At 35.6% G+C, this 116,617-nt stretch overlaps 2 protein-coding genes across 2 annotated transcripts; one reads left to right on the top strand and one right to left on the bottom strand.

Moving 5' to 3' along the window:
* Window positions 1-3,697: 3,697 nt before the first annotated feature.
* Zip102B (Zinc/iron regulated transporter-related protein 102B) lies at window positions 3,698-45,241 on the bottom strand. Its single transcript, XM_081728251.1, has 7 exons — window positions 45,007-45,241; window positions 39,347-39,455; window positions 23,257-23,418; window positions 15,876-15,944; window positions 10,629-10,714; window positions 7,391-7,525; window positions 3,698-4,105 (listed from the first exon to the last, which is right to left on the bottom strand). The coding sequence occupies exons 1-7, from the start codon at window positions 45,100-45,102 to the stop codon at window positions 3,860-3,862; spliced, it is 903 nt and encodes a 300-aa protein (XP_081584377.1). The 5' UTR covers window positions 45,103-45,241; the 3' UTR covers window positions 3,698-3,859.
* A 515-nt stretch (window positions 45,242-45,756) lies between these two features.
* Window positions 45,757-72,346, top strand: e(r) (enhancer of rudimentary). Its single transcript, XM_081728252.1, has 4 exons — window positions 45,757-45,907; window positions 58,374-58,461; window positions 64,405-64,525; window positions 69,885-72,346. The coding sequence occupies exons 1-4, from the start codon at window positions 45,905-45,907 to the stop codon at window positions 69,982-69,984; spliced, it is 312 nt and encodes a 103-aa protein (XP_081584378.1). The 5' UTR covers window positions 45,757-45,904; the 3' UTR covers window positions 69,985-72,346.
* Window positions 72,347-116,617: the final 44,271 nt, after the last annotated feature.

Genomic DNA, 116,617 nt, shown 5'->3' on the forward strand with positions numbered 1-116,617 from the left:
TAGCAACACGTCAGATGTATGGGTTGGCAGTGGTGTCGTGGCGCCCGCAGCGCCGGACCGCTGCTGGTGGTGTGTTAGGTCGGTCTCCATACTACGTCAGGCGCAGTGGAACAGCAGTGTCCAGTGGCTGCAGCAGACGGAGGTAGTGTAAAATGGGAGACCTCTCAGATTTTCAAAGAGGGCAAATTGTTGGTACGCCGTTGTGTGGAGTGAGTGTGACGGGAGTGGCTACTGTGTTAGGTGTGTCGCGTGGGACAGTGTCGAAGGTGATGACGGCCTAAACAACACACGGGAAAACTACACCGGGAAAGCGGAAGAAAATCATGAGTGACAGGTCACGCCGGGTATTAAAGCGCATTGTCACGCAGAACCGTCGTGCCACTGCGGAGCAAGTGACGGAGGAACTCAACCAGCACCTCCCCCACCCCGTTTCGACAATCACAGTCCGCCGCGAATTACATGACATGAACTTACGGGGTCGTGTTGCACGGGCCAAACCGCTCATCAGGGACCATAACGCTTTCGCACGCCGCAAATGGTGCCGCGACCATGCAACTTGGACCGTTGAGGACTGGAAACGTGTGATATGGTCGGATGAGTCGTCCTTCACCCTATTCCCAACCACGGGCCGTGTTTATGTGTGGAGAACGCCCAAAGAAGCTTATGATCTGCAGTGTCTCCGCCCAACTGTGAAACATGGCGGCGGCTCGGTGATGCTGTGGGCCGCCATATCATGGTGTTCATTGGGTCCTGTGGTCACACTTAGCGGACGAATCACTGCCAACAATTATGTCGCAATTTTAGGAGATCACTTGCATCCTATGGTCCGGATGTTGTTCCCGGACAATGACGCCATTTTCCAGGATGAGAATGCACCCATTCACACAGCTGGCGTTGTTGCAGCGTGGTTTGAGGAACATTGGGATGAAGTTCAACATCTTCCCTGGCCCACCCAATCCCCAGATCTCAACATAATTGAACATCTGTGGTCCGTCTTGGAAACACGACTCCGGCGACGATTTCCACCTCCATCCTCTCTCACAGAACTGGCCGATGCTCTGCACGAGGAATGTTGTAAAATTCCACTTGCTACCATTCACGACCTCTATGCCTCCATCCCACGTCGCATCAAGGCTGTTCTGAAGGCGAAAGGTGGCCCGACACCATATTAATCTGGTAAGTTGCAATTTCGTTTAGGTGTTTCCATTTTTCTGATCACCATCTCTATGTGTAACAAGGTGCGCAATAAAATAAAATAATTTTTATCAGTGACAAAGAAGTATTTATGATATTAATATTTGAAAAATTCTAAATATTCGTTTTTAACGAATTTCCGTTGCTGTTTATTTCATTGTTAGAATACTATGTCGGAATTATAACGTTCGATAGTTCTTTCATTTCTTTATAAGAAGATAATCACTAAGCCTATTTTTGAACGAATTTCACCATTTTTGTCTAGGGGACGTCGTGCACACACACATATAACTCAAACATGTCCATCAAAAGTATTTCCTCTCTTTCGATCGAAAACCTTGCAGAAAATATCCTTAGGCTCGTGCACTGATCACAACAATCACAATAAATATTATTTATTATTGTTAAGAACAATAAAATTAGGTAATATTAAATTATAATATATTAAATGTTTCTTTATAAATATAACTTTTATTTCAATATTTTTATTTAAAAAACATAATATTGCAACAAAATTAAGTTCGATTTGTACATCATGCTCAAATCTTAAATAATGACAGTAAAATCATCCATCAGTCATCTCTGTTTTCCAGGAATGTATTACATAAACTTCTTCTCCTCTTTATAAGAAACCGAAGAAAAATATGTTCACCACTCTTCGTATATTAATTTTCCCAAATGCGAAAATATCAATTCTATAAAAATTTCCCACAATTACCGGTTTTAAATACTGGGTTGATATGAGTCAATATGAAAAAGTCCTGTAGCTTAACAGCAAAATTAAATTCATGGAAACGAACACAGTAAGCAAAAATAAACACAAAATGTCAAGTTATTGATAACAGTTGCTTTAAAAATAATTCCATATATGTTGCCACTAGCAGAAGCAGCAGTCTTTTTTACCCTGGTGAACATACAGAGTATAGTATCGATCAAAAAGAACATAATCGATTCATATGAATGAGGAATTCAATCGTGATTGTTATACATATTCATGAAAACAACCACGTATTACCATTTTCAAGGTAATGACACACAAAATATAAAGCGCATAGTTTAAGCACTATGGTGACTTAGTACCCGACTGATCAAAATACCTTGTTCTTCTGATATTTATTTAATCAAGGGACAAATGGAATTTGTGCGTGAAGTTTGTGCATATGTATGCCCTTACGATGAAATTTGGTTCAAACTTAACTCAGTCTACAAACAATAATGCTGATCATATACAAAATCAAGCCTTTTAACACATTTACAACTACATAAGAAACAATTCTAAGTCATTTGCTTGCTTTGAAATGCTAAAATTTCCTTTTCATTTGTTTATTTTTTATATTGTGAAATTTGTCTATATAATTCTCTTTAGAACAGAAAATTATATGAAATCGGTTCATTCATTCGAAATTCTTGAGAAAAGACAACTATCTATATTTAACATGATTGTACCACGTAATTCAAAGTATCAAGACTCAGATGTCTTTTATTTTATCGTATTCTGCAAATTATGCAATATCGTTGGATACACGATCCTTAGAGTATATTGAGAGATCATACATCCGAATCCTAATGCTTTTTAATACAATCATATTCACTCTGAATTTTTCTCTACCTGCCCTACTTCTTACATTATACAACCTTATCTTATCTCATATATTTTATACATATACAATGTTCAGTTATAAATTTACGTAAGACTCAAGAAATGATCATACAAAACATTTTTCAAATACATTATTTATGCTTTCAATATATTGCGCACAGAACATTATACTTACGGATATAAACAGTTTCTGCGTGTCTTAGAGTCAGTTTATGCTGTAAATACCCTGATATACGATAATGAATAATAATTAGTTGGATATCGATTATACGGCGAAGTTCAACGCAAACTTAAACAAAATTGGCTGACCTGACTTATCAACAGAAATCTCACCTCTGTTTGAAGCGAAAACCTTCTAAACATAATGTTAATCGGAAAAGTTTGGCATAACTAGGAATTAAATATTTACATCGTTGATATTATTCAGTTGAACACTTTAGATCACTCAACATTGCTCCTTCATCTTATATCTATTTTCTGTATAAATAACACTTCGAAAAAATTAAAAATTACAGTATTGATCATTACGTCACTCAACAATAAAATAATTGTATACTTGATTAGAATTATATCAATATGACCTACCCATAAATTAACAGTAACTTTCTTGTAACGAACAGCGTATTTCTCATGTCCAAATTATCAACAAGCTGAAAACCATTAAGTATATAAATTCATTAATCTCTTACAGAATTTGAGATCTCATGTTAAATAAATCACTTACAACGGACTCATTCTTACAGACGATTTGGCACGCACTATTACTGTTTCTATTAAGCTCAGTATTTTAGTTTCTCTTTCAGCTTACAAGCTACAGGACTCCTTCAACAATTACAAAATCCCACAGTTAAAGCGCAGAAATACAATGCCTCAGGCACAAACAATAGTACTTATTTTGTCGTCTTTTTTTTTTTTTTTTATTTTAATCTCTTGACATACACACAAGTACACACACACCCATATTTATATATACACACACATATAAAATGAACAGTCATGAGTGTCAAAAAAGTTCGTCTTATATGATTTAATTTACAACTGAGTCAAACCTAATATCGTTGCGCCTCAGTGATGGTGGCCCATTGTTAAAAGTACTGGTAGTAGAGCTCCTACAACCAAGAACATTAACTCCGTAGGCCGGAAAGCTTTCCGTTCGTTTCCATCGGAGGTTGGAACAGCACCGTGTGAGTGTCCTGATTGAACGAGAAGTTCAGGTAATACATGAACAGTAGCAACATAGAGGAATGTTCCAGCACTAAACAACATTGCTATCCCTGTAGCATTTACTGAGGATAAGGTTTCTTTTCCTTCCTGAAAATCCAAAATAAAATTTCATTACAAAATATACTGTTCTGTATGGCTAGTAAATTATGTTTTACAAGCATTGTGTTTCACTGTTAGAAGACAAACTAAACAAGATACTATATATTAATTTATAGCGTACTACTTAAAAAAAAAAAAAAAATAAATCTATACTAATATATAAAAGGAGTTACGATTTAGATTTCTAGGTTTTCGGCATCTAAGGCCATTTAGCCCGTCATGTATGAGGGATGACGTCTCTCTGTGAGCACACTATCCGGGGAAAGGGAAGGAAGGAAGCGGCCTGGGACCTATAAGTTAGGTACCATCCCGGCATTTACGTGGTGTGAATGAGGAAAACCTCATTCAGGGTGGCTGGCCTGATAAAGCGTTTTACACTTTTTCAACCGAGTGCTCCCTACCGGAAATCGAACCCGGGACCGCTCGCACCGAAGGCAAGAGCGTTAGCGACTACGCTACTAATATATATATATAAAAAATGTGTCTATGATAAGATTTTCGCACCAGAGAAGAAGTCATCCAGAGCCACCAAATTTTGTACACAGATACATTCTCCCAAGATCTAATCGCGTACAAAGCAGTTTTCTCGATTTTCGACTTGAAGGGTATCTGAGGAGTATCAAAATTTATACGTACGTATATGTACAATGAACCATAGTGCCTGGGAGATAAGTAACTCACCAGTTTTTTTCTGTCGTCCAGGTTGCATATGTTCCATATATTTAAATTATTTTGCATTAACCTGTGCGAAGAACCACCACCATTATTCTTAAATAAAACTCTTTAAGTGCTGCAAGGTAACTGATAAGCCTTCGCTTTACTCTTGTGCCACTCAGTTTAGTTAGTTTGCACACACTGTTCTACACGAGTCAAAAGTTTTAGTAATAATAATCAGATGTCTATCCGTCACGAAAGTCACGAATAAGTCACGAAATCCGAAAACGGTCATGAAAGTCAAGAAATTTAGCTTGTAGTTGCGATTTTTTTATCTGTACACATAAAAATACTGACTAAAAAACTGTTTTATAAAACGTCAAAACTCACCGCCAAAAATGTCTATGGTCGACTTTAGATGCTAGCAAATCGCAAACAAAGCACGCTTCTATCGCATGCATGAAAATTCGGCCTGATTCGCACCCAAATTCGCCCTTGGGTGTGTTACTAAATTTTATGATTTAATAAAGAAGAGGTCACGAAAAAGTCACGAAATTTCATTTTGGAATTTTAGTAGACACCCTGATAATAATAATCTGCCGGAAATCTTGAGCTCCCAACCAAGAAAAAACCCGGAAGCATGTGCATCCAGAACGAATGCACTACAACTAAATTATACATAAGATCCAAAAGTAGGAGAAAAAGGAAAATATTTATAAATTATGGTCTATTATTTCTTATGTCGAAATAGATCTCGAGGAAGTTTCTTTCTTTTTTTAAGAAGTCAGATAACTGCTTAAAGGTTTCAGTGCCGTCTTATTATTATTTTCAACATTTTAGCGCTTTTTCATTACTTGTATTTTAAACTATTTTTTGAAGTCAGTTAATCATGTTTTTATAAACGTTTTTACTTAATGAACAACTGAATTACATTTGATAGGTACGTGAAATGCATCATTTTGCCTACATGGCCTAAGAAGTTCTTTCTGAGATCTCATGAAACTTAAATTAATTTTCTAAAATCCAACCTGTATTTTTAACTAGTCTTTGCAAATAACGTACAGCAAGAAACACTTCATTGTTTTCGTAACGATGAATGATAAAGCATTACGCTATTTTTGAAATAACTAATGAGTTAATTTTATAAAGTAACTTCGTTACTTTTCAACTTGGGAAAGGAACGATGAAACCAGCACAAAACTACAAGACATGGGGCGGTCGCATAACACTAAAGATGTAGGACGACGTGGACTGTCGAGATTGGTACAACAGGATAGGGCGCAAACTGTGGTACAATTAACAGTAGACTTTAACAGCAAACAAATCAAAGTGTTTCTAGGCACACAGTTCGCCGTATACTGTTAGATATGAGCCTCCGCACAAAGTCCCACATGTGAACCAATGTTAACCTCGTGGCATCCTTGATAATGATTGGAATGAGCATCTGCCCATCGTCATTGGACTGCAGAGCAATGATACAACGTTGTATGCTTCAATGAATCACGATAATGCCTTCATCATATCAATGTCCCGAGTCAGAATTCGTCGTCTTCGCGAGGAACAGCTGCTCAAGACTCACACAGTACAATGACAGGCTCCTGGTGGGTCCATTATGATTTGGGAAACCTCCATGGCCCAGTACTGCATGTAAAGACACCGTGACGGCTCCTAGCTATCGGCAGGTCATTGGTGATTACGTATACCATTTATGTCGGCCATGTTTGCAGCTTTGAATGACATCTTTTAGCAGGATAACCTCTTTGCTATAAGGCCAACGTTATGCTGAAGTGGTTCGAGGAGCACAGTGGTGAATTTCAATTGCTGCAATGGCCCCCAAACCTACATGATCTTAACTCAGTTGAACACCTTTGGGATGTCACTGAACGTCAGATCTTAGCTTATTGATCCCCTCCGTGGACTTAGAGGAATTAAGTGACTTGTGTGTGCATATGTGGTGCGCCATGTCTCCAGCCACCTCCTAAGTTCTCACTGCTCCTATGTCAAACCGCATTGCTGCTGTCCTGGAGCCAAAGGTAAACATACCAGATAAGGCAGTGGTCTTATGTTCTGGCTGGTCAATGTATACTATAAAATGCTTGCAGTTTTAAATGATTAAACGAAACTCATTCGAAACTAGTTTTCATAACGAGTAAATTCTATTCCTATAGTTGATTAGTGAAGGTATATTAGTATATTATTTTTTGGCTTTGAGAAGCAACATTGCGCAAAAGAGAAACTGAACAGCAAAGTGAAATCACTAAGTATGAAAGAATTATGAATTTTCTTCCTTTTCTTGATCTAAAAGGTATCTGCGCATAACTGAAGACAATGTACATACAAAGAAATCTGAAACTGAAATGCCGCATCTGTGAACACACAATATGTTCGTCAATTGAGAGAAACTGCAAAATTCATAGAAGTTCCTCTAATTTAATCTCCAAATAACTGTAACTAGCACAAACGGTAAAGTATTACTTATTTTTGTGAGCTAACTTAATAGTAAAGAGTTAATTAATGTTACCATTAAATTATCCAATACAACTTCCATTATATTCTTTTTTACATTCTACTATATTAAATATTCAAACGCTGAAAACAATTTTGAAATTCAGTACTCACCTGACCAATCCCAAAGTATGTGAGCAATGCTAGCGTAGGAGCAGCTAAAGAGAAGACAAGGAGATGCCTTCGTATCCTATTTCGTTCTAAGCCTTCGTGTAAAAGGAACGTTACAAGCCCAAATGCTGCAGGAGCCTGCAAGTAACATTAGGTAATGAAAACACATTAAAAACGAACAGAAACACAAACATGGATTCTACTAGAATTAGTAGGCAAAAGTCAAACGGGTATCTTAGAAGCTCAGGGCTGACTCTCTTCTTATCTTTCGTGCAAACATTTAATTTCCACTTCCTCACTACGTCTGTACATGTCCCTTTACAGATACAAGTGAACGACGGGAGGACTCACAAACGGAATGAACTGCTATAGATGCAAAAATTTTCCATTTTAACACTTTTTTTTATGAAATAAAACACAACAGGGCTTTGAAGTTAGTAGCATGCAATACATTTTACCATTCAGATTAAAGCAAAGTGCCTGCAATGTTTGTCCACTCGCTATACGAAGTTCTTCTACTGGCTGCCTAACACGAGAATATCAGCCTCTGCAATATACTAGCTATAATGTCAATCTTATTGGCCCAAAATGACTCTGAAACTTTAACGATACATTTTTCGAAAATTTCAATGAGAACTGATAAATCTACACAAAATTTGAAATCGACCAGCGAAAACAGCACATTTCTAGAGCTTGTGGTAGCTGAGATTTCATCGTAGCAAGGGATTGGCCATGAACATATAAACAAAGATTTTATAATAAATTATGCACAAATAACTTTGAACTTGTAAAAAACCTAGTATTTGAGTATTTAGAATTATCACATGTATGAAATTTTGTTCGAATAATTATTATATTTCGAACATTCCACAGGACACTCTTAACAATAACATTAATAATTATATAAGTAAAAGATTGAGCTGTCTATTAAAGATTAATAACAGATACTCTCGATGAAAGAAAAAAATCTTATGTGTTATTGTTAGGCTCCAGTATGATTTTTTTCCTGTAGATTCCCAAAGAAACGACCTAGGAAAGTCCTCATACATAATAATAATATGAGAGTAATACGGAAAGAAAACTTGTTCAAGACGAATATTTGTGGATCAGAAGTGAAGGAGAAACTCTCAATATACACACACAGACGCAATCACACAGACTAAAAACATAACACTATAAATAGTTTCACTAAAGATTTCCTCAGAGAAGGAGGAGGAAAGAAGCTTTTAAATATTTACCAGTGTTTACAAAATTCATAGCCTTACGCTTTTATTCATGCACTAAGCCCAACGGCTTCGGAGGACTGGCGAAGAGGGAGGTAATATCTCACCTCCCTCATTAGTAAAATTCTGTCTTACCATTAACGCTTTTAAAATTAACGACCAGTATGTGGTCAGAATAAGGCAGTGTCATTCGATTGATATTCACGTCCTTAATTACATTAAGCGCGTGCCATGCAACTCATTTTACATGTAAGGTTATGAGGTACAATCTACATCTGAAAATACCCTCTCTCACATACTCTGTATCGCTCTCTCTTGCTTCTCTCTCCCTCCGAAAATCATACTTGCTATAAAAATCTCTGTCTTTGGTTCTAAAACCATACGTATCTTGATAACTACTAATCGTATTTCTATGGAACTTGGCAAATATATGCCGTAAGATATGTACAACTTTTCGAGATGCCTTTCATGTAGGTATCTTAATCTGGAGATTCAATAACGATGGCTAACTGATTGTTTTTTATTTTATTTTATTTTATTTTTTTACTTTTCGCAGGGAGGGAATTTTTCTGAATTTATGAATCATTACACATGCTCGTATCATCATTCGAAAGCCTACATCACTCTGAAGACAATGCTGATGAATCATGAACTTACTACAATGATTAAAGCACGATCAGGAACTTCTTAAAGCTGCTTTCTTTTTATATATATGTGTGTACATACGTATTTCAAAGTGTTGCAACGTATTTCGAAAAGATCTTATAACTAACCATACATTACTGAACTTGGTGAATGTACAGTCTACGACATGTGGTTTATGGGATATATTTGGTGCCGGTACTTGACTCTGGAGACCACCAGGGTCACCCAGATGGGTAAACTACGTACTTTCCCGGGGGAATTTCTCAGATTTGCTCAAATTAATGGATGATCAGGAGCCTTTATATAAATTATTTATTTATTAGTAGTTTTTCACTTCTCTTTGGTTCGAAAATATTTTTTATCCATGCCTATTACCCATATTTCAATAACTCAGAAAATGTCTCACAGCAAGGGTGTGCGGTATGTACACCCTGGGTTCCACTAGGGGAGCCGAAATTGGTTACGGGAATTTAAATTTTCTTGCACATTTTCGGAAAAAGCGCACATTTTGCTTCCGGGAGACGTGAGTAAGGTATCATTGAAAAGCATGAATCATTCCAAAGATAATGACATACAAACGTACGATATAGGGTTATATCTTTGCGGTAATTGAGATAACAGAAGCAGCCTCCTAAGTAAAGCCTAAAATTTCCTTTAAAAAGGGTTAATCTAGAATCTAAGGAGAATATTTGTTCACAATATCAGGTTCCTAGGTCCAATGGATTCGGAGATCTGGTGCTGAGTGAGTTGTGGTTTATATCTGCGTGCGGAAACAGCAAATATCATTGAAAAATACAGTAAATGGCTAATCGGTTTAGAAAAAGAATTATACATCATAGGAAGATTATAAACTTTTCTAATATCATACAGATTGGCAACACTATAGCTTTACTAAAGAATGCTCTTTTCGTAGCCTTTATATAACTTAAACAGAAAGAAAAAAAACTATACCTAAAATTACGAGTTCAAACAAAAATGAAATTAAATAAAAATATTAAAGTAATATATTATTGATATAGGGAAAAACTGTTCTGACTTTGGTATCCATCTGGACAATTACCTTCTAAAACTGAATTAATTGCTGTAAATGTATACCATTACGGTCAAAGAATCAATTAATAGGAATACTTGAAATTGTTTTCACGTAATAAGGGAGCATTGCTGCTGAGCTGTTACATTCCAGTTCACAAAAATCATATTTGAAATCCATTTTTTTTACGACTATCTCATCAAAAATGATTGATATCTTTTAAAATCTTTTAAAAAAAATCTTCGATTGATTTATATGGTAAATAAAGGTTACAGTTTTATTAGAATCATTGGTCAGGTGGATATCAAAGATTTATCAACAAAATATATAATGGATTACAAACCTTATGTAACATTATTGCTATAAATACTATCATCTCAACATCTGTGTGTGCTGTAGTTGCTGCAGCCCCTAGTGCCACACCATCGGCTGCAACGAAATAAAATCATAATCTTTATCTTTTTATATTTCGTTTTAAACTACAGAATAAAAATGAGATTTAATGTCGTTCTCCATTATTGAAGGAAGATACAGTAATGTTAAAATGGCAACTTACATTGCTTTGGAAGTTCTCCGATTATATTTATGATTCTCTCACACAAATACGCAATGAATATTTAGATGTACAACTTATACGCACTTGTTAAGATACAATGGTGCATTCGGATGTTACAAAGTACCCATCGAGCTTTTTTAAAAAAGATATATAAGTAAAGGTTTTGAATAGAAAGCCAGAAAAAAGAACGGCCACCACACTAAAATTTCCTTTACTTCCATATCTTAAATTAAATTGTAGATCATGCCATACTGTCAAGTTATTGTTGAAATATTTATTTACGTAATGTGAACAAAATTAAAGGTGTTTTCGAAAAACCAAGTCTGATGAAAACTCATCACATCAGTAAACCCTTCTTCCTGGTGCTACAGAAAGCAATTGCTTATGTCATATTCTAGGATAAATACTGAATTCTAGGATATATCCACACAATATTTATCCAATATTTCAGTATTTATCCACACAAGTGAGTTTCGTTTCATAGTGTGAAACTATGGTAGACTTTCAAACTGTGTGTATTCAATATTCAAACTTTAACATCTATAACTATTGGTTGCAATAGATTAGAAAGATCAAAGATAGAACCTGTTTCTCGAAGGGGAATACAAAAAGACGCTACTCACTATCTTTTACAGTTTTTCTTCTATGACTATAAGGGTTGAAACCGGAAATGGTTAATTTGAACAACTTCCAATTGAATAGAGGGTTAACTGAAGACAAAGAATCTACTTTTGAGAAATTGAATCGATTGCAAAAACTGCATCTCGATATATCTAACCTCTTTGCCCTACCGAAATCAGCACTGAAACCGAAAGTAGTAGTAAATTTCAACCACTTTTGGTGTTCGTTGAGTGTTTTGGGTTGTGACAATATGTTCTCTTGACACCCAGAACCGTTTGCGGAAAAACACTTATCGCTATCTAATGCCATTTTTGTTCTATGGCGATAAATGCTGAAACTGGAAATTGTTAATTCGGACCACTTCCAATTTGAGTAGAGGGTTAACAGAGGAGAATGAGCCTATTTTGGGGATCCTGAAACAACCACAATTAAAAAAACCTGAATTTCGATATCTCTTACCGTTTTGCTCTACACCGTTTTTGTAGTGTTATGGTTTATGATAGTATGTTCCCTTAACACCCTGAATCAACTAAAGAAAACTACTTGTCACTATCTATTACTATTTTTGTCAAGGGAACACACTATCATAAACCGGAAATGATTAATTTGAACCACTTCCGGATTGAACAGAGGCTTAACTGAAGAGCTGATTTTGAGTTTAACGTTCCTTTCAGCAGCGAGGCTATATGAGACGGGACCTACTGATTAACGTGGAATCCAAACCATATGTGAACTCCCGCCGTGAATCGAACCTGAAGGCTTGACTGAAGAGATGGAACCTACTCTTAGGATGCTGAATCGATAGCAAAAACTGCATCTCGATATATCTTACCTCTTTTGCTCTACGGAAATCAGCACTGAAATAGGTAGTAGTATATTTCAACTATTCCTGGTTTTGGTAGAGTGTTTCTGTTGTAACAGTATGTTCTCTTGAGACCCTGAATCGATAACAGAAAGACTCTCACCGCTATATATTATCATTTTTGATCTAAGACAACAAATGTTGAAACCGAAAATTGCTAATCTGAACCACTGTCGGTTGGAATTGAGGATTCATGGAGAAAACGGAACCATGCTTGGGACAGTGAATCGATTCCAGAAAACCGTATGTCGATATCTCTTATCGTTTTTGCTCTGTGGACATAAGCTGAAACTGCTAGTGGTTTTGGCAGTGTTGCAGATAGTCATAGCATGTTACCTTGAGATGCTGATTCACTTGGAAAAATCCGCTTCTCGCTATTTATTTTCGTTTTCGTTCTATGGCCTAATTTGTACTACTTTCGGATTGAATAGAGGCTTACTGGATGAGAAGGAATCTATTCTTGGAGTGTTGAATCATTTGCAGAAAACTGCTTCTCGATATATCACGGACAACACTTACGCATAGCATAGTTTGGAAGTCTAAATATTAAGACAAAAAGCAAAAAGCTTTTTTTTTTTTTTTTTTTTTTTTTTTAAATACATATGTGAAATTATCGGATCATACTTATACACCAGGAAACTATCGTTCCTGAAATTTTGTGATGAACGTGAATTAACTCACTAAAATAGCTTTTGAGATCAGTTTTCCATTTTCACCCTCCAGGAATTAAACTGTAGACAGTAATTTTAGTAAATGTTCTCAGGCTATCAGCTAGGTGAAGATATGTGAAGGCTGTCCTACCTTCACCTGCCTGATAGCCCGAGAACATTTACTAAAATCACGTGGCTACGAAACATTAATTCTTTCTGTAGCAAGTAAGTTTGAAATCCTGATGAATATCATGAAAACTGAAGTTAAAAATCTGGTCTCGATACATTGAACAGTAGGCCTGTTTATATCATAGGCCATCTATACATACAGATGGATGACCGGACATCCAAAAGTCACTTCTTTTTTCATGTAAAGGTCATTAAACTTGTAAACCTGTTTAAAATTCCTGTTCGACCTTCAGCCCGAAAGAGATGGAAAGTGAAAACAGATTATACCAGGGGTAAATTGGATCTGAAAAGGTAGGGAGACGGTAGGCCATCCCCTTGCCTATCTTTACCCATTGTAAATTTTTAGGAACTGGAGGGACGCTGTACATACATTTTGGAGGTGGGAGGACGGCGTCCCCCAGCGTTCCCCCTCACTTTTATCCCTGGATTATACTATCATATATTATAGAACTTTCTTCACGACATGTGAATAAAATCAATGTACTAGTTTATCATAATCATAGGTCAAAAAATATTAGTACTACTAGCCTATCTGTATTTCTCCTCCCGCAAAGAGAAATGTCAATTTGCATAGTATGTATTTATAAAATATCAAGAAAAATATTAAGAACCACGATCGAAAAATCGTCCGAACGAAACAAAACCCACTAATAAAATACTATGAGAACACTGTATCATATTATTTGGGTATCATTAAAATATTCATTTATTATTTCATTTATTTTATGTTCGTTGAGGATTAACAAAATCGCTTAACCTGTTATCGAATATAAAATAACCTTATCCTTGCAGTAAACTATCCCTTTTGAAATTTTCCACACAAAAGGACTTATTTATTAATGAAATGTAAACAAATACGTGAGAGATATTTTCAAGAAAACCACAACCGTCTATTTTCCATTATCCAGTAACATTGTTTATTTTTGGGGATAGGGAGAATATTCGACGCCCATCACACTCCAAAGAGAATTTCATATGAATGAAGTTTAAAACCTACAAACGGCATCGAAAATCACTTAACTGGCACATACGGACCATAAAACGAATAAACTCTTTGAAATCTGGAATTCGATTTTTTTTTTTTTTTCACGATCTATAGTTGATATACATTTCTATTTTTCCTCGAAAGTAAAAAATACCCGAGCAGTAAATCCCGTTTTTCAAGAGAATTTACTGATGCTACATTGTGGAATTATTAGCGGAATACTTATTCCTGGAACATGAACAAAATCACCTCTCATGTTCTTCAAAACAACGTTCAGAAAAACTCACCTTACCAGTAAATTATCCTTTTATATATATATATATATATATATGAAATTACTTACTCCATATTGTAGCATTATTAATGAAAAAAATCAATTTGGAGAATCTCATAAAGAAAATTCAAGTTTGAAATCTGGTAAAACTTGTGGCCTCTAGGCTTGTGTACATACAAGTGATTGAACTGAAAGGCATCCAAAAATCACTTTATCAGCTCGCAGGGGCAACGGAACTTGTATATTTCGAATATATATTTTTTTTTCACGATCATAAGACTTTCTTTCCATCTACTGTCGTTTGAAATGAAAAACAAAAATGACATTTTTTCATATAGATATAAATTACAGGTAATGATGTACCAAAATAAATACGGAATTGCTTGATAAAAATGAGTGAAAAAAAAATGAAAAAATGCCACTCTTAAAATTTCCATTTAATTTTAAACTTAACCTTATCCCTTGTCTTGAAGGATCGCGGTCCGAAATGGACGGTGAAGTTAAAATACTATAGAACTTGAAAAAGTAAGCGCAAAATGTGTTTATAAAACGTATAACAACGTACTGCGTCCAAATGCACTTAACTGCACTAGGCCGTTTTAGCAATCTACGTTACCTTCGTCAGTAGCTCTGGGAAACTCCTATAAATGGTTTAGTATCGTTTTTCAGTATCGGAATTTCAATTCTTCTTCTTATTATTCTTATTCTTATTCTTCTTCTTATTATTATTTCGTATACATGGATGAAAAATGTTGAGGTTTCAACTCTTGTTAATATAAATCTCCTGTACCTGAACAATTCTTTTGAACGATCTACTAGTGCAAATATGTTGCGCTAGAACTTCTTTTAACGACAATGTAATGTAGAATTAGATTTGTTGGATGTAATCAACACCGAAAAACACTTGAAAAAAATTACTATTGTGATTATCGATCGTAAACATATCGGTAAGATTACATGCTTTTTATGTTTACACTCATTGCTATTCTTATTACGCAAAAGCTACACACCGATAAATATTTTTTTTGAGTATTTTTAATTTCAAACCGTTAATCTTCCACTAACTTCTTGATCTGCACTAGCATTAACCGTTGTGCAAAACTTGAATCCGACCCTTTCCTTTCATACCCAAAATCGGACTAACCAAACAGCAATTATTGCAAATGATGTGCGGAAAGCCTAAAAATCGCGGCATATCATGAGCGACGATGACAACGAGTTGATAATTGACGATAAAAGATTATGCGGTTGCCGTTATGATGCCAATGCAAGTTATAACATAGTTTTGTCAAAAAAATTTCCTTGTTTTCGTATGCATCTTGTTATTCTACAATATGAGTGTACTATTTATCCTTTTTCTTTGCTATATGTAACTTTCACGTTTAATATACAGTTAAGAAACGATCTCTAACGGTTACAAATACTACAGTATATCTGATACAAATAATCTTACCAGCAGCATGAACAACTAATCCTAGCGTTGCAGTGATATTTTTTTCTGGTTTTCGGCCACTTTCAGGATCTGCAATTAAAAAAATAAAAAATGATAATTTGAAAATAATGAATTACGACAAATTAATACGTAATAATTATTTAATACTAAAAAATCTAGGAAAAAAGAAAGATAAAAATATAAGAATGTTCGAAATTCACGCTTTTATAATTCCCTTCGGCCTATTAAGGTTAATCTTGTTTAAATCTAACAAATTATGTTCGGCACAGAAAATTAAATTGGTATTTGGAAACTCTTCCCTTCTCTCCTTTTAAATAGTTTAATCAGTGGTTTCTAAACTACTTCTCATAGCGAAATCACCACATCTATTATAAGGCGGCACGATATATAGTAATCGAAAAAGATAAGTACGAATTTATTCAGTTTAGTCATTTTTTTCTTAAATTCTCTTCAACAGCTGTGGAATATTGTAACGAAAATTTTCATACATTTTAACCAAAGGTGCTGAATTCACCCGAAAAATTGCTTCAGATTTGAACAATTGAGTTCCACTGTATCACGTCTAATGACATTCAACATTTCACGAACAGAAAGCTCACTTTGTCATTACCCTGTTGTCGAGTGCATCTTGTTAATATCTATCTGCTGAAGTTAAGGAAGTTTCTATAATTAAAATCTTAGAAAAGGTCTGTTTCTTGGAATTTCTGATGTAATGTGCGGTTGTCTTTAGATCACCCAATTTCTCTTGTAAGAAGGACTGAGGTTCATATGTTGCTTGTTATCCGACTGCATTCATTGTTATGCACTTGTAAGAAATAAATATCTTAGTTTCTCTTTTGATATTAGCAAATACACAAAAATCAAGGACTTAGTAAGATAAGGAATTTTAAAATGAAGGAAGCTGTTACTTCAATATAGTTTCAGAATATTAACGAAGAAGTGCCACAACATTCATTTTGGAAAAGTCTGGATTAGATTAGTATATATACTTTACCTTACTTAATGAACTATAACACATTCAGTTTCTTTCGTAAATAACGCTGTTTACCCAAGCCACTGTACAGAATTAGAATGACACGTGGCGGAAAGCGCAACAGAATTTAAAACATGGTTGAAGAACAACAATTTAGTACTGAGAAAGTGAAAATTTGGTTAGTAGATAAAAGAGACACAGATAAGGGATGGGATAAGTGAATTATATATATATATATATAAATTATTGCTCACAAAAATTAATGATTAATTCCTAATTCCGAAAGTGAAGTTTGTTGAGCAAATCAGTTTTTCCTCTTTTGATACATCTGATGAGGCTGATTCCATGTCAATTAAAATAGTATTTTTTTTTTAAATCAACCTCCTATCTCTATAAAACTCTTCAAAATTTGTGAAGATGTTTATTTACTCAAACTCTGAACACCACATAAATATTTTACGTACATGTTGCATTAATTCCGTGTAACAGCCATTACGACACTTAAAAGCAGAATATTTCACAATCACAAATTACTACAACTTCTTGAACAAAAATCATTATATAGAATTTGAACTAATGCACTTAGAAACGTGATTCTTGTGTCAAAATACGCGTTGATTATTGCAATCTTAGAATTTCTCTTCCACGAGATGTAATATTATCGTTTCTAGTTTGTTTTTATAATAATATATTTATACGGTAAATTTTAATCAGAAATATTTTCCTCATTTTAAGGAATTGTTTTATCTTGAAAATTTTTCAAGGCTGCACTTTATAAGTACCTAATATTGTAAGAAGAAATATTATTTTGGAGAAGAGAAAGGTGGTTAAGAAAAAAAAACTTACCTTCGGTTCCACATGGGATATTAGTATTTTCTTGTAACACCTATGTTAAATTTTAATAACCCAGTGCATATTATATATATATATATGTATGTATGTATGTAGGTATATATACAATATACAGTATGGGACATTTACCTTGATACGGCCTTATTACTTTTAAACTAATAAAGAAAAAAAACATGAAAACATTGTACCATGCGAATATTGGCAGGGGACATTGTTTAACATACTGTACTATACCACTATGTTAATAAACTTGAAGTTGTATTTTCTCACATGGCACTACATCATGTTATTACACATTTCAAACCCCCATGATAAACGGAAACTTACAATATTACACTTGTTATGCAGTGTTGCAAACTAAGGATGCTACAGTATCACGAACATCCACATTTTTGTCTCTTCTATAATAGTAATAACGCTTGAAACGGATGGGGCAATATGTATCTAAAGGATCATAAAATGATGAATTTCGAATAAATAGGAACAAAGTTACAAACAGCTTAAATAAATACCTCAATCGCAAAGATGCGTTTCAATAGATGTTGAGATCGTAATGCCGTTTACAGCAAGTTAACTCAAATTGTTCTGGACATATGACAAACAATGGTAAATTTTGCAACACTGCTCAAAATTATGTAATTCCGAGAACATGCTGTAATTACACTTCCAAAAAACTATTGTCGAGACGTTTAAAAGTTCCCACAAATCTACATTTTAAGCAATATAGCAATTTGTGCCATTTTTCCATATCTCTCGAATGATTTGAGATATCAAATTGCTGTATGATTTTTATGTCTATTGGAAAAGATGTATGTAGTTCGATATCATGCTTATTTGAAAAAAAAAAAAGTCATTTGAAAACTCAAAATTTCAATTCATTTTAACTTTGTCTCCACTTGTTCGAAATATATCACATGATGACCGTACTTCGAATGTGCATTACCCTGTCCGTTTCACTTGTGTTATTACTGTTATAGAACTCCCTAGAATCTGGTTTCTTAGCAATGTTTGTGACCCTGTAGCTAGCGTCCTTAGTTTGCAACACTGTATGGCAAGTGATGTATTATGTGTTTTTGTTTTATACGTAGATTTGAAACATGTAACAACATGACGTAGTACCATTTGAAAAAATACATCTTTATGCTGAGTTGGTAGGTATCACAGAGTATGTCACAAACAATGTCCCTCTGTTGATATTTGCATTTTACAAAATTTGAGCGTTTTTTGTCCATTAGCTTGAAAGTTACATGAGTTATATATAACAGGAATCCTCTTGAAATAATAAGAAATCCATTAATCATCAGTAAAAAAGAAATAATAATAAATAGTAATAATAAATCATAAATATTAACCTATAAATCTTAGTTTCAGAATTGAGAAAAAGTTACGTTTGATATTTTTCTAATCTGAATGACCATTAAGAAACATGCTTATTTACTCAAGAGAAATTTTGTGAAATGCTATGTGATCTGCCTGTTGCGTTTGTAAGTTCATGAGCTAATAGTTTGCTTTGAGTATTTTTAATACACGATCACTAACAGGTTTCTTCAATGGCGTCCTTCTTTCTGCAAGACACTAAAATCGCACATACAGACGACTGTTCTCCAAACTGAGTTGTTCAACCTCTGCCAACTACCACTGTCCATTACAGATGCATGCTACTGTATCAGTTGTTTGTCAAGTCAAGAGCACAATTTGACAAACACAATGGTCTTTGTAGATGTTCATTTGCGATGTTACATAGCATCTAATTACGTTTTCTGAAACGCCATTACATTTATATTTTCTTGTTCCTTACACTCGCATACAATTTTTAAAATTAGTTTTAAAGGCTTCGATAAAGGTAACACTACCTTTTTGTGTGGCGCGATTTCTTTTTTAAAAAAGAAATCGTACATTTTCTCTACATTAAGGATCTGATCGATCTGTTGTTCTTTGCAACCTGACTTGACTTACTTCATACTTTGTTGTGCCTCCTACTACATCGCGGGTATTCTTGCCATAGCAAGAGGCGCAAAAATACTACTCAGCTTCTAGTTCAGAATCTGCTTTGTGATTGCAAATATTTGAAATATTTTTTTCTATTCTTATATTGGCTGCCACTTCAATGCGGAAAGGAAATATCTTTTCAGCTTTAGGCAATTTATCGCATGAGTTTGAAATATATGAATAACTTGTATACTATGTTCTAAACAGTCACTCAGAATACAAATTGAAATAATGTGGATTTTAGTATTGACATCTCTAACAAATAAAATAAATGGGTGTACAGTTGCTTGGTCGTTGCCCCAGTGATACCGTTCAATTTCATCTTGAACTACAAAAGTACAATTTTCAGCAAAATCAGCCACGATTACGCACTTAATTTCAGAAAAACAACTTCTTCTTCTTCCTCTTTTTCTTTTCTTCTTTTCACGTCACCCTGAATTTTGGAAAGATAGTGTTGACTTCAGGTTTTCTATTTTTTTATATATATATATATTTTTTTTTCAATTAGTGATTCAAAACACTCATCTTGCGGCTTCACGATTGTTACCATTTCAGTACAGCCTCTTGTCACCCACTGCTTAACTTCTATGTTATCTGGCATACATTCTTTAAATTCTTTGAATTTTTCAATAAAACATTCTTTACCTAGACACTTTTCACACAAAAACATCACACAACCATAAAACTGTTTCTGCACAGACTTGTACTGAGCATGCATCCTTTATCCGCTGTACCTACTCGTATTTCAATTACAACAATCAGTTTCATATTTTTCAATGCTTTTTTTTTCTCACTATATTTAATACCTTATTTTATTTTTATTTGTGAGGAAGGGGCAAACGTATGGCTAGAGGGAGAGAAAATCGAAGACGTTAAGATGTTTCCTTATTTAGGAAGTCTAATATCCTCGGACGAAAGAAGTGAAAAAGACCTAAGTTCCAGAACAGCGCAGGTTAAACAAGCATTCAATAGGAAAAGAGGATTGCTAACATCAAGAAATGTGTCGTTGGACATTCGAAAACAATTTATTAAGATCCTGGTATGGAGCGTAGCGCTTTATGGATAAGAGACATGGACATTGAGAAAAGTTGAAATATCCACGCTGGAAGCATTTGAAATGTGGTGATGGCGCAGAATGCTGCGCATATCATGGACCGAAAGGAAAAGGAATGAAGACGTACTAAAGGAAGCTAATGAAGGACGACAGATCATGAAGATAATAGGAAAAATAAGAAACAGCATGCTTGGCCATCTTATTTGGCACTCTGATTGGATCACCGTGTTGATAGACGGAAAGGCAGAAGGAAAACCAGGAAGAGGAAGACCAAGGATCGAATATCTAGATGCAGTTACGAAGAGGAGACTTTATCAAAATATTATACAGCTCTCCCAAGCGAGAGAGAAGTTTCAAAATTTCCATGTTTCCCACCAACCTGTGGTTGAGGTGAGCAAGAAAAAGAAGATTGGTTATCAACTATATTCAACTTTCGAAATTATTTATTTGAATTTTGTAAGTTTATTCTAAGGTGTAAGTCATTTGCCACTAAAATATAAATAACAAATTATAACATGTTCTATGATTCACGTTAGTACAGTTTTTAGTTCAGAAACAAATGGCTGAAAGTTGAGTAAACATGCGTTTTCTGTGTAAGATGAAAATTCATAGTTTTGTTCACAGTCAAATATCGAAGTTGAACATTTTACTATAGTTTTCTCTTATATAGTATGTTACAACTTTCTCTTATATATTATGTTAAAACTTTTTCATTTTATTCCCACTAGATATATATCATACTTCAAACTTTGCAAAACTTACAAAATTTCAAATTTTTAAGAAATCATAAAAACTGTAGGAAACACTTATTAGTGTAGTCACTCTAAGATATAATGAGTACAGTACTATATGTAATCATAATAAAAAAAAATAAATAAAAAAAATAAAATTTCATATTTCACTCTTTCATTATAAACTTCAGGTCTAAAAAGAGAAATTTATTTCATTTCTATACTAAAATCAGGGAGTAAGTTTCACCTATTACGGTTCAATTAAGGCTTTTCATGCTAAGAGACAAAATTAGAGAGAAAGTACTGAACTAAACAATGTTCCTTGCAATATTTTTTTTTTTTTTTTTTTGGATAATCCAGTCCTAAGATATATAAGTTTACGCTAACGTATGCAAAGTCACTAATTGGCACGCGATGCTCAACAAAACTGGCCACCACTCACGAATGGGCTGAGATTACAATTTATTAAAAATCTGTTTTGTGCTGCCAATGTATACGGCAATAGTATATAAAAATTAAATATGGTCAAGCAACCCTCATTGCATCATTTCATATAAAATGACCTTGTATGTAGTCGATTGTTCAATTGAAATGTACTGTATGTATTGAACAACATATACTATATGACATTAATAACATTTAGAAAGAATCTGTACCTCTATTGTTCGAACAGGTGTTTCACCTCTGAACAAATTTCCGCAAAGAAAGATGCTAGTTGCACCATTCTTTCCTAATATCTCGAACCGCTTAATCAGGGGTAAAACGCTTTCCCCTAGGATCTAATTCAATGGAGCAAAGACGTGACAGTCGAATGAGGAAAGAATTGGGCTGTAAGGCGGGTGATATATAAGATCACTAGTGAAAATTAGTAGTGTACATTGTTACTCTAGAACTGGTGCACGTGAGTCATTGGGGGCAAAAGCACACTTCGTGACAGTTTTCCTAGTGATTTGTTTTTGATAGCACTTCGGATTTTGTGTAAAGCATCAACATAATGTTAAGCGTAATGACCTTGACCTTCTCTGGTTCTGGTGATGCGATATGTTTCTACTCTTGACCCTTCATTCTTGGTGCGAAATGCTGGCTCTAGGTTTCATCACCATTCACGTTTTTTTTAATTATTTTTTTTTTCTCCCAAGAATCATTGTCCGTCCGTGTTGTATCACTGAGATGTTCCAATTATATCCTCATTCATGCACTTTTCTGTTCGTTGGTGAGACGACGGAATACAATTGGGCACATATTTTCCGATACCTCAATTTTCAGTGAAGGATGATGTAGAGTAAACACAAAGAGGTTGGCAGGTCACGTACAGTTATACAGCGATTATCTTTCACCGTTAGGTCCACCGTTGCAATCTCTTCCCGTCTGATTACAAGTACCTTTTCAAATCTTGGGAGACCCACCCTGAATGCATCTTGAAACTCGGCAAACCTTTTAAATACCATGCTTCTTTCGAAACGGGAGTCCGCATACTCTGCTTACATTTATTGAATCACGTCCCGTCATACTAGCTTGGCCATGTCCATGACACACTATCGTTGTTTCAACTTTCTTCTTTACTCGATGAACATGTCTTAGACTATAGACATTTTGTGATGTTACTACAAGCATGAAGGCAAGCAGTGCTGCTTGGAAGTGCCTTTTTGGCTACACCGTCAACTATTTGCAGTGCTGTTACCTCTATTTCTTTTCAATTGAACAACCCTTTTATGTTTGTTTTTCACATTTAATTTAAAATAGGTGCCTCCAAAAATGACAAAAGAACTGTTAATGACTTACCTCTTCCTCTAGCTGCTGAACACTGATCTACTAGAAGCATGAAGACAAATCCTAACACTAAGGAAATTCCAATAATCGAATGGAGATCAGTGGAATGAATGTGCTCCGCTGTTACGGTTGCAGTACCTTTACTTGTCGCCAAGCCAGCTGTATGACCTGGAACTGCAAAGATATAAATTTAATTTATTCCAGGAACGCATATGGTTCACTTCATGCCATACCAATATTACAGATTTTTATGCAATTTGCGAGATATTAAAGAATATAAACTTATATACATATGCAAAATTCTAACTCTAAGTGGTACACAGTATTTATACAGGAGGGTTGCCAACGTATATAAAATGTGGATAATTTGCACACAAGCTCAATACAAGCCATTGCTTCTAACTAAGGAAGAACCTTCATATTGAACTGTTCTGACTGGTTTCTTGATTTCATTTGTTTCATTTTGGGGTTTTATAAACAAGTATCAAACTTTCATAGAGATTACCATACACCACATTCAATGAAATTTCTTTCTAAAATGGCAGCAACTAAATGCATTTATTGAATTAAAACACCTAAAATTAACAGTAACTATATACAAACATTTTCTCCTCTGATGATTCCCGAGTAGTTCCCACCCGGAAATCCGAACGGGGGACTATTTTACCTCCGGAATGTTTTTACTACAGAAAAAAACATCATTATATTTATTCTTCTCCTTCGTCCCTACTGGGAAAAGATAATGTGATAGTATTCCCATTTCCTTTGCACATCTCCATGCCGTTGACTATCTTTTGGTTCATTCGCCTTTTAGGACAGTTTCCCCTCCTAAGGACAAGAAGGTGCTCTGATCTCCACCCGCTCATCCGCCCTCCGAAAAGGCCGTTGGTACCTGGTAGAAGCTGATTCCTTATCCCAGGAGTCAGTCGGTCCCCACCTACGTTAGCCGCTTTCTCCCGCGAGCAGGTGTAAGTTGGGATTTTCCCTTCGTTTAGGATGAGACTCGGAGACTTTTCTCAAATCTCTCCAGTACTTTTAGAAATCCTTTTCTTCTTACCGCCATAGAAGGGAAGATGGAAGGAAAGCGAGGAATAGGAAGAACACAAGTGATCGATGATTTGAAAAATAGAAGAAAATATTGGGAGTTAAAGGAGGAAGCTGAAAATCGAGAAACGTGGAAGCAACTTTGCCAAGCCCAAACTGAAAATTAAGAAAAAAAAAAAAAAAAAAAAACTCATTAGTCCCAGGATCTGCCAAAAGGCAGAAAAATAATAATATAGAATTAAAGGGTGATGCCGATTCGGGACACATTATATAAGTCCCAACGACTTCGAAGAAGTAAGGCTCCTCACTTATCAGACTTCGCCACACACAGAAGGTGGTGTGGTCAGTATTACGCTCTGGCCATCTTTATCTCATAGGTTTCCCCAGGTACCCATTTCACAGAGGCTGAGTAAATATCTGATTCCCAATGTAATAAAAGAAAAGTTCCCGCCCCTCAGAGATCGATCCCCGCTCTTCCAGTTCGTTAGGAAGCGCCTGATTGACCACGCCAACGCGGTTCTAATGTAAACACTGGCATATAAGAATACAATTTAGATTGAAAACAAAACGGAAGTACGCCTAATAAATCATCGATCAGTTCTGAGTGGTAAATAATATTTTGTCTTACTGAACACGTTAAACACTTACTTCTTAAATTCTCTTAGTTAAAAATAACACACTTAATCGTTGTTATTAATACATAATAGTGAATGTTCAGTTCCGTTATTATCCTAACACAGTACATTTACAAAGCATTAGTGGATCATTCAAGGTTTCCAGACTTACATTTTGTGCTTATATATGCCACTTTCTCAAGAAATTATATCTAGCAATTACGTAATTTGAAAATCACAAACATTTCAAATCAGAACTGAGAAGTTTCTAACGTTATAATAATGTCCATTGATACATATTTAACGTGAGATATAATCACCATACCCATTATTCTAATAAACAACGCAAGAACTTTAATATTCTTCATTACTTAGTTCATTTGAAATTTAGCGTCCTTTTCAGTGTCGAGGTTATACGAGACGTGGACCTACAGCTTAACATGCGATCCGAACCGCATGAGCTCTTACTGGGAATCGAACTTAGGTTTCCTATGCTGAATCATATAACCATGAGAGAACTCGATACCCCTTATTAGTTCGCTTGTTTCAGAAGAACTATTTTCCATATTTCCCGCAAAATTTACAAAAATGTACATTTCTCCAAAACATAATTACGCGAATGAATTTTTCTAAGTTCCATAAAATTGTCAGTTTGGCAACGCTGCGTTCGAATAGAAGAAGAAGAAATGAAGAAAAATAACAAGACTTTTTAACACAGCTCACAGTTTGCTGTTTCAGATACTCAGCTCCTCTTTTGTTACTTGATGCAATAGATACTTTAGAACGAAATAATACCTTGGCAAATGCAGAAAACTTCGTTAAAGAAAAAACAAACGCTTTTCGAAGAAAAAAATCGTGAAAAAAAGTTCTGTTAAGGAATTCGTTCTCTATCAGTACACTGGAGAAGGACTCTACAGTTGTTTCGATAGCCATGTGTGTTAAGCAGTTTATTATTGTGATGATGCAATACTTTTGAACTCTGAATCGAATCCCGCTACATTATTTTCTTTTTATTATTTGTATTACGCGCGGGCGATTGACAACTTTCTAACACAAACAAAAGTAAGAACTCGCATAGGCGTGAAGCGTTTTTTATATTTTCCAATATAATTTCTCCAGAGTTCAAGTCACTTCTTACATTGATCCATAAGATTTTCGTAAATATATATCAGGGATGCAAATAAGGAACAAAAGTTTACTAGTCCAAGAAAAAAGCTACTAGCCCATATCCCATAATAGAAATCATTTACTTACTCTCGGTATTTTAATAGCGATATTTAAAACTCGCCCGCACCAATAAACCATTCGCCCCGGGCAAGTGGTTATTTGCATCTCTAATATATATATATATATATATATATATATATATATATATATAAAAGAGAACGTACAAAATCCTTTGTCCGCTCATCACGCTAATACGGCTGAACCAATTTCTTTCATTTTTGGGGGGTTATTAGAATTTGGACCCTAGATGGTTTTTATCATATCACTTTAATTTTTAATTACCAGTGTCTTGAGATAATTGACCATTCAAGTGTCCATAACGTACAAATCCTTTGTTATTAGTTCATCATAGGTAAAAATAAACGTATTTATATGCAACCCGCATGACCGTGTCACTCGGCGGGTTAACATAAATGACAGGCGATATACAGCGGAAAATAGCTTGAATCTTCTGTTTAAAATTTTTTAATTGATTTGCTTATTTTTACAGACACTTTTACAATATGCCAGCACCGGGATGACCGCAGCGAAGCGGGGCGGGTTAACATAAATGACAGGCGATATAATGTTAAGATTTACTGCAATCTTCTATGGTTTTTATCATATCACTTGAAAGCGAAAAAGTACAGCAGATTTCAGATGAGAAGCGGCATGGCCTTGAGTTGGCTTTACGCGGCGTCCAATTGGCTTTGAGCGGTGTTGACAATTCGCGACAAGCAGTTCTGCACGCTGACTTCTCGCGCTACTGCGAATCTTGACAATAGCAGAGGCGCTTATTAGAAATATTGTATTAGCACATTAACTGCTCACTTTACGAAGTAGAGAAAAGAATTACGAACACATACGTGAAAACTACATCTTTTTATGACAACTGGTTGTCATGATACACGCTTTGAAAGGTTTCCATATAAAACAATTAGTAAAACGAGCGTTGAGTCCCGTCTAATTTCCAGTGGAATTTTCTTCGATTTGGAAATGGAACTCAACTTTTATTAAAGGATAATCAGGGGTGTAACCAACAGGTTGTTCTAGGGGAACATTACTTTCAGGGGGAGGAAAGCTTTTCACACATTAAAAACAGAACAAATGACCTCTTTCAGAATATGAAAGCATTTTAACTCACCATGTATACTATACACATATTATGTTTTCTCGATGCTACCTTAACAAAAGACGGATCTTGACAGTACTGAAGTTGTAAAGCGGATTGTAAGAGATAAATCAATAAGCTATTCATAAGAAAACAAATGCTGTTTCTAGCAGTCTGTTTATCCGACTTTGTGTTTATGTAAGTTAAAATACTAAAAGGAAAAAACTCGAAAAAATATCAACTCAGATATTATTATGCAATAATATAATAGTGAGAGATCCTGGGGGGACTGAGGGAGCCAGGGCCCCTCATTTTATTTGTAAATGTGCAATATTAGGCATAATTTGAATGCAATTTGTCTTAAAATCATCATATATGCTTTCTGCATCTGAATGCACCCCCCCCCCCACCAATTTACAGAGAAATCAGCGTCCTTGTAATTAGGTACAGTAACTGTATTGATGATGTTTTCTTTTTTCTTTTTTTAAAAATCTTATTTTATTATAAACGTTCCTAATTTGCATTAACTATTAAATAAGTTTACTAAACATATACTAGATGAACCTCATTTCGGGGCTGGAAATAGTTTGGAAAGTCAAGGCCCTCTTTTCCCCCGTTTCTACACCCTTGAGAATAGTAAGCGATCGAATTAAATAACAAGCCTCTGCAATTTGATTCACACACACACACACACACACACATATATATATATATATATATATATATATATATATATATATATATATATATATATATATATATATATTCGATTCCCGGCGGGAGCTCATGTGGAAGAACAGAAGGTATGGGACATTCGTAATATTGTTTTGAAATTGCCTTCATGCAAGATTCTTCCTTATTCGACAGAAGAAACGCAGTATGATTTTTTTTTTTCTTCGTTTCAATACCTTACGTATGTGTGGCCAATTACGTACTCCTTCTTTACTCCTCTAGCAGGGATGCAAAAGCACCAGGCGTCTGAGTGGTGTCATAAATTATTGTAACCCAAAACAAACTCGACCATATCGTGTTGCTTACGAATCAGATGGATTGTTGTTGTGAGACCTACATCAAGTATAAGAGTATGTTATTATAGGAACAGACATGGAAGCAAAGGAGCTGATTGTGTGTGTAGGAACGCAACTTCTCTTCTTCTAGCATAAACAGAATTCATCAGTGTCTAGGTTGCTTTCGTTCGTGGTAGTTCATTTGTTTTCCAAAATTATAGTTGACAATGTCTTTAAGGAAACCGAGTACAAGTGCGGAATTTTCTTTTTTTTTTTTAAAAAAAAAGTGCTACGAAGTGAAGCTCGAAGAATTATTTTTTGTGTTTACAATTTTTGGAACTCATAATAAAAAATTTACAAGAGTCAGATTCAGACAATGGCGAAATATTAATCGACATAGACGATAGTGAAAGTAGTGTTGAAGACGAACGTTTAGCAGTTCCACTGGAATAAGTTAATAGGTAGGTTATTCAGTTGCTATATATACTTCTAGGATACACAGCCAAAATCTTTGAGTTTGCTGGAATAGTATATTTACATTGTGAATAATGTTGCCAATGTATGTGTAATAATTTCAACTAGAGGAAGAGCGAGAAGGGAAAGGGGAGTCCGAAATCCGGCAACACCGCGCGGAATATCGCACAGCATTGGCTACTGCCCGTGATGCTTTACATCTGAAAAACACAATAAAAATTATCTAAGTAACAAAGTTTATTGCGTTCCGGGGTGACCGCAGCGAAGCGGGGTGAACGCTGCTAGTATATATATATATATATATATATATATATATATATATATATATATATATATATATATATATATATATATATATATATACAGGGTGTCCATAAAGTCCTTTGCCACCCCTAAAACTGGGAAACGGTGAAATGTCAAAACGAGAAAACACGTATTTCATCATTTCAAAAGTACCACGTATTGAGAGAAACAAAGTTGCCTCAGGGTCCCTCGGAAGGTCCCAAACAGGGTCCGACTAAAAATTATCAAATGGCAAGGGGGTCAAGTAGTATATCATTCGAAAGCTATTTTCAAAAGAAAGACGATGGAATAAGTTTCTATGCTCTATACTAAACCAGTACAAAGTGGCGGCAGGTCAAAATGTTAATAGTTTGCATTGAAAAGTCTTTGGTCACCCCTAGAAATCTGAAATGGCTCAATAGATATCAAAACAAACAAAAAACACGTATTTTATCATTTCCCAAGGTCCCTCGGAGGGTCCCAGAAGGGGTCCAATTCAAAATGTTCAAATGGCAAGGGAGGAGGTCAAGGAGTATATCGTCTGAAGGCTATTGTTAAAACAAGGAAGATGGAACAGGTCTTATGTTTCAATACCAGCCCTGCGTGAAAGGGTGGGGGGATTAAAATGTTCGCACGGCCTTCATCGAAAAGTCCATCGCTAAAAGGAGAGTTTCCTTATTTGTAAAGTACAGATTTTCGATGTACAAATATTTGTCCCAGAATCTGAAATGGCTCAATAGATATCAAAACAAACAAAAAACACGTATTTTATCATTTCCCAAGGTCCCTCGGAGGGTCCCAGAAGGGGTCCAATTCAAAATGTTCAAATGGCAAGGGAGGAGGTCAAGGAGTATATCGTCTGAAGGCTATTGTTAAAACAAGGAAGATGGAACAGGTCTTATGTTTCAATACCAGCCCTGCGTGAAAGGGTGGGGGGATTAAAATGTTCGCACGGCCTTCATCGAAAAGTCCATCGCTAAAAGGAGAGTTTCCTTATTTGTAAAGTACAGATTTTCGATGTACAAATATTTGTCCCAGAATCAATGCAGGCTCCGAAGTGGGGTCCAACTTAAAATTTGCGAATACGAAAAGGGTCAAGTACCATATTGTTTCAAAGTTATTGGTAAAAGAATGAATATGATACAAGTTCGGAACGGCTATGCAAACCGTGTCCGAAAGAACAGGGATTGGGTGAACTGAGAGATATGCAAACAGCAACATCTATTGAAAGGTTTAATTAACTGGGTGCCATGTCTGCATTACTATTTGAGACAATACTATTTCAAGTAGAAGTGTGCCTACTACTACTTCTGACGCTATTACTAACATTCCTATTACAAGTACTAATATTCCTGTTCCATCTTCCTTCTTTTAACAATAGCTTGCAAACGATATACTACTTGATCCCACCCTTGCCATTTGAAAATTTTGAGTTAGACCCCGTCTGGGACCCTCCGAGGGACCTTCGGGCAACTTAGTTTCGTTCTATGCGTGGTACTTTTGAAATGATAAAATACGTGTTTTTCAGTTTTGATATCTGTTGAGCCATTTCAGATTTCTAAGGGTGGCCAAAGACTTTTCAATGCAAATTGTATTAACATTTTGACCTGCCGCTATTTTGTACTGGTTTATTATAGAGCATCGAAACTTATTCCATCGTCTTTGTTTCGAAAATAGCTTTCAAATGATATACTACTTTACGCCCCTTTCCATTTGAAAATTTTGAGTTGGACCCCGTTTGGGACCCTCCGAGGGACCCTGAGGCAACTTTGTTTCCCTCAATACGTGGCACTTTTGAAATGATGAAATACGTGTTTTTTCGTTTTGACATATATTTTACCGTTTCCGAGTTTTAAGGCGGCCATAATACCTCCATCACTACCAGAACTCAGTTCATTATTGTCAAAATATCCTAATTTTTATTCCTCTATTTAAACTTCATGGGTAATATTTGTTTATTATTATTATTTCTGGTTCTACAACGATCACTATGAAGAACGATAATACCGAACTAGAAGTAGTCTAGTCTCTTTATATGGATTTAGTATCGTACGAATACGTTCTATTTCCGTCCTTATCTTTATAGAAAAAAATGGATGCTGCAGAAATCTGTAACTTTCGACTTCAATTCTGATCCTCTTGGATCAAAAACTGAGATATATAGAGAGAATGCCTTTGTATGGATTTAGAGTCTGAAGAACAGGTTCCATCTTCAACTTTATAATCAGAAATTGTAGATCTACCACTTTCGGTTTTAATATTAAAACTCATAATTTGGAAATCTATAGTTATTTCACAATACGCAACGCAGTCCACTTGTTCACTGAATGGAAAAATGTTGAACTGAATAATAATTTAAGCTGTCAGTTAATAGCTAGAAAGCATTAAACTCTATAACGAATTTCTAAAAAATCGGTAATCACTACCAATACCACCATCACTGTTTTCATAATCACCTTGTACTCTTTGACTAAAGACGGCTTAACCTGAAAAGAAAGAAACTTTTCGTCGTCGTCGTAGTCGTCTTCTTTTACAGAAAATCCTATACCAATTCGTTTCCATAGATTTGTTTATTATTTCATTTCTAATAAAAATTGGCCCATTCAAGCGTTGTTGTTCTTAGGTACTTATTATTTTATTATTGGCTTTGATAATTGTGTTGCCCAAATGCAGCTGTAATAGAAACGGTGAGAAGAATGGGGTAAGATATCCTATACGTATTGTACTAGGATAAGAATCACGTAAGGTCAGTAACTAGTGATGTAGCATTTAGTGCGACTGGACCGATTGCTTCAGTCTTAACATAACATAATGTTATCGGCAAATTCACTTGCGGAATCGCTTTGATACACAGTTCTATTTTACTCAATATAGGACAAGCAGGTTTAGAGTTTAATGATCTACAAACTCTAAACTCTAAGTTCAGAGTTCTTATTTGGGGAATCATCCGTACCAGTCTTCACAAAATTCTGCGTACAGCAACGCAACGCTAAAAATGCAAGAAGTCATTAAAACTGTTATACCGATCATCGCAAATTTTGTGCTGCACTGACGGAAATCGTTACAGAATATGCCAACTAGACCACATGAATTTTACAATTTTTCCTGTGTTAAAGACTAAATTGATTGTGCATCACAGTTATCTTTAACATACCCACTTTTAACTTTATGAGTATGCTATAAAGTGAAATAGTGATATTGTTTCCTCTCCGTTACCATGGTGATCACAATGTTTGTTTCTATACAAACACGTGAAGCGATAGGTGTATTGTGAAGTCCAGAATAAACGGGAACAATAGATGCAAAATTATTCACATTTGTAGAATCTTTTGCAGATTAAGTACAGTTTGAGAGAAGTCATGAAAAAGATCAGCAACATGGGGAGCGCTATTTAAAAAATGTATGAATGAAATCTAGTAATTCAAAAAGAAAGAGTAATTTGTAAGGAACATACTTCTACAACTGCCACATCTCTAAGTAAAGTGATAAGACAGAAATCGCATTATTCAGGTTAGAACCATTACCATGTAGTACTTGTTTTCACAAAATAAAAGTTGACCCTTGTTTCTATCCTATCCTCATCCTCGCGAAAAAAATAAAGAAGGGGATGAAGTTATCCCTAGCAGGGATAAAAATTATCTTTTTCAAAGGAGCGCAATTTTTTATCAGGGTGGAATACCTGACATCCTCCGTCAATTCGTCTGGGAAGAATAAACGCTTTAACCTATTTTAGATAATTTAGTACCATCTATGTAACCTTAACAAACAAACAAAAAAAACTCATTTTATTCATTTCCTTGATGTTCGGGAAATCAACAGATACAAACGGTGATCATTTGTCAACTTTTTAAACCACGAATTCTCCTGGAGAAAGAAAGAAGTATAAATCATAAAATCAGAAACTAAAAGCCAAGAACAGTGGAAAATTAAATATATATTTTACTATCTTGCGAGATTTAGAAAATTTCACGCGCACAAATATATTTTGGAAAACGTATACATGTTAATTTATCAATCTACACGTTCCAATTGATTTGTGAGATTTATCATGGGTTCTACATTCGATCAATTCATAACAACTGATCATTTTGCTTCCCGTTAGATGATTTATTCATCATTTTTCAAAGTTAATTTCTGCAATATTTGGTAATTGAAGCACCCAATGAAATCTATAAGAAACTACTTCATACAAATAGGGTATATCATGTATACGAAGCCCTAACAATCAAAGATTCCGTTTCAATTCCTATATGCCTTCGTTGTCTTGATTTAGGACATACCCAAAGGTTCTGCAAGGATGACAAACCAACTTGTAAAATTTGTGGACAAAAAAATCATGAACAAAAACACTGTTCGGAAAAAGGAAAACCCAAAGTTTGTATACCTTGCCAAAAAAGAAAGAAAAAGTGTACGGCTTCCAACGAAAAGAAATGCCTAACATACAGAATGTTGTATGAAAGAGAAATATCCCGAATTGACTATGGATAAATGTTACTTAGTACTAATATTTAAAGTACAAATTAAGATCATCTTAGAAAACAAGAGAAACAAAACAAAAATCTGGAAGACAGTCACTGGGAATCGTAAAGAAAGCTAATATGGATGAACACGTAGATTTACGTATCAATCTGTATGAATATAGTTTTGACAACATAGAACAGTATGCTAAAAACTGCATTGATTCAAACAATAGGGAAACTTTTTCAATTTTATATTTAAATGCTAGAAGTATACGAAATAAAATTAATGAATTACAACTAGTTACATAGAATACATATTGTAAAAGTTATAATTATTGTTGAGACATGGTTGTAGTCTGGTGAAATTGAATACTATAATATTAATAACTATAACAAGTTCTATGTGTTTAGGAACCATAATCGTGGTGGAGGAATACTTGTTTATATCAGTAATGAATTAATTTGTAGACAATTATATATTATAGATAAAACGTATAATATACTAGGAATACAGATAAAATTTATGTCGAAAAATTTAATGCATTTTAGTATATATAATCCAAACAAGAATATGGTTAATGAACTGTTAGATGACATGGAGATTGTGTTAACTAGTTGTAAAAATTCATCCATTCTAATAGTAGGGGACTTTAATATTGACACATTAAACAGAGATTCGACTGAAACTTTGAAATACGTCCAGTTTTGTGGAAATTATGGTCTCTTTCAGGCAAATATTAAATATCCGACCAGGCTGACTGATAATGGTAGAACCCTGATAGATCATGTATTAGTAAACGATTTAAGTGAAGTGGTTTCTGTTAATAATATATCAGCTGATATAAGTGACCATAATATATTAATATGTAACATCATATTTCAACGAGTACAATATTATGTAAACAATATAGAACATTCACGTTTACCTAAAATAAATTATAATAAACTAAATAATTATTTTAGGAATACAAAACTTTCTTTAACTACTAATTGTATTGATGAACAATACGGTAAATTGATAAAGTATATGTCAGATGGGATTGAAATATCTCAATATAAAGTACGCATAAGGTCTGTAGGAAAGGATATAAACCTAAGTCTCCTTGGATAAACGAGGAATTGTTAAATTTAGTAAAAATGAGAGATAAATATTACTCTTTAATTAAAAAATTCCCTTATAATATAATATACGTAACGAGCATAGAAAACTTAGAAATATAGTAACAAAGTCGAGACGGCAACTGAAGAGCGAGTATTATTACAAAAAAATACAGGAATCTTTGTCTGACAGTAGGAAATTTTGGGATGTTGTTAAAGAAATATTAACTAAGATAAATAATGATATAGATTTTATACAACTGAAAATAGGAAATACCTTAGTTGATAATGAACGTATACCAAATGTGTTGAATGATCATTTTGCAAATGTTGGTAAAACACTAGCATCAAAGATACCCTTAATGGAAAATACAGCTTTGAATACGGGTATACCATACAACCACTCATTCTTTTTTATGCCAGTTACCCACATGGAAATTATTAGAATTATTAGTTCGCTAAAGAAAAAAAGAAATCAGACAAAAGATGGATTACATAATGAATTTTTAATAAATTGCAAGGACACCATAAGCCATACTTTATCTGAATTAGTAAATCTTTCCTTTACTCTAGGCGAATTTCCAATGCACTGTAAAACTGCCAGAGTCATTCCAATTTATAAAGGTGGAGATAAGTTAAATCCGAATAATTATAGGCCAATATCAGTATTAAGCTGCATTTCCAAATTAATTGAGAAGTGTGTACATAATAGAATGGTAACTTATCTAGAGTCTATAAATTATTTTTATAAATATCAATATGGTTTTAGGAAAAAAATCAAGTACCTTAAATGCTGTAACTGATATAGTAGTAGAAATTCAAGAATGTTTGGATAACAATAAACTTGCAGCAGGATTGTTTATCGATTTAAAGAAAGCATTTGATACACTCAAACATAACATATTGCTTCAAAAGCTAGAAAATTTAGGATTCAGAGGTATATCTCTTTCATGGTTTAAAAGTTACTTGTCTAATAGGTCACAATATGTCTTAGTAAATGGAAAAGAAAGTAAGGAGGCTCAAATAGAGTATGGTGTTCCACAAGGTTCCATATTGAGACCGTTACTGTTTTTAATTTATGTAAATGATGTTCATCTGCTTAATCTAAGAGGTAGAATAACTTTATTTGCTGATGATAGTGCTATATTCTATAAAGCTGATACTATAGAGGAACTGATAACATACATTAAAGAAGACTTATCTAAATTATATCATTGGTTATGCATAAACTCGTCATTAAATTTAGAAAAGTCTCATTATATAATTTTTCACAAGCCGTTGTCAAAGATAATTCTTTCTAACAAAACTGGAATTAAGAATCTGGAGGTGAAAAAAGTCGAATACACTACATATTTAGGGATAATAACAGATCAACATCTAACTTGGGAATTACATATTAAAAATTTCGAAAAGAAAATAACTCCCATTGTAGGTATTATGTACCCCTTTAGAAAAACCCTAACAACGAACTTAAAAAGAATGGTATACAATGCATATATACAAAGTCACTTGATATATTTGTGTATTATTTGGGGACATGCTAAGAAATCAAAAATACAACCACTCATAATATTACAAAAGAAAGCCATCAGAGCAATGTATGGTCGACCTATGGACTATCCAAGTAAGAGTTTATTTATGGAATCAAACATAGTGCCATTCGATTTATTAATTAAAATTCAATCCTGTATGTATGTCCATGGGCGGCGATTAGGGAAGGGCAAAGGGGGGCAGTTGCCCCACCACTTTTCTGAAATGGCTTATTAATGTGTATAGTTTCATTTGGAAATGTAAAATTTTTGTATGTATTTAGAAAAAATGGTGCCGTAGTCTCAATAATTTTTGCCGTTGCGTGAGTACATATTGGTTGTCTGCCCGTGGAGTTAAGAAAACTACAAGAATTGCGTTTTAATTACCACAAAAAATGTTCCAAAAATTTATCTATTGGTGCGCAATATTTCGAGCATACTTTCATTTCTTTTTACAAGAGCTCGATATAAGTCCAATATGAGTTAATCAGCCGCTTTGAAACTAATTGATATAACATTTCGAAAAAAAAAAAAAAAAAAAATCACGTCATTCTTTAATTGCACAAAAATTGACAGTTCGTAAAATGTCCTTTCTTCTTTCTAATAGTAAGGAATATTTTGATTTTATTTTATTTTTTGATGTTAACATTCTGCTCAGCAGGAAAGCTATAGGAGACGTAGACCTACTGATTAATGTGGAATCCAATGATCTTCCGCCGAGAATCGAACCTGGGTCTCCCACGCCAAAGGCATGTACGCCAACCGCTTAGCCAAGAAGGAGCTCAGTAAGGAATATTAATTAAAAAGAGAGTAAAAAGAAACTTCTACCTTTTCCATTGTAATAAACGAGCGAAGTGACGTGTTTAGGGGTGTACGAGAACGAATCTGTTTCCTAATTTCTTTAAATGTCGTAGCATATGTTTGTGATATTTACTGTCTTTCTAAGAGTATTAACATACATATAATAGCATGCGTGAAATTAACCCTTTATCGTTTTTTTTTTTTTTTTTCGCAATTGAGTGGAGAGAAAATTACGAAAATATGTCGGTGGGGTATTCAGGACACACAGCAGCAATAGGCACATACTCGACGACATGTTGCAGGAATGCAACAGAATACCATAGCGAAAATGTAAATTAGCCAGCGAAAACAGAATAACACCGCTATCTTTAAAAGATTAAAAATATAAGTTGTTCATTAACCCTTTTAAATTCCGACTTTTTTAAAGGTAAATTATAGGCTTTCAGTCAAGCGTCTACAGCATCTTTCCTATTTATCCTAGGATCATGGTTCATACCTCCACTTTCAATATATCTTCTGCAAAACAAGCCTCATTATTCATTACTGTGATTAATAGTTTCCTTTCTATTTATACGTTTTGTAAATTTGTTATTAAATAATCTGATCACACAATTTTCCAGATAGAATTTAAGATGTTCATGAGCAAGGAATCAAATCTTATATCTTCGTTTAAGAGTACAAAGGGCTAGTACCTACTTGCGTTGTTCTTGTCAATTTATTTAATAAAATTTGAAATACGATATACGGTATTTTAACTGAAAAGATAGTATCCTATTAGTTATACAACCTTTCATCAAACAAAGTGTTAGAAGCAACCAGGAAAATTTGTATATTAACATTGATATACAAATATTCAGATCATGTATTGCCCTCCCCCCCACTTTTAACGTCCAATCTCCGCCACTGTGTATGTCCATAATGTACTTTCAAATAATATATATAGTAATCTACTTTTAATAAAGAGGAAAGAGGTACACAAGTATAATATTAGAAAAAAGAATGATATTGATAATGTTAATACAACAAAGTATGGTATAAATAGCGTTAAGCATAACATTACTCAAACTTATAATAATCTGCCAAAAGATATAAAGGACACAAAAGCAATACCTTTATTTAAAAAAGAAATCAAAAAAACACCTTTGGAATAAATTTGTTGAATAATATAGTAGTCATAAAAATGATAAATGAAGACAGTGGATACTGACACATTACTACATAAAAAATAGTAAAAAACTTAATCCCTTAAAGTGAGCTATTGCTCGTTGGGACAACATTTTCCATCTTCTACTATCCATATGTCATACCTGTCAGTCATAGGGAACTTGGAGGTCCAGTTCCCCTTATAATTTAGAAATATTAAGTGTGGGAAATCTGGAAGTCCGATTTCCCTATTAATGACGTATATTAAGTGTGAGAAATTAGGATATTATCAAAATAAATTGTAGGAAATTTGGATTTCCAATTTTCATATAGTATGGTATTTATGTTACTCTTTGTTTTTTTTTCTTTTCTTTTCTTTCTTTTCCTCTTATTTTTTTAAAGGACTAGTGTTAGTAAAAATATGTTTTGATTGTAATGGTATAATATATTGAGAATAAATTTAGATATCTTGTATAAATCTTCCAACACTGGTCTAAATTCTGTAGCATCTCTTTTGTATAATAAATAAATAACTTCTTTTATCTTAATATGCTTTACTCTGTAATATTTATATACAAGATAAAGGCTCTTCTATTTTGCAGACACAAATTGTAGTATTTTAAGTTAATATATCATGTATCACAAAGACAATTCTACGAACGGTAGTCTTTACAATCTTTGAAGTCTGTTTCCTTCCTTCGATATCGTACATTTGGCTTCAAGAAACATCATTTTAAAAAATCAAGTTTACAGGTCTATTACGGTATAATGAATAGACTCAAAAATAAAGCATTAGCTGACTCCTGGCTTAAGGAACCCGAAGGTTCATTGCCACAGAAACTTCTGAACTGGATGCTATTCTGTGTCAAGCTAATTTGCTCTGAATTGTTATTATCCACCTTCCTAAGATATGTTTTGTGTTATAGGACTCTATATGAACCACACACATATGTATAATAAGCGAAATATGGCGCAAATTCTCCCCATGTCGAATCATTATACGTATGGTAAGTTCAATAACCTATAGCTATTGTGAAGTTCAGTGCTACGAACTTTCAATATTCAATTGTTCATTTCTCTTCTCACATTTTTTTTTTCAAAACTTTGGAAAACAAAAGTATAATAACAACTACTGTAACGGTATATTGACAGTGTATTACTCGACACCCTTGAAAACACTTATTTTTACCTCTTACTCACAAAATATGTCGAGCATAAATAGGACAGTGAATTGCATATCCATCAAGTGCGTACAAAGAATAATAAATATAGATAGAAATTGTCATCACCACAAGATACACAAAGTAAGTAACATTTTACATAATTCACTTACCATGAACTTTAACAGAGAATAATGAACGGACACCTTCAGGAATAATAACAGCAAGTGCTGTGCCTACTAGTAAACCTGCGCCAAGTACAGACACCTTTTGAAGTTTATCCTGAAAGGGAAAAAATGTTAAGATATTCCTCAACGTAAGAAAGGAAAAAATATAATATTCACAGAGAAACAAAGAGAATTGTCGATTAACTTTAATATTTAATTCTGCATTACTAAAGATAACATGAAAATCAAAGAGTGAAAATGTGCAACAATAATAGCAAGTATTAACAAAACAAAATTGACCAAAGCACTAAATACACTAATCATATTTGATTAACTGTTTCCGCAACGTAACACCGTCTTCATCAGACACGTAATGGAAGATCAATCCAAGAATAATAATTTAAATATAAACAGAAAGTGAGAAGGAGTCACGCTGATTCTTTCCAGAGCCAATCAAGTTTTTTCCCTTCACTTTTCCCATATAGGAAACAGGAAATAGATTGAAAGAAAGAATAAAACAATATAAAGAAGACGTCAGACTAAGAAGAGAGAATGATGTAGCATAAAAGCACGCTAAAGAAACAGGAAATACAATAAACTGAGAAAGAATAGAAGGGCCTGAGAGGGAAAAAAGAAGTGTGGAAATGGAAAGAAGCTCAATGGATTAAAAAGCACAAGGATGTTGATGAACTGGAGGGACTTTTGATTTATGAGTTGTGAATTGAAGTGTTTGACAGAACAGAACATAAACAGTTAAAAGGAAAGGAGTAAAACTGTAATTAAGGTTGTTAAAAAAAGGAGGGTTCCAAAATTCAGAAGAGATGTGCAAATAATTAGGGAGAGTATGTAACGAATAGCTAATTTTAAAAAATCATGTTTTGTGTAAGTGAATGAAAAGAGTGCCAGGAAAAAGACACAAAACAAAAAGAAATCACTAGAAATTGCACGAGTTGTACGTCAATTCTATTCTACAACATAAAAACAACAGAATATCTGATCATAAAGACTAGTTGAGTTGATTTTTAAAATATGCTTATTAATACAAACAGAAAATTGTGAAAAAGCTCTCCAGGACTTCTATTCATTTCAAATTGCGGTCCGATGATGGTATTAGGCTGATGCTGAAATAATAAACATATCTCAAAAAATGGAAGACAAAATAGGTGAGTAATACACCTTCATTTAATATTAATTTTATGAGCCAGCTGTGGTCAGTGCAGTCACAGAAATTCTATGAACAAATGATGTTTATTTTATTTGCCTATTTAATGAACGTAAACTGTAGTTATTTGTATTATATGTAGTCCTTTATATATATATATATATATATATATATACATATATATATATATATAAAATCCTAGCACCTTGAATATGGAAGTAGCTATTGTGCTAAAGCTCTCAAGTTGGTGTTCTATACACAATACGTTCCGCTAAGAAGTTTATACCTGTGATGCTGCAGAAAGCAAGGGAGATAGAGATACAAAATTTTGTACCATGCAAATATCGGCAGGTGGATATTGTTTTACTTACTCTGCAATACTATTACATTAACAGTGTTGCCAACTCAACATAAACTTACATTTTTTTCAAACGGCACTATGTCAGATTATTAGAAATTTCAAATCTACATATCAAATGAAAGCATAATACAACCATGCTTGAGTTGAGTTTATTTTAAGTTTAATGTCCCTTTCAGCAGCGAGGCTGTATGAGACGAGACCTACCGATTAACGTGGTATCCGAACCACATGAGCTCCAGCTGGGAACCGAACCCGGGTCTCCTACGCCAAAGGCGCGTACGCTAACCGCTTAGCTACGAAGAAGCTCAATACAATTCTTGTTCAGTGTTGCAAACTAAGGACGCTATAGTATCACGAACATCCAGAAACGTCCAAATTTTAGAGGCCTTACAACAGCGATAACGCAAGTGAGATGGGCGGGGCAATGCACATCACAGTATCTTAATTTCGAATACTAGGAACACGATATGAGGTATATAGAAGAAACACGAATAGCGTAAAAAAAAGAAATTTAATGTTTTACTTGTTCGGAAGGCTTTATTTCGAAGAAGTTTCTAGAGAAATATCACATCTAATCACGTAGATGATTTACAAAAAACGTCACGCTAATGGTGATTACAGTGATTTGATATCTCACACCATTCCGAAGACATGACAAACAAGTTTGCAACACTGCTTAAAGTCATTTAGATCCGAGAACTTGTAATCGCAGTTACCAAAAATCTTGTTGTAATTTCAAAGACAGAAGGGAAAGCAAAAATAGTTTTTCAAGTCTCCCACAGATATGTCATTTGTAGCAGATCAATCTCTACCCATGTTTGCCATATATCGGAAATTTTTTGAGGTATCAAATCGTAAATAGCATTATGATTATTGCATTTTTTGGGAAAAAACATGTATGTGATTTTATACTATGTATCATGTGGTGTCATCTTTATCTCATTCTGTGATAAATTTAGCACATTTATCCTTTCATGCTGTCATATTGAAGTCAAAGTTAATCTTTTTTAACCATGCACCACTATCAATCAGCTACTGGGTGCCTAGTAACCGTGATATCGAGACACCAGTTAGCAATAATTTTGTGTTCGGTAAGTCAATGGGTGTGCGAGGGTATGCTTCCAGCTGGTATGTCCTGGAAAACAGTAATATCGATGTGCTACGTCCAGTAATTCTTGTGTGAAGACATGCTTGCACGTCGTATGTTATGGACACAATCCGCTCTCTGGAAGACAGAACTAAAATCCCTTGTTACAGTTTAGTGCTGCTAATCATTGTTATCGCGAAATAGCACGACTAAGCAACAAGCAGACAACACCGGAAGAAAGTGATTCCGCTACGCAGTTTGCTGAACGGTCATACAATGGCATTAATTAAATTCCAAGCTAAACTGAAACCATTTTCAAGTGTCATGTTTTGGGATGAAGTGTTGCGAAGTGTATCTGCTATTGAATGGTGGAATTCACAAAATAATTTTATCGATAACATGCTATTGGCAGTTTTTCAGCGTCTTACAGCATTCGCTTTATCAGCAGGAATAGAGAGAACTTTTTCCAATTTCGAAATGATCCATTCAAATATTAGAAATCGTTTAGGCAGAAAAAAGGCGTCGAAGAAGAAGAAGAAGTAGAAGTAGTAGTAGTAGTAGTAGTAGTAGTAGTAGTAGTAGTAGTAGAAGAAGTAGTAGTAGTTGTAGTAGTTGTTGTTGTTGTTGAAACAAATCAACAAAAAAAATGAAATTTTTGAGTTTTACGTCCCACAGTTATGCCGGTTAGGCTAAAGGAGACGGAAATCAACAAAGCGTAACTAAACGTGTAAAATATGAATTATATTAAGTTTGCTCTTATATATGTTTCTGATGTGCTAAAATATTATTACAAAACTATGTTTAGTGTAAAAATTATTTTTGTTTGTATTAAGTGTAATTATACTCATAGAGAACAATCTATATAGGCTAGTACTAGTACTAATGTTCTTAATAATAGGCAGGCGTCGCGGTGGCTGTGGTAGAGCGTTCACCTCTGGTGCATGGGGTTCCGGGTTCAAACCCTGCTCCCACCAAGTGAACTTAGTGGTGAACAAACACCGTGTGCGTGGGTTTTCTCGGAGTTCTCGCGGTTCCTCCCACTTTCTTCATTCCACCATTTTATTCATTTCTCACCATCACCGTCTCCTTTAGCCTAGCCGGCATAAGCGTGGAACGTAAAACTCAAAGATTTCATTTTAATATTAGGCAATATATGTAGAGCTAATATAACGAATAGATGACAGTACGCAGTGAATTAAGTGGCTAAGTGCCGAAGCCGAAACATACATCTTCTGTATTATGTATCGTGAATACAACTAAATAAAAAAATTTAAATTTTTCATTTTTTTAAATACATACATTTTGAATTACTTAGAAAGTATATTGCACAGAGATTTAGGCCAGATAATATTTAAGAAGCCTAGCATATAAGTTGACCTAGGCTTCAGTTCGGCATGATTCAACTGTTCTAAAATTTGGTTGATACAACTCGCTGGTTTACAATTATATTTTTACTTCTTATGATTTTTTTTTACATAATCGGAGAGAACAGAAACGGGTTATTTATTTTGGAATTTGACTTAAATCAACGATTATTATTTTTTAAAAAAATCAATAAACCGTTACGAGTGCTTTACGACGAATAAAATATTGTTTTTCACTGGCAGTGTATTAATGCACAGTGTACAGAAGCTGTATTTAACGTTTACAAGAGGAGCGTTACTAGTATGAAACCATGAAAACTGCTAATGATGCTTTCTTTCATTGCCAAATCCACTAACCTCGCTTACGCGTTACCCATCCTCGCTGACGCGCCTGCTTCGGACGCACTCCCGCGCTAATGCACGAGCCCGCCAGTTTCTCTTCCCTTGACTTAGTTACACAGCATTCGTTGCTTTTAGTGAGCACCTAGCACAATTTGGCCTTTTTTTCATTAGTGAGTTAACTTTACAATGCCCGCTCCAGCTGGTATAGTCACTCAGGAACGAGAAATTACACTCAATTTCAAGAAAATGGATCAAAACTTCCTTGATCTTAAGCTAATTCATTCCTACCCCTACCCTACTTATCCTTACGTTTCCCCACTCTGCTATACCCTTTTAAAGCGGCCCTTCTTATCGATGCGCAGCTGGAGCGAGTATTGTAAAGTTTACCCGCACTAGTTTTTATGCCATATATCCGTTCAACGTATTTATACGAAAATTGTAAAAGAATTGTAATTTTTCAAAAATTACTTCTGGTTTCCCCCTGGAACCTCCTCTATACCAAGTGAAATATCTTTACGTCGCTCAGTGCAAATCTTTGAGGGGAGGCTGAGAAGGAAATCAGTGAAATTATAAGGTATAGTATACATAAGAACCCCTGATCTGCGTTTCTTCTGTGCTCTATTACCACTTCTGCATGAAATACCATACATTTTCTATGTAGTGCAATAGTAAGAAGTATCCATGTGCACAAGACATGCGATATGCGTTAAATTCCCCCCACACACATAGTTATAGATAAAGTACAAGGGCACCACATGCAGATATAAAGTACAGGTACGTTCTTGTTTATTTTCGTATCAGTCGATAAGTAAATAAAAGTCGCTTTGTTATCCCCTTGTAAGTTCGTACATACTCAATGAATAATCCCTAAAAGTATGAGCATCCTGCTCCTTCGGGAACTGATGCAGCTTCATGTATACTATATCCGAAGAGTCTTGTATTTGTCTCAAATACGATAATAAATAAAGCGATATATTGTGTTTCTTGTGAAACAAAAATTTACTGTAACAATTTCATCTCCAGGGCTTAAGAAAACTTCTGGCCTTGCATCTGTAGGTTTTAAACAACTTTCCAGACGCGCGTAGATTATTAATATACACGTTTCAGAACCTTAAAGCATTTCATTCCCAGTCACGTTTATTCTTCCAAGTTGTCATAAAAAAAAAAAAAAAACTCAAAATATTTAATTCTCGAAATATTATTTCCACTCCTTTTTCTTTCATCTTTTCGCCTTCACAAACACAACACATATTATACCCGGCACTGACAGGAATCATTACGTCAAATTAAGAACCAGCTGATATTTTTTTCAGCCGAAAGGACATCTACTAGCAACTATCGTATTCGTACCTCAGACATGGACATAACTAATGGAATAGATCCTGCTAAATAACTCCCAATTAACATGACAACAGTCAGTAGAATTAGCTTTAAAGTCTCCTCCATTTTTTCAATGAAAGAGAACTACTTTCACTTAAAACTTCTTAGCAATATTTTCCTCTAAACACTCTTACGTAGCCATGTTATCTTCCTGTGAAGCAGAAAAACAGGAGCGCAATCCTTTCCGACACGGTTCACGTATGCTATTAAACAATTTAAATCAAAATAATAACAAACATTGAAGTGATAATCTTGACTCGAGTTAGTAGAGTAAGTTTGCGTTCACTGAATCAGAGTACTTAATCGTGAAGGAATGTTTCCCTTGTTGATAATGCCAGGAAAAACAAATGCTACAAAATCCCCTGACATGGTATAATGAGTCATAAACAATAGATATTTCCTGTTGTAATTACTAGAAATAATACAAATTGTATGTTAGGATCAAGTGTAATATAGTACTATCTTAATATTCATGTCTATTATTCATCACAATCAATAGCCAAAATCCGTACGTGAATAGTGGCGTAATCCTTTTAGTTTTTCACCATCATATTACATACATCCTTTCACTTATTAGTTTTCGTTTTTTATCTATTACTGCATATTGAGAAAAAAAAATCACCTTTAATTCAACATAGTTAGCTTGTTATTTGATTCTGGCTAATAGGTTTACTCTAGAATTGGAAATTGTGAGATGGTAAACTTGGTTACATAAGTTGTAAAATCATTAAGTATGACTGAGTTAGTATTTCAGGTCGGGACCTTCATAAAAACTAATTATGTTATCCCGTTAATGCCAGAACTTTGTTAGATGAGAAGTTCAACATAGGAAAATTGGTGGTATCGGAAGGAGTTTCTTGGCAGAACAATGGTAATATTGTTTTTTAGTTTCAAAGATACAGCGTGAGTGTAGGGAGAGATTAATTCAAATAATTATTTGCTTTTGGAGAAACAATTGCTAAGAACTGACACAAGCTATGTGTAATATTGCACAGTAGCGTACTCGTTTTCGAAAAAAATATGTGACGAGGTTAAATACTCTTGTCTTTAGTTATAGATTATTCGTCTGTATATGCACGTGCAGCTTCTAAATAATAAAATACCCACAAAGAGAGATGAACTACTATTTTTACCGATACTAATTACAATAAATTAAAAAGCAGCTTAGAAAAACATTTATTGGCAGTGGGGTAGAATCACCCATCCTTTCTTGCCATAGGGTTATGTTTCAGATCAAAGTTTGGCCGTTCTAAGTAATGCTTAACGTGTGCATTAAATCTTATTGGAAGTTTGGAAACAGTGGATACGGAAAAATATCTTTGTATCTCCAGAGTAGATAGAGTACAACAATCAATTTATGGTATTTGAGTTAAGTAATGACCAGATAGGCTACTTGGAAAGTTAAGTGGTAACTGAATTATTAAAACTATATCTGACGATGTATCACTTTATATTTATTATACTACTTGCTCTAATATGAAGTTGAATAGGCCTATAACCATTGCAATGAATGAATTGCTTAGAGTAAAATTTGGGTTAACTTTACAATGCCCGCTCAAGCTAGTACACTCACTCAGAAACGAGAAATTACAAACTATTAATTTTATAAAAATGGGCATTTATTCCGAAGTTGGGCGTCCGCTTTCGTCAAGTTTTTTCGCTTTTATCTCCTTTCCACACTTTCTGCAATTTGTTATTAGGTTCATTAATCCGTGCTCTTCACAAACTTTTAAAAGATTTTGCTCGTTATCAACGTATTGCTTCACAAATGTTAAAACTGCTAGTTCATTGCCCTTGTACATTCGCCATGTTGATAACATAAATGCTCGTTTCTTTCCCACAATACAATTGTTCGGTTACCTTGCGCCAAGTAGTTCCCTCCACTCGCCGTATAGTCCCATGTTTATAACCGCTTATATATAACAAATAAACAGATTTTTCGAGACTCTTATATATTATCAAGCACACAAACGATCAAATTATCCATATCTTTCCTGTAAATTTTAAAAATTTCTCTGGAAACGGACGCCCAACTTTGGAATTTAACCCTAAAAATGTATCAAAACTTCCAAAATCTTAAGCTAAGCCGTTTCTACCCCTATCCTACTTATCCCTATCTTACTCTTCTCTACCATGCCCTTTAATCGATGCGAAGCTGGAGCGTGTATTGTAAAGTTTACCCTAAAACTTTTACCGATTCAAGAACATTTCCTTGCGTGTGTAAAGATAGTTTGGGTGCAGATTGAGAATCCGGATCTATACGTACATCTATTACATATATACTTCTTTTTCTCTAAATCCGTTCTGTACCTGTAATAATTTTTAGAACGTGATCTTACATTTCGTACATTCCGTAAGGCCCCGACAGCATTTCAAGATGACAATAATCACTTATGAATAGGTTATATAAGTTGTTAAATGAAGCTAGCTTAGGTTGAGTTCATCTAAGTTTAGTTTTTTTCGCTTAGTGCATAGGTTTGTCCCGGCGGGGCTTCTCGGTGCAGATTAACTTCATGAGGTCTCAAGTTTTCAATTGCTATAAAATTTGTGCAGAAAGCAATATTCAACTTGTGTCAACTAAAGGCAAGACCTTACTTTGGGATGGTATTTAGTATCTCCCCCAACTCACTTCATGGTTCCAGAACCGAGTACCTTGTTTTTGTCTAAATTGTGATAAAGGTAGAAGTACAAGGGTCCTGGGAGCTTCTAACTCCCTTCGCTAGCTGTCCCTAGCTCAGCTATATTTTGTAAAGTAAGTAATACACTGTAAATCTTATATGTGCAAGATTGGGGGAGATACTAAATATCAGCCTTACTTTGACTCGGGGAGTGACTTCAATCGGTTCTTATAGGTTCAGTCACTTGTTGGAACTGTTTGTGCTTTTGGTGCGACATCCGTGGTTGTAAGGTAGGTTGGTGGTAGTTCATATTTTTCCACTAGGTGTCTACATTCGTATGGCAGTTTGATAGTGTGATGTCACCTACTATCTACTTGTCGGTGTGTGTAAGGTTTATGCGCTGGTGAAATACCTACGTGGAAGCGCATTTAGTTTCATGGGTAATGTACGTGGAATTAGCAAATGCGATTGAAGAACCGTTTAATGAATTTGATACAAAGAATTTTAGCTTGTCTTTTTTAAATAAGTTTGTATTAGATTCGGACATTGTTATCGTTTTGCAGCATTGTTTGGTTTAATTGAGTTAGAGAAAACCTGTGATGGTTGTGGTCGAAGGCTGAAGCTATTTCCGATATATGGTAATAGTGGACATTTATTGGTTTCTCTTGTTCGTAATAACAGGAATTGTGCTCGCATCAATAAAACGACGTCTGTGTGGAAATGAACATTTTTCAGTAATGTGAACTTAAATATTGGGCAAGTGTTTCTGTTGTCTTCTTTTCTCGTGTGTGGAATCGGTAATTATGAGTTTATTATTCATGAGTGTTCTGGTATGGCGAAAACTTTAAATACTAAAACTATCTTCGATTGCCAAACGTTTTTTCAGGAGGTCTGCTTAGAAACTCTAGTTAGAAAATCAGGGAATTTAATAGGTGGGACCATGCTGGATCTCTATAACATTAGCGGTGAGTGTTTAATTACGAAATTGTTTTTATAAGGTTTATTTTATCCAGCTATAGTTGAGGAGGGGGGGGGGAGATTGGAGGCGGTAGCCCCCATGTACTTCCAAATACAAGCTGTACACATTATACTTTTTTTTTTTTTTTTTTAATTTTTTGGCTGAGAATTAAATATCTTAGTTGAAGATTATGAATAGTTTGGATTAGGTTAGTTTAGAAACTGGTTTTCACTTCATTTAAATTATGTTAGTTTGACTGTGGCTGTTTTTTGATCCACATTTTGGAGAACTTGTGAATTACGGTTGTTTTAAGAATTCTCAGAACCTGTTTTCAAAGTAGTTTGGGAAGCAGTTGCCGATGATGTTTCTATTCTCCGGAATAGTCTAGAAGTGAGTTCTGGGGAAGAGTAACGGGTGAAGTTAAGTTTATATTGAAGTTGCATCACCCGATCGCGACGTAATGTCACGTGTTATTAGTCCACTTTGCATACACAACTTTGTTATGAAACAGCTTCAGCGAGCGAAGGGGTTAGAAGCGCCGCAAGGCTTGTTTTATTTCACCTTTTACCCTCATGATAATACCACGTGGAATACAATTATGGTCTGGTGGTGCAACTTTAATGTAAGTCTAACCTCACCCCAGAATATCAGGTTGTCTATTTCGAGTAACTGATTCCTAAACTGCTCCGGGAACTGAGTCAGATGAATCAGTTGCAAGCACTGTCCGAGTCAGAGCAAAAACTTGCCCCACTAAAAACCGGTTACCGAAATTTGGGAGATATCAAGCATTCCGCTTGAGGGCAGCACGCTACTCATTTTTATTAAAATCTTTAAACGTATTCATAAATTCCGTTGCAACCCCCAAAAAATCTGAAACGGTGAGACAGATATGAAAACAGAAAAACATGTCTTTCATCATTTCAAAAGTTTCAAATGCCAAAGGGGGTAAACAAGCACATCATGTAAAAGCTTGTATTAAGTGATAAGAGAATTGGACATTCGACAAGTCTCGACTGTCGATAAGCATTGCAAAATGGCAGCGGGTCATTTCCTTTGATACGTTTTTTTTTTCACCTGTATCACCGTTTCAGATTAATAGGAGTGGCCATAGTCTTTTTATCAAGAGTCGAGACTTGTTTCCTATTCTTGCACTTACCATAAGCTTTCATGCGATACTCAACTTGAACACCTTTCCATTTCAACATTTTGTGTTGGACCCCGTCTGGGACCTTGTGAGGGACCCTGGAATATATTTTTACTTTGAATCATTATACATTTGAAATAATGACATATTCATGTTTTTGCTTCTACATCTATCGTACAGTTTCATCTATGCCCGATAAGCCATAGACTTTACAATGAAGATTGTATTGATATTTTGACCCACCGCTATTTTGCACTGGCTTATCGTAGAGAGTCGCGACTTGATTTATCTTTTATTAAACACCAACTTTCATACGATATGCAATTTGACTCCCTTTCCACTTAAAAATTTTGAGTGGGACCCTGGGGCAATTTATTTTACTTTGATACGTTGTACTTTTGAAATGATGAAAGACACTTTTTTTCTTTCTTTCTTTCCTGTTTTCGTATCTGTCTCACCGTTTCAGACTTTTTGGAGTTGCAACGAACTTTATGGTCACGCTTAAAGATTTTAATAAAAGTGAGTAACGTGTTGCCCTCAAGCGGAAAGCTTGAGACCTCCCCAATTTTGGTACCCGGTTTTGATCTTACCTTGATCCAAGCTTTCAGTAAATATATACATAACCCCTACTTTGTGGGTTCAGATTCAAGTACATCCCAGGTTAGATATATACTCACGCAACGAGCATACAAAGACCTGCCCATTTTTGTATTAATATTTGGCTTGTACAGTTATTTCACTAACATCACCCGTATTAAGTACTTTAAACTTCCGACTTTTTATTTCTTACAAGGTTTTCTTGTTTTTCGTAATCTACACAATGAACACGTACTTTACTTTGTTGTTCAACCATATTAATGCACGCGAAACACTAGTTTCATCAGATAACTGCACAAGTATTAAGTCCACAAGAAGAAAGTTGAAATACATTGTGCATAATCTCAAGTCCAATTATCATTGCGAATACAAGTATGCCTGCTTTATTCGGGTAATTTCGGTATGAACAGTCACCATGCAGTAACGTATTCAGGTTGTTTGTTGCCTGCCAGAAGTACGGGTCAACACACTAAGCTTTCTCGCTCCAATACTATAAACTAAATCTTTTATGTTGTAGTTTTTTTTTCTTTTTTCTTTCCCCTTTTTTGAAATAGGAACATAAGTATATGGCGTTTCTGGAAACTTTGCCCGAAAAAAACTCACACCTCTTGGGGATATTTTGTACTTTGTACACACAGTGGTGTGACTAGATTTCTGAGTTTTGCTACAAGGTTGTCAAGAAAGTCTTTTGTTGGTTTCACTAGGGTGATCATCTCAGCACGATCTGTTGTTATCCACTGCTTGTTAATAATATTGTTAGGAATGTCGTCTGCGAACTCTTCGTGAAACAGTAGTTAAGTAGATTTTCAGAATCTAGGCACAGCATGCATTTATCCATTATACATTATGAATTGTTGAGATCGCATGTCAACATTTCAAGCAAATCTTTATAGTTCACATTTAACTTAGCACCATCGATCAATTAACTTCACATTTGCTGATGTACGCGTACATATACAGAATGTGTTCCTGATGTACTGGCAAATACACACCATTTAGGTTTAAGTCCACAGAATTTCGTTCATTTAATTTCACAATCTGGGTTTATCTCCTTACAGTATATAAACTCGTTCAAGCTACCAAGTAGTAACTGCATTTGCATGTGAACTTAAATACCATTAATTCGCACAGATACATAGGCTTTTTTTGCCAAGAAGGATTCTACTATTTTCTTCACAGTATCTTCATCAATAGCTTTACCACTTCTTCCGTTACATACATCTGGCAATATTCCTTGCATTTTTGTGAGTTTAACTAAAAGTTGTGAAATACTAAATTCAGTACTCACATTTGTCTTGACCACGATTCTGGTAGTAAGCTTATTATTTTCACTTGTTCTTTGACAGCAAAGTGGATTTCAGTTTGAAATTTTCGATCAGAACTTAATATTCTTCGGCCAACGACATTTAATGCATATTTTGTGCCCGTGATTCATCAGCAACTGAACTGTCAAAGGCAACTTCAAGCCTTCTTTGCAAGCCTGTAATCAGTTGTTTTAATTTTTTGCTGATTGCTCTTGGTCTCGGTTCAATACTTAACTATCTTATTTTCGAAACAGGTGATACATTTACTTTTGAACACGTTGCATTCGAAATGTCAGTATTGTCTGATGGAGTGACAAGATCAAGTTTCTTTGTTTCTTCTTTTTTCAACTTTTTTTTTTTTTTTTTTGTGTGTGTGTGTGTGTGTGTGTGTTTGTTGTAGGACAAAGATTTTTATTTAGTATGTAGTACTGATTTTCCGGGGATCAATTTCAAATAGGGTTGCCAACCGTTCGGTATTTTGCCAGACAGTTCGGTTTTTTACCTACTTGTCCGGTGTGATCTCAAAACTGAAGGTTAAATGTCCGGTATTTTTTCGTCTTACTAGTCCTGTACTCTATTTTGATAAGATATTTTGGAGTGACGAAAGGAATTGTTTGTCAGTGATCATGGCTAAAGCAGAGCTTATAATTCGCTTTGATATTGACCTGTGTGCGCGGAATTTGCTGAAGAGTTGAAGGCAATAAAATTTACTGAACATATGAAAACTGCTAAAGGTCAACAGAAGGACATTTTCAAGAACTCAAATATACAAAGTACAACCTACGAAACTTCTGACTCGGCAGAGTTCAGTATTGTTGCCTCTCCTCTGAGCAGCGTGTCCAGGGTTTGCCCAAGTGGGCCCAGCCCGAAAAACCCCACCGGTTTTTTTCGGGTTGGACCCACCTGAAAAAAACCATCTTAAAACCCACCTGGGTTTTTGACTTTTTTGTTAGTGTATTATTGGTACAATTAAGGTGATCACATTGAAAGTTATTTTTATCAGATTTTAAACTTTCTTTGGGCGAATTATATGCTTTCATGTTAAGATGTTAAGATAGACAACAATAATCAACATAAGACCTTTATAAAACTCTAAATGCACTGAATGAATGAATAAATAAATAAATAAATAAAACCTCACCTTAGCTTGAGATAATTGTAGAACAAATTAATGTGCGGATTATGCTTATAGCCTATTTGAAGTAAAGTAAGCGATTGTATATTTTAGAAAATACTTTCCGTGAATAAGGTGTTTGCTGACTCGGCGCCGCCGAGGGACGTTATCCCTCATACGTTGACGGGTTTAAGGTCATAGGTGCCGGTACTAACAGTAAATATGTAAATACATTAGTAAAACTATTAGTATTATTTCTTACCTTTGATGGTAACAAAGGTATTCAGTAAAATTTGGTTTTCCAACAACAGCAGTTAAGTTCAGTCATTTGTTGCTAGCCTTCAAATAAGCATTCTGTAAATTAACACTAGCAATAACGTAAAAATTCTTGTCAAAATTAAGAAGCTTAATGGTCGGAGCTCCGAAGACTACGTAACGCTTACTATTTCAAGTGTTGCATTCAAACTTCAGTATTAATGGAAGTTTCGATGTACAGTAAAGCAAGCTGCATTTTCAGGGAAAACCCGTCGTGAAAGAAGTGTTTGGGAAATTCCCGCAATTGAACTCACAAAGCATCGAAAGTGAATACTTCAACAATAAATCTATTTATTTTACGTTGGAGAATATTTCATTTCATTTTAGACATTTAGAAACATTTACTTTATAAAATATGAATTATAGGCCTATCTTTGTTAATTGTTTTAAATTAATTTTCGGAAAAGAGCGGTCTTGCAACAAGTGCTCGGGTAATTCCCGTAATTGAATGCACAAAGCATCGAAAGTGAACTTCAACAATAAGACCATTTATTTTACGTTGAAAAATATTTAAGACATTTTGATGAATTATGTCTTTGTTTTAAATTAATATAGCTATTTGGTATTCATATTTGGCGAACGTCACTGAGGCTCCTAGGATGACTCGATCTACATTTGTTAGTTTGTCTGCCTTTACCACACAGTGTTCAACTTTCGGTCTTTTCAATTTTCAGGATACAAACCACAGACACTCTCAATTTTCTGTTTAGATTTTGGCAGCATACCAACGTAAAATTACAAAATGGCGCGCTTTTTTAAAAAAAATAGCTGATATCCACTGGCGAAACTCCCGGGGGGATGATGGGGACATATCCCCTACAATCTTGGAACTGTTCCCCTCAATAATCCGATTGGAAATGTGTCTTTTAGGAAGAAATGTGATGATTTGTGTCCAACTGTCACAAAGGAAAGTGAGATGAAATTGATACCTCCCAGAATAAGCCACAAATCTGACCGCCTCCCAATGTTGAAGACAACTCTGCTCCCCTACCCATGTTGTCTCGGAGTCCCACGCAGGGGACATAAAATATGACGATATTATTATTGCTTTACAACTTTAAAATCACACTGGCAACATTGAAAACTGTTTACAGGGAATGATCATACTTGGATTATCCCTTGTAAACAGTTTTCAATGTTGCCGGGCGGATTTTAAAGTTATAAAGCAATAATAATGTCATATTTTATGTCCCCTATAGAGGACGCCGAGACCGACATGGGTAATAATCCTCCTCAGCATTGTTTTTCGCCTTCATAAATATTTTGTACATCGCATATATATATATATATATATATATATATATATACCGTTACCCGTCCCCCCAATGTTGAAGACAAATTTGCGCCGCTGCTGATATCCACGCTACAAAGCGCGATTTTAGGTCTTTCAAGTTGAAATTTTCAAAGTAGAAAGCACGAAAGACTAAATTACCTGTATATATTTTGGCGGCATAAAATTTCAAAATAGCGGGTATCCATGCTACAAGGTGCAATTTTCGGACTTTTTAAGTTGATATTTTGAGGGTAGAAGAACAAGACATTCTAAATTTGCTGTATGGATTTTTTCGGCGATCCAATATAAAATTTCAAAATGGCGGCATTTTTTTCAAAACAGCAGTAAATAGAAAGTTGTTGCAAGTTGTGACAATGACACTCATGAAATATAATTCATATTTTAACATTTTTACCCCAAAGAGATTGAAATATTTCGAAAAAACCCAATAAAACCCGAAAAAACCCACATGGGCCCAGGTGGGTTGGGTCTTTTCAAAAATACCCGGGTTTTTTCAAACCCTGAGTGTGTCCCTTTCATTGTTGTCGGACGTCACTTTCACACGTACAAACGAACTCGACACTTCTCGTAGAGGGCTCAGTTGACACCCGTGAACGCACATAATGATGAATAGAGAAAGTGGAATCGACTTTGAATCAACCACGGCCCTCTGACTGTGGTGCGATGTTTCAACATAGGGATTAAACTGCAGTTGACAAGATAGACCTTGCAGAAGTGTCCAGCTTTTACATTAAAAGAATGTAAAATCACAGTAGTAAGGCACAGTGATTTTCTGTTTTAATTAATAGCAGACTTAAGATCGTGTGTCCACATTTTAATACGATAGTGTTAACACTTGTGATTTTAGGTCTAATTCATAAACATACTTTGAAAAAATTCCTGGTGGCTACATGGTTAGCATACGAGCGGCGTCGGAGCTCCAGATTCGGTTCCCGGAGGTCACACACGATTCTAAACTTATATTCAGCTGTAGATCCAAACCTAGCGTAGCTTCAGTGTCGCTAAGGGAGTGTAAACTGAAATAAATATATTTTTTAAAAAAGTAATTAAGAGTCCTACTTCTGCAAAACACTAGTGCAGATATCAGTTACGCATTATGCATATAAAAATATTAATTTCAATATTTTCAGAATGTTGCGTGGTTAGATTTCGGTTTAGTATCTCTTATAGCAACCGAGGTTATATAATACGTAGACCTACAGTTTAGCATGCGATCCGAACCAGATAAGCTCCACAGAGAATCGAACCCAGGTCGTCCGCGCTAAAAGTTCATAACCTACCCTAGCCATATACTCACAAATGAACTCGCATAAAAGATTATTATTATTAATGGTTACTTTTTCGTTGCTACTGTTTGTAAGCTATGCAATATTTCATTATTACAAGCAGTGCAATAAGTGCACAAAGAAATCTGTTCAGTTGTTACTTCATTAAATTCTAAATTTCATGCACCCTTTTTTTTAACAAGGTCATTTACTCATTTTTAGTTTAACACTCCATGATTATGCTCCGAGAGTAAGAGAGACGGTGATTATGATAGTGAAGTGGAATGAAGAAAGTGGAACACCGAACAAAAGGGGAAAATCCCGGGAAAATACCCGCACACGACGTTTGTCCAACACGAAACCCATTTGGCGCGAACTGGAAACGAACCAGGGACCCTACCCCATAAAAGCTGAAAGCTTTACTACTGAGCAACGGTGATTCGTTCCTGAAGATCGTGTATTCGTTGCAAGATTCATTATGAGTGCATAATAACGTAGAAAACTAAAAAAAGCACATCTCTCAGTTACTTTTACATATGAAATAAATTACATTTTTCTTCACTAATTTCACACTACAATGTTATACTTTTGATTAAGTATTTCATACTTTATTTTCTATTAGTTTTATGGAAACTTTTTTTCTTTTTCCAATTCATCAACCATTGGAAAACTATTTCATATTAACATCAGACAAACTGTAAGAAAAGCTGATGATGGAAACACTGCTTCAGCGCACTGACTTCGGTTTTCTTCTGCTTGATAAGAACGGACCGAGGGTGTTGGTTTATATGTTGGCCCGCTGTATAGCAGTGCTTCATCCTCAGCTGCATCTTCTAATTAAATAATGTATCCAGATCCAGTAATAGTATATATTCATTATGAGACATTACCAGCCCCAACAAAGCTTATAAGACTTATTTTTCAAGTATATTTGGTGCATGGCATAACTATATTACCAATTAAATTTGCTTTTGTATTTTAAATACGATGTATTATTGATGGTAGATTACAAAAATTACATGTACCGACTAAACTATAACTGAAATAAGTAAGTTTAATAAATGCTTCAAAAATAACTAGAGTTATGAAATTCGAACTCGGAATTGCTCAATTTTATGTGGGTCACATTTTTGACGAGCGATGATGTCACAGTTTTAAGGGTATAGGTACTCCAAGAGGGTATCCAATTTTTTCATTTTCAAAAGTTGGCAACCTTAGCTCTGCTGCATAATTCTTTTCCTTTAGTAAGTGTGTTCTCGAAATTTCTGAACGTTATGAAAGTTCTTTAGTTAGAGCTTTTTAGCGATTTTTAGCGGTATCGCAACACGAATTACCGAACAGATGATGATACTATCGAGGAAACTTCACTTCATGATAGTTGCATATGTTTACAATGCCATTGTTTGTTCGCATTATCAGAAGATTTCTCTTCTCTTCACTGAAGTGCCGCCATGCATCTTGATACTGGCCTATACACACACTTACGACATTCTTCACCAATTAATTTATCTACATCACATTCCATTTTGTCACAACCGAACTGCAGTAATGATTCACAAATTTGCATGAATACAACCGTCTCCTTGTGCGGTACGCATCTGATTGAGGCACCAGTGGTGAATTCCCATCTGCTGCATGTTTGAACACGATTCTGCGTGTTGGAACACGCAGCGTGCTGACAGCGTGTTCATGTGTATGTTCTGTTTGCTTCTTAACAGGATAAAACTTGTTCTTGTATATTTTACTTAATTCCTCTGTGAGTTAAACGTACATTGATGTATGATACCTATACAGTAAACTCTCGGTTATCCGTACTTCTGCCTATGCTTATTTGTAGGTGTAACTTTGTGTTAATAATGAAGGTACTTACAGTCAAATCTCAAATTCCTAATTTTTGGTATATAATAATATACAGACCTGTTATGAGAAGGTATTTTATGAGGTCCCCCACCAGAGATATATACTGTGAAGTGCGCACGTTTTTCACTTTTCTGTATTATTAATCATTTCTATAAAAAAGGAGGTACACGTCTAAGGGTTGAAACTTTGTGAATGAGCACTTCTAATCAGACCTCTTTATTCAGAAAAGCTCACATTACTGGTCATTTGCTTTCTTGCAAAACTCATTTGCTCAACTCTGAACTTTTAACGTCAGTGACCTACTTTTCACGCTGCTATACTTCATGGACGATAATGGCTAATACATAGTCTTGTAGATTACAAATTGCTGACCGCTGACACTTGTTTTTGTTCCACATCGATAGAACAACTATGGGTTGAGATACTTCAGATTCAGTAACCCTTACAACATCAAATGACGCATATTTGAAAACAAATATGGCTGCCACTCGAAACCTAAAGTCACTAATATTAAAATAATGGTTATTTTGAACTAACGACATGATAAAGTAACTGCACATTAAACATACGATATTTTTAAAATTGTCGAGCAATATGGATTGAACCACTTGACATGGATTTACCATCTGTTTTTCTTTCTCTGCAACTTGCAGTGTTGTAGTGTTCTTTCTCTGGAGTGTTATAGTGAAGCTATACCTGTATGTATGTAAGGTTTTTCACTTCATAGTGTTCGTTACACAGATTGAGTCAGAATTACGTTCCCATATGAAACCATAGTATCGTAACCTTTTTATTGTTTCACTCTACGAAGTTAAAAGTTGTTTCTGCTAGTGATAAATTAATTTTATGTGTAACTTCTTTTTTTCAGTCCCACACTATTTTGCTGGTGCAGCCAGGCATGAAGCCTGAGACCAGGACCTACTCAGACTATGAAAGTGTTAACGAATGCATGGAAGGTAAGAAACAACATGCATATTGACTGGCTGTCTTACGAAACCTACCATTATACAGTATTGCAATGTTGAACTGTGAAATGTGGATTGCAGTGCGCAAGTGTTACGGTATACCTAACCGTGCTGGGATTCTTTCGGGGTTCTCATGGTTATTTCTTAAATTATCATCAATGAAATTTCTCAAAATACCCATTAGTTCATAGTTTTTATTCCTGAGATTTTTTTTTTTTAATTTAAAAATAATCTAATGTGTAGTAGTAATATTGTATGAAGTTGATGACTACAATTATTGCATATAATTGGTGGCATGGCTCCCTCAGCGATGTGAAGAGTTAATCCCACCAATGTTCAGTTCTTCGAAGTACATGTGAAGACATACTGATTGTTTATTCACATACTATAGTACTTACATATTTATATTGAATACTGTAGTACGATAGTTAATAAGGATATTCCGTAAATAATTGTTGCTTCATATGTTTTATGTGTATCAAAATGTATATATGTATGTGTATGTGTATGTGTATGTGTGTGTGTGTGTGTGTGTGTGTGTGTGTGTGTGTGTGTGTGTGTGTGTGTGTGTGTGTGTGTGTGTGCGCGCGCGTGCGATGCACTTGTGTATAGGTTTTTCCCCCGTTGGAGAAAATCCTGTGGGCGTCCCTACGTGATTGTTTGTTAAAATTGATCACTAGCCGAGAGCATCAAGTAAAATAAACCAAGAAATTCACTCCGAATAAAATAATGCTTACCATACATTCATGTATGGAAATTGAAACTTTATTTCCCTGAGTTGAAGAATTTGTTGAAGTATGAAATGTGAGATCTATGAAATGATTTGACTGTTAGCTTGAGTTTTGAGTTTAACGTCCCGTTCATCAGCGAGGCTATATAAGACATGAACCTACTGATTAACGTGGATTCCGAACCATTTGAGCTACCGCCGGGAATCGAAGCCGGGTCTCCCGCGCCAATTGACTCTTAGCTTATGCACCTTATTATCGGAAGTTCATGTGTTTGAATCATTTTAAGATTCCTGCTATACAAATGCTTGAATTGATATTCGTTTTAAGCTCATAGACAGTCTCCGCTCTGAGGCAAATTATCTTAAAGACCCTAAGAATTTTGAGGAGGGGAGGGGGGAATTCTGGAATGACATTTTTGGATTTTCTTTTCTCATTAACATAATTTTATAGCCACTTTGCTGCAGGATGAGCTGGAATAGCGGGGTCAGAAACCAGAACGGAAAAGTAAACAGTCAGTTATTATATAAAGCATAGAAGACAAACTGAATTGATAACCTGAGCGAATTTAGCATACAAGTGTAGCCTAAATGAGGCTAAGAATGTTGACTGCCTAAGGAAATCTTAGATGCTAAGGGTACTCAATTCAAGTTTCACAATAAACTTGAGTTATGTCGTACTCGTGGTTGTTTTAATATCATTCGTAGCTTCTGTGGCCCTGATATCTAACTAATATGAAATGAAAGATGAAAAAATTGTGGTACTGTGTCAGTATCGGTACATCCAACCGGTGAAAGAATATCGAAGACCGATTTCAAAAGGAAATAATGTGGACATTAGTATATTAGAGTGGCATGAAGAAAGCGATAATTAAAAAGTCTGGCACATTACCATTCTCAGTAATAAAACTAACTTTATTATGCATGTTTTATTTGTCGCTGTAAATGTTTCAAGAACTACTTCTGTTTTCCTCGTCGGTCACGAGGTTCATTGAAAAATCTAGCAACAAGAGCTCATACCTATTTGCCATATTAAGTGCACAGAAAATAACTGTTATCGTCACAAGTAAACAGTAAATAATCCATTTTAACCTTTAGATTAATTTGGGATTTTTTTTTTTTCTCATTACATTTGGGGGTCATTTTGATCCCTTGACTTTTTTCTTGCTTCTTCCAGAATTGTTTTGTAATTCTTGTTTTAAACGTACTGTTAGGACCATAATTAATATTTTCAAGCAATATTTTCTTAATAATGATTTCCCATTTAGGTACAAGGGCTCTATCTTTGTATTAACAATAAGTGAGTACTGTACATAAATTTCGTAAACATTAGATCTCGCTTATACTTTCAAGAAATATAACTTTATTATCAATTTTTCATAACAAATTTCTATTTTTGCGTACTTTAATATACATTGCAAAACTTACAGAATAGGGGAACTCTTCATCTTTTGTGTACAAGGATTTCAAACTTGTCACTCCCATATTTGCGTACAATATTATTTCTGTTCCTCTAAAATAAGTTCCTGCAAAATTTCATCGTTTGTGTGACCACTCATCTTTCATCATACTGTTTCGACCACACAACAATAACCTATTAGACTAGACACAGTCCTTAGACATCAGTTATCTAACGTGATAAAAATATCCCAGCATCAGACCTTTTTTTATACTTTTTCTTCCTCTTTTAGTTTTCCTTTTTCTTCTTGTGCTTATAAAAGACGGTGTAGTAACTGTCATAACTTACATATGAAACCTTGTATAAAATTCCACCAAAAAAGAAAGAAATCGAAAAAATTGTCAAAGTAACACCCCAAATGGAAATACGTAGTACTTGTAATAACTACAGTCCTACATTTTTATTATAGATAAAATTCTTAACTAAATATAAAATAATACAAAAGAACCTACTCCAAGATGTCAGAAGGAACCAGAAAGATTTTTAAAAAATCATACACTTAAAATACAAAAAAGAATACCTGAGGGGTCAATTTGACCCCCGAAATGCATCTAAAGGTTAAGAAAACCCTCGCAAAACTGATCTGTTCAAATATGGTATTGAATAATGCCATAACTAACATTTTTTTTTAAAGACAACTAAAAGAAAATAAAAAAGAATAAAAAGGGACGTTTACTGTCCAGTAAGCACACACAAAATAGAACAAGTCAATATTTTGCTTCATATTTTCCCGAAGACCGGTTGCTCCTAAGAGCATGTCTTTTAACATTTGCATTCTCGGTCATATACTTCATAGTAACTTAAGTTTTTGAGTATTGCTGTCGATTATACAATGCAATTGATATTAAGATTTAGTTTGTGCATAATGTAATGTTTTAGTGTGAGAAACATGAATTTAAAACTGACCTGATGACACCGTAGCAGGTCAGGATTCCTCAGTGGTGTATTAAGGAAGAAGTTGTACAGTATCCGTGGTTATGTCGAATTTAAGTAAACTTTATAATTAGAACTTTGAGTATGTTGTTAAAACAAATGCGGACAGAGATAATGAAGTCGTAGATTGAGTTTTATCAAAGAAAGACGTGTTATCCTTCTTCTTGAAATGTACTGAGATTTTAAAGATCATGATGCCTTTCCTGCAGCGAAGGATATAAGTGTAACGAACTTTTTTTTTTTTTCAATGATAATGTGATGTTCATTTCGTTTCTTGTTTCGGTTGTTTAATTTTACTTAACCCTGTAATTCGAAAGGTCTTTCTTCAGTAATATTGTTATTTTAACTGTTGGTGGATAAAATTACGTATTGAATGTGCTTTTTGTAATAAGTCTTTGAACCAATGTGTTTAAAACTACACATAATGGAAAGTACTGTAGTTGAAAGGGTATTAGGCACTTTAGAAATTTATTTATTCATATTTATTTCCAGAATGCAAGATAAGATTTTTTTTCCTCCTCTGAATTGAAATCGTTTAATTATGTTTGAACCGGAAAACTATTGATGATTGAGTAAATAATTAAATTTAGTAACATGTCAAACTACAGTTGCATATAAATTGAAAACCTCCAGATAAAGTTGAAGAATAATTTAGTATAGAATCTGTGATTCAATCGATTACCCTCCCCCCCCCTCCTCTTCGATATAAAGATTCATTTTGGATCCTAGAAGTTAAAAGATACATGCTAAACAAGGTCAGTGGTAGACGTTTTGTTGCATTGAAATTTGTATATATAAAAATTAAATTATTTATGTTGCGGTTCATTGAAATATGCGTATCATTCAATTATTAGAATCATTATGTATTTAATAGCATCTTGTGTCACATTAAAATACATGCATAGCGAAAATAAGAATGGCGTACTATCATACTCATTCATTGTGTTAAAATATCCTTTCAGAGAGCTTCATTAATTCAAATATTACGTACACTGACACATGAATAGTTCGTGATGATAGTGTCAAAGTAATTACCTGACTTTACTCATGCCATTGATCTTAAACTTACGGAATCTGAAGAATGTTCAAAAAATTAATAAATCGGCACTAGTAATGACAGTAATCTAGAACTACGAAAAACATGTTTAAACAATTCAATGATGATCTAGAAACTGTTCTGCGTTGTTTGTTGATTCCTGAAAGCTAATATACTACTTGATTTTCAGGTTACTTGCTGCCAGTTTAAATCAAACATAAAACGTAAAAAATTGAATTCAGACGTCTGGAGTTGCAGGAGCTTACGAACTCCAGTTCATTTAAAACTTCCTTTGCGAACCCTGTTTATTCATAAATTAGATCTAGTTTATAATTACTTAAAAAACGTATGAAACTCATTTCAATGCCTCAAACCACTCAAATAAGAAACAAATTTTCACTTCGGAGAAACATGTGTTGCCCTATTGAGTTGAGTTGAATTTCAGTTTAGCGTCCCTTTCAGCAGCGAGGCTATGTGAGACGTGGACCTACTAATTAACGTTGAATCCGAACCACATGAGCTCCCGCCGGGTATCGAATCCGGGTCCCCCGCGCCAGGGCACGTACGCTAACCGCTTAGCCACGGAGAGCTGTGTGTTGCCCTGTTGTTACGTCATAAATATTTTATTTAAGGTGTCGGGTGTGCTCCTTCTACCTTTGTTGACAAACACCTCTGAACATGTGTTGCAAGGTAGCAACATTGTAATGTTGTTCTTTTCTGCAGAAACCCTCCACTTGTAACTACCACCATGATGTTCATGATTGGCTTCTCTGTCGATGACCTTATGACATTGCTTCCCTTCTCATCCACGTGGTTTTAAACTGTCAATTCGTTTCTAATTCTGGATGAAAGTGGAAGGAAATGGGAGAACCCCCAAGAAAACGCCCACACACAATGTTTATCCACCACAGAGCCCACATGACGGGGACAGGGGTCGAACCAGTAACTCCTCTAGAGGTGAGCACTCTACCAATGAGCCATCGCAGTCTCTCGTTATAATCATGTACTGTATAAAGCGACATCTGATATCCCATTCTATGTGTTTTCTTGGTATAAAAATGCATTCGGATATCATTTAAATATTTTTCGTTAACAAATAAGATTAGTTTGATTCATTTTAGTTCTTTATAAAAGAGTATCGACAGAAAAGTGATACAATATTTTAGGAATAAAACTCTATATTTTACTTGTTAGAGGGAGCAGTCATTATTTGTTGAACAATATTTTCGGATTCATGAATATCACATAGAGGCTGAAAATAATTGTGAAGAAACCATTACTCTCTAAATGCTAAATTGTCACGAAGTGTAAATTTTAAAATTATTCTTGTTTTTCTACTCTTTTGAATATTGTACAAAGCAAAACCGAAGACCTTTTACGGAGATTATGTTCGTATCAAGCTCAATAGAACTTCGTTGTAATTTGATTATATTAAAAAGTAACATGTTCCAGTTAACGTTTTTCTGTGTGTTCATCCATTGATTGATTGGTTGACTGAAGTGGAAAGTCAGTCCTTTTCGATACCGAAACTATACGAGAAGGTGACACGGAGTGAAAAAATGGACAACTCAACTGGACCAGGACTCGAACCTTGCATCTACGGCATACTGTCCCGGTGCGTTAGCCACTACGCTACCTAGCCCGCTCATTGAACAGCCATACATTTCCTCACTGCTGAAGTCGATGTTCATTCTTTGTGTGTCATTGAATTCGCACTATATATGTTCTGAAGCTATTTTAATAATTTAAATAATGTTGTACTTTTGCGTATCATTTCAGGTGTGTGCAAGATCTACGAGGAGCACCTGAAGAGGCAGAATCCGAACACACCTAGTATTACGTACGACATTAGTCAGCTCTTCGACTTCATTGACCAATTGGCTGATCTTTCATGCCTCGTGTAAGTTACAATATCAGTTTATTATTATGTATAGTTGTCACAGGTTAAGAAGTTTTGTTGGCTCTTTACTACTTTCCTTTCGTTTCCTGACACCTTATTTATCAATGATGAGAGTTTTTTTTTTTTTATCAAGTCTAACGGTTGAATTACACACCTTGGTAGCAGTAACTTACAAATTTCATCTTTTCTAATTTTATACTGCAAATAATAATGTCTGTGTAATGTGTTAGGTTGGTACGCTTGAAATATCCAATTTTACGTCAGGTTGAAACTACGCTCTATTACTAGTGAATGCATCGATGTCACAAACCCTGTACATGTTCAGAAAATAGGTTGAATGTACAGTCTGTCAGGAATAGAAATGCAAAAAAGCTTTCTTTTTGGGGAAAAAGGCGAAAATTTTGGCTTTTTTTTTTTTTCATTTTCATGATTTTTCTATTTACATAGCTTTCTTACAGTATACTCGATAGTTAAATGAGATTTCATGATCTAAATGTCATATTTGACTCTGGAATTCACCATCATAATGGATGGAGCACATGTTTTATGAATTAAAGTAAACATAAAATACGTAGTATTTCAGAGCAATTTTAGAGGCTGTTTATTTTAACTTCAACTTTATTTTAACTTCTGAGTTATCGACATTTTTTTCTTCTCTAGATCATTTCATTTTTAGTATCCGTATTTCATTTCTTAGAGCTTAATATTCTAGCTTCTATCACATAGCTAAACTTATGTTTTTCAATATATCCGTCAGCGCGTACTTCCGTATTTCTGTTATGCTGTAGCTGTGCAATGATTTGGCAATAATCTTCCAGATAAAATCTTGAATACCATTTTATAGAAATAATCAGTAGCAGATTTAGAAAAGTATTTTGGGATGGGTTTCTCTGATTAATGTTTGGTTTTCCAAAAATTCCTAATTTTTATTTGACGGGAGCTTGAAGTGTATGTGTAAGTGCATAATTAATATTTCGTTTGCTTTATAAATTCCGTAATTTTGGGGTACAGACTTCAACCGAAAGACACCCTAACCCCCTTCGCAAATCCGTCATTGCTGGTAATTAGTAATAACAACAATTTAAAAGCAATAAGAAAGGAAGTCAACCAAGACTCACAGTACACGCACTATCTCTATTCACAGAATGGATTTAAGAAAAACTTTTGTCAAAATAGTCGAATGCGGGGCTGAATCCCGGACTTCCCGATAAAAGAGCAAAAGCCAACCACTCACTCATATTTGTTCAGTTGTGCTTAACTTAAATGTATTCTCTCTCTTTCTCAATGGCCTATGGAATCTGAAGGTTCAATGCCGCGTTCACAAAAGCTCTCCATTGACTTTTGTCCTTTCAGAGTCAATTCGATCCAGTTTCTACTCTGTATTCATATTTCTGCGAGATCCATCGTAATATTGTCCTCCCATCTGCGCCTAGGTTTTCCGACTGGATTTCCAGTTAAAACTTTGAAAGTGTTCCCACTTTCTTCCATTCTAGCTACATGACCTGCCCACCTGAGCCTCCTAGACTTGATGACCCTAACGAAGTTTGGTAAACCGTATAAATTATGCAGTTCTTCGTTATAAAGTTTCCGCCATTTCCCAGTCCCGTTCCTCTTGGGTCCAAATATTCGTATCAGGATTTTATGCGCAAATACTTTCAGTCTGCATTCTTCCCTCAGCGTAAGCGACCATGTTTCACAACCATAAAGCACAACAGGCATGATTATCGTTTTATATATTTAAGCTTTAAATTCCTCGACAGAATTCATGACGGTAAAATATTTTGAACTAAGTAATTACACAAATTTTCTGCTTTCAGTTGACATTTAATTTCTTCGTGGATATGATTTTAGTCTGTTAATATTGATCTTAAATATTTGAAAGTATCCACTTTGTCGAAAGTATTATTTGGTATTTTGACGCATCCATAATTTTCCGTATTACGATCCCTGTGAATTTCCATAGTATTTAGTTTTATCTGCATTTACTTCTAAACCAATGTCGCTGCAAGCGTTTAATAAGGTCTCTGCATTTCTTTCGATTGTTGTTCCATCATCTCTATATGATTTACATCATCAGCATATTATGCCATAACCTGGTGAATACCATTCAACTCTAGTCTCTAGTTGCTATCCTTGATTTTCCTTATAGCGTACTCCAGAACAAAATTGAATAACAATGGTGACGACGCGTCTCCTTGTTTCAGGCCATTCTCGACGTGGGAGCTCGTGGACAAGAATCTTCCTACTCAGACTTTTGGGATTCATTCAACATTTTAATTAATCTAACTAGCTTTTTCCAAATTCTGTTAAGAATGTTGTATAATGTTTCTCTCCTAACCGAGTCGTAAGCCTTTCAAAAATCAATAAATAGTTGATGTAACTGGGTATTGCATTCTCAATTTAAGTCTAATTTTAGACCATATCATATTAACTTTACTCTTGTTGCCTTGTTACTGTGACAACAGAGAACGTAATGAGGATATATTTTAGTATTAGTTTCGCTTTAAAAAGTGACATGGTTCTAGTACAGAATCAAAGTTTACTTTTGCGAATAAATTGGACTTTTTCATTTTTTCGAAAAGTTCACGTGCGTTATACACTCACGCGTATCATTTTCTTAAACTGAGTCATATTTATGTATTGCTATATGGCTCAACTTTCTTTTAAATAATTCTATTCTTACGTTAAACGCTAAGATATCTGCCGTGTCACGGAGGGCGCCCATATTGAATCTTTATAAGGTAGGTTATAAAGAAACTTTGATGTTACTTTGCTTATAGTAAATAAGGGATTTTAATATCACATTAGGGGACCGAGAGCAATTGTTTGAAAAAGGGACGTTCTTTTTCGGACACCATGTATCTTATTAGTGCAGTACCTGCCAGGGTGTGAGTGGGATTTTTTTTTACCAGAGCTAAACTCTTTTGTTTTGTGATCCTCAGGTGGTCAGCATTAAAATGTGATAAGACAGTTTGATTCAGGTAGAATCCAAGATGGCAGCCTCAAATTCAAGATGGCCGCCGCTCGGACTGGTAGAATTTACATTTTGCACTATAGACTAGAAACGGCTGAGGATAATGGGATCAGTCTTGGGAAAATTAGTCAGAAGAACCTAAACATTAAAGTGGCACCTTATATATAATTTTACAATGATTAGTTAACATTTAATCTCTGTTTTAAGCTTTAAATTTAACTAAAAGTTGAGTCAACTGCTCAGTTTTCACAATATAGGCATATTCTGAAATATCTGAGGAACGTTGTTCTTAATATTTTATTGCCTGTTTCAACTTGAACACATTTTTGTTGATACTGTAGGTTTTCAACCCCCCTTTCAGAAAAATATTAAAAAATAGCATTTACCATATTAAGATAACGACGTTTGAGCCATGAACATAATTATTTTTTTCGCACATTTTTCGGAACCTATTCAGTTGGCTTTGCTTTTATTTTATAAATAAATATTTCAGTAATAATGCTAGAATAAGTCATAAATCATTTTGCAAACAAATGTCCATAAAAAGTAGTATTTCCTAGGGATAAATTCGTTATGGACGATTTTCTCTAAGGTGCACTGAAAAAGAGAAATCTGTTTTTGAATATACTTTGGATATTTTTTTTAGAAACTACTTTTGATAATTGTTTAACAAGTCAAAAAAATGTCCTGAAGAGTATCAAAATGTATCCGTCTCCAGTGAGTATACGTTTAGATACTAGTTTTGAACATTAATACACTTCACACATTGTCACTGTTTGAAGAACACCGATGGCACTTTTTCACTCGTTTCAGATATTCTTGATACTTGATCAGACATATACCAGTCTTTTTCAATTTTTTTTCTAATTTCATGATAACGTTATGCAATTACATGTGTGAAGAATAACGAGAGCTGGGATCGAACCAGACCTCGCGCACTATAGGTACGCTCTTTAGCACTGAACTATCGATACAGTCGGTTGTAAGTGCTGAACACAATTCATTACATAATACGTTCAAAAATATACATAACACTGTAGCACTTAAAAGCAATGAACATAAATTATTTTACTATTTGAATATATTTTCTAGCATTGTAATACATATTTTAAAATATGTGTATTTAATTTCACATCTTTGAATGTTTCCATGAAAAAAAAATACTATGAGAATGGAACGATACTGATTAAAGGGGCTCACTCGGATTCGCATGGGCTCAAGCTTACTATTCTGATTGAAGCACTTGCTTTGCTGAGTAAGGTGCAAGATAGCGTGATATAGCACCCATTCACCTCACCGGACCCGCATTCGCCAAGGGCTCGGATCTCTATCAGTTGAGATCACACTCATTCATGTTCGCGCTCACTATTCTCATTGGGATTAACGTTTGTTCTAACTTTCTTGACTCTTTATCGACTTCTAGTATTGATGCTCACTCGAGGCCGATTGAGCCCGAGAGTCTGAGGCTCGCAAAGTTTGGACATATCCGCGCCAGCACATTGCGAATTCATAGTAGATATGATCTTACCGTTATATAGCTAATTAACTAACTAAACTAATTCTCTATGGCTTATGGAACCCGAAGGTTCAATGCCGCGTTCGCAAAAGCTCTCCACTGACTTCTATTCTTAGCCAACTGAATCCAGTTTCTACTTCATATACCTATTTCTGCGAACTCCATCGTAATGTTGCCTCCCCTTCCCCCCTCTGCGCCTAAATCTTCCTAATGGTCGTTTTTCAATTGGTCTTCCAGTTAAGACTGAAAGTATTCCTACTTCCTTCCATCCTGGCCACATGACCTGCCCACCTGAGCCTCCTAGATTTAATGACCCTAACACTGTTTGGTAAACCATAACCAAGACTACATGACTTTTTACCTCCTCCGTTTGTTTCGTTTACTGTTCTGTTGACGGTGTACTTTACGCAGGCTTGAATCTTTTATTATGTAATATGTAAGTTTTTACTTTTTTTTTGGGGGGGGGGGGTCATATATTAGAATGCTTTTCTACATGCCACTTGAATATTTACGTGGAGGCAGTGTCCAGACGGTCTATTTTTATTACTTAATATGCATGTTGCTTTGTAACAGAATGGTGGGAAATTAAACTTCCCTTCTAAGAAAATGCGAGGGATGTGAGAATCTAGGTTCAACTTTTTAGATTTAGACTGTGGAAGGCAATCTTTGTTTTTATAAGCGGAAGTGTTCTAGCTTTAAGCTAGATTCATGATTTCTTAGTGGTTGTTCTTCGTGTTTCCACATTTGCATTATAATAAAAATTGAATAAGTAAAATATTTTGTTTATAATAATATTATTCGTAGTTCATTTTGAATCCATAGTTGGTTATAATAGTTCCTATTTTAGCCGTATTATTATTATTTTTCAGATACCAAAAGAGCACCAACACATATGCACCCTACAACAAAGACTGGATAAAGGAAAAAATATATGTCCTGCTGAGAAGGCAGGCGTCTCGAAGCCAGTGAGCGCCCGCCATGCTTGTGGATAGACTGCCAAATTATGTGAAATAATAAGAGAGAAAAGTAAAAATTATATATATGTGTACTGTTCTACAAATTCCAATTTTTTTTTAATCGTCATGAGAAAAATAACATTGGAAAAGTTTCCAGGATAAACAGTGTTTCTCGTTACTTGTTTGTTTGAAATGAACAAAAAGAATTTTGGGAGAGTTGAATGAAAAGTTATTTTTTTATTTATTCTGAAATTACGCTGCTCTCAGTTACGGTGATTTGAAAGATGTTTTGGTTTGTTAAAAATAGTGTTGCAAAGATATTATAGCAGTTCGATGTTTATTCAGTAATAACTGAAAAAGTATTATTAATTATACAAAATACAAATCTGCTGTAATATTTATACAAAGAACTTCTCTTCTATTATAAATTGGCTTGAGATATATTTGTTCTCCTGAAATTGCAAAATAATTGTATTTCTCATCTAAGCAGTTACAGGTAAATGAATAAGTGCGTATTTGATACAAGTTAATTGTAAAATTTATAATAGAGATATGGTTAAAGATTTAATATTTCTAGGAAGGGTGAAAATAATGTTACTACGGACTAGTACATTTTTAAGTTAGTTTATTAACTTGATTTTCCTCTGATCTATATTTAGATCATAGTTCACGTTCTTCGTTTAAATAGATTTTGTTGAAGCTTACGTTAAGCATACAGTTTCTATTGCCACGTTCCTTAATTGCAACAACTGAATGTTATACAACAGCTTACAATTATACAAAGATCTTTAAAAAAAAATCTTCAGCTCAACAAGGAAATAATGATTTTAGAGCAAATTCCGTTTAATATGATGCACATTATAAGTTTTTAGAAAGTCAGTTCATTTCAACGTGCGTCATGTGTCATACGATTTTTCTTGTTTTGGGAGCAACGTGGAAGGAGAATACTAGACGTTTTAGTTGTGTTGTTGTTTGAATGATACTGTTTTCCTGAAGTTAGACTTTCGTAAAGTGCTTTCACAGCTAAAGCACGTTATGTCTAAAGTTCATGCCGTGTTGCAGTTAGAGCGCTTTGAAGTTCGTGCAAAATGACCCGATCTATTGATGGTTCTTGTGGCTGAAGTGATTTTTATTATGTGTGGGAAAGCTCCCTGAAAAAAATTGTATTAATGATCTTAACAGTCAGAAATATGTATGAAGGAAGTGTGTTGATTTGAATTTTCAGATCAGGAATATCACGAAGATCACTATTCGTCGAAATTGCGTAGGAAACTGTTCTCATATTGCTGAGCCATTCATAGACTAATGTAGAGCATTTTTCCTTTGTCTCTGTCGGTTATATTTTGGTAAATATTTTAAAAATGCTAATATGCATATGTAGATCGTACAGAAGTATGCTCTAAACTCATTCTTTCTTTGTTGTATCAGACATTTTTTTCAGCTTCTTGCAGAATTACTTTATTTAAAAAAGAAAAAATTAGCAGTATTAACAATAAACTCACTAATTTAATGGTTCAATTTAACAATAAATTTAGGACAAAATCGAAACTTTTTTTCTCAACTGAGTGTTTGTAACGTTACTGTTAGAATTGTATGAAGATATTACATTATTTTTTGTAGAGAAATGGAGTAACTTTATTTTAAGAATAGTGTGCAGGGAAAGTAATAAAGTGCATGAATTATTTTTTATCCTTAGACACAGTTTATTTCCTTCACATGACATTGCACATATTGTGTTGTGATTTAAATGGATATGTTGGTAGATAATAGAAAATTTATCATTGTCGTCGATACGTTCTAATAATCATTCATTTGACGAAGAACATTTCTTGTCCACAGAGTATCCCTGATAACACATTAAATTGTAATTGAGGATTAAAATTCACATACAAAATCATAGTGTTTCGTCATCAGTATCAAGAACTATATTTTAAAATAAGTGCGTGCTCATCATGTCCTTCTACCCTATTCTGTGTGTGTTTTGTAGAGCACTTTATTGAAAGAATCCATAAAATATAGTAACAAGAAATTTAAGGACTTTGTGTAATATCTGATATTTTGTGTAATCTGTTGAATACAATGTGTTAGCATCGTCTCCATTTTTCGAAATTACGAAATAACATTTATAAAAAACAATGAATAAAAGCGGTACATTTTGAGTTACCGCGCTATTTCTTTGTTGTTAAGATGTTGCAATTTCGTTCTTTTCTACTTATAGTCTTGTATTCAATGATTGTCCATCCAGAAACTTCTTTAACTGTCCTAGGGTGACAGAACTAAGTTACATTGTAAAATATTCTACTTTAGTTCAGTGAAATATTGATGCTGAAGAAGTTCGAATTTTTTGTGTAATAAAATCTCTTAACTGCGTAAAAGTAGTTTTTGTTCACAAAATACATAGCCGAGGAATTTTGTGTAACTAAAGAAAAAAATTGCGGTATAAGAATTGCACGAGGTGTTCGTTAAATTATTGTCAGAATTAAGAGTACGACCCTGATACGAACATACACATCAATAGAACGCCATTTCTGTGTCACGTCAATATCTTAAAAATTCATCACACACACATTTCAAAAAGAAATTGGAACTTACATAAATTTTCATTCTGTCTTGCCAACTACGAACCCAGATTAAACTAATTGTAACCTGCTTCCATGATTCCATTCTCCACTTGTCTTATCACCACACCGCCTTGCGGTAATAGTGACTAGAATTATGACAATGACTAATAGTACCACCTTTATTAGACTTCTAGACTATGCTATGCATAAGTATCGGAAATTGTATACGGAGAACGGCTATGTTCATTCGTCCGCCTGTTGACAAGTATCAGAGCAAAAATGGTAAGAGAGATTGAGAAGCGGTTTCTTGGAATCTAAGCAGCGTCTCGTGGATAGGTTTTATCTCACCCCTTAACCCTATATTGAAACTAGAAATGGTAGAAATAGTTCCGGTTTCAACATTCATCGCTATAAATCAAAAATGGTAATACACGTAGAAAGCGACAGACTGTATTTTGAAATCGATTCAGCGTTCCAAATAGATTCCCCCTCCTTCGTTAACTCAATTAAAACTGGAAATGGTAGAAATTAATCATTCGGTTCCAGCGTTAATCAATCACCATAGAACGAAAACTAATAGATAGTAGAGACAAGCGTTTTTTAAATCACGTCAGGGTCTCAAGAAAATGATTCGCTTCTCTCTTCTAAAACCAGAAGTGATAGAAATTTACTACTAATTTCTGTTTCCATGTTGTTCTCTATATAGGAAAAACGGCAAGAGGTAGTGAGAAGCGGTGGAGCGTTCCAAAGATAGATTATATCTCCGTCAAACCTCTACTCAGCCCGGAAATGGTAGAAATTAAATATTTTCAGTTCCGACATTGATTGCCATAGAGAAAAAACAAAGTGATAGCCTGAAGCAATCTCTTGGAATTGATTCAAAACAAGAAGTGGCAGAGTTTAACCGTTTTCGGTTTCAATGTTGATTCCCATAGAACAATATATATATATAATAAATGGCAAGTTTTTAAAATTTATTTCAGCACCTGAAAAATAGATACAATCTCAACCTATTTCTCTTTACTAAAATCGGAAGTGGTATACATTTAGATATAATTCCCAGGGTGTCTATCGGTCACGAAAGTCATGAAAAGGTCACGAAATCAGAAAACGGTCATGAAAGTCACGAAATTTAGCTTTTGGGTCACGATTTTTTAAAATCTACAAATATAAGTACAGACTGGAAAATTTTGCTGTATAAAACGTCAAAATTCACCACCAAAAATGATGGTCGGCTTTAAACGCTACCAAATCACAAGCAAAGCACGCTTCTATCGCATGCATGAAAATTCAGCCTAATTCGCTCTTGAGAATGTTACAAAAATTTTATGGTTTGGTAAAGAAAAGGTCACGAAAAAATCACAAAATTTCATTTTGGAATTTTAGTAGACACCCTGATTCCAGTTTCGATATTGATTTTCATAGAACGAGAAGTCGCATTTCGATATGGATTGAGCGTTCGAAGGATAACTTACAAGCTAGAAGTGGTTGAAATTGCGGTCCGGTTTCAACACTGATCGTCATAGTGAACCGTAAATAGATAGCGAGATTTTTTTTTTTTTTAATTAGTATCGCAAGAATAAATTTCATATCTGGCTTTGTTCCTCTACTGCTGGAATGGTCAACTTCGGGTTTGAGGATACTTTCCATTTCAGAAATTACTGGGGGTTTACTTATGTGGTCACGTGCCCGCTGTAGGGAATTATAAAATAATAACTGATCAATAATAGATAGTATTACACAGACCACCGCGGGCTACTTCTCACGACTTGGTGGTCGACGCTTTGGCCACTCTTGCTTCATTGCAACCAAAATAGTTAGAAATCCAACTACCATTTCCTAATATTGAGTCCCATAGAGCGACACGATAATAGAAGACAATCGATTTTTTGGTATGGATTCAGAATTCCAAGAATAAATTTCGTCTCAGCTTTATTCTTCGACTGAAGCCGTAGGCAGTAAGGATTAGTATAATTTCCGGTTTCAATATTGATTTCTACATAGTATTTATAAGAGATTGCAAGAAGCTGTTTTTGGTGTGGATTCAGCGTCCGATAAATATAACCATCTCTCACATTATTCTCAATTTAATACTAATACCAATTTTAATTTTGAGCGACAATAGAAAAGCAAGTATGATGATCATGAAGAACATGGAATTTGAGATTTCAAAGGATTTATCCACTTCATGACCCCTACATAATTTATACTATTATTTAAAAGAATATGAGTGACTGACTTACCTTCGCCCAGGCCATACTACTATAGGTAGAAACGTGAAATTTGCGCAGAATACTTTTTTTTTTTCACGTCACAAAAGCAAGAGGTAAGGAAAGATTTTTGCAATACTTACTCAGTGAAGAGAGGGTTATTCCCCTCCTCCAAGAATAGTCTATCTCATGATTGCTTGAAGTTCAAACTCTCTCTCCCTCCTACCTCCATTTTCCTCTCCGTAACAAACTTCACATTCTTTATACTCCCCAATGCTTATTTCTTCTCCGAAAACGCACTACACCTCTTTGTAATTGTAGTCTCGATAGTGACACTATCAATCATCTCATTTCTCTTGTCCTCTCTATCAGCAACGTCGCGTGCCATTTCTCGCCGTTCTTAGTTCTGGTCCATTTAATGTCGATTCGATAATTTTCACCTTATCTCCACCTGTTCTTTATGCCTATTATCTATATTTACAATTTATTTTGCATCTTATAATCATCTCTAAGGATTCATCTCATTCTTCCATCTTTTTCTTTTGAAATCTCCGTCTATAATTGCCGGGAGAGCGATCGTCGCTAAGGCAAGAAGCAACCGAAGAAGAAGAATTGCGTGAAGTTACAGAGATGAAACTCGGTGTATAAAATCTTCATTAAAAATAAGGAGGCATTTATTTAAGCATTTTCTAAAATTCTGCTCCTAAGCGGTTTAAGAAAAGGAGTACATTTCTAAAATACTCAACTTTCCCTTTGTTTAATCAGAAAGTTCGAAATGTGCGGACTTTCTTAAGAAGAAATTCGATATACGTATAAATTTTTAAATATAATGAAATATATGTACGAGCTTTCTCGAAAGTTCTGCTGTAAGAAGGGGGGAAGCGGGTATTATTTTATATTGAAATTTCCGCAAGGGAATATGTATTACAGCGTCGGCGAACATGCCACTTCTAAAGGGAAACAATATTTATAATCTTAAGATTTCCCACTATTTATTTAGAAAAAGCTTAATATAATAATTCGTGTAAATTGGAATTATGATATTCTGTGTATATAAACTACTATATAAAAATAAGGAATAAGTGTTTTCGAAAATTTACATCCCAAGAGGAAAAAGAGGGATCAATTCTACTTCTCCCATTTTCCCGTAATTGAGAAAGTTAGCAGTGTGAAAATTCGGTGAATCAAGGCTTGTAGATCAACTGTTCGTATACAAGGTATCCCCATTCGAAAATCATTATATTGATACAATAGCAGAAAACGAATGGGGGGAAAACGAAGTTCTTGTTTTAATTCGAGAAGACTACAGCGTTGAGCAAGCCATTGAAAGATTAAGTATTTCTCCACGAACGATCCGTTTTGGGTACAGTCATATCGAAAAACAGGAAAAACGGTGGAAGTGGGTGAAAGCGTCAAGATAATCAGAGGCCTGTGAGAACTGCTGTAGAAAGACCATTCCTCGCTTCCAGACAACGGAGATCTTGCGTCTCGCGATACCGCAAGGAGGGTCTGAGAGCTGTTAACCTCTTTGACAGGAGGATATTAGTCAGATAGTTCCTCCCGGCAGGTCACATCCAGCGCCGTTTTGCATTTACTCAAGAAAATGTGAATCGCAACTGAAGAGACGTTATCTTCAGTGACGAGTGTACATTTTCTTCTGCAAGTGATGGCCCCGTAAATTGTGTACCGCCTCAGGAGCGAGACATGGCTCACGATACGTGTACCATAGAAGAATTTCTGGTACGGTGTCTGTCTCCGCTAGGGGAGTCATGTCCTCTCATGAACTTGAGTTACTTCATTATATAGAGGGCAGATATACAGCTGCGCAGTATTTATTTACACATCCCAGGAAATAATTCTGCCAGCTGTTCATACTTTCTTTTAGATGAAGTAATCCATTTCAAATACAATAGATCTTCGATCTACATGTTTCGATTGGTTCAAGGGGGGCTCTCTGGTAATGCACGTCTAGATTGACCTCCTAGAAGCTGATACAAACCTAATCAAGAACATGTGTGTCGGAAAGCAAGTGGATAATGGGACATATGTGGCCCTCACTACTTCCAACCACACAAGATGAGTTGTGGGAATCAGTCGAAAAGTCGTGGGAAGAGTTGGCAGAAAGCTTGCTCTATATACGAAGGCTTTTTCAAATCATGCCAAAATGTGTTCAATTCGTAATTGACGAAGAACTGTGTTGGGCATCATATTAGACTCCGCGAGATAATAAAATGGTCCTTTTTAAGATTCAACTATAAATTCCAAAATGTTCAATTATAAACAAATTATTATAACATGATTCGTAATTCTACATAATGCTAAGTAAAAAATAAATAAATGACTTTGAACAGATTTAAACCATTGTTCCTTTGTTTCAAAATATCGTGTCTTTCCACTCCTTTACACTCTATCATGCCTTGCAATTACTTGAGAGGGTGTATTAAGGAGCGTAAACGTAAGTCACAGTAAGAAGCAGACATTGTACGTAAAATTACCGTCAAGTAAAAATGTTAACATGAAGAAATAACCTTCCGTATTCGGATTTAATTTGGAATTGAATTCGAAATAACTCGTTTACGCTCGAAATGGGAAACTGGACTGTCCCATGAATGGGAAAAGTGCTGTATTCGCCCCAGAGCCTGCGCTCGAAAGACCTTTTTCCATTGAAGAAGAGTTAGTCTCTTCAAGAAAAGTAACAAGTTTACTATTTGTAATTATGTGTTTAGATTCAAAATATTATGAGATGATGAACTATCGTTTCGTAAGGTATTTTTTATGACTCTATATAAATAAATCAGATCGATTGATATTAATTTTTGGGAAGAAATATCTCAGTTTGACACCCCATCATGGATATAAAAAGTCAAAGTTGGCGAAAATAACCTTTTTTCATGTTTCATATGAAATCAAACCTACATAATTGGGCCTAAATAGAAAGAAGTGCCGAATTTCAACTTCCAGATTATTAAAATCCACTAGTGTGGATGGCAAATTCTGGGCACAGTCGTAAAGTTGTAACACCAACAAATAATAGTTGTTGACAGGTACGTCGGAACCTTCTGCGAATGAGAGGGAAGGCAATAATATTTCGTGGTCCATAATAATTAATTTACGACTTTATGAGTCTTTGTAATAAAACATCATCACTACCATCATCTAAACGTGTTGCTTTTGCTTGCTGCAAAATTACTCTCTCATGAATGACGGTTTGTCGCTAATCAATTCGTTTTCACGCAAGAAAAACATCCTTCCACTGGGCATTTGAGATAAAGTGTCCATTTCCTTTAAATCGCAAATGATTGGAGATACAAGATAGTAATAAAAATAAGATAGAAATATATCAGAGGGCGTATCAAATAGTGTCCTCTGCCTATCTCACAGAGCCCCCGTCCCCCTGAAAAGTTTAAATAGCAAGGTATTTATTTTACATTATTGAAAAGATCATGGAAGATTAAATAACTTTTGTAGGAACCTTTTCTTTTCGTTTGTCATACCATTTACGAAATAGCCACCATTTAACAGTTCCTGTAGATTCAGGTCGAAACTCCATTGATATAAATCACAAACTGTTTAGACAAAAGGATAAAATAAAAAGTGAGATCGGAAATATCAGACGGCACATCGATTAGAATCAGGGGTAAAAATGAGAGGGGACGCAGTTCTCCCATTTCCAAAAATATCTATGGCGTACTCTAACTTCCTTTAAAAGAAAAAAAAATGCAATGTGCAAAGATAGACACGGGGGACGGCGTGAAGCCATGCGTTTCCCTATCTTTTCAAATCCACTTTTACTCCTGATTAAAGTCCTGTGCTTGCCCCACAGGATCAGTTTCCATGGAGCCCCGGGGGAACACCTGAAAATTTAGAACGATAATGTATGTGATTTGATACATCAATGAAAATATCAAGAACCAACAAATACTTTTTTTTTTTATTCGAAATATTTTTATATGAGGTATTGTTAAGGAAATGGCTCCAATTACACTAGTTAACAAAGGTTTTGTTACATAAAAGGAAATACCTGTTCTTAAAGGAACTTTTTGCGCTGAATTCGAATATGCACTCGGTTTTTCTCCATCACGTACGATTTTGCCGTAACAGAGGGATTTTCGGGAAAATCCCTCAAAAATTTCCCTTTTCGTTTATTTTACACCCCAAGATCTTGTCCCCTTGCATATACTAACATAGAAACTATACCTAAGTATACTTTGATTCATATTTAACAAACCCTCCAAGTTTCGTAATAATCGCTTTATTCTTTCTAGAGAAATAAATATGTTTGTATGTATACTGTGTGTACTGTTTATTGCACCTTATAGTAATGCTTTCAGATCTCTTAAGTTGAGGTGAAACGCTTTGCTTTATTACCACAAACACATATATAAAATATAATACAATATAATTTACAAGTGTGACAATTTACAATAAACAATAATACAAATGTACCAAAAGGTCATGAAAAGACAATCAAAACTATCACAATATATGAAACTTCCATTGGGTTACAAAAACGTACACTACTTCCTTCTTTTGTAAGAAATGTTGCATTCTCTAACAAGACCCCAACAATAGTCCCCCATCATTGAAGGATCCCATCGTCCCTGGTACCTTTTCTCCATTGCCATTATATCTTGGTGGAATCTTTCCCCCTGTTCGTCGCTGAGAGCACCTAGGTTAGCAGGAAAGAAGCTGAGATGGGAGTGCAAAAGGTGGATTTTTAAAGACATCCTACAACCCAACTCTTTGTATTTCTGTATCATGTCCTGTACGATTTCTGTGTAACTCTCAGCTTTGTTATTGCCCAGAAAGTTGCGCACAACACACTTAAATGCTGTCCAGGCAGCTAGCTCAGCACTGTTTAACTTGCTGTCAAAGCTATCATCAAGCATTAATTTCCTAATTTGGGGACCAATAAACACTCCCGCTGAAATCTTAGCATCACTCAGGTTAGGGAACTTATCTCGCAAATACTTGAAACCTTCACCAGATGTGTCCATGGCTTTGACAAAGTTTTTCATAAGTCCTAACTTGATATGAAGTGGCGGTAGTAATATCTTATTAGGATCTACCAAAGGAGCATATTTGACGTTGCATTCTCCAGGTACGTAATTCACTCTAGGTTCCCATTCCTTCACTTCATAATGTTTGTCATCAGCTCGGCTATCCCATAAACATAAAAAACATTGGTACTTCGTGTAACCGCACTGCAGTCCTAATAAAATACCAACTACCTTGAGATCACAACATATTTGCCAACAATGGTCCTTGTAATTTATAAGATTTAGCAAAGTTGACATGGTGTCATAGGATTCCTTAATCTTCACTGAGTGCGCAAGTGGTGTAGAAGGTTTTTTATTTCCATTAGGTAAAAGGACAGCTTTAAGGCTGACCTTTGACGCGTCGATAAATAACCTCCATTCTTCTGGAACGTAAGGAATTCCTAGTTCCGCCATCAACCCATTTATATCCGTACATACGCACACATTATCTTGCATTCAGAAATAGCTTGAAAATTGAACATGCCTTTTCCTGTACACTGATATGTTCGTTTCTGCATCCAATAAGTTCCACTGCTGGAGCCTTGATCCCAGAAGTTCCGCCTCTTGTTTTGTCAGGTGCAAATCACGGACTAGGTCATTAAGTTCACATTGCCGGATGAAATGTGGCTCGCGAACACAGTCAGGGATGAACGTTGGATCCTTGGATGTACATGTTGATGTCGATGGTTCATCAAGGTCATGATCATCATCAGAGTCTTTTGGCCATATCTCTTCCCAGTTGGTAGGGGGCTCGGGAAGTGGAAGTTCATCCCCGTGCGGAATAGGTCTAATTGCGGATTTAACGTTGGGATAACTTATTGTGTATTTGCTTTTTTTTAGAATGTCCCTTAACTACTGTGAGACAAAAATAACAATCATCCAGATGGTTGGTGGGTTCTCTCCACTCCATTGGTACAGCAAATTTCATGAACCTCCGTTTCTCTTTGGCCCATTCAAGTAAAGTGACGTAGCACGACGCACAAATTATGTTGGGTGCCCAAGTTTTGTCCTGATCTCCCACACGACATCCGAAATATATATAATATGCTAGTTTATATAATATGCAATAAACAGTGCACACAGTATACATACAAATATATTTATTTCTCTAGAAAGAACAAAGCGATTTTTACGAAACTTTTAGGGTTTATTAAATATAACTCAAGGTATACTTAGGTATAATTTCTATGTTACTATATGTAAGGGGACAGGAGCTAGGGGAATAAAATATCTGAAAAGGGGAAATTTTTGAGGGAATTTCCCGAAAATCCCTCTGTTACGGAAAAACTGTACGTGATGGAGAGAAACCGAGTGCATATTCGAATTCAGCGCAAAAAGTTCCTTTAAGATCAGGTGATTTTTCTCATGTAACAAACAAAAAGTTTAAATTTGTTAACTAGTGTTATTCATCTGGTTTTTTGGACTATGCAAGAATTCGCAATTCAATGGTGTCCATTTCATAAACTCTGCCTCACATGAATAAAATTTTCCTACAAAAGTTATTTTTCCATCGTTCTTTAGATTATGTAAATAATTACATATCTGGTTGTTTAAAACTTTTTTGGCTTACCTCCTGAAGCCCCATGATAGAGGGTCATGTGAGGGAACTAGATCATCAGATCATTTCACTCAATGCGCCCTCTTGACATTTTTCTATATCAGTTCTTTTTATTATTATATCTCCAACTCGTGCTTTGAAGACTAGATGTTTTACCTGAATGTGTAAGAATTCACAGCCAAATGGTACCCACTTCTTAAGCGATGCCTCAAATGATATAAGATTTCCTACAAAAGCTGTTTGTTTATCCATAATCTTTCCAGTGATATAAAAATTTACGTACCTTGCTATTTAAAAATTTTCGGGTGACCCTTGGCCATCATGGTAATGGGTCTTGTGGGGCAAGCAGAGGTCTCCGATCGATATGATCTCTGATTTTTTTTTTTTTTTTTTTGTTACATTCTTTTAAGTCCTATCATTTGTGACTTATAAAACAGAACATTTTATCTGAAATACCTGGTATATAGATAGAATGCATTTCTTATGTGAAAATAAATTGGGTGTAGTACTTCACTATCAATAATGAAGAATGATCAATAATTCTGATGTTGATAAAATAACCCATAATTGGGTTGGTGCGATTTAAATGTCGGTTTTACGTCTGGTGGTAAACCATCCTCTCTAATACAACCAATGGATGGAATGAGGTCACGCATACTATGTTACACACTCGGTGTATGTTAAGAAAATGGTAGGCCGATATTCCCAGTTACTCAGAAGGTACCGTATTATGGACAGGGGTCATATAAAAGTTCACGGTGGAAAATACACAATTACGAGTTCAGACTGGGTCATTCTGCATATCTACCCGCGAGGAAACTCGAAAGTGGATTTGGGCCAGAAGTGGAGAATGAACGCGCCATACTTCGTTGGTTTATAAAATTTTGTACCGGGTCCAACATTGAAAACTTGAGGCCCCCGGTAATGATTCTACCATTACAGACGAATTAGGTATACACCAAATGATTGTCGTTCGGTGGATCTGTGCAACTGGTATCGAGAACAAGTTGGGACTCGTGGTTGCCACACGAGTTGATCGCCCAACTGAAAGACCACCGCCGTCTCAAGGTGTGCAATTCTCTGAGTGTACAGAATAACTGGGAAGGTTTCTGTATTGCATTGTCGCTTCTGGTTAAAAATAAATCTGCTGTGACAATCGCAAACAGTTTTTGGATCGTAATCAACATCCAGGATGGTTTCCTAAGCCACTCGTGCTACTATCATGTCTTTCCCTATCGAAGTGAAACCATCGGTGCGGATCGTTACAATATTGAACTCCCATCAAATGCACTGCAAATCTGTTCGCAAGCACCCAGCAATGGTGTTCTAATGTTTTCTTCAATGCACTGCCACATAGGTACTTCAGTGCACGCTCGGGTCTGCCTAGAATGCAGACTTTTCATTCGCTCAGCCGCGTTACTGTCAGCCGGTGCCTTGAGCATTCAAAACCGACGAAGTATCATCATTGCGAATGATTTCTCTTTTGGGTTTATTTATTTCATAATTTTGAAGAAGGAAAGGGAAGGGGAAAAGAACGTGAAACCAAAACAAGGGATTGGACAACAAAACAAAAGATCGACAAAATACCAATAAATAAATAAATAAATAAATAAAACCAAACAAAAAAGAAACAAATATAAACTATTTAAACTTAACATTTGCATAATTCTATTCTCATTTCTAGTCTTGTGACATTTTGTGTGTTTTGTGTTTTATTGAGTTTGTTGTGTGTTGTTTTGTATGTCGTATGTTTTGTGTTTTGGTGTTTATCTTTCGGTCACCTTCTTTCTTCTTTTCTTCAGGTTTTCACTCTGTATTGTTTGGTTTCTCTGGTTTCTCCCTGCATTTCTCTCCACATTTCACATTTGCGCTTTTTACACTGGCCTTTCACCTGTATATTTTACCTCTTTTCACTATCCTACTTCAACACGACATTCACTACAGACACGGACACCGACTGCTCCTTATGAAATCACTAACCTTCACCAACTAATACTTACACTAGAAACACACACACACTACACTTATTTTTATTTTTTTCACATTTTCCAAAGTTTTAATTTTCTCATGCTTCTATATAAGCGTTTCCTGTAACTTTTGCTTTGATGCTTTAGTGTTCTCAGTTCCGTGTCTATGCCAGTTTCCATCCATTTGTGCTGGCTTGAGGTCCAGGGCGCACTCAGACAACTTAGTGCAGGCCCTGGCCTGTTTTATCCTTCGGCCGGCACGCCCGGGATGGGCCGTGCTATTGGGGAGAGTTGCGCTATTTTTTTCTGAGTCACTATCCTCGCTTCACCTCTACTCGTGCACTCACACAACATTCATTCTTACACCGTAGTTCCTTCCCAAACCGAAAGGCTGGAGGTGCAGCAAGCATTCTGGTCCTCTGCGAAAGCACGGTAATCCAGTGCTTGGGTTCCAGGAGTCTTTTCTCCGATCCGAGTTCTTCCTGACACATTCCTTCACTTGCACACACATTCCTCCTTCTATTCTTCTTCTTTAAGTTTTTCGTCTTAGTTCGGAATATTCATTTGTCAAATTTTCCAATATTTTGCAGTCTTCATCTACTTCTATTATTTCTTGCAACAGTTTTCCTCTTATTTGAGTTCTTAGTTCTTAAATTTCTTCTAATAATGGGCACCATGACATGGTGCTCAGGAGTTCCTTCTTCTCCACATTCACACATTGGGCTGTGTTTTAATTTGATTGTATGGAGGTGTTACTCATATGGTCCATGACCTGATGGATAATGAACCATTCCATATGTTGGATTTAAGGGATTTCTTTTTAGTCTGTCGACGATGCTAGGGAAGAATCTATGTAATCGTTGCGCTCCACTGTATTCCTGCCATTCTTTATCCCATAGTTGCATTATGTTGTCATTAATTTCTTTCTCATCTTTTAAATCCCTGTTAAAAGTTTCTCTAATTTTCCTTTTATCTTCTCTTCTCAACCAGTAATTAGTTGCTCTTTGCAATAACACATAGTTCAGGGATAATACCAGGGATTATACAGAGTGCACTATCCGAAGTAGTGTTAACGGCTCCAGACATTCCGATTAATAGGTTTCTTTGTGATGTATTGATTTGGTTTTTGTAGGTCTTATTTCTTAATAGTCTATCAATCCAAACGCTGGATGCGTACGCCATGGTAGCTGAGAAAATAGTTTATTGGTATAGTCTTAGTATTTTTAATGTTAGCCTGTATCTGTTTCTTGCAATAGTGTTAAATTTATTCGCTACACTGTTTTCTCTTTTTACTATATATTTCAAATGTTTATCAAATCTTAGTCTATCATCTAGCATTATGCCAAGGTATTTTATGCTTTGCACTCGTTCTACTCATACCCCATTAACTTTTATGGTCGGATTTCTTTGTAGTTTTGTGCCAAAAATTAGATATTTGGTTTTCTTTGATGATATCCTTAATTTACTCTCCATACTCCATTCTTCAAGTGTTTCTATTATCTTTTTAACTTTTTCTTCTATTTCCCTTCGGCTGTTTCCTGATGAAATACGACGTCACCTGCGAATGCCACTATTTTATCGAGTTCTTGCTTTTTGTTTATTTTTTCAAAGAATGGTTATAACTCTATGTCCCATAGTAGGGGTCCTAATATTGATCCTTGCGGGCATCCTTTCTCTGTTTTAATTACTATGTCGCCCTCTTCATTGGGTATTATTATTTTTGTTTTCTAGCTAGTTTCGTATCAGATTCAGTAGGTATTCAGACATTTGCTGGTTTTATTTTTTTTATTATTTTCAATCAAGGATGGAAACCATAAGTTATCAAGTGCTGCTTCCATGTCAATGAAGAGCGCTAATGCATATTTCTTTTCGTATATCTTTTCTTTGATATCATCTAGAAGAGTATTTATGGCATCGTGTGTTGATTTTCCTACTCTGAATCCAAATTGTAGTTTGTTTTCAGCTACGTCCTTTGCTACTTTTAAGAGCTTCAAACTCTGGAGGGGTATTATTTATATATAAAATAAGAAAGTATCCTCTTCTGAAGGGGGGAGATCGCCCCACTGGATCCGCTCCTGTCTGACGGTGTATTATATTCCAAGGTTTCAGCTGCTAATGGGCGTAAATAATGAAGATTTGGCAATAAGGTAAATTTGAATAATTTCAAATGCATTTAAACAATTGATGAAAAATTCAATAACGCTATAAATCCATAGGAGCTATCCAAAAACATTATTATTAATGCTGGAAGTAATGCAGTATTGCTAATTTGGTAAGCATTTTTTTAAATTTTCAAATTGCGCTACGTAATATCATTAGGTATATAAGATGACTGGCATCAACTACTCGCTTTGCAGGGTTAAAATAAAAAAAAAAATAGTAATATGTTCCATGTTCCGTTAGTCAGTCACTTTTTACTATTACTAAAGCGCTCTCTGATGTTGGAAATTTTGAATCATTTTTATATATCTTCCCCTCTCCCAAGTTGCGGGGCTTAATTTGGATTTAACCGACACTGGAAGTGTCTTTGTTCATCTCAGCGACATCGTAAATTATGGATTCGACACTAATATCTACCGTTTTCGATTATATATATATCGGATGTTGCAAAATAAGTGTTACAACTCTTGGGAGCAGGGACGTACGGAAGGGGGGGGACACGGGGGTCCGGACCCCCCCCCAAATTTCGACTTTTTAAAAATTTAGCCTAATTTTAGGGGCAATTTTAGCAATTTTAATATAAAATAGCTACATATTTAGTTTGAACCCCCCCCCCCCGAAATAAATTCCTAGGTACGCTACTGCTTGGGAGGTGACTCCTGCCACTGAGACAAGAAAAAAAGTTCTTTTGAACTTTCGGCTATCGGACATAGTTTCAGATCTACAAGGTGCCGAGAGCGTGGGAAAATGACTTTCGGGCGCCAATAGTTCGGAAACTATCCAACGAAAATAGGTCGGGTAAAAAATTCACTGAAGAAGTCATACCTGCTGTATTGAATTTTGCATGTTTCACAATCTTACCATGAACGCGCAAGGGATTCCCCAAAGCAACATAGGGAGTCCCGATAATCTGCCAAATGAAAATTGGTCTAAATAGATATGAATTGATAGGGTTTCTATCAGGTAACAATAATTCGTTTGTATTAAGTCGATATCTGGACCAAATACAAAATGGCGGACACCTTCGTGCCCGTTGTGTGTGGTTGCATAATCGTCAGGTACGGATGCTGGCCAACAGTGAAGTTCTAAGTATTAAGTGTAGCGAATTTGTACTCAAATGCTCTAAAAAGACATCTGGAGTATCGGTAGAGCACAACAGATGAAGTAGGGTGATTCACATGTGTGGAAACACTTAACGAAAAATGCCCAGAAATGCACTCATACTAAGTAAACGTGAGTTCAAAGCGTCCCAAATGTAAGGATTAGCGTCAAGAATATGAAAAGCCTTTACAATTCACCAATAATATTCCCTCAAACCGATGCAATGTGATATGCACGGTTGCATACCAATAAGGATGCAACAACTGAGGCCAAGTTGAAATTGTGCAAGGGGACTCACTAAGAAACTGGATAAACTAAATGAATGTCTCTAGTGGGATCGCATGATCGATATTGAAATGTGGGCAATGTGTGTGTTGATATCGACATGTAGCTAATGGACAAATGTCAACATGTCCCACTACTGCTGGGACACCGTCTCACGTGAGAAAAATAGGAAAATACCTACTTGGGACTTGAATCTTATGCCGTGGGCTCGCAGTAGTATTGGAAACTGCGACCACGCAAGCAAAAGCGAGCGCTCTAGCCCTGAGGCTCGAGGGAGCCTCACTTTCTCTGTAGTCATTTCTTTGAGGAGTACCCACTTTGTTTAGCAAGCGCTCTTGTATAGCCTCCCGACATGCTTCTGTGTTTCATTTTGTTACTCCTACTGCACAGTTGTAAACAATCAGAGCTTTAAAACGTTTCTTCCTATTTCTCATGTCGTTTTATTTTCCATATGTATTATGTTCCAGCTGTATTGTTACATGTGCCAAATTGGTTCATTTTCGTCTTTGTTTTGGCATGTGCACTGTGTGTAAGATACGAATTTCTGGAGGTATTTTCCTATATTTCGAGTACGTCATATGTCCTAGAAGGCGTGGGATATAATACAAGTTTGACACGCTCTATCAGAATTTGAACCATGGATTAAGAGATTTCTCTTCATATGTGTCGACTGTGGGACAATGTCCCAAACAAAGAGGGACATTGATACAATCGTGTTCTAGTTACGTTCTACCAAAAAGTGCACCAGATGTAATAGCAGAATGTACAACGTTATTTTCCTAGTTTTCGCACGTGAGACAGTGTCCCAGCAGCAGTGGGACATGTTGACATTTGTCCATTAGCTACATGTCGATATCAACACACACATTGCCCACATTTCAATATCGATCGTGCGATCCCACTAGAGACATTCATTTAGTTTACACAGTTTCTTAGTGAGTCCTCTTGCACAATTTCAACTTGGCCTCAGTTGTTGCATCCTTATTGGTATGCAACCGTGCAGATCATATTGCATTGGTTTGAGGGAATATGATTGGTGAATTGCAAAGGCTTTTCTGTTCTTGACGCTAATCCTTACATTTGGGACGCTTTGAACTCACGTTTACTTAGTATGAGTGCATTTCTGGGCATTTTTCGTTAAGTGTTTCCACACATGTGAATCACCCTACTTCATCTGTTGTGCTCTACCGATACTCCAGATGTCTTTTTTGAGCATTTGAGTACAAATTCGCTACACTTAATACTTAGAACTTCACTGTTGGCCAGCATCCGTACCTGGCGATTATGCAACCACACACAACGGGCACGAAGGTGTCCGCCATTTTGTATTTGGTCCAGATATCGACTTAATACAAACGAATTATTGTTACCTGGTAGAAAACCTATCAATTCATATCCATTTAGACCAATTTTCATTTGGCAGATTATCTGGGACTCCCTATGTTGCTTTGGGGAATCCCTTGCGCGTTCATGGTAGGATTGTGAAACATGCAAAATTCAATACAGCAGGTATGACTTCTTCAGTGAATTTTATACCCGATCTATTTACGTTGGATAGTTTTCGAACTATTGGCGCCCGAAAGTCATTTTCCCACGCTTTCGGCACCTTGTAGATCTGAAACTATGTCCGATAGCCGAAAGTTCAAAAGAACTTTTTTTCTTGTCTCAGTGGCAGGAGTCACCTCCCAAGAGTTGTAACACTTATTTTGCAACACCCGATATATATGATCAAGATCGGTCGGGTGGTTCAGGAGGTACGAAGTCACTAGGGATGCACGCGAGACGAGACGAGACGATAAATTGAAAAGTCTCGTCTCGTCTCGCAGCCTCAAATGTTGGTCTCGTCTCGCGTCTCGTCTCGTCTCGCAAATGTGAAGTCTCGTCTCGCGTCTCGCATAAAATTTTGAGTCTCATCTCGCGCGAGACTTTCTCGCATGGTCTGGCAGTCTCGCATATATTCTGGGTCAAAATTTTGCAATGTGTTATTCTATGGCTGTTAATGAATGGTTATGTGATATTCTGTCCCAAGGCAAGTATTTGACCTAAAAGTCCCTTGGTAAGGTGAATCCATGGTGGTTTGCCGTTGCTTTCCATGGGATGAATGTTCATAACATCCTAAGGAGACGGAACCTAGAGTTCAACATGGTATCCGAACTTGTGTCCCCTCCGCTCCAAATTAAAAGAAAAGTTGTGCTGGAATTTGATTGCTGGACCATTAATTTTCGTCAAATTAATAGCATAATTTACAGCAAAACCAGCATAAATTGTTGCTGGATCCAACATTGTTTTCCAGCTTTGAGGTCTCCAGCAATATTTTCCAGTATGCCACGCGGGCACATTTTTGCCCCGTAGAAAAAGTCGCCAATATAATTAGGATATATAAAATATAACGCTTCCGTATATGTTCTCCTGAACTCATTGAACCAAACCCGGATCCTTTTACTATATCTATATGTAAATTCCTTCGTCTTTATTTAACCGGATTTCAACTTTGTCTTTGCCTGCTTTTAGTCCGAGGAATGCGCTAACGTCACATTATCTAAATTGACACGAATTGTTCCCTTAGAATAGGTTTGAACTCTCTAGCATTAAATTTGTGGAAGCAGCAGAGAAAATATAGAAATAAGTTACTTGTGTAGGAGAACAGTGCTGCCATCTATTGTCGCCTCCCTTTACACCAACCACCAAGGAATAACATTACTTGTGTCAACGGACTTGTGGATAACGCAATATGTTAACAATTGCGAGAATCAAAATATCCAGCAAACTATACTTGATACGAAAAAAGCTTTCTGGATCAATTTCCAGATCATACAGTTGAACTAACTGCAGTGTTGCTAGAATATCAAAACCTGAAAAGTTTTGGTTAACCTGATAGCATTGGTGTCAAGCCACACAGACACAGACCACATGTCTTTTGATCCTGAGCTAAGTAAAATCAACCTTGAATAATAATAAATCTCATAAAATGTCTATTGCCCCAATCACTTTTTTGTTCCTGGAGGCATTAACGCTCAACTTAGAAAACTCAATAAATGTAAAATCACTAAATATACAATTAAATGTAATTCATAAATGTTGCGAGACTGCGAGAAGTCTCGCGAGACTTCTCGTGCGAGACTTAACCGAGTCTCGTCCAGCGTCTTATCTCGCATGGTTCAGTCTCGTCTCGCATAAAATGTTCACTCTTGTCTCGTGTCTCGTCTCGCGTCCATCCCTAGAAGTCACAAACAGTGACTTTCAAATTTTCGATCTCGATCAAATTTTGCGGTTCGGGCCGATATAGATGCGGTTCGGGCCTGGCATGGTCTTTATCATTTCACTTTGACGGTGCAACTTAGGGAAGGGGATATATATCCATAGCTTTCGGAGTCGCTGAGATGAACAGTGACACTTCTGATGCAGTTTAAATCCAGATTCAGCCCACAATAGTAATATTTATTTTTTATTAAAATATATAGATTACTTGTTATTTTCTGATTTTTTATGTATATTTTCTTTGTTTCTATCGATTTGAGAGCGCATTAGTAATAGTAAAAAGTGACTGACGAACAGAACGTTATTAATTTTTCTTATTTTAACTCAGCGAAGCAGGTAGTTGACGCTGGTATAGCATATTTCTCATCTGAAATTATTACAAGCATAAAAATTGTTGAATAGTGTATAAACAAAATAAGCATCAAAGAACCAGACCATGGAGAGAGAGAGAGAGAGAGAGATGTGATGTAAAAATCACTAATATTACCTTCATTTGCCAGTTCTCGCCGTGATCTGGTGGTTAGCGTACCGATTTTCCACGCGGCAGACTAGTATTCAAATCTACATCAGGTGACAAAACAGCTTTCAGAGTATAAAATTATATTTCCGCAATTTTATGAAAAATTCAGGTCTGAGCAAGGATCAAGGCCGATCACTGTATATTTTCAAGTTACTCTTAAATTTTGCTACTCTGTTACGTATTATACACATATTCACTTTATCTAGTGACCCTTCTTGTGTATCTGAAGAATACAATTGGAATATTCAAAAATATCGAAACAAAGGAAATGAAGTAACTAGAGGCCCAATTTTAGTTTATATATCCGAGAAAGTATCACATCCGATAAAGTAATCAATGGATTGATTGTAAGATGTGTGAATCTTTTGGTGGGGACGTTTAATCCCCAACATTAGTAAATGAGAGAGACGCAAGCCACATCTTAAATCTGCATCTCTCTGTGGACTTTCTGTGTAAGATGGCAAGATAGTACTGTGGACAACAATTCTTTCACTTCTTACGATCTGCATCGGTTCGGAAACGAACACACTATTCTATTAGTCGTTGACTAATTCTCAGAGTCAGAACGTCACTTTGTAACGGGGGTGTCGATCCGTGCTTTAATTTTCGTTTCGCCCTAGAAATAAACCTAAACTGTCGAGCACTTCCTTTGGTGAACTTGTACGAGAGCATTTACTATTCCAAGCACTCGTAAATTAATATTGCTTTTGCTTAAATGGTTCAAGATGGGAGTTATTATCTTTCCTGAATATACTCTGATTACTGAATTCCACAATTAACAATTTTATTGCAATCTAATTTGAATGGAGAGTACATAAATCTACAATGTCTTTATGAATTTATGCATTGATATCTGATTACTTTAATCCTATTGTATATACAATGATTGAATCAAAATCTATTCTTCTGGTTTAATTAAACACCTTGTCTTAACTTTGAGTTATATGATTGGTTGAACGTGAACAGTTGACTTCAATCTTATCTTCTGTTTTTCTCTATGCTAGCTGAAAAATTTTAAACTTGACAAAAATAATTTTTCGAAAAACTGACAAAATTCAAAAATGTTAATGCTTAGGAAATAGAAATGCGAATAGATTCTAAATATTAGCCAGTGCCTGCATGTTCTTTATAGAGCAGGCGCATTCCATCTCGGGCCTCGTTACAACGAAGTGTGCTCGGCTATATGGAAGCGATACACCGGCAACCCTAAGGGAGGTTTCTGCGAAGTGTCTCGGCTCATCATCACCAGAACCTAAGTCCGATAAGAACCTTAATGAATCAAGCCGTCTGGCTAAGGAAACAGCCGAAGGGAATTAGAAGAAAAAGTTAAAAAGATAATAGAAACACTTAAAGAATGGAGTATGGAGAGTAAATTAAGGATATCATCAAAGAAAACCAAATATCTAATTTTTTGGCACAAAACTACAAAGAAATCCGACCATAAAATTTAATGGAGTAGGAGTAGAACGAGTGCAAAGCATAAAATACCTTGGCATAATGCTAGATGATAAACTAAAATTTGATGAACATTTGAAATATATAGTAAAAAGAGGAAACAGTGTAGCGAATAAATTTAACACTATTGCAAGAAACAGATACAGGCTACCATTAAAAATACTAAGACTATACCAACAAACAATTTTGTCAGCTACTATGGCGTACGCATCCAGCGTTTGGATTGATAGACTATTAAGAAATAAGACCTACAAAAACCAAATCAATACGCCACAAAGAAACCTATTAATCAGAATGTCTGGAGCCTTTAGCACTACTTCGCATAGTGCACTCTGTATAATCCCTGAACTATGTGTTATTGCAAAGAGCAACTAATTACTGGTTGAGAAAAAAAGATAAAAGGAAATTTAAAGAAACTTTTAACAGGGATTTAAAAGATGAGAAAGAAATTAATGACAACATAATGCAACTATGGGATAAAGAATGGCAGCAATACAGTGGAGCGCAAAGATTACATTGATTCTTCCCTAGCATCGTCGACAGACTAAAAATAAATCACTTAAATCCAACATATGGATTGGTTCATTACCCATCAGGTCATGGACCATACGAATAACACCTCCATACAATCAACTTAAACACAGCCCAATGTGTGAATGTGGAGAAGGAACTCCTGAGCACCATGTCATGGTGCCCATTATTAGAAGAAATCTTAGAACTAAGAACTCAAATAAGAGGAAGACTGTTGAAAACAATAATAGAAATAGAGGAAGACTGCAAAATATTGGAAAATTTGACAAATGAATATTCCGAACTAAGACGAAAAACTTAAAGAAGAAGAATAGAAGGAGGAATGTGTGTGCAAGTGAAGGAATGTGTGGGGAAGTCCTCGGATCGGAGAAAAGACTCCTGGAACCCAAGCACTGGATTACCGTGCTTTCGCCGAGGACCAGAATGCTTGCTGCACCTGCAGCCTTTCGGTTTGGAAATGAACTCCGGTGCAAGAATGAATGTTGCGTGAATGCACGAGTAGAGGTAAAGCGAGGATAGTGTCTAAGAAAAAAATAGCGCAACTCTCCCCAATAGCACGGCTCATCCCGGGCGTGCCGGCCGAAGGATAAAACGGGCGAGGGCCGGCACTAAGTTCTCTGAGTGCGCTCTGGGCCTCAAGCCAGCACAAATGGGTGGAAACTGGCATAGACACGGAACTGAGAACACTAAACCATCAAAGCAAAAGTAACAGGAAACGCTTATATAGATGCATGAGAAAATTGAAACTTTGGAAAATGTGAAAACTTAAATAAAAATAAGTGTAGTGTGTGTGTTTCTAGTGTAAGTATTAGTTGGTGAAGGTTAGTGATTTCACAAGGAGCAGTCGGTGTCCGTGTCTGTAGTGAATGTAGTGTTGAAGTAGGATAGTAAAAAGAGGTAAAATATACAGGTGAAAGGCCAGTATAAATAGCGCAAATGTGAAATAGAACATACAGGAGAGAAATGCAGGGAGAAACCAGAGAAACCAAACAATACAGAGTAAAAACCTAAAGAAAAGAAGAAAGAAGATGACCAAAAGGTAAACACCAAAACACAAAACAAACGACATACAAAACAACACACACACAACAAACTCAATAAAACACAAAACACACAAAATGTCACAAGACTAGAAATGAGACTAGAATTATGCAAATGTTAAGTTTAAATAGTTTATATTTGTTTCTTTTTTGTTCGGTTTTATTTTATTTTATTTTATTTTATTTTTTGTATTTTGTCGATCTTTTGTTTTGTTGTCCAATCCCTTGTTTTGGTTTCACGTCCTTTTCCCCTTCCCTTTCCTTCTTCAAAATTATGAAATAAACAAAGCCAAAAGAGAAATCATTCGCAATGATGATACTTCGTCGGTTTTGAATGCTCAAGACACCGGCTGACAGTAACGCGGTTGAGCGAATAAAAAGTCTGCATCTCTAGGCAGAGCGTGCTCTGAAGTACCTATGTGGCAGTGTATTGAAGAAAACATTAGAACACCATTGCTGGGTGCTTGCGAACAGATTTGCAGTGCATTTGATGGAGTTCAATATTGTAACAATCCGCACAGATGGTTTCACTTCGATAGAGAAAGACATGATAGTAGCAGGAGTCAAATCATGCTCTCTCATGCTCTCTTGGAAGGAATCAAAGTTAATCATTCTAATGAAGGGTAAGGAGAGAGACCCAACAGATGTGAGCTCCTATAGACCGATATGCCTCCTCCGGAACATTTCAAAAATTTATGAAAAAACAATAGCTTCTAGATTAAACAAATATAGAAATATTGAAGAAAATAATCTGCAATACGGCTTCAGAAGTGGGAAATCAACTGAGGACGCTCTCAACGCTTTCGTGGAGAAAATCATAGAGTGCAGGAGCGCAAAAAAAAAAAAAAAAAAAAAAAAAAATGTATTAACATTGTTCGTAGATATAGAAGGTGCTTTCGACAATCTGTTGATTTCGTCGCTTGTAAGAAGACTAAAAGATTTTAAAATACTAGAATATTTAGTGAATACAATAAAAAAATATTTTCAAAATAGTATTATAATAATAAAAGAAGAAGACGGAGATATAATCATTAATACGCAAAAAGGATGCCCATAGGGGTCTATTTTAGGCCCATTAATGTAAAATATTGAATTTCAGCCATGTTTGGAAGCATTAAATAAAAATAAATGAATAGATCGGGTAATAGATATGATAAAGGATGATATTTAAATCTAGTGCCAGTGTCCCTTGAAAATATTTTGTTACTATATTGTCTCAATTTGCATATAGGTGACACGGTGGCTCTGTGGTAGCCCTCCCCGCTGGTCTAGTGGCTAGCACTTGCGCCTTTGGTGTATGGGGTCTTGGTGGGAGAGCCTTTTGAATTTTAACTGTCCTAGATATGTATGTGTTCGTGTCCCTGTCGAATTCAGTAAAGGTCAAAGAGGCCTTGTATACGAGGAAACTCGGGTTGCTCAGGAAAATGAGATATGATCGGTTGATGTTTCTTTTTTTAAAAAATAGTGGTAGAGCGCTTGCCTTTGGTACATGGGGTCTCTGGTTCGATCCGTGGTCAAGTAAGTTTGTGGTAGACAACATCATGTCTGTCGGTTTTTTCGGATACTCCTGTTTTCTCCTACATTCTCATTCCACCCTTGTCATCACCACCCTTGTCATGTCCACCCTTCCATCATCATTTACTTGCGTTAATCTTCCGTCTCCTTTAGCTTAAAGGACATAATTGTGGTTCGTTAAACTGAAATATTTCATTTCAATTGAATTGAATTTGTATATGAAGTAATGAAAAAAGAAATCAATCATTAGTTTCATGATGTGTGCTTATTTTACTCTTAATAAATATGGTATATTGTTAATATCGTATAACTTCCATAACGATAGCGCTTGTACGAACCAAACAGGTTAAGTTGTCTCTTCCCCAACGTACAGGCACCATTACTGCATAACGCCAATAAAAAATACAATTTTTCGTTGTCACCCCCAGAAGTCCATCCTTGAACCGCCCCTGTTGATACTACTATATAGGATTCCTTGAATTATTATTATTATTATTATTATTATTATTATTATTATTATTATTATTATTATTATTATTATTATTATTATTATTATTATTATTATTATTACATAGGCCTAATGTATCTATCAATACGTTTAGCGATGTATGGCAACAACGCATAACCTCGACTCAACAGAGTGCCATTTATGGTTTATTTGGAGTGTTATTTACGAAGGCGGTCAGGGTAAATTTTCTGCCCGAGTACAAAGAAAGCGGTTGGGTCCAATAGGACGTCTCGAATTTAAGAGAGAAGTAATCAATAAGAGATAAAGATGGATAGAGAGAGAAGAATGAGAAACAAAGATATGATAAAGGAATGTCAAGAAAGAAAATGAAATGAAATCTTTGAGTTTTACGTCCCACGGTTATGCCGGTTAGGCTAAAGGAGACGGTGATAATGAGTAATGAATGAAATGGTGGAATGAACAAAGTGGGAGGAAACGGGAGAACCCCGAGAAAACCCACGCACACGGTGTTTGTCCACCACAAAGTTCACTTGGCGGGGGCTGGGATCGAACCCGGGACTCCAAGCACCAGAGGTGAACGCTCTACCACTGAGCCACCGCGGCCCCTAATGTCAAGAAAGACATGAAAAGAGAAAGGCGAATGATTACATGCACACTATATTCACATTATGGTAAAAAAAAAAAAAAAAAATACACACACTGTTTACTCGGATTCTTGTCAGTGATCGCCTAGTATCAATATATATTTATTTTATTTATTTCATTTTCCGCCGTAAGAACTTAGCATTCATGGCTTCGTCAAGAGATATAGTAACAATTACAAGTAATAATAATAATAATTACAAGAGATACGCTACAATTATTAGAAAAATAATGTATAATAATACAATATATTTAATAATAGTACAATATATATACGTAACAATAAAACTAAAAGTGTATTTTTAGAGAAAATATAATTGTACCTTCTTTTATATATTTCAAAATTTAAATAAATCTTAATATTTACATTACAAAGAAAGATCACATTGAAGATATTCATCTAAACCATAGAAAAGATGTTTAAGTTACAGCAACTTGAGGTATATTTTAAACTGCAAGTTTGGCATTCGTTTGACACGATCTGGCAATTTATTATAAAGTTTTATTTCTATGTGGTGTAACGAATTTTGAGTTCTTGTTAGACGGAGATTTTGTATATGAATATGATTGGTTGTTCTTGTGTTGTATTGGTGTAGGTTCGAATTGAGTTGAAAGTTTCTTTTATTTATACGTATGAATGATGTTGTTTCGAGAATGTATATACACGGCAATGGTAATATTTTAAGTTTCTGAAACAGTGGTCTACTTGGTGTATGAAACAGAACTGATAACATTATTCGTAATATTTTCTTCTGCATTGTTAATACTTTCTTCGCATGACAGGTATTACCCCAGAAAATGATTCCATACGATAGAATTGACTGGATCAATCCGAAATAAATTGTTTTCAATGTTTCCGTAGTTAGAATCTTACTAACTTTACGTATAAAATAGATTCTCGCGGTTAGTTTCCTCAACAAATCATTTACGTGTTCATCCCATGTTAACTTAGAGTCTAATTTTAACCCTAAAAATGTACAAGTGTCAGATACATGCATGAGTTCCCCTTTTATACGTATTTGATGTATATTAAGAGAATTCAGTTTTCCTTCATTGAAACTCATTATACATTGTAGTTGTTTTCGCTGTATTTAAGTTAAGTTGGTTTGCTTTTATCCATTCTGTAATTTTATCTGTCCATTCTGTAATGTTTGTATAATCCGCAAAAAGTACGCTTTTGTTTGCAACTATATAATCGGGAAGATCGTTAATGTATATAAGGAAAAGTATAGGACCTAATATTGATCCTTGTGTAACTCCGTGCCTAATGTGCCTTACCTCTGACTTGGTTGGACCTATTTCCACATATTCCATGCGGTTAGTCAAATAGGATTGGAACAATAAATTAGCATGACCTCTAATACCATAACTACGCAATTTATTCAATAAAAGTTTGTGATTAACAAGGTCAAATACTTTTGTGAAATCCAGAAAAATTCCATATATTTTATTTCTGCTCTCTCTCGGTTTATATATATCACTTAGAAAAGCAACTACAGCATTGTTAATTGATTTGCACTTCCTAAACCCGAATTGGCTCTTCGTGAAGAGATTATTCTTTTTCAGAAAGGGCACCAATCTGTTATACACAACTTTTCTAAAATTTTGGAGAAAACAGATAGAATAGAGATAGGACGACAATTTCCTGGGTCAGTAGTTGATCCTTTTTTGTGTATAGGTCCTATTTTTGCAAGTTTAATATCTTTCTGGAAATGTTCCCGTTTCAAGAGAGGAACTGCATATATCAGTCAACGGTATAGGAAAATATTCGAGACTTATTTTAAGCAAATAAGGAATATCGTCGGTCCCAGAAGATCTTTTCGTCTTCATTTTCTTAATAATCGATCTTATTTCTAACTCTGTGGTAGGTATTAAGTATATAGATATAGAGTTGCTAGATAATTTTATGTTGATAGTCTTTTCAGACTCAGAATTTGAGTATGTTTTCGCAACGTTGGCAAAAAAAAAAAAAAAAAAAAAAAAAAATTAAGTAGGTTTCCAATATGATGTTTATTAATTATTTCTTGGTCATGGTGTATTATTTTTTTAATTCCTATTTTCTGCAGTTTTGATGCGGTTGATTGTTTGTTTTCAATAGTATTTTCACATTTCCAAGGAAAGAAAAATATCCGTATAAACTTAATATAATGGGAGCACTATAGAAACCGAATAAATTTTATCTTATTTAATGCAAGAATCGTAGTCGAGAGGTTTAAGGGGTGTGCTATTAGTATTTTTAATGACCATGTGTATGGGTTCAATTTTTGTTCTTTACTAATTGCAAATGCGATTACATACAAAATAAGATGAATTATGGTTGTATTTGTTCGAATGTTCTCTTTTAAAATGAAGAGAACAATGAAAACAATACCCAAGTATTACCAGTATTAAACATCAATAATAATTGCTACGAAAGACTAAAACGAACAGCTGAGCTCCTAACGACGGGACTTACAATTGTGGTCAAACTATGTTAAGAACCACTGTATTTAATAGTCCTCAACGGACTCGAATCAACGTCCACTTGCACCAAGACAACCAAGATGTTAGCTGAAGTGCCAGCTATACAGTGAAGGTGAATATTTATTATTATTATTATTATTATTATTATTATTATTATTATTATTATTATTATTATTATTATTATTACTAGCGTACTTTTGAATTTACATGGCTAAATTACTATACAATACATATAATTTATTTTGCATTGTATGTTATTTAGTTTATTAGTGGACACTAAATTATCTCCAGGTCATCGATTAAATGAATTTCGGCATGCACTTTGATATAAATATTACTACATGAAGAACATTGCAAGTTCGTTAGACAGATCAGGGCTAAATTTAGCAATATTTGAATTATAATTTTACGTGATAAGATAGTGTAGGGGTTACGTACTGGACTTGTCAGTAATACAGCTAGTCAACATAGGTTCAAATGCTTTTCAAGTCAAAGATTTTTTTACAAAGCAATTGTGAAGATTCGAAGAGTGACTTCTCATACTAAACAAGCAATCCCTAAGAAGTTGGAAGCAAAAACCTGCATACAGACGATTTACGAATGTTGATTGGAAAAAGGCAAGGGATTTACTAGGATATTCGAAACACTTTATTGATCTGCAGTATACACTTTTTGTGTTATCGTTCTCAAAAAAGAAAAAAAAAACTACACCATTTGTTAGACAAACTTTGGGTAGAGCAATTGGTGGAGTAGTAGCGGTAGCGTGCTAGACTTCCAAATGGACAATCTCGGTTCGATTTCCTGTCAGGTAATACTATTTTTTCGTATAAAATAATTTCTGCAAATAGTTCCACAATACGATTGGAGAACTTACTAGGCATCATTGGCGAGAATCCGAATAAACAGCGAGAACTTACTAGGCATCACTGACGAGAATAAAAATCGGTTCTTCATCATTCACTGTCGTGATAAGTAGGTTTTCTATTTACATTCCCTCTGTCTTACTTAACGTTTCTTTATCATGCCTATGCATCTTTCTCTTCTCTTTTCTCTCTCTCACACACACTTTATGTGAATGTGCGTGTTCCAGAGTTAAAACAGAACCAGAGCCCGATCGACCCGGTCTGGAAAATCTAGTGAACTGGGAATTTCGGCATAGTGTTTTCCGTGATTTGGAGATAACATCTCCAGTCCTAATCAACTCTGAAAGAAATACTGTTTAAATACAAGGACATAAGAAAAATCTATTTTTATTCTCCGGGTTACCGAATCCTAATAGAATCAGCGGATCATTCGAACCTCGACCGAGTGGTGGTCGATAAGCCAACTCATATCACGTAACTGAAGCGATGATCCGTTTCAGCTCTAACGTGTTCATTTGGCGTGGGAGGCCCGGTTCGATTCGTGGCGGGAGCTCATGTGGTTCAGATTCCACGTTGATCAGTAGGTCCCCGTTTCATATAGCGTCGCTGCTAAACGGAACGTTAAACTCAAAATCAATTCAACTCTAACGTGTTCATTCTTTCTGTGCGAATTACGTTATATCCGCAATAAACGAAATCGAGACTGGTGTTCGGAACAGATAAATCTTCGGAGATGACCAGAAAATGCATTTTTTGTTTTTCTCGTTTAATTTTTATTTAGGAAGGAATTTCTATACATTTTTCACTGTCCTGGATTTGTTTAGGTTACTTTACCACTTAGCGCCCCGAGTATTGTTTATTAGTCGGAATATTGTTTTATTTCAGTAAAATTCATCGTGTATAAACAATAGTGTTATATACTGTATGAATAAAACTAGTTATACGGGGAAATAGCTGAATAGGAATCTGTTAGAGTGTATTTATATAGCTTAATATTGTTGTCTTAATATGTTCCTTCATCCCAAAAGTTGAGATTCTTTGCACACGACACTTTTGGGGAGAGGGGGAGTTGTCTGAATCACAATGTTTTGGCATTCGGGATATGAGTGGTATGTGGTGCGAATCTTGGAACCTTTGGTGAACGAATAGTTTAGTATGATTGCAATAATCAGTTTGATATTTTATAGCTGTTTGTATTAGACATTCTTATTGTGTAAGCGTCTATTTGTCATCTCATCGATTTGAAGGGACGTATCCCACTCTCTGTTCCGGGAACATCTTTCTCTCTCTCTCTGTATGCATATATATACAGAGAGCGGAAGAGAGAGAAACTTTTGAACTGAAGGTGTTTTTCGTCGCAGAGGGTGATATTTCTCAAGAAATCTGCCTATTGTAGAAACTCACATGTGCGAAATTCAGGAAAATTTCGTTTTTCCCGTCCACCGCCTTTTGATACATACCCCTGATTAGATATAACTGCTTCCTCCTTTTCTTTGTTTCACTTCTCTAATAAAATCTCTCTGGTTTTTTTTTTTTACCTCGTTTCCACGTAACATGTTCAGCTGGTAATACGCTCTCTTTTACCACCTCTCACGTGCTGTATAGATTATTAACAAATAAAAAAAAATATTCCTTGGAATGAATTTGAACTGGTGTCCTTTTGATATATAATCTAGCGTCTTACCCTCTACACCAGGATCGCTGCTTGGTAAATGTTCAGTTGTTGACATATTTGTTTGCATTTGCATTTTATGTTCCCAATTCGACAATTTTTACTCTTTTTTCTTCAATCACCTGTTGTTTCTGAATTTCTCTTTCGGTGTTGTCCTTTATTTACATCATGCACTATTCATATTCAAAGTTTCTGCCCCTCTTCAATGTCTTTTTCGGATCAGGCTTTTCTCCTTTCCCTTCACTACACTTTTGATTGATTTAGTTATCGTATTATTTACGGTTAGAGCGCAGGAATGCCAGTCTCAAAAAAGAAATATACATTTACTTTTCTGACAGAGAGTGTATTGCGTAACAGTTTGCATTAATGGGGCCGATTAACTCTTTCGCTACCACCTTGATTTCAGTATCCAAACCTAATATGCCACCTACTTTTTTGCAGCATTTGGGGCCGTATACATAGTCGACCGTGTAGGGGTCCCCTAGACGAACCATACCTGTGGGATGCCTCAACCTTCCCCTTGACTGTGCAATGCATAAAGCTTCCAAAGTGATCCCTCAGGTACGGTTAACACTGAGGGCTGATTGGTCTAGCCACACCTCGAGCGAGGCTAAAATCTTGTCAAAAAGAATTGAAGGTAACACTCCAAAGGTCAATTCTACTATGATAAAGCATTAACATCGTAAGCAGCAACTGCGTAGATACAATTATGCTATAAAATAAATGTTCTGAACTTTGTTCTTGCAAAGGTGGAATAATAACGGTGTAGATTAGGAATACAGTTCTTTTTTAATTTTCAGATAAAATTTGTTAACTCACAAAAAGATATACGGAGGATATAAAAAAGCGGGAAAATAACGGTGTAGATTAGGAATACAGTTCTTTTTTAATTTTCAGGCACAGTCTGTTAACTCGCAAAAAGAAAGGAGGTTATGTACCTTAGAAAACGTGTGAGGCTGTAGCTTTACAATAGAGATCCTACTAGAAATAAATTACATATACACTGTGCGTTTTTTTTATGACAAAATCAGCCCATAGTATTTTCGAGAATGTATTTTCTAAACAATTTTCAAGTAAAGGTTTACCTTAGTAAGGCATAAAAGTTATGTCTGTAGGGATGCGCACGAGTCGAGATTTAAGCCTGTCTCGACTCGTCTCGAGGAAATGTTGTTGTCTCGACTCAACTCGAATTCGAGTCGAGACAAAATATACGAGCTAAAATATACACACACATCAGCCAGACCATTATGACTACCTACCTAATTGTTAGTATGTCCACCTTTTGGCAAGAATAACAACGGCAACGCGTCTTGGCATGGTCGCAATGTTCCTCGTTGGGTCGCTGGAGAGAGTTGGCACCACATATGCACACACAGGTCACCTAATTCCAGAAAATTCCGGGGAGAGGGTGATGCGCCCTCACGTCACGTTCAATCACATCCCAGATGTGATCGATTGGGTTCAGATCCGGAGAGTTTGGGGGCCAGCACATCACTTGGAACTCGCTCCTGTGTTCTTCGAACCACTCCATCACACTCCTGGCCTTGTGACATGGTGCATTATCTTGTCGAAAAATGCCACTACCGATGGGAAACATGGCCGTCATGAAGGGGTGTACGTAGTCTGCAAGCAGCGTGCGACGTCTCGGCCGTCATGGTGCCTTGCTCGAGCTCCACTAGACACATGGATGCTCACCTGAATGTTCCCCAGATAATAATTAAGCCGCAGCCAGTTTGTTTCCGTCCCGCAGTACACATGCCAAGGAGCTGCTCCCTTGGAACATGACGGATTCGCACTCTCACATCGTCATGATGAAGAAGACATCGGGATTCATCAGACAATGCAACGCTCTGCCATTGTGCCAAGGTCTAGTGGCAATGGTCACGTGTTCATTTCAGTTGTAGTTGCCGATGTCGTGGTGTTAACATTCGCCATCGTTAGGAGTGTTCGGTGCACTGTGCGTTCAGACTAGTGTTGTGAAGGCCTGTGAAAAAAACGGAAATTTTGGGTTAAAAAAAGTTTTTTAAGGTTTTCCCGAGCTGGAGAAAAACCGGAAAATTTGGGTATTATCAGAATCATCATTTTAGTTAATCACAGAATCATTTTAGTTAATATGTTAAATCAAACATATATTTCATAGAGATATCTTCATTGTTCTATGCAACATTCCGGAAATTTTGAAACCATTAGAAAAAGTCATTTGTTCGGAAATATTGGCAAAACAGGAAAATATAGTTTTAAAACTATTTATTGGCCTGATGCTATTGTGCTGCTAAAATGTCTTGAGCCGTGGCAAAAATGCGAACTAACACTCACACCCTCACACACCCACGCGTTGAGCCAATAAGGGTTCAGCTGTTGCTAAGCGAGAGAAAGCGAGTGGAATACCTTCAGCCGATAGCAGCGCTTGCAACGGAAGACTAGGGATCAAGTCAATGTGGCATATCTATAGTAATCTTACTTGCTGTAACATGTCTGCAACATATACAGTGGGAAGTCGAAAATCCGAACTAACTGGGACCACAGGTAGTTCGAATTTTTAAATTGTTCGGATTTTCGAAAATGACCAAGAAAATGCCATTTAAGCTTACATATACCGTACGGTATGTTCTATCGATACAGTGGTTATTCAGTACATACAGAAATTACAATACCGTACGTAAGGCTACTTACACTTAATGTTTCTGAAGAACCTGCTTGTACTCTAAATAACACTGTTCTTGTAAGTCACACTTAAAACTTATAGGCCTTCACACTCAAGTATACACTGCATAAAATGAGCTTCAATCCTAGGTTTAGCCCTCCCTAGATCATATCCTGGATCCGCCACTATATATATATATATATATATATATATATATATATATATATATATATATATATATATATATATATATATATAATACTCAAAAAATTAGGGGTTCAGCTGAAATATCAGCTTAAGATAGTGTATGAATAAGCTTCTGTTTGAATTATATATATCATACAAGAAGGAATGCTTTAAGATACACTAGAAAAACTGGGGTATACTGGTGTTGGGGCACGAAAAACCTTGTTCACATGGCTCATGACACAAGACGGTTATATGTGCACCACTCGAACTGCTCACAAACAAGCAAGGCAAAAACACTGATTGTTCCTTAATATGTCATATGATCCCCCTGAGACCCCGCTAACTCTTGGCCCGCATACAATTGTTGCTGAATTTTCAAGTCATCGCAAATGGAAGTGTCACAATCAATATTAGCGACCGCGAAAACTATGGATTTGACGCTAATATCGGTCATTTTGGATTACTTTTACATGTCTCGGCATCCCCCCTCCCGCTGACTCCCGGCCCGCATGCAATTGTAGCTGAATTTGCATATCATCGCTAATGGAATTGCCACCATTGATTTCAGCGACTGCGAAAACTATGGATTTGACACTAATATCGGTCATTTTGGATTACTTTTACTTGTCTCGGTGTCCGACCCCCCTGGGCTGAATAGGGTGAATTTGGAAGTTAATGTGATTAGAGTTTCACCATTGATTCCAGCGACCGCGAAAACTATGAATTCGACAGTCATATCGGCTATTTTCTACCACTTTTACATGTCCTTCCCTGTAAGCGCCTCCTGAGACTCCCTGGTTCGAATTTTGAAAAAAAATCGTCTTGATCTGGGGCCTGGGCCAAGGTACCCCTGACCAAAATTTGGTAACTCTCGGTCCACTCCTCTGGTCCCCAGGCCGCATACAAACAAACAAACACACAAACAAACTATTTTATTTGTATTAGACTTGATAGATTCTTGCAAATTATGACATATTTTCATATTATCTTTCCGAACTAATTTTAAAGACCCGCTCCTACTTATCTTTATATATACAGATAAGTATATATTTATCTATATCTATATATGTATATAACAAACGCAGGAATTACCCCCTAAATAACGCTCCTGGAGGACCCCTTTCTCAAAAAATTTGCTGGGGAAACACTTGTAGAAACTTCAGTTTTCGTGCCGGACGATTACCGAGACCTGGTGAACAAAAAGAAACCTTTAGCGATCGAATTAAAAAAAAAAAATAGTTCTCAGGTTAGTATTCACTGAGAATATTTTTATAAAATTTAAATTTGGAATACGTCCACATCGTATCCACTGAGTTGCGAAATTGTGTACCTCCATACATGGGCGTCCGAAGAAAATTTTGTAAGGGGGCATCTTCAATATTTGCTATATTAGTCTGGCATTTAATGTGCATGGTTTGTTATATTACGTATATATTTTCGTGAGCCAGGGAGGTTTATTCTTATCAAACACGAAGATTATGAAGGAGCAGATCTACTGTACAGAATATAATAAAAACATCTCTTTCGGATTTCTATCATCCCGCAGTCCAACCCCGAGACGGAAACATAAGATATAGGCTTTTTGTTTTAAACAAGATAACGTGCCTAGCGAATGCTTTACATTGTGAAGATTATATTAGTGAAAATTAAACAAATTATATATTTTTACAACTTAATATACATATTACTAAATGTTGAGCTCCCCGTTGCTATGTGGTTAGCGTATGCGTCTTTCTCGAACGAGGTTTGATTCATGGTAGGTGCTCATGTGTTTCAAATCCGACGTTAAACTGTAGGTTCACGTCTTGTAGAGCTTTGCTCCTAAAAACGACGGTAAACTGTAATCTAATTTAATATTACTAAATATTAAAAAATAATGACTTACCTAGGTGACGTCAATTTGGCAGTCATCAAATCCATTTTATACTTTCACTTAATCCAGTGGATATTAATATAACAATTATAAGACACACGCGCATATAAATACTCAGAAACAAGCACGTACACCTACACAAATATGAACACTTCAAATCTATTTACATGTGGTGGACTGCGCTGCATCAAGCACTGTTACCTTCGTCATCATCTTCTCATGTATCTGCATTATTTGATTCATCCACAGATTTGTTATTTGTACGCATCATTCATTTTAGCATTTTCGGGCGGGTTCAGGGTTCTTTCTTCATTTAAAGAGTCGGTTCTCTGTATTGGAAAGGGAATCAGGGGAGGAAGGGGGAATTTATACTTCATGAATGGATAACATTTTAAAAAATATATATATAAAACATACCGCTTCCGACGCAGCACTGAAGCATTTCTTTTAGCGGGGTACTACTAGTGGTCCCCTGATGATTATACCCCCTCCCCTCTCAAGTTGTAAAGTGAGAAGGGACAGAAACATCCCAGACCCTCAGGGTTCAGTTGACAATAATAAAGCTATGGGTAAGTAAACATCTTGTGCAGAGTCACGTTTTGCTTATTTATGAACATTTCTGTGAATTCAACAATACAACAGCGGAAATACTAACTGGTTTTATTACTCCAACCATCGCTTCAACTAAGGGATAATTCCCAACGGTCAGTGAACCATCTAAATTTTCGTTCTTTTTCTGTTCTCCAGAGGGAAGAATGAAATTTTGCCAACATGCTAAAGTCAAGATGCTAGATGCTAAATGGGAGTGTATTATGCTAGATCTAGCACCAAGATGCTAGATATGGCTTCACTGGCGGGCTTCGATATCTACAGAAGTTTCTGCCAAAGCATACAAAGAAACAATAGCACAATAGTTTCGATAACATCTGTCTGGTCCTTCGGTAGGCTACACATCCGGTAAGAAGCCCAATCCTGATTGTAAAAGAAAGAGTAGAGGTTAGAGTAGCTGGATTGCACCCGTGGCCAAAACAAAAGACACGTAGCCGGCTTGTACAGATAATTGAATTCAAATTTTCAAGTATCCATTTACTGAATGCCCATATCGTGTATGCAAGCATTTGCATGCATTATTTAATAAGTAAATAAATTACACACACAATTAATTATCTCAGTGATAAACGGTGTGTATTAGACAAAAAAAACCCTCTCCAAACAACGAAAATTAATCTTAGACTGGAGAAATGGTTATCCTTCCTTTTCATTATCATTTGGCCATGAAACAAACGCCTGACAGATATACAACCCATATATACAACTATGTGATGTTGGAATATATAGCTCGTAGAGTATGATGCTTTACTTTTTCAAACATTTCAGTACTTCTAGTGAAATGAAATTTTTAGTTTTACGTCCCACGACTAAAACTAAAAATACAGAATATAGAGAAGCATTACACTACAACTAATAAAATTAGAACAGATGAACTGGGGGTGAATCAAAACTTGCCAGTAACTCTAAAATTGATAGATGCTTTTAAAGCTAGTTGTTCAAAACTCTATAATCAACGGGACTTTAGGATACGCAAATTGATCTAAAAGAACTCTAATATTACATATACTCTGTTCACTATCCTCTTATACAGTTTCAGAAACTCAAAGGCATGGTCCCTTTCCCCCAAAAACCGCAAAACAGCACTCAAATAACGTCAGCGGACAACTCTCCCGCTGGCAAAACCGATCCATCAATGCTTGTACGACGTTGCCTTATGTCATTTCAAATTGTCAAGAAAGGGATGGTCAGTGACTGTGTTTCCTTCTTCCTTTTTTCCTTTTTTTTCGGTCGTTTTTTTTTAATTCACAACACACTTTTCTTTTACTTTCCCGATAAAGTAAACTCAGATAAAGTAAACATTTTCCTGGAAACTAGAGCAATGTAACACAATAAGCATAAACGTCCCCCTTGTACACTGATTAAATACTATAGCAATAGAATAATTATAAGCGTTATATAAGTAGTAACTATTGACTGTAGCAAAACCTAAGGGACGTACTGTAATAGACGCACTCTCCAATTTTGATAAACACTGAATCCTATTATGTAACACAGTTCGAATACTATTACCAATATAATAAGAAATACGTCTGATATAGTAGTGTTCACGTGTCGTCACGAGAAATTTGGGTTTCCTTATCTAAATTTTGTAAGTCACATCTCGTCTCTCTTCTCGAAGATTTTTTTTCTCTAGTTTCGATTATCGAAAAAGATGTCCTCGTCCCGTTTCATTTTGTAAATTCACATACAAAATTTATGACCTGATTTTTTAGATTTTCAAACTATGCTATGCATAAGTGTCGGAAGTCTTACAGAACGGGTTTGTCCGTCCGTTCGTCTGTCGTCAGTTATCACAGCCAAAACAATAGGAAATGTCGAGATGCGGCTTTTGCAATCGATTCAGCGTCCCAGAAACAGGTCCTGTCTTCTCCATTAACCCTCTATTCCAGCGTTTCCCAACCTTTTTCAACTTGCGGCACACTATGGGTGTAACTTGAATTCTCGCGGCACACTCATAGTTATTATTCTTTGTAAATATATATAATACCGTGGCATTTTTTTCTGTGATTACTGATCTTCTCACAGAGAAGAAAGCTCAATCGCTGTTCTTCCCCGTGGTAAATAATTATGCTTATTTTTCATTCTAATTTAAAAATTGAAAACAATTATAATGAAATATTGGACTCAGGTTTTAAAAACTAAGCTCTCGTTTTCGAAAACTGTATCCAACCTTTCACTAAGAAGAAAGATCACTAAATAACGAACAAACAAACAAATCTCTTTTAGTTTTAAAACACAAATGTAGGTAATTTGTATGCAGGTTTGCTTTGTCGAAAGGATTGAATGATATTTTAAAATTTCAAGTTACGAAATAGTCTGCAGCAATAAAGAAACAATAATAGTCGTAACAATGATAACAAATACCTTTTCAACATTAAAAATGTACAGAAAAGTAACACGGTATGAAACTTAAAGTTGTAGATTCATAGTAGAGGTTCATAATAATGTGAAATACAAATATACATTTTTCCTTTGTCTTGCAATTTGATTGCTATAGAATTAATAATTTGTTTCGATTTCCTCGCGGCACACCAGCGGCCCATTCACGGCACACCGGTTGGGAAACGCTGCTCTATTCAAACCAGAAGTAATTAAAAATAATCATTTCGAGTTTCACTATTTATCGCCATAGAACAAAAGTAGTAATAGGCAGCGAGGAACATTTTTCTGCAATTGATTCACGGTCTCAGGAGTATTATATATATATATATATATATATATATATATATATATATATATATATATATATATATATATATATATATATATATATATATATATATATATATATATATATATATATATATATCACAAACTGCAGCACTCTATCGAAACCGGAAGTAGTTCAATCTATAGTACTTCTGGTTTTAATACTGATTTTCATAGAGCAAGAACTGGAAAAGATATCGAGAAGCACTTCTTTTACAATCTATTCAGCGTCACTAGATTCTATACCCTCCCTTAATCCTCTATTCAAACTAGAAATGATCCAAATTAACGATTTTTGGTTTCAACATTTTGCCACTGAACAAAAACAGTAAGGAATAGCGAGAAATGCTATATATATATATTATATAGCATTTCTCGCTATTCCTTACTGTTTTTGTTCAGTGGCAAATGTTGAAACCAAAACATCGTTTTAATTTGGATCCTTTCTAGCTTTGAAGTTTTAAATATTGTATTCGGATGGTTTGGAAGTATTACATAGTTTCAACTGTGAAACAACATTCACTTGTCTTAATTTCATCTAGAAGTTACCATAATCCTTAAGCGTAACGAGAGATTCATGAAGGAAATGATATAACACTCAAACCATATTTATCATTGGAGTATATGGCGTAATGACTTGCGTATCTTTAAAAGTTGATAAATGTTCCACACTGTGTTCGTACAATCAATTTATGATTTTATGTTATGATTCATGTATCAATAAAACAAAGTTTGAGAACTAAGACTGGGATTAACTAGAGTTGCCCACCAGACTCGTGAAATTTATCGTCTCGTCTCGATTCTAGTCTCGAAAATGAGACAACAATGATAATTTTTCTAATCTCGTCTCGAATTTAAAAGATATTTCTCATATCGGGAGCAACACTAGTCTAATACTATATATCCTAACAATAAATTACGCTTAATTAGCCGTGTATGAAAGACGTAGAATTAAAGCAACACTAGGAAAAACTCTAGGAACTAGTGAAAAAAATATAAAATAAAAAAGTTCCAGTAGCATTTGGCTGAAATATAAATTAGAAATGAACATCTGCGTGAATTCATGTTATTGTGCTTTTGTTATAATTATGAAGGTTTATTTCCTGGTCTGCACAATTCCAATTGCTTGTTTCTTAAAGTCATTACGGATTCACTAGTTAATAAAAGAATCATATGTGCTCATTTAAAACCTACTTAGGGAATCTGTAGGACAACCGTAATACTTAAATATGGATAATAATTATTATTATCAATCGCTAACCACTTCTCTATACATTAGCAGTTTTGCAACCGTTTCCTCGTATACAAAAATTCTTAGGTATTATGTTCTAATGTAGTTTTTTTTTTTTAAAGAAAAAGACCTCTAGAAATAACATAAAAGGGAAAATGTGGCAACAACAGATCTGTCACCCTCACTGACTTTCCTTCGATCAGCCATAAATAAGCCCCCATACTGAGTTTGGTGACATCCTACACCACCCGCGGTGTGTCGGCATCGGACAGCAACTGTATACCAGGATAGCGGACGTACTATACCGTCAACATTACATCAATAAAGTAGGCCTGCTCATCAGAACACAGTTTATCCATATTAACCCGTTACTGTATATCATTAACTACGGGACCCTAGTCGTTTATAAATATTTCTCGCCTGGGCACCACTTTCTGTCCACCATCATCTTCAGCTTTTAAGAAAAAGTATTTTTTCAAATGTTCGAACGATAAAATATTTTAGTTCTCCATCTTTATATAAAAACAACACCAATTAAAGTAAAATAGACTACCGGTAACATTGCACTTGTAGTTCACTCACTGAATGTATTGATTTGGAGCTGTCAAAATGTACGACAAAAACTTCCAGGTGCTTGCAATCAGTACACGTGATTTCCCTGAAGCTGTCCTCATCTTGCAAAAACAGCAAGTGGCACTATGATCTTATCTGTTTCTTTGTGTATCGGTGACTGACTGTCCGTCACTGACATACGTAGTTCATGTTCCATTGTTTCATTCTGAGAAATTCACTTACAAGGAAGAAACGTTTGTTTCCGAAAAATATATGCATATATTGTAGTTACTCATCCAAAAGGTAACGCGAAAAAAGTAACGCAAACTAGGCACGTTACTTGAAAATTTGTAACGCGTTACCGTTACAGTTTCTTTGGAAAAAATGTAACGCGCTACTAGGAAACGTTACTTAAAAAGTAACGCGTTATTTGCGTTACGTTACTTCCCAAGGCTGCCATTATTACAGGCACACGTGAACCGATGGTACTTTGAGCAATTACAGCACAAAACAGGAGGTTGATATTTTCCACACGTGTATTTCCTTATGCATACACCACCATCGCTAATGTGCCTGCTTCCGCGAAAAAAAAAATCTAACGTGATCCCTCAAATTGTGCCCAGCTGGAATCGAAATGAAATGCAAACTTAGCTTGTGTTGAGCACTTAGCACACATTTGTGTATGGATTTCGCACTTATTTATTTATACCGGTAACATATAAGTTTGCAAACATATTACAAATGTGTACGCAGCTGGTGGACAGGTAAGAAACCAAGAATGCAGAAGACGTTAGATCATAAATGGAAAAAATGAATGGTAGCACTCCTCAACTTTATCTATGCTAACTTGGAAATTTAGGCAATCACCAACAGAGAAATGGGTGTAAAAGACATTAGAATAACATTTTCACGATGAAATATGTATAACTGTTGAATCAATTTTCCCAATCAGAGATGATTCCAGAAGTTTTTTTTTTTTTCTGGTGGTGGCGAATTTCAATATACTGGGGATGAAATGTATTAGTAACAAAAATCCTGGAAATTCATATTGAGCACGATAGGTTATGTGGTCTCGAGGGAATGTTATGGTTATCGGGAAGAAATCCCCCTCAGCCATAGATGTTCATTTTACTCCGACTTCACTCACCCTCGCCCTCGAAGTTGCAGTTGGCCCTCGCACTCGTTCACCCTCGCCCTCGTGAAGAGAATTGTCCATCACCCTTGCCCTCATGCTGGAATCTTTTCCTCGCCCTCTCGAAGGGAGTTGTTAATCACCCTTGCACACACTCGCCCTCGCGAAGGGAGTTGTCCACCCTCGCGCACCTCTACCTCGTGCTGGAAACTTTTCCTCGCCCTCGCGCACCCTTGCCCTCGCAGTGAAAGTTGGCCCACGCCCTCGTTCACCCTCGCTCTCGCGAGGATGGTTGACCATCGCTCTCGCTTTCATACTGGAAACTTCTCCTCGCTCTCGTGCATCCTCACCCTCGCTAAGGGAGTTGTCCATCGCACTCGCCTTCATATCATTGAGGGCGAGGTTATTTGAGGGTGAGGAAGCCCTCGCGAGGAACAGATCCTCGTTTCTTTAGTCTATTTGCTGAATTATTTCCTTAACATAGTCCTAAACAAAGAAAACTAAACATACCATCGTATAACTTATTCCGGATCACCTAAAATGGAACAAATCATTGACTATTCCGCACTTAATATTACCATGAATATGTTCAGATAAAATTTGAATAGAGTTTCCTTTACATCTTTTGGTGGAAACTAGTGTTGCTATTGAGACGAGACGAGACGAGAAATAAGGTTTATCATCTCGTCTCGTAAATTTTATAGAAGTCTCATCTCGTCTCAATTCTCCGAAACTTCTTTATTATCTCGATTCTCACGACTCACTTCTCGTCTCGTTCTGTAAATTTACGTACAAAATGTATTTTCTTATCTAGAAGTTCTCAGAATCCTTCTGCGTCAGGAGAGGTATAAGAAGGGTATATCTGACAACATATAAACCATATTTATTATTAAAATATATTGTAATTTGAGTATCTTTAAACGGTCATAAATGCTCTTTATTGTGATCGTACAATCACTTTTATCAATTTATACGAGATTTCACGTACGGATCATTTAGCACTAAAATACTGTTTGAGACCTAAGACTTGGGCGAAGTAGTGTTGCTCACGAGATTAAAAAATATATATATATATATATATATATCGTCTTGCCTTTTAGTGCAAATTATAAGAGTGATAACCGTGATGAGGTTTAAAAAGTGTTGTTTTCAACATATTGTTTCTTATCATTATTAACATATAAGGATACATATTTATTATTACGTAGAATATTGAGTTAATTCTTTGCACGAAATTATAGTTTGGTGAATTTCGTTTATAATTCCTGCAATAACACCCTTTGTAATATGTGGTACATATTTCTTATGTAAAAAATCATTGACCCATTTTTTAAACGTTACTTTTGTGTGTAGAAGTTAGTGTGTGTGTGTCTGTCATTAACACACTCAAATATTTTGTCAGCACGGAGCATATACATTTTATACAACAACAGAAACTGCTACGGGTTAGCAAGGGGTGCGTTGAAGCACCCCTAGCCATCCCCTTGACTTACGTGGAGGTTGCGGGCTTGTTTGACCCTACGGGAGAACTCTGCAACGCCAATTCTTAAGTGTCGTGTACAGTGGCGTATTTACGATTTTCTTTCGGGGGGGGCTTTGCTAACTTTCGGGGAGGGCTTTGCCTGAAAATGTGAAAATTCTGCAAGATATTTCATATACTTTACTATTGTAAGTAAGATTTCGGGGGGGGGGGCTTAAGCCCGGAAGCCCCCCCCCTAAATACGCCACTGGTCGTGTACGTACCTCCTAAGCAGCCCGCAGAACAACTATGCATACGGCCCTTAGCGTTTTGCAATAAACTAGCTACATCTAGCGGAAACCAAGCACACTACAGAAAATGGCCAGGCTAACACTGTGTGCCACCAAAGTATAAAAGTTCTATACCTGCTAGAAGTCTGCACGGACCGGAAGTTTTAGCCCGGATCCGGCCCGACTCGTGAATTTATCATGAGAGGCCCGATCCAAGTCCGAAATATGTTTTAGCATTTAGGCCTGAGCCCTGCCTGAGCTCGTGTAATAATTAAATGAGCCCGAAATAAGCCCGAATTACAGGAACTTAATCATTAGTGCAAAATAGTGTTTTTATTTCAGCAATTACAAGTTTAATTTTGCACTTGTGCTTTAAAAGTTCTCGAGAAAGAACGGTCCAATAAATATCGTTGTACAGTATATGTACAAAGTTAGGCCCGAGAAATATGGTTGCATATTTCAAAATTTACTGCCCGAGCCCGGCTCGTGCCGGAAGTGATATATGCTTGGTAGGCCTGAGTGCGACCCATGGGCGGTGTCGGGTTTTGACCCGAGCCCGTACAGACTTCTAATATCTGCATGCCATTTTATAGAGAATGTCTACAATGAGAAGTACCTCTTGACGCCAAATGGCGTCAATGGCACACAGCAATAAGTATGAATGACGCCATACGGTGTCAAGTGGCAGCGAACGAGTTAAATATTGACTTGCGTGATCACAAGGCATCTGTGCGATCAATTTCCGACAAACAACGTTAAAAGTATTTTTTTCGTAATTTGTGTAATGACATCAGTCGTAAGATTTTGCGATTTTAAAGCTAATGAAGTCTTGAGTCCAAATTTTTGAACAAAATTTCTGATTAAACACGCTATCTGTTTTGTGATATTTGTTTGCAAAAAGCAAGTAAAGAACTACAACTGATGCATTATGCAATAAAGAACTTCATAAGCAAGGTTACTAGAGAACAGGTTGCCTCGAAACACTTCTGTTTTCGTTCGGAGGGAGTCGGTGAAGATCGTAATACGTCACCCGTAGACCAAACGCTTTGAAGACACTTGAGAACTCTATGATCATCCTCCAGTTTTAAATGCACTAAAGAGAATTAGAATGATTATTTTAGGCAATAATCTTGGTGTACTGAAAATTAACAAAAACACAAATACTGTCGAAAATGAAGAATTTATATTGTAAGGAAATTTCTTGAAAAATATGGTGTTGTACGTACTGATGAAATGCTGAAGACAATGACCGAAGACAAAGATGTTCTTAAGTCAAGTGTGCTACATTGAAACACAATCAGGAATGGAAGAATGTGGACTGGCGTATATAGCAGGTTGGCTTGCAATAATAATAATAATAATAATAATAATAATAATAATAATAATAATAATAATAATAATAATAATAATAATAATAATAATAATAATAATAATAATAATAAAGAATATGCAAAAAATACACCCTTATTTAAGTAATCAGTACAATAAAAATTTTCCCGTTAATCACTCTTCACCATCATCGATTCAAAGCAGTGGTGTAGCCACAAGGGGCATCGGGGCCAGACCTCCCAAATGATTTCCTGGACCATAGAAATGACCAGCTTTTAAAACACCATCGTCAGATTACCTCGCTTCAGTCATTTAAAAATAACTAAGTACATAATCGGTAAATTATTTACCGATCCTTACCGATCGAAAATTAGTATGGTATCTCTTCCGTGTAAGGAATGACCAAATACAGAGCTTGCCGCCTCATTTGCTACAATCGATCTAATGCTCCTGTGCGGATCATGTTCAATATGAAGCATGAAAATATTTTATATAGGCCTATTTTTAAATAATTGTCAATCTATGTTAATACGAGAATTTGTATGATGTTTTTAGTCAAGAATAATAAATAAATATTTTTGTCAGGAAATAAAGAAATTAAGCAAAATTTCAAAGAAAATCACTCTTATGTAGATAGGTTCTGTGTAAAGGGGCTTAAATTGTAATAGTTATGCACAAAGGCATAACATTTGGTCCGGAGGTATTTATGGAGAAAAAGCAAAAACCAAAGCTTAAAAAAAAAGTGTTTTTAGTTTTCCGGACTGGAACGAAAAATTTCTGTTCTTTTTTTTTTTCAGGCCCTAAAATCACTAACTGCATCACTTTTTTTTGGCTTCATAAATTGTAGCTGTCTTCCCCCCCGAAAAATGACGGGCCCCTCCTAGATAACCTTCTGGCTACACTCCTGATTGAAAGCTTGTCTCATGGCCATCTCACACATCCCACTGAAGAGTGCTTTCGTGTGTAAATGATATGCAAGAACAGATTTCATTTTACCATGGAAGAATAGTGCGTAGGGGAAAAGATACCATGAAATGTCTAAAGAGGATTATTTTTGGGAGTAATGCTAATGTGAATTCTGAAATAGTGACTACATTTGTGCGAATGAGAACATATAGCAGAATTAAGTTTTTGAATAGTTTGGCAAAACAGAAAAGTGTTAAGGTTTCTGTAAAAAGAGAAGGAAGCTCTCAAGACAAACGGAAGAAAAAGCTCAGGAAACTTGTCCAGTGAGGTAAGGTTTCTAACAATAGAATATTAACGTAAAACTATTATTATTATTATTATTATTATAAATTCTGTTCTCGATCATTATTC

This window comes from Thermobia domestica, chromosome 10, assembly GCF_964235325.1.
Source record: "Thermobia domestica chromosome 10, izTheDome1.hap1.1, whole genome shotgun sequence".
Lineage (NCBI taxonomy): Eukaryota > Metazoa > Arthropoda > Insecta > Zygentoma > Lepismatidae > Thermobia > Thermobia domestica.

What these genes read in the sequence shown, in the direction of transcription:
- Zip102B (XM_081728251.1), bottom strand. Translation starts at nt 45,102, where the DNA reads ATGGAGGAGACTTTAAAGCTAATTCTACTGACTGTTGTCATGTTAATT. An exon ending in TAGTTATGTCCATGTCTGAG is followed by an intron (nt 39,456 to 45,006) that starts GTACGAATACGA and finishes TTTCCCTTTCAG; the next exon opens with GATAAACTTCAAAAGGTGTC. An exon ending in CATACTTTGGGATTGGTCAG is followed by an intron (nt 4,106 to 7,390) that starts GTGAGTACTGAA and finishes TTGGATTTTCAG; the next exon opens with GAAGGAAAAGAAACCTTATC.